Source organism: Malurus melanocephalus, unplaced genomic scaffold, assembly GCF_030028575.1.
Source record: "Malurus melanocephalus ecotype Western Australia unplaced genomic scaffold, MMel_1.1 scaffold_694, whole genome shotgun sequence".
NCBI classification, from domain to species: Eukaryota; Metazoa; Chordata; class Aves; order Passeriformes; family Maluridae; genus Malurus; species Malurus melanocephalus.
The window spans coordinates 121754-249945 of NW_026623926.1; the positions used below are offsets into that span (position 1 = coordinate 121754).

Below are 128192 nucleotides of genomic sequence, written 5' to 3' on the forward strand. Positions count from 1 at the left end.
CCCCAGCCGCTGGCCCTGGCCAAGGTGCTGAAACGGCCGCGCCGCTCGGYCCCGGAGYGCGCTGYGGGCACGGGGTSMGAAAGCRTCAGGGGCCAAGGGTCYCCACCGGAGAGACCCSCMATGTCCCACCCAAACGCTGTGCGASAGCTGGGACAGCCCTCTCCAGCTACCAGGAGCTACCGGTGCTCGAAGGRACCCGTCACACATGATGGCATCGGTTAGAGAAATGGGCTTGCTTTGATCTCGAGGTAATCTTTACCTGATAACGTGACTGGGGGCAAGGAAGCAGGGAGAAATRCCGTGTTCACGGGGCTACATCCTTGGTAAGCAAAAATGTCACTTTACAGGTACAAATAGTGCTGGGCTACTTTGCACAGGTTGTGAGGCAGTTGGGTGACAGGCTGGGTAATTTCAGAGTTTCTTACTCCATATCACTGCATGTAGAGAAAGTGTCAATTGGAAAGCTCCCCTTATGAAGTTTATCCCAGAAACAGAACGAAGAGATTATCTATTGCCCCCCAGCTTGGACAGAGGAACCAAAAAAAATCCCTGTGACCTTTGAGAAGAGCATCCTGTGTAACCTCCAAAGCACTGCATGTTTGATTGAGAATCAAGCTCCTGGTATTAAGCTTGGTTCTACAGAAACATCTGTTACTAAAGAATTAAAATAATCATCACTCTATGTTATTGGATTATGTAGACTATTCAGGTAGAAATATGGTCTCCATTATATAGGAAATCATATTAAAAATGTTTATCATCCTGTAGTAAATTCTGTTGTTCTTCCCCTAGATTAGGATCCCCCATAGCCTCCCTTATTCTAAAAGGTTTTCCCAAGTTACTGTTATAAGTAGGACCTAAAATATACATACAGTGTTTCTGGGTTTTCCCCAGCTCCCATTCTGGAATTACAAGAAAGACAGTTGCTAAAATGATTTCCAGTAATCAAGAGACAGAACATAGTAAGAACTACCTTTCTGCTGCTCTATTTTTTTGCTCATCTCATCCCGTTTGAAATCTAGGAGCTGAAAATTATCTGACAATTTCAAACAATGATGAAAAAAGAGAAAATCTATGCTGATGGAAAGCATCTATGCAGATTCAAGTTTTAAGAAAAGCTGACATCTCTTTTGGTTATAAAACCACACAATTCCAAGAAACATACAACACTTCTTTCTAGGAACAACACATTCTTGGCCAGATCTAGACAAAATCCTCCCCAACAGTGTAATCCAGGTCATCTCATTCCCAAGATCTAGATATTACTGTAAAACAAGAATCAGCTCAGCAATTTTCACACTCAGCTGTAATTGTTGCACCTGCTTCGAATTCCAGTTCCCTCACTTGGAATCAAAGAGAACACATAGGAATGACAAGATCCCTTCTCGCTTCAGGAAAGCAAGGGCTCATTTTCTTTACCTATGGGTCATGAAATATTTAGTGATACCTTTCTGCAAGTGAATGGAGAGACACTGATTTAATGCTGGTAGTTACTGTTCAAACCTGCCAGTTTCAGTTTCCTTCAGAGGGTGATATTAGCCTGGTAATTTTTCTTGTCTTCTYACCTGAAGAAATCAACAACACTGCYGGGTGAAAGATGCCATGTTCCTCCACTACAACTGCTTCATTTCAACAAAAGTATTTTTCTGAACTGTCATTTTTACAGTCTGTGAAAATTGCAATAACCCACCGAAATCAGCATGGCTTAGTCCAACCCCTGAGAATGAAATGGAGCTGAGAGAGCTCCAAGTTTCTTCTTAGTAAAAGGCCTTTTATCGGAATGAAATATCATTACCTCAATGGCCCTGTGGCCATTTCAGAGGTATATAAACATTTGCTGCCTATCTGTAAGGTATTCAATTACTAAGATCTTGATACTGTGTAAATATTTAACTACAATAGAGGATATAAATCACAGAAAGTGATTCTGTTTCATTTCACTGGTGGCAGTAAATCACAGGCTATTCAGACTACTGGGCTACACCCAAATAAATGACTGAGCTGTGAACACAGGCAGACATTACCTAAAATTTTCTGTAAAGCAGGTCCTATTTTTATCCCAAATTCATAGAGGGAAGACTAGCAGTACCACAATTCCAGAAAACTGAAGCATTTCCAGACATATGTACTATATCATCCAAGAAGGGAGAAGTTGCCAGCACCCAGCCTTTGGACTAGCTCTCCAGAAGATGTGACCAGAAACATGAAAGGGCTGCAAAGGCAGGTGYCCTTGAGTTTGAGCCCCTGAATATTAATGCCACAGGCAGCAGTGAAAAGGAGTAGCCAGTAAATTCTGGTCTCATTTAATCAGACAGGACTGAGTAGAATTAGAGGCAGCAGCATGCTGGAGCACAAGCTCTTATCCAAGGGCTGATCCAGGTTTCTGGGCTGTGATGAAAGCCCAGGAGCTGCCACAGAAACAGCCATCCTGTGTGTCACTACTCCAGAGATGCAACGCTGGGCTCCCCATTACAGCAGTGACATGAGTTCCCTCAGTGTACTGCAGATTGAAAGGCAAAGTCTTCCAGGATTCAGCTTTTTTTTTGTGAAAATAACAACTGCAAATGCATGGGCTCATGTTCAGCTTTAGCAGCAGCCACCARGGGTTGAGTCACTGTCACCATTCTGCTGTGAAGTGCCACTGCAATACCCTCCCTTTGGCCTTTGTGCTACAAGGTTTGGTGCCAGCCCTGGGTCACACTTCCTCATTTCTGAGAGGCACCAATGCCACTGCCTGTTTGTCAGGACTTGGTTATCCTCACATCCTCATYTCTGCCTGTCCCATCCTCTGCTACCAAAACGCTCCAGCCAGAGGAGCAATTAGTGTCACCCAAGTGGCTTACAGACCCCTTGTGCAATCTTTAAAGGGACACCAAGGAGACATGGCACCTGCCAGCTTGAGAAAATAGAGTAGGAATGAGATGTTTCCACCAGAAAAAGCATGGGATGCTCCTGTTGGCAACATATCACTGCCCTGGGGCACCTCACTCAGGGTCTCTGCTTACCCTTYGTTTTGCTCTGGGGTGGGCACTTTAGCAGAGAGAAAAGCAAGATTTGATCACAAAAAGATAAGAAATGGGTTTATTTCCATTCTTTTAGGACTTAGGGTTTATCTTCCTGCAGGATATTTCATCTCATCAATGCCATTTGGGAGTCCCAGCTCCACAGACCCATCCCCATAGGGAGGAAGAGGAGGGTGACCCAGAGGGGCCAACAAAATAGTTGGAAATTCTGCAAGACATTGCGACTGCAAAGAGCAGGTATAAGCTACACACACTTTTCTCTATTTTTCCAAGATGCATGACCTCACCTGGGGCTGATGACTGTGGTTGTTAATCTGTTAATCTGAGCAAAAGCAAAAATTCTCTCTGCCTGTCCTCCTTTTCCGCTTGGCCTGAAGGCAGGTACAAGTTCAGTGAGTGTCTGCAAGCCCCAGTGCATACAAACGAGCCTTGTGCAGTATTAAATTTGGGTTTTCTCTACCCCCCTTATGGGTTCCCCTGGCTAAAGTCAAAGAAACATTGAAAGCATCCAAGTAAATCAGTCTATTGCATTTTCTCATCAGCTTAAAATGCTCTCCTTGGTGCCAAAAAAATGACAATCCTCTGAAGAACCAGGCTGCAGGATAGCTGTATTGAAACTATTTCTTTTTGCCTCGCTGTCTTGAGAGGCCTGTTGGCAGGGAACATAACCCCCTGCTCTCCAGTCCGGTGTGCCACACTGAGCACACAGAATTATACACATGGCTCTGACAGAGTGCACAAGGTGTCCCAGCAGAAACCTGCTCCATGAACACTTGCCTCCTGCCATGGTCATCCTAGGACAGGTCAAATTAAATGTACCATGACAGCTGCTCAGTAAAACCCTGTTAAAGGCAGGAGCCCAAATRTGTTTGTGGTACCCACCCTGAGGGACAAGGGGTGAACACTGTGAACCATGCTGAGCTGAAGAGATTTAGGGTTGGGTGAGTCAGCCCAAGCCCTGGGCTGAGCAGGGTCTCAGCAGGGCTGAGGTGTAGCTTGAGCAGCGAGGGGAGAGGAGCAGAGAGGCAAACAGAGAGGTTGGGGCTGGCTGCAGGATGGCTGGGGCAGGGCGAGTTCCTGGGGTGCCACAGTTGCTCCTTAGCACATGAAAGGGATTTATTAATAACAAAGCAAACCCAGTATCCCCAACAATCATGTTCTGCAACTCTACACCATCCTCTGTGCTGCACCTGAGCAGTTTAAGCCATCACAGCTACTTCTGTCACCAGSAAAGCTCAGGCTGCCCTTGAGCAGCTGCAGCACCTCACCCTGTTCTCCTCTTCCACAGCAACACACACACACAGCAGGAGAGGCACAGAACCCCAAAGAAGTAAGAAAAGTGGGTTACCCCCTGTTGATAACTAGCATTTGCAATAGTTATGATTTGTAATATATTATCTGAACATTTTACCTCCCACAAAATCAAATAGCAGAGTCTGAATATCAGATCAGAGAAAGGAATTCATTGCTAAGTTGCTTGTGAATAGTTTAGGAACTATTCACTATTAGAAACTATTCACTATTTCTATTCTAGAAACTAGAAGTCTGGGGAAGTTTTAGAAGGACAGAACAGATATAAAAATATAACTCAAACTCTGTGATAACCTTTTTCTGGCTATTGCCTGAGTCCAAGTCAGAAGAGCTAACATGCCACGGGAAGCAGCAGTCAAAGCTGGTGTAAAGGGGAGCAACAGTGGTATGTTTTTCTTTTCTTTTCTTTCTTTTTGATTTAATTTTCAGTGCACTCTGGAATTGGCTGTTCATTTCAGCATGGATGCACTCAACAGTTTGTGACACACTGTGCTGCTTTGCTCTGCCAGCTGTGCTGTGCCTGCCAACATTTGTTGAGAAATAACAGGAGGTCACACATGGTGTCAAAAAAAAGTACCCCTGGCACAGCACATAGAAAAAAGGCATTGTATTAGTGGCAATGAATTCAGACCTACTGATGGTGGAATTAATGAAATCCATGGCTGGCACTCTCTTTGCATCCCAACGGAGGCTACAACAAACAAAGAAAATGTACTGGCCACTAGCCCATGGGGTCGGCAAACCTGGCTTGTCCAGGGCAGCTGGGAGCCCATTGCCTTCCCTGGCAGGCCCTGAAGTGGGGAATGGAATTCAAGTGCTTCCCTAAGTCCTCTCTTCTGTGACTCTAAGGCAACAGGAAACCAAGAGGCAGGGAAGCAAGGAGGTAAGTAATGCCCATGGAAGAAAAACAGCACTCAATGGTGAGAGGCATTTATTTATTTTACCTTAGTTTTCTTCATTTCTTAAGCTATTTTTTATTTAGCTGTAGGGGAGTGACATCTTTCCCTTTGATTATTATTTGCCCTGAAGCTGAAGCCTATCTCCTGAGCATCATCATTTGCTTATTGGTTTTTTCTTTCCYGAGTGATTTTACACCCCTTTTAGGAAACCCTCAGACATATTTATGCCTGCCTTTGTCTTTCCATTATCTTTTTGCTGTGCAGAGATCACAAAGGATACTTACATTTCTAGACAAAGACAAAACTCCTCATAACAAAAGCAAGGATTAAAGTAGTTGATGAAGATCCTTGGACATAGTCAGCAGGTGGCTGGACAAGGCCCTTAGCAACCCAGTTCAACTTTGAAGTTACCTCTTTGAGCTGAAAGATGGGTCAGAAAACCTCTGTATGTCTCTTCCTACCTTCCAATTTTCAATATTTAAGTGATTCTAAATCCACACCTGATCAGCTTCTTTTCATGTATTATCAGCCTGCAGGTAAAAGTCAGTCAGCACTCACCTGCCTTAGACTAGCCAACATTAGCTAGAATATGATCCACCACTTTCCTTCCTCCCCTGTGAAAAGGGCTATGGATATTCCCTGATGACCTCACACTTTCTACCTTCATCCAAATMATTTTGGGAGCAGGATACAGAAATTGCAGCAATTGCCCCGGTATCTCAAATCACAGCCATTTGCTGATGTTTCTGCATTAACCCCAGCTTAATTAATTCCCTTTTGAAAGGATAATTTCCTACTGTTGTTCAGAATATAGCTGGGTGCACCAAGTCAGACACATGCCAGTGTCAAATCTAGAACTACTCACTGATCAAAAAGACACAAGTAATTCCTTTCTCCTAGGGCCTTTTAATGCAACTCTTTCATGTTTAATGTTTAATGTGAGTGGAATAATACTTTGTCTCTTGCTATTCCCCATTAACACAGATCAGAGGCACCAGATGCTTACATCCAACTTAAAACTTCCCAGCTGGTCACCCATCCAGCAGGTCCAACACTGGTAAAAGCCTGTACAATTGGAAACCTCTCCTCTCACAGTTTCTAACAGGCACTAGCTAAGCATGGATGCAAGCCCTTCCTCAGACTGCATTATTCTGCAATTCCACTGTCATTCATCCCTCATAGCAACCTGAGAAATMTGATAACAACAATCTTTGCCATTTCAGATTGGCTGACTCTCCTTAAAGCTACACTGAAAACATGTGATTCTGTCATGTTGAGCACTGACATTATAACCTTTGTTTTCTTTTGGAAAAGAAACAACCACTGGATCAGAAAAATGAAGGATTTTTGTGTCAAAGGCTTTGAAGTAGAACGTATTTGGGATACATTTTATGCCTGAAGTGGAGCTCTTCTCAAAATCAGTAGTGTCTACTACATCTTCTCTCATCTGGAAGATCAAGCTGCCCATAGACAAAGACCTTGGAAGAATCAGTTTTGCACAAAAAGCTGAGCAAGGAGGTAGGCAAAGAGACAATAAWTAGTGATTTATGGATGTTCAGCTGTTTCTTCATGCTCATAACCAGCTTGCAGCAGGGAAGCATTACTCATCGGCTCCAAGGAAGCCAATTGGCTGTGACTGGCAATTGAAGAGGGATTTGCCAGATACCAATGGTCTGGTCTTGGGGTTGGAACAGCTTTTGGAAGACAGAGGAGGCAACCATGTGCACTGATAAAGCCAAAAGCCTTGGAACCCAGATYTTTTGTTTCCTTCCCTCTGATGCCAAGGAGAGGAGTGTGCCTGGGTCTGCACAGAGTGTTCCCACTGAACAATGTCAGACACACGCCAGTTTGGAGCTCTGCCAGCCTAGGGCCACCTCAGGGAACTCATATGGCGAGGCAGAAGGAGCACACAAAGAGCAGACCAAGGTTATCACAGCCTTCCCAGAGAAGGCCAAAGCAACCATTTGTCATCATTATGTTCATTCTCTATTCTTCTTTCTGTGCTCCCTAGAAAATAAAGTAATGCTTACTAAGAAATGAAAAGAAGGAAGGAATAACCTGAATGCCTGAGACTGGCCAAACTGATGGAGAAGATGATGAATAACCAGCATGGCTGGGAGAACTCCTATTCTTCCTTTATGAATGTTACACAACCCACTGCTTAAAATATCAGTGCTTTGATTTATTACTTGCCATGGTGTAAACAGGTTTTGATTGCTTGGCATCTCCCTTCTGAAAAAAAAAAAAAAAAAAAATAGAAGAAAGCATCCACCCATGGTGTTTCTCTGTGCATGTCCTGTATGGCTGAATCCCCTGAGACTCAACTTGAAGCAGACTTCTCAGCAAGTACCCTGCTGGACTGGGACTTGTGTCAGTCCAGTGGAGTCTCTACACCTCCTAACAAAATAAATTAGCATGTGAAAGGCTGCAATGAGGCATATAAACAGTAAAGAAGCAGAAACTAAAGCAAAACAATGAAAAAAATGGCAAAACAAGAAAACAGAAATGATAATATTTTACCTTTCTGTGGTATTTTTCTATCAGTGGTTGAAGCATTCTGCACTTGTCTCAGCTTTCACAGCAAATATTCAGCCTCTGCCTTGCATCCACTGCCCTGTTGGCTGAGCCCTCACCACAAAAAAATGATCGTGTTGGCTCCACAGATCTGCTCCTGTAATGTCAGCATTGAGCAATCACTCAGGGACAGAGCAACTCCAAAAAAATCAGAATTCAGCCTGAGACATGGGAGAATGAACCCGTTCTTGTTGCATCCTGCCATATACCACTGCAGCCAACCCTACCCAAGCATGAATTAGGATGTCAGAATGTGTCCCATGGAACAAACCAACCCATTTGGACTTTTTAACCAATGTTTCCCACTGGGGACATAACCTCTGTAGATTATCCCTAAAGAAAGCTGATTCTCAGCCCTTGCAAACAAGACCAAGCACAGAAAATGGTGCACCCAGATACTTCCAGTCCTGTAAAATGGTAGAGTTGTGATYGTCAGCCCAGACAGGAGGAGGATTTCAGTGCCAGGTTAATGCAAAACCAAGGAAAGGCAAACAGACTGGGCATGGGGCACCTGTGAAGGCGTGTGCATTAATTGTGTTCTCCTGGGTCTGATAATTTACACCAGCAGCCTTTGATTAGCTGCTTCCTTGTTGACACTAGGTCTGGTTGGGTTGTTAAAGAACAGCMGAGGACACTGGACAGCCTTCTATTAGAACAGGGGAATTGAGAGCAAACAAGGAAGCTAAAATTAATCACTGGCACGTAAATTGCCATCATGGTACACAACACACACCACAAACCCGCTCCCTTACCCTACAGGGAGAGCCTCAAGTGCTGTCCTACCCCAAAAAGGGGAAGCAGAATTGCAAGTCCATGAGATACAATCCTACAGTTTGTGTAGATAAAACAACCTCAGCAGGACTGTGAAAGGGTGGGGTATGAGCTTTTGACTCAAGAGAYCACCTGAGGGATCAACATGGATTAGGCAGTAAGGCAAGCTCAGCCTGGCTCCTACACTAACTGCTGACCTCGTCCCCTTGGTGGTTTTACTTCTCTTCTAATCTGATCTCCTCAGTATTATCCTGCTGTTCATTTTCCTCCTGGAAACACATCTCACTTTCTGGGGATCAGCAAAAGAGACTGCAAAGATTACAAACTATTTATAATCTTCGTTTCTGTTTGAGGGGGAAGTCTGAAAGCACTGGTCATTCACTCAGGTCAGAAGAACTGCTCAGTTTGGAGTTATTCCCCGGTAGTAAAACCCACCTACTTTTGGGTACATAGCTTTGCAGTCAATCCTGGAAATACTAAAGGAGGAGAGAATTTTCCTCTTCTACCACTGTGAGTTTGCCAACTCCACTGTGCTACTTCTGGTGGATATTAGGAGTCAGCATGATAAAAACAGTAGGAAGACCTTGATGGGAAATATCATCTTTTGAAAGTTCTCATATCAATAACCAAGATCTTTCCAGAGGTGGGAGTAAAACCGAAAGAAATGCAGCACAAAGTGATCTGGGGGATACAACTGGTGATGGAACCAGAGCTGCCACACCAGGAACAACCCCCAATCATTCTCCCTGCCTCCAGTCCTGAAGGGCAGACATACACCTTCCTTTTCACCTGTGCTCAGGAATCTCTGGCAATGAACCTCATGTTAAAACTACATTCCTATGTTAGAAATCAACACATTCTAACAAATCTCCCCTACACGGTTAAAAACTCATCTGCTGAAGCCCCAGGGGAGTAGCTACACTGGAACTCCAGTGCTCAAGGGAATCTTCAGCCATCTGGTCTTCCTAAAGTCCTTAAAATACAGCTGCTCATTTTTTTTAGGCTTTACAACCACGATGCTGTCCATGGAAACCAGATATGAAAGAGCAATTAGGAGAAAATTGATTTTAAACTGCCACCTACGTTYCCTCCTGCTGGATGTCCTCAGACACATCTCATTGGTGGTTCGTCTGTGTAGAAGTGAAGTTGGGTTTTTTAAAATTATTCCAAAAAATCTGCCTGGAAAGCTGTGACATATAAACTGCCATTAGCTTTAAGCATCACAGTACAACACTTGATTAAAAAAATAAAGTGTAAAACCTCATTTCTCATTGCCATCTTCTGGCCAGAGCAGTGTAGTGAATTCTCTCTAGAACAAGCTGCAATGTAGGGCACAGATGTGCAAGATGCAATGCACAAATTGCACAAGTGCAACCCTGTTTGGCTGCAGTGGGTGCTGCTGTGCAGGAAGAGCATGAAAGAAGCTCTCTGGGGTTCACCACCCAGCWGGAACAGCTGCTCAAGAAGTGATTCTGTGAAAAAATTATATATTTGAAGATACTTGAAAGCAAATCTCACTCAAACCTTTAGCTTAAATGGCATTTATCCACTAAGTCCTTTCTTTGACTTTAGTTAGATTAAAATGGTAATCAATCATTTCAACACCCTCATCATGCTTAAAGGAAAAATAAAAATTAAAAACTTTTTAAAAATTACTCTACAGTTTACCTAATCTCTTCAAAACCAGTATCCTCCAGCAAACTATAATCTTTGGGACTAGGCTGGTACATCTATATTCAATGAAAGATACTTGCATTAAGACATTTATTTCTGGTCCAGAGGCAAAAACAGGCTTGGTACATGCGCCCCACACATATTGCAGTGGTCTGGTTGAACACTGATTGCTCCATTGTTTGGAGTTACAGTCCCAGTCAGACTGGAAGTTTATGTTTATATACCAAACAGACACAGATAGGAGGTGATGTGGAGGAGATTGATCACAATCAATCTGATCCTGACAACTGGATGGAAAGTGATTCTCCATGTCCTTAGTTCTTCCTGCTTTWGGAATCAGCTGCACAAATATGGGATTCTTTTTCTAAGACGAGAACAGTTTTCACTGTTTCACTGTGGAAGAGCATTGCTCATAATCAGCTTTCCCAGTATTTTCCCATCTCGAATACATCATTCCATCTAAAGGCTATTAGAAATATACAGAACGATTCCTCTGGATTTCCAGAGGAGGATAAAGAGTCAGCCCACAAAGCTGTTGTCCAGCTCTCCCTGCAGACTGGAGGACAAAGGAGAAGTCTGAATACCCTACRCTTGCTCCCCTTGTAGGGGAACACCTGCCCTGTGGCCACGAGTCACACCCCAGTGGAGAAGCAGTTGTATATTCACACATGTCACAAGGATTTTGAACCATTTTTGACCAATCCTTAAGCTCTGCTGTCTTTAACCTTTAGTTAAACAGGCTGGAGGGTTTAAATGGGAATTTAAAACAGAATAATGAGAAAACAGCAAAAAACATRAATATCATAGCAGTGGGTATTTGCAACAACCAAGTTCCCTGCTCCTCTTGCAGAAATACACCTGAGTAAAGGAGTGGAACAGAGCCAGAGCTGCTCCAGGTGCACTGGGAGGGTCTGTAATTCCTCCCAGAGCAGCACAACACCAGAATTCTGCTCATGCTTTCCTAGATGCTCTTCACACTGCCCATTTTCCCTGCAGATGTTTCAAGAGAGTCCTTCCTGTGGAGCACATTCTGGCAGGGAGAGGACTGCTCATGCAGGTGTTTTCCAATCCCTGTGTTGTTCATCCTGTGCTACTGTGACCATGCTGACAGCATTCAGTAGTCTCAGCCTGGCTGCTCTTTTTCCAGTTCTGTTGCTAAACTGAACTGCAGACTGTTTCTTTTCACCTCTTGTTTATAATGGATTGGTTAAAACCCTCATCTTTTACTCACGGTATTTTACCACAACATCTTTTCAGAAAGCCATTTGTTCTCTGAGCCTTGGATTTGAGGGCATGTTGCATATTCTTGCTTTACAAAGTAGAATCTTCATAAATCCTTACTCCCTTTGGGTTCCCTCTTAATTACTTAAACTGTTCGGTAGATGAAGTTGAGGATTATCTAAATATACCATTGTGTTTGTTTATAGAGTCTGTTTTATCCAATAACTATTTTAGAATACTATTAGGATGTTGAAACCTAATCAGACTATTATGCCTATCTCTTGTGTATGTTTACACATACACCAGTCTTCAATTAAAGTTTTTTACCCACTAGTGTCACTGCTTTTCTGGATAAGTAATTGTGTYCAAGCTCCATAGAACAAGTAATTGTTTTGTTTTAAGAGAAACCTGCAGCAGTTCCTTCATGAGGAATTCTGGAGGAAAGGTTGTATTCAGATTTGTTTGAAAGAAACTCCCCCTTCCAAGTGGATGATYGATGCCATTGTTACTGGTTAAAGCATTCAAATCACATCTTAGCCATCACTGTAATATGCTTTTACATATAGCAAGAGCTGGGTTGCTTTTCAGTATGAATAAAAGATTTAGACCTTGAATCACTTGCACTGGAGAAAGGGAACAGATAATATCACCTGCAGGCTCCTTTTACAAGCTGCACAGCCCACAGGTCATAAACAGCGATGAGGGACATTCTGAGGAGGTCACGTAGCAGCAAGAGSCCCAGCCAAGAATTATGTTTTTATCTACTTATTCTCTGAGCAAATGTAATACTTTTTTCTTGTTCAACTCTGCCATGCTAAGCCTGTTAATGGATCATTCACAAACAAAACATAATTAGCAACAATTAATAAAGGAGAAATGGCTTGCCTAACAGCCTACACAGGCCATCTTGCCAAGAGACCACTTATGAAACACCACTAATTAACACCAAAATTACTACTATCTGCTGTTYGCATTGTATTTGCATATTTAAGCTCCACTGCATAAATTGTGTACAAAATTACTGTAAGACCGAACTCTAAGCACTTAATGAATAGGTCTAAAATTTTTGGATCTGTCCCCCTGGTAACATTTTGCACCATTGGGTGCTACTGCTTGTGCTGGGTGAAGAACATATGGAAACAAATTGCTGTGCCTTACAGCTGTGCCTGCTGTGGGGCTGGCAAAACTGCAGCACAAAGGACTTGAGGTGGTTGAGATTAATTCAGTGGAACAGCTGCAGCTTTGAGGCAATCCAGGAGGCTCCTCTGAATTTATGCAAATAAACAGCATTTACAGGACAGAAAGGAATCACATAACAATTTAGGGTTTCCACCATGTCTTGGCAGGAGCCTGACTSGTATCTGCAGTTTGTGGTTGCAGAGCATTTTACACTGAGGGTGTCAAGCACACAATTCATGGACTGTGTAGAGCCCCTGGATGCACGCAGGTGGCCTGCATTAAATACCCATATGCTCCACAATTTCAGCTTTCAGACAGTAAAATACTTTCAAGCAAAAACTAAGGTTTAGGCAGGTTGGCCAGAGGGAAAAATAAAGCAGAAGTCAGAGGAAGATGAAACAGAAGAAAATGAGGCAAGGAAGAGAGAGATAAAGCTGCAGCTCATGAGATACAGGCTCACATGTGACAGGTTTAGATATTAGTGTGTTTGATGCTGAATTAAAGACAYGTCCCCTGGGATGGCCGTGCAAGCACTGCCTGAAGGAGCACAGAGCACACTGAAGAGTGCTGTGATCCCCACATGCTGCCAAACTGTTACCAAAGCCAACAGCACACCCTGAAACCCATCTCATCTCTCTCCCTGGAGGASTGCAGCCCTCAGCCTTGTTGTGTGATCTCAGACCACTTTAACCAGCTAATCCTGAATGCTCAGACACGACAGCTCAGATTCCAGTCGAGCAGCACAAAGTGCATGGTCTGTTGCAGCTGAGGCAAGGGAGATGCTGGCAATGCAGCCCCTATTGTTTGCACAGCAAGGGCTCTGGTTTTGTTTCAAAACACAATAGGCTGATTTGAAGGAATTTTCCYCTTTGAAATAACTCGTCTAGATCACATGACAAAATAGATTTTGAAACAAAAACTAGTTTTTCAAACCCCACAGCTCTTTCAAGAACTAGGAACTTGGACAACRTGTCCCCTGTACTCGGCACTGGTGAGGCCACACCTTGAGGATTTTGTCCACTCCTGGGCCTCTCAATTTGGGAAGGACATTGAGATGCTGGGGGCAGTCCAGAGAAGGGCAGCAGTGCTTGTGAGGGGTCTGGAGCATAAAWCCTGTGAGGAGCAGCTGAGGCATGTTGAGCCTGGAGAAAAGGAGGCTCAGGGGGGATCTCCTCACTCTCCACAACTCCGTGAAAGGAGGGTGTAGCCAGAGCCAGGTGGGGAAAAGCCCCTCCTCCCAGACAACCAACAACAGGACAAGAGGACTTAGTCTCAAACAGCACCAGGGAAAGTTCAGATTGGACATTATGAGGAGTTTCTTCACAAAAATGTTGAATAAACATTGGGATGAACTGCCCAGRGAGGTGATGGAGTCACCATCCCTGGAGGTGCTTAAGAAAAGACTGGATCGAGCACTCAATGCCATGGTCTAGTTGACATAACAGTGTTTGATCAAAGGTTGGACTCAACGATCTCAGAGTTCATTTCAACCTAATTGATCATGTAAATTCAAGTATTTCCAACAAGCAAGACAGTTAAACATTTTCCAACGCCCCAGAGAACCAATCCTAGTTATTTATTCCCCAAGGTAACCACATCTATCTGCTAACATACCTCACCCACTTTACACACTGCCAGTGACAACAGCATCCCCTTTAGAGCAGGGTCTGTGATTGGCAAACCCTGAATTCCAGCCCTCTTTGAGCTTATGAAAAGCAAGACAAAAGCAGCCAGAGCTTGGATATTACTGCAGTAAGTATTGACATTGCAGCAGCACCTGGAATCATGACCAAAACCACACAAAGGTAGGTGCTCCACGTGCGCTGAAAAGATGGGCCTTGACAAAGAGTTCACAAACTTGGCACACTGTGGGGTCTTGGCCATGCCTATTCATCTACTACTGACATCTGCAGGGGTCACAGACCTGATACTCCCTGTGCCAAGGCTGCCTTCAGTGAGTGCAGCCTCCTGTCAAGGGCCAAATTCCTGCACTGCACCCAGCTAAGGAGTGGGTGGAGGAGGCAGTGGCTGAAAAGAGGCTGCTGCAATCTTTCCTTCTCCACAGCAAGGTCTGCATGAGGTGCAGGAGCAGCGTTTTCCTTCACCCCCTTTTGTCAGAATAGAGAGGAAACCCTCAAAATAAAGGCATAACTTAAATGTACTTACCCACATTGAAAACTGYCTGGACAATTCCTTGGCTAAAACAATTGATTTAAGAAATTCAGCTACTGCTGAATTGACATCTTCTGCACCCAAGGGTCCCAGCACATTTGACTGCCAGCCCTGGGGCCTCACCAAGCAGGAGCCCATCCCCACACCCAAGCAAGGMAGGCACAGAAAGCAGCCAGGCTCAGCTGAGAATTCACACCCTGGAGAATCTCTGGTTTAGAGTCGGATTGGAGTCAAACCACAGGTCATATTCAGGCAGATCCACAGCAGCAAGGCATGTCCAGAGCCAGGGCAGGAAGTCAGCCTGTGCCCTGGAATCTGGATCACTGGGATTCTTTGCCAGGAAAGTGCAGGGCCAAACAGCAGACAACCACAGTCCTTCAGCACAGCTCAAATCAGAGCTCAACAGCCCAGTCTGAGCCTAAATAGGATCCCTGGGTAGGTGAGCAAGGGCTGTGGGTGCAGGTAAGGCTGATCAGGACAATGAAGAGCCATTGGTGCAATCAGGGCCCCAAAATATGTGCAGAAGCAGCAGTTTATGGACTGTGACAGCACCTTTTCAGCAGGGCTATGGCCAGTAGAAGACAGTGACAGAATTACTCTGGGATCCTGGAGAGGTTCTGCAGCCTCCTGATTGCTTGGTCCCGTCCATATTAATCCATCCTTGGGAGAGGTTTCTGCAGCTGTGGCTTGAACCATAAACAGTTGCATATGTAAGACAAATGGAAAACTCAAATAAATTAATAGAAAGCTCTTTTTGTGTTATTGGAGTGGACTTTGAATCATCATGCAACAGCACTTCAGCACCTATTGTGCTGGGAGGGACWCTGTGTGCTGAGGAACTCATTCCCACTGCTCATCTGGCTGCTGAATTAGAGGTTTATTTTTGCCACTGCTTCCTCTTCAGAATTCCCATTTCATTTGTTACACCCATGTTGTGCATTAGCCCCATCGCCAGCACCGCCTCAGCTGTGTCTCAGTTGATGACACACAGGAAAACAGCTCTCAGTAATTTTTTTTTCCCAAATAATTTACCCAAAATTATACATATTGTTCTGACTTCAGTCTGTTCATACTTTTCTATGCAAAATGAGATTAGAGGTCAATATTCTGATTTGCTGAGGAATTGTCAAATGGAGATGTACRAACAAGCAACCAAAAGGCATTTCATCTCAAAGATGCAGGGCAAATTATGGACCTATCATGCAGAAGATGATTTCCATTGTTTAGTTTTTATTTTCTTATTAAAATAATCACTGAGTATTTTTATTCTGGTGTTTCTTGTTTCCTCTYAAAAGAAGAGTTTCTCTGCTCCTTCAGTGTACTTACACCACTAACTTTTTAATTTGTTAAGTGTGGGATGATGACTTTCACTTGACCTCTTTTTTTACCAGCCAAAAAGTCCAAGTCAGAACCCTGCTGTGTTTGATGCAATATAAACAGTGASCACAGTCCAAGAGCTGTAAAAACTAAAAGAAATTAAATATGTGAAACCAAAATAGATTAAATACATGAAGAAATGGCTGATAGGAGATGTCAAAGGGGTAGACATGAGTATGAAGTCCAGCAGCCTGAGGGCTGACAGCTGAACTGCTGGGACCATTGGCTTTCAGGGACAGTGATCCTATTCAATTATATTCCTTTTGCTCCTTGTTTTGTCTGTGTTAATCTTCCCAGAGCATCTTTTTGTTGTGTGTACAGAGAGCCCTTGGCAGAGTGAGTCTGAGTTTCTAGGAGAGTTTCCAGTCTGCTCTCTGACCACAGCACCCTACTCTCACCAGTAATCTCTACTCTTGCCCATCAGCAGGAGAAAATGTGTGAGATCTGCCACAGAGGACTCAGATGAGAGAAGGAAAGCAGTACCAGAAGCATTTGGAGAATGAGGACATGGAAAATAGCCATGAACAACTTCCAGAAATGTCCCAGGAGATCATTGCCTTATTCAATGCCTCTCATTTCTGCCAGACTATTTTTGTCTCAGCCCTGAATGTATCCATCTCAGTATGTGCAGCTAACTTGGTAATTTTTAACTCATGGCACTAATTGAATTGTTATTGAATGTGATTAATTAGAACTRGAACAAGCCTCCAACAAAGAATTTATCAGATCCCTGCACTGACTCACTGCCTCCCAATGGCTTTGAAACTTGCAAATTGGACAWGCTCCTACAATCCTTGGCAGGTCCCAGGTACCCAAACTCCACTGGAACCTGCTGCCTTATGGACATGATGCCTGTGCAGGCAGCCTGGCCCTCCTCCACCAAAAATGAGCCTCTGGGGAGGGCAGGTCTTTTCCTTGCACATTTTTGTCTCCAAGAGCATCGAGGCTGGCTCACAGACCTCTGCTCAGAGCTGCAGCACCCCAGCCACAGTAACTGAGCTGGAATAATGAACACGTCATAGCAGGACTACAGGAGCATCCTTCAGCTTATCTGGGCTCTTAGACTTCAATAAGAACTTAGATCTTTAGTATAGATTGGGGTTAAATATCTTCATGGCACAGAGTGGCAGAAGGTTTAATATTACATGCAAATATCTTGGAATGACTCAGGATACCTCTGGAGATGTGTGTATGTCCATGCAGGGATAGATGCACCTTCATCTCAAGTCCAAGGCTTTCCATGGATCTTGTGGTATTCTTGACCACAATTATGTCAAATAGCACTGTTTTCCCAGCCTGATAGCTCCTGCAATGGAAAACTAAGTTTTAATTAGATTTGATCTTGACTATTTTTATTCCTTTGGCCATATCTTCTTCAATTTCCCATAGAAACAAGCAATAAGTACCTCACTTCAGAGGTCCCTGGGCAGGGAAGCTTCTGCTCTTGTGTTAACTGGAAATCCTTCATAATGGGTGTCAAAGAAAGGGGCATTTTGATTCCAGGAGCTGCACATTTTTCAGAGCATACACAGGATATAGGCTCTGCCTGGCCAGATTGAGGTGATGCTTTTGATCTTGTTCCTGAGCCTTCTGCTGAGCATGTTTTGTACAGGAGAGGAGCATGAARACAGCCAGAGGGGAGGTTTTAACTGAGCTAGTTGTCAACCAAAATATCATTTTCATCTAAATGGAAAAGCAGTGTAGCAAAGCCAAAAATARCATTATGTTTTTCTAAACCATTGAAGAACTTTTACATTCAATGCTTTGATTTTTTTGTTTCCAAATTGTCTGTCAAAAATGAAATAATAATAATTGTTTTTTTACTTCTTTCAAGGGAAGACACATTTGTTTTTAGTCTGGAATTCAAAATATGTTGAGTATTCTCCTGGAATATTCAGTTCCGCTGTGGCACAGCTTCAGGCCAAAATCAGTCAAAAACTGGGTAACTTTTTGACTGTTTGATGATGAAAGTCAAACAAACTGTGAGAAATTATAATTCCCTGGAAATTATTTCAAGCATCAAAGTACCTCTTCTGCATGCTAAAACTGAGCTTCTCTTAGGTGGTTGCATGAACATGAAACTTAAAAAAAAACTTAGGGAAAGTCTTCCATCTTTTCCAGATGTAGATGAAAGAATTCAAGTCCTTGCTCAAGCAACCCCAAATTTATTAAGCTAACTCCAAAATATGCCCAGGGAATTGCTAAATTCCAGGGAATTATGACAGTCTGGAAATTAAAAACCACCAGCAACAAAGAAAACAAACAAAATACAGAGGCATGGCAAAGCTTTTCTGTTGCTCTGTTTGTGCCCAAKCAAGACTCTAAATCCAGATGCATTTCACCCCTGGCCCAGTCATGAAGTGCTGGGTGAGTGGTGCATGGAAGATTTGGACCCCAGACCCAAGAACCCATCCTGTTCCCCTTGGCTGGGTACGTGCTGCTTAGGAATCCTGAGACAAAAGAGATGCAGCCTGGCATCAGCTCAGCTCAAGTATTATTTTAAAACATCAAGTATAGCACGCTTAGACAATTGGACTGAAAAACAAACAGAAGTATGTTGATGGCTATTTACACTAGATTTAGAGTTCCCTTTTCTGGGATGTCTCAACTTACAAAAAATACACATATTTAATTCTAATTTTCCAAGACCTTCATATATTCGTCAGGGTAACGTGCTTTGGCACCTGAGCCCAAACGAAAAGAAATGAGGACAGAACAAATATATGCTAAGAAATKTCAGTCCTACCCACCTATTTGAGCTAATCATCTCATCTGTACATGCTTGGCAAACAAAAGGTGATCCAAATCAGTTGTCCTCCATGGTTTGCCTGAGGAATGCAGAGCAGGTAGACCATGTCACCTGTGGGGAGTTCATAATTTCTCCTGCCACCTCACCAGAAATCCTGTCTCAGAAGCTTTGGGCTCATGTGTGGAACCAAGGGAAAAGGAAAAAAAAAAAAAAGGAGACTTACTATCAAGACTTACTATCAAATGGTCAAGTTTGGAATTAAAACCCTCCTCTCATTCTTTCAGCAGTGGTAACTTCAGTGGATKTTGTGGAGCAGTTTGTAACACAAGCTGGCAGCAATATCTGAGCAGTCTTCAGTTTTCTCTCTGGACCATGGGTCCCCATCAGTACATGTGGGACACCAGCATTTTCTGGCTTTGAGACAATAAAGAGCCTAGTTTACTCATCTTAAAGGACACAGGCAGTGGACTTCTGGTTTGGATTTTTCATCAGTTCACCTGCTGCAATCTGCCCCCAGTGCTGCCCCCTTCRAAGGTAACTAATGTAAAATCTCYTTWGGGGGCCAGAGAAGGGATTTCCCCCATGATATTGGACTTAAGGGAAGATGGAACAAYTGTTCCCTCTTACTGCCCTTATAACTCTCCTGTATGGCCAGTAAAAATGTCGAATGGGAAATGGCAGCAATGGATTACAGGAAATGAAATGCCAACCGAGCGCCTTTGACAACAGCAGTTCCTAACATTGCTGAATTGATTGACATACACAGGAACAAGCTCATCCAATTTTAGCCATCACTGATGTTAAAGATATGTTCTTTATTATCTCATTTCAGGAAAATGACTGAGAATRCTTTGCTTTTATCTGGGAGCAAAACAATTGGGAAGTTAACCATGTCCCAGACTTGTCCATTATTGCTGCTCGAGTGCCTTTATGCCAGACAAGATGAGATATTTTCACTGYTCCACTGTCGATGCAGCACTCTTCAAACCAGCTGGTGACAGCCCTGCCAGCAGCAGAGATGTGCCACAGCAGCTCAGGATTCTGCCCTGGGCTGGGGACAGATGCTGAGGCCTCCAGTCCTCACTGTCATCTCCCYACTGGCAGTGCCACCCTAACAAGTGTGACCCTGCCCATCTCTGGATATGTGCCTCACAGGTTTTGGAGGTGTTTAATTTTGCAACACCCAATCAAGACCTCCAACTCTCTTCTAACACCACAAGATGCAACTTCTGTCCAGAATGGCCAAGAAATGTCCTCAGTTTCAATGTGTTTTGAGCAGGTATTGGAGGAACATTTGCTTACTACCAACTACTTAAATTTCTTTTTTTCCTTTCCACACAACAAATATTTCTCCAGGCCAAACACAAAGAGTTATATTGTACACAGTCTTTGAAATGTACACTTCATTTTCAAGGAGCTGGCTTCAAGGAGGGCAGCATACTTGTAGGTATTTTGAAGAAGCAAAAGRAAAGAAAAAAGATAATGCAACAGYAGAGAACTGAAGCATGACTTTTCTGATGTTTGAGAGTTTTTTCTGTGCCAGCAAATATTCAATAGYGTGGAGGATTGGTCTGCAAAGTCATTCTTTGCCCTCCTTCCCTTTCTTTCCACCCTCTCAGCTCTAGTAGTTCTTTTTTTTTCATGGTAGTTCACGAAATGCCTCATTTGCAAAAGAAAGTATGACCAGCACCTGTTAGGTAAAGGAAATCATGGCCAGCAGGGTGCTGTAACCTCTTCACAGGACAAAAATAGACCAGCGAGGTGTTCAGGTGGGAAATCACCCAAGCTGCAGAAGCTGGTGGGTGTTGCAAGATGTATTTCTCCTTTCAGTCAATTATAAACCACTGTGTTTGCTGAAGTGATACATAAGCTGCAAACACGGRGGCCGTGACTATTCATATTCACTGAGTCGCTTATTTCTGCTAAGTTCAAATATGCCCTTAAATCCCAAAGCTCTACACTGAGTTTCAAAGTCTGTGTTTGTAAGAATTTTCCACATGCAGATCTTGTGTCTGTAAGGACAGTTGGCTGATTAATTCTCTCTTTATCAGTTTTCCTTCCATGAAATCTGTGTTCACAAAGGCCTGGTAAAACAGTGACCAAGAAAAGGGCAAGGCTTCCACCGAGGTGGTCTGGAAACGGATAGATCCCTAAATTCAGATATCTGCTAAAGGGCAACTGCAGTTACATGCATTGACCTCTGCAGATTACACCAGAGAGGGTGTAACACATCAAAAAAAACCCATAAACCAGTGTCTTGGGTGCTGACAACATAGTATTTCAATGTATCAGGTCTCACAGAAGTAAAAATTAAATGGAACAAATTAAATTCAATAGGTTATAATTTTGTCAGAGTTGCTAATCCTTTACATTTTAATTGTTYGCAATTCCTTTAAAAGTCCTGCAAAAAGAATGTTTAAACTCTTGGGTTATTGAAGAAGTAACACATCTTAATAGAAAGCAAACTTTCAGCCAAAAGGGTGTTTGACAAAASTTCAGTACTGTTGATGCTTTCCAGAACTATTTTTTTTCCATTTACAACATAGTTATTAAAAACACTTATARCAGATCCAGACATCAAATCTGGTCCTGATTTACAGCATCATCATGGACCTTCTTCTAAATATTCATGGCAACTGCATAGCTTATGTGTAACGAAAATGCAGTTAAAGTGATTGTCTCATTACTCGAATATGGGTAGCAGCAGGTGGGRGTGTTGGCACCTGTGTGCAAATGTCTGTGAGAGAAGGGAGGRGAAAGAAACTTGCTTTCAGTAGTTTTGTGGAAAGCCCCATGGAAAAAACAAATAAATCTTTCATAATCCTTCACTCCAAGGTCTTGTCAATACTTGAACAAAATTATCCAGCAGCTGACTTCTGGGGAGTATTTAATCCTTGGGAATAGAAAGGGAGCAGAAGTAGCCTCTGCTTTTTGCCTCCACATCCTCTGACCCAGCTTGGACAGGACACCCTGCTTGACAATCACTGCCTATCCACCCACCAGCATAGCAGCTTTGTGAGGATCAGGTGTGTGTCAGAATATCTCTCTTGCTTTCCATTCTCTCCCTCTCAGAAGAATCAGCCTCAGTTGATTTGAGTTCATTTCTTTGTCACCAGAAAAAAAGACAGAGTGTGCACACTCAGGTGAGATCGTGGGGTACAAAGACATCCAAATGGGACGTCAATCCCACTCCCAGTCAGTACAGCCTCCCCTCTGCTGCACCCTCAGCCCCTGTGACCCTGCAGGTACTGCCCCTCAGGAGGCTCTGRTGAATGAGGGATTTTAATTAAAGTCATTTGAAGGGGCAGCAGACAGGAAGGTTGTGCGAGGTGATGGGATGTKGGGATTTGTGCCTGAGTGATGATCTGTGAGTCTTTGTCCCCAAGGCTGAAGAACAACCATCATCAGTGCTGGGGTGCTGGTGCTGCAGGTGACCAGGAGCAYACCCCAAAGGACAGATATCTCAATAATAAATGCATTTCTAGACATGTGGAAAATGTTCTGGCATGAAATTTTGTACAATGCAGAGCTACTCTCAAAGTCCCGTAGCACATAGAGGTCCATCAGAAAAAATCAGAGATTTGCTCCCTTTCCAGTGAGGGTTTTCCAGCCCCAACAATCCAATATATTCTAGAAATAAGAATTTTATTCACATAAAAATATAAAAGAGCCACTGATATTTTGAACAATTCCTATCCGTCACAACAGAATAAGTCGCATTTCACAGAGCTTGCAGGCAGACACATAACACAGAACACAGCTGGACTAATTTGATTTTGTACATTTACTTTATGGTTGTGCTGGAAGTGCTTTAGCCAYGAAGCCTTCAAATTCACTGAGGATCACCTGTGAATTTTCTAAGCTTATGTTTGCAKTAGCAAATAGGATGAACTAAGAGGAGCAGAGCCAAGGAGCAGGAAGATTTTTGCTGAGGACTTGACATCCACAGTAAATAYATTTCATGGTTTTATTGTTTGGGGCTTTGCTGTTTGGTTTTTTTCCTCTTTTTTAATTCTTGCCATTCCACAGCCTGGTTCCCAGTAGTGCCTGGAATGGATCAGGGTACCACATATTCCAGACAARTTTCTTTCAAAGGGACAGTAATTCAAGCATCCTTAAGATGGCACCACAATGCAAACCAAACCACTTTTACAGGAGATCTGAACTGAAACACTAATGCAGACATACTCAGGGCTTCACAACRGTCTTAATCAATGGATCTGAAATCTCAATTGATGTTTGGGAAGAGAAACACATTAGTAGTCCTCAAATATTTATATTCTCTGGGATCACACCAGATAAGCCATAGTGGTTGTCAATTTATGTGTTTTATCAACTCCTGAGCCACATATGAAACTAATGTTAAAAACTTTCCATCTTGAAGGGAGTGGGAAAAGAAACAGGGAGGGGGCAAGAGGATTGAGAAAATAAAAAAATAAATAAACAAGAAATTAAGCATGAGATAAGATCARCACTACCATTCATTTGTCCTAAGTGTATGAGATAAATTAAAGAATAGAGATCTGTATCTGGGCAAAATGTGCATCCAGTACCCTTCTTCCACTCCACTGAAGTAGGAAATAAGTAGCTTACGACCAGCTGGGGCAATCTCTGCTGAATGGCTTTGAGGCAATAAATCACAGAAGCTGGTTTGTCCACATTTCTTTCTTTTCTTCAGACTGTTTGGCTAAATCTCCCACGGAGAAAGTTACGCCATGCAGGGGATTCAGCAAAATGCATGAAAAATGTACTCATGTCACCTACAAATTCCTCAGCTCTGGCCAAAGTCCAGTTGTGGCTTTAATAAAAGACAATGCCTTAGTGCTTTCCTTCCCTGAATCCTACGAGGGCAGCTGTTTAAACATTTATCATTAAATGTTTCTAAAAAGAGAGCTCACTGTASCACAATGATGCTATTTGAGCCTTCAGGTTTATTTCCGGGACCTACAAAACACGTGCAGGTTTSGGTGGGGTCATCCCATAGCCCCACAGTTGGTTAATTTTGCTCACATTCATCCTAAATACCGCACTAATGTTTGGTTTTTTCCCTATATGCTCCTGATTATTCACAAATTTGGTTCAGCAAATCCAAAGCTGTGGCAARGACTCAGCATGTTGGGAAAAGGCCTCCTTACAGCTGCATCAAGGAGGAATTGAGCCAGAGGAAAGCTGGCTTGCTTTCTCGTGCTGCTTCCAAATGTTCTTCATGTCTGTTCTTTGCAATTCAATTCTCAGACTGATTTGTTCCTGCCTAAGGATGCTGTGGATGCAACAGATCTATGTGAGAATGAGGAGGACGGAGAAACTCCCTGAAATAGAAATGTATAGAGTTGCTAAAGAYAGAGAAACTCCTTCTGGCTCTGACCTTTCCTAAATAGCAAATAGCTGCATTTGGGAGAGTCATATGTCCTTGCCAAGCTCTTAGATGTTTTTCCATGACTTTCTTTGGTCCCTGGTAGATACAGCACTTTGGGATATCAGGACCTTTGGACTGAGGTGGTACRGCCATCCCTGTGCTCACAGGAGAACATTTACATGGGGTGCCTCACAGGGGCCTTCTCCTGTGGACAAACAGGTTCCTAAAGAGACAAAAGTCAGCTCATTCCACAGCAGGATACCAAGAGCCACTGTTTGAATGACCTTCCAACCTGAACTAGGCAGAGGTCAATGATCTAAAAATGTAAAACTCTGATTGCTACTTTCAGAGGTCCTGCGGGGTTGTGGATCCCCTCTGTGTCCTGGAAACATGATTTCAGGAAAAGTYCAGTTTCCTGTAAGAAAGGGAGTTATTAAATGCCAATGTGCACTTCATGGCAGTGTTTGAAGGTTCCCAGGTTGCCTGTGCTGCTCTGATGCAGGAGACAACAGCTTGGTCAGCCAGCCTGCACCCAGTGCTAATCTGAGCCTCTGTTTGCCTTGCAACAGTCAAATTTCTTCAGCCTGGGTGGCTGAAATGAGGCAGCTAATGCTATACTTAATGACCTATTTAATGGCCCATTTTCCAGAAGTGATGAGAACTTACAATTATCCCTGTGCTCAGAGTGAGCTGTGGCTGCTTTGCAAACAAAAAGTCCAGTCTAGGCATTCAGCTACCTCACTTTAAATGGGTACAAGTAAAAAAAAAAATCTCAAGTCTTAGATCCTTGTCCTTCTTGCAGTCACATGAAGCATCAATACATCAAAATAAAAGACATYCTCCCATTGATTTTTATGGGACTCTCAGTGTGAGATGGGAGGGCTGGTCTTTCCCAAAAGCACAGCCAGTGGCTCAGCAGCTTCTGCAYGCTCTGGCCCCACTCTGCATCCCATGTGCTGCTCACAGAGGCTCCCCAGTGTCTGCTGAGAGCACCAAATGGAGCTGGGTGCTCACTGTGCAAATCTGGGATCCTGTTGATTGGGCAGTCCCGACCTTTCCAACTTTCTTTGGATTGTCGTAGACCTCCCTGACCATTATGTCCTCTCTTCTAATTTCAGGCTAATAGAAGATGTCAGTTAAATGGCKCAGTGTAGGACATGTCCACAACTCAAAAAGCAATTATCATTTCTCAGCAGCCAGGCCTGAGCATTGACTTTGCTGATTTGGCTCAGGATTGGGAACTCTGACTCGCCTGAGGTGCTGTTTTTGAGCTTGCCATCACATCTACGGGCTGGAAAGCCTTTCCTGCAAGCAAAAAACAGGCTGGCACTCTGGAAAGGGAAAACCTACTACTCATAGGGAATCCCTTRTCAGCTCAGGGCTGGCTTTTTCCATGTGGGGCTCAATCCTCCTCTGTGGCACCAGGTGCCATCAGCCAAACTGTCCMTACTGTTGGGCTGGCCCACAGCAACCTCCACTCTCTATTCTGGCAGAACATAGTGTGAAGAAGCCTGACTGCAGACTTTGATWTCAATCTTGATACTGAAAAGCTTCCAGCTAAATTGGTTGAAAAATGGGGATTCAGGYCTGTGAGAACAGTGGAAGTTGGTTTCAAGTGTTTCTCACAAATTTGGAGCACTTTGAATTGAAGTATGTTCCAGGCAGCAGATCTTGAGGCCCAGCATTCATTTCTGAAACACCAAAACACATCTGCTTTTAATTCAGAAGCCTTAATATTCACCAAGATGCTGAGGATCATGAAGTTCAGCAGCAAAAGTCTCATGTTTAAAGTGTTAGGGCTTCTTGCTGCATAAACACTCTCCAAAGGCCTTTTAAGTGCACACCAACATGAAAACAGTTTACTTTTGGAATAATGTCAACAGATTTTACTCCTACACATGAGATGCTTAAGGCTTCATTGGCATCTCTTTTTATCCTGGCTTAGGTGAGTTTTCACATGTTGAGCCATGCCAAGAAAAGTGTTCTGTTGCCCTGGAGTTGTCATCTCTAAGTTTTGCACTCCCAGGGTCTTCCTATGCTCTCCTAGTCAAATTTTCCTCGGTTAGCTTCACACTGACTTCCAGGCGTGATTCCTGATCTGCCATGCAAGATCAATGACTTAATCAATATCCAAACCACTGCATACATTAGGAATTTTCACCCCATAAAAGAGAATAAAAGAGGTGAGAAAGTGGCAGAGCTACTTTAACTCACACTGGGCTTGCTGAGGAGAAAAGGCAGCAGCAGCTTGCAGCTTCTGATATCAGCATGGGGGGACATGGGGTGAAGCAATCAGGCAGCAGGTCCAAGAGAGACCAAAGGAGGTTTTTTTTTCACACAATGCCAAGTAAACCTCAGGACTTCACTGTAAGAGCACTGTAAATACATAGGGGCTACTGGGATGCAAAAAGTAATCACAAATTAAAGAGGAGAGCTACATGTTATCTGCAAAGATCTGAGCTCTGCATCCTGAGTTATCTAAGCCATGGTTGGCTGGGAGGACATTCTAGGGAAAACAGCTCAATGTATTTTACCCTTGGCATCTCCCAGTAGCAAGATGCATGACTGGATGGATGCTGAACCACAAGGACCTTGACCTTGAAAGACACTTTTATATAAACAAAACAATATCATAGATGCCAACACTGTGTGCAAAACCAGAAACACACGAGAATTGAAGTCTCTGGGCAAACTTGAGTAYGTCCAAAGCAGGTAAGTCAGGAGTCAGGCTGGGACCATTCAGCTCTGTCCCTGCAGACAGAACCACACCAGAGCCTCATGAGACAAAGGCAAGAGCCAGGGAGCCTCCTTTGTGGGTTGCAGRTTTGCCTTATGGAGACCTGCTTTGCCCTCTAGTGACAATTAAGGATAAACCAGGAAATTTTGCACCATCTATTCCCATCGATAAAATTCAGGTCTGTCTACATCTRCTAGCTGGAACACAAGTGGTGGGGTTGTTCTGACTTTGTCTGGCCCYATTGAGAATGTCCCTCTCCTGAGGCAGCCTGTCCCTGTTGTCCCCGCAGGATGGGGCAAGGGAAGGAGATGCTATTCTGAAAAAAAGGAGAACAGACACCCTAAATCAGGAAATGAATGTCCAAGGGATTGGTAAAGGAAAATCCCCCAGGGCTGATGCTATTTCTAGTCTGCACATGCCTTGSAACTGAAAAGAGACTATTTGGGGGAAAAGGGAATGGATGAATAATGGAAGCAAAAATAGTTGCTCCAAATTCCTTTCCAAAGCCATGTTGCCTACAAACTCTTTGCAAACAATCGTCAATTCATCAGAACATGAGCTCATGTTTTGTGATCTATGGGGTCATAGACTTCGTGAGATATGGTCTGTGTGACTATTAAAAGRACTCTTTTTTTGAAAAATAACAACACAGATCTTTGTCTAAAGAGCAACAAGGGAAGAGAGGGATAAGAATAGATATCTAGATTTTTGCAATTGCTGCGTTATATGGAAAGCAAACTCTTGGAAAACACTCTAGAGAAAATTTTCCTTTAAATGTAAGAATAAATACTAATAATTTCACATTTGAAGATTCTAGTCTGTCTTTGCTAAATTAGAGAGACTTTTGCTACAACCCAAGATGATCCAAGAACACAAATAGAGTTAAATTCCTTCATATAACAAAAATTAAAGGAAATCAAACTTCCATTTGGAAACTTCTTATTCAGCCAGTTTTTGTGACCAAAAAAATAGGATTATTATCATGTGATTGAAAAATACTTTTCCTGTGCATTTATATGTAAACTAGTCTGCAGAAACTCAAATTCAGTCTAGATGTTTTGATATTAGTGTTTTCTCAAAGACTCAGACAAGAGAGACATTTTGTGTTCTAATGCTCACTCAATAAAAAAAGCCTGGGGAACATAAATGAATTTTAACAGAAAACTTAAGCCCAGAAATAGCCTTGAGCTTTTATGCAAAGGCTGATTAACAGGAATATTTCGGGCAGGCTGGAAGCCATTCTCTCACACCACTGACTAGAGTGAGGAAAAAAACCCAACACACAAATCACAACAAGAACAAAAAAAAAAAAAGACAAAGCCTAGCCCAGCTAATTTGTGAATGAAAGAGGAGAAGCTGCAATAGATGACTTGCTTAGTCACTGAKTTCTAGACATATTTCATTAGCCTATTACAACATCTACAGTTGTGCCTAWGAAATCAACCCTAAATAGGATGTTTTGAAAAGCTGCGCCATCAGATGGGATACTGTTGGTGGAGGAAAAAATGTTAGGCTTGGGTTGTTAAATCACTTGGATACATTGCAGGACTTGGAAGAAACTGGGAAAGACTCTGCATGTTTGAAATCACTGTCTGTCAGCTCCACATCAACACTGGATACCCAGAGCTTCACATYAGCATCTGTGTTTTTTAAGGATGCTCCTTTTCTGTGTTTTTCTACACCAAAATGACTTTCACAAATGGTTTTCTGTTGGGCTTTTCTAGGCTACAGCTGACCCATGTCTATGCTGGGCTCTGCCATGTGTTTGGTGGCTTGATTCGTGCCTTTAGATAATCAAGAATGGTCTTAGCTGGTTCTTAACTTTCTTACTCCAAGAATAACCATCACTTGCAAGGCCTGCATCCCAAAATATGGGCTGCTTTTATAAATTCTGTGTTGCTGTCTGAGAGCTCCTTCACCCAGCAGCCACCAGATGGCCTGCAGAGAGGTGAGGTGCCTTCGAGCTGTCCTGCTTCTAAAGTTTAGTTTTTAAAACAGGTTTAAAACCAGTAACCCCAAAAAGTATSTGTAAGACATGAGCTGCTCTTACGTGGACAAGCTGTTTACCTGCATTCCCAGTCATCTCCAGCACATGAGATGTTTATCCATACTTGGCTTTACCACCCCAGAGGACTAAACACTAATGCAGACAGTCCTGCCAAATCAGATCAGCTGGAAAATGCTGACAGGATAAAACAATGATTTTGAGGCTTTTAAAAACTACTTCCTGGTTTTTGACCCTTTAGAGACATAGGTGTGGCAGCTCCATAAACAAGTGCTCAAGATCTTGCTTCTGATAATAATCAAGTGCATCAGAGGAAGGAAAACCACAGCAGCAGATGTTTGATARTCTCTTGCACAGAGTTTGTTATTGCATGTTAGTTTGCTACTGATCTTAGTAGCTCAGAACTGATTTAGACCTRTAAAATTTGGTTTTCATGGATCATASCTCTAAGCTTTTCTTAACAACTCCAAGAGGTAGAAAAAGCATCAARGAAAAAAGAAGTGTAGTTCTTTTCTGAACAGTGACAACTGAAAGCCACCCTGCAGACCAACTCAGGGATGCGAGGAAGTAATAGAATCAGTTAATCAGAAGTATTTCCCCTCTGAGTTCCCATATTTGCATCTAAGTGAGCCAGTTTTGTGCCCACKCCACATAGATATGTGTCCCTAGTGGCAAAAACATGGGTATTGCTGGGCAGTTCCAGCTCTGCAGAGCCGCTGGGTTGACTTGGACASAGCTGAGGCATCTCTGAGCATCCCTGGGGGAGTTCCAAGGATGCCAGGATGCCATTTCCTCAGCCTGAAGAACCCAGGTGACACTCAGGGACAAATTTAGGAAGACTGCTGAAATCTACACAAGGCACAACAAACAACACTAAAATTAGTAAATGCATAAGRGGGCACAAACTCTCTTCAGAGTCGTCTTCCTGCACCCAAGTGCTGCTAAAAAAGTCTTACCATCCCATTAAAGTTTTCCCAAGAGTAAATAGGTGTTTCAGCATGGACACCCCTCCTGATTCTCTAACTCTGAAGGTTTCTTTCTGTCCCTTTTTTTTCAATGAGAGTCCCGAGTAGGGAACACTTTGACCTGGTCTTCCAAAAAGAGGGAGTTGAAGGTGCAAGAGAAAGAGGAATCAGCTGTGACAGAAGATGGCACTGGCTTACTGCTTTGTGGGGGGAAGAGAGCATACAGGTGAAAAAAGCATATTAAAAATKAAAGACTCAAAAGTAATCCTGTTCTATTTTTCACAAACATTTTCAGTCCAGCAGGGCTAATTGTATTAAAGGAATAGGTTCTTCTGAGGGASCATAGTGAAAGAATGATTTCAAGAAATATCCAGACTTTTAAAAACTCCATGTATTCAAGCTGGCAAGGGCTGCTGAAATTCCCCCTGGAGTGCTTATAGAARGAATTAGCTTAATTAAACCTCTGAACCATTAGTGATTACATTCATGGAGGCAAAGATGACAGCAGAGGTCTCAAAGGAATGGAAAAGGGCAAGCAAAATACTTATCTTAAACAGAGGGCAGAGTGGGGCTGTGGGGATTAGCTTTTCCAAGATCCAGGACATGTGAGTGTTTGCAGAGCATCCCATCATTAGTACTGAATGGATAATGAAACCAGAAGAATCTGCCACCAGGGGTTTGATGAAAACCAGCGCGTCAAATCAACCAAATCAACCTGAATTCCTTGAGAGTGTTAGTGCCCTAATGGAGGAGAGGGAACCAATGTGTGTGATGCTAATAGGAGATCCTGGCTTTCAATTATTTTTCCCCTCATCAGTTAACCAAGGAATTAGGCTGTAATCACTTCCAGCTCATGGCACTGGTACTGAGCAGCTGGGCAGGGCAGTGCTATATTCCTGTCATTCCTCTGGTACATTTAAATCCTACCAGTTTCATCATAATGAGACCGTCTTCTGCTTTCTTACCTGCACAAACTCGTGTCTCACATCCCCACCATGACAGATGAGGCTGGGAATTTTACTACAGACCTTTAAAGATCACCTGTGAGGCCACTGCAGATCATAAATATGGTCCAAAAAGCTATATGAAGGTGGAGATAGTCCAGGACAAAAAGCTGGATCTCTCTTGCTCTGAATTCTTAGTAATTTTTTTTTTTTTTTAATTAAGGGCTATATAAACTCTCCATACCTTTATTAGGGTTTTGACCAAAAGCCACCTCGGCTAAATACTTGCTGTAGCAGCAGAGTGCATTTGTGAATTAGATCCAATTTCTGTGCCCAGCCTTGTGGATATGTGCCCAGCATCAGCCCAGGGGTATGTCTCCTTCTTCCAYTGAGATGTTTTCTACAGCAAGCAGAGAGAAAATAATTCTAATCTTTAACCAAATTCCAGCTAAAGAGACYTGCTTTGCCTACCTCCAGCTTTTTGAGAAAAAGCTGCCAGTCCTTGGAATGGCGCAGCATTTTYTGATCCCCTCTACCAGAGTCCCCTTCAAATTGGGAGGCACAAGAAAGCAGCTTGGCAGAGCCTGCTTGACAAGMCTTGACATCTAAATTGAACATCCAAGCCTCACGTTCCTGATTTGATTGAAAAGCACTAGAATTGCTTCTTGGTGACTTGTGGGCTGCAAAACTGGCTGTGTGCTCCTCCAGATAAGGGCTCTTTGTGCCGCGTTGTGTAACGGCTGCCACGGGGTTGATGTGGGCCAGGCCATAAATAACTTCTGCATAAATATTTTTAGCAAATACTTTCTGCTCTCTTGAAATACACTGGACAGCTTGAAGTGTGTGTATCTGTGTGTGAAGGAGGTGGGGGGAGCTAGCAGAGCTCCCATCGGGAGCACGGAGCAAATATCACAGCGCTCSCGATGCTCACAGTAACACAGCCAGAGCTGACGCCTCCACCCAGSAGTGACCAGAGTGAGCGAGATGTCCCCAGAGAGCTGCCTTATTGGAGTGGCAAGGCGTGCTGTGCTGTGGCAGGAACATCAATGAACCCAGTGGCTGGAGAGATGGATGCCAGCACAAGTGCTCTGAGCAGCACGATCCCCAGGCAAGCCCCGAGCTGCCAACCTACCTGAAGGGCCTCTGGCAGGCAACTCCTGACCTTTCTGATGGGTTTATGCCAAGGGAGCTGCTGGTTGGATTCCCTGTGGGCATAACCTGCCTTTTATTCTGCACCTGGAAGGGCCCTGTCTGGCTCYATCTGTAGGAAACATCACTAATTTCTGTGGATGATAGCAAACACAGCAAGGATTAACAGGGAAGCACAGCTGATAGAAGACTCCAGCTACCAGGGAAAATAAAACCATAAACCCTTCACTCTCACATATGAATCCATACACTAGGAGCCCAAACATCCCTGAAAATGCAGAACAAGACAAAATAACCTCCTCACATTCCCCCCAACCCCCTCAAAGGCTCTTCAGGAAAGTGTGATACACTGGCAATGTGTCAAACAACCCGTACTGGCTACAGCTGAGGGCACAGTGGGGARGGTGCCCACTGGTGTGGATTCCACGTGTTTAGAATTACAGATTTTCTGTCTACCTCTGTGCAGAGCAAGTCAGGAACACAGGGTCAGCCTTTAGCAAAATTCTGTGTACATCTCTTCAAAACCAAGCAGGTCAGGAGAAGATTAATAAAAAGCTGGGTGGAGGGGATCAAGAGGGGAAAAAAAAAAGCAGCCTGGGTTGATCTAGCACAGCTTGTCCATTGCAACTGCTAGTGTAGAAGAGCTTCATAAATAAGGTTAACTTTCCAAAAACGTGGAGGGGAARCAAGAACACTGAAGGCTATTAAGCTCACAAGTTAAAATATACYCTTGGCATGCAACAAGACATGAGGATACATGAGTGAGCAATCTTGTCTAGTCTGCTCGGCAGCTCCWGGGAATCTGGATTCCCAAAACTCAAAGGAGCTTGTTCTGAAATTGGCAGGGAAGAACCAGCACATTTTCCTTCAGTTTTTCCACAGAGACAAGACAGAAGTCATATTTCAGCTGAACAAACTGAGMCTTAATGGATGCAAAAAATTCTCTCTCTGCTATGAAGCCTGCATGTAACCAGGGGCAATTACCAAGACTAAAGTACCTGTAAGCACTCAGATATCCAACTTCCAGAAGCTTTTCTCAAGGCAAATAATAAATCATACCTCCCCTCGTGATTCATAGGAGAAGTTATGGCTGGTGACCTTCTGATAATATATCTCAGCCCAACCCAACTTTTCAGTCATTTTTCTGAAGATTTTCTTGCCTAGCTGTATTCATCAGCCACAGCTGATGTGATTTTAAATGTTGACTGATTATTTAATGGGGTGACCTGAAGGGAGTTGCTTGAGGCAGTAAAGGAGTTGTTGCAGGCAGGGCAAAGATTTACCCTGTCACCTGCTAGCAATGTTACTTAATTATTTGATGYTTTCTATCTTTCAAAAATGAAGGAAAATATTGATGCAACTAATCTAATRTCAATCCAGTCTGCTCTGCTTTTGCAGCCAGAAATGAGAGGTGGCAAGAGCTTCAAACTTTCCCTAGTTATAACAGGAGGGAGGTTGCAGCCCATGGTGTTTTGAAAGAAAGGCCAAATGCCAACCTGAGAGGAAAGCAACGAAYATCATATAATGAAGTAGTAAGTCCAATTGAGTGAAAAAGGTGACAATGGGGAATGCTACTAAGGTGTCAGCCAGGCAGCCAGGAATTCTCAACAATAGCCCTAGAGCTTGCTTTTGGGCAACTCTCTTCTTATTTCTGTGTTTCTGTAAAAGCATTGGCTAAACAGAGAATAATAAGGGTTGCCTTTAGTCTGTGAAATGAGTGATGATAGTTTCACTTTGTAGTAATATAATGGAGAACTGCTATTTGCCTGCCAAGTTCTGTATTTTGGAAAAAAAAAAAGAAAGAAGAAAATAACTCTATCATAAATAAAAATATAAATACAACTGAAAAATGCCAGGATGAACACATTTTTTTAATTGGAATGATGTGATCTACTTTCTCTGCCACATCTTCCCTTGTTCCATGTCCTTTCATAAGATCACCTACTAGAGACTAAATAKAAGCCACTCACCCAGCTGAAACAGCCGGTGACAGGAGGTGACACCCTGCAGGCTGCTCCAAACTGGATTCTCCAGCATTTTGCTGCTAACTGGCAGACAGACGTCTGCACACAGACTTGGACCAGGCTTGCTGATGAAGTCAGTGCCCCGAAGCATCTGTTGTGCTGACCTCTGCACTGGAAGCAGGGCCAAACTGAGCAAACTTAGTGTACCTTGAGGAAGTTTGCTGTCAGACAGCTGGAATTGTACAAAATAAGAGTAGAGACCCTTTCGAGGAGGGGTGCCCTGACATCTGCTAGCACCTGGCACACACTTCCTTRCCCGTGCAGGATGGAGAGGAAGAATATGCTGGAAACTGAATTTCCAGGATACCAATGGAGCAGAGAGGTGTAAGGTTGGGAGATAAGCTGCTGCACTTGAGAAAGGAATAAAKGAGAGAAAACAAGCAAGCAGGTTGGGATGGAGTAGAGCCAGATGGTGAGTCCCAGCCACCTGCTAAGTCTGTCTTCCTCAAAAAGCCAGGCTGGTGTGCAGAGCAGCTGGAAATATTTGGATGCTGCTTGTGTGCATGGCAATGGTTATCAGGAAGCTTCAGATTAAGACAGGCAAGACAGAGGGGTAGCTAAATTAGAAATGAGGATGGGAAGCTAAATCATCTTGATCTAGTTTACAAAGTGGTGACCTTAGGTCCCCCCTTGGCATAAAATTCATGTAAGATGAATTGCAAGCAGTTGAGCTGGACTGAGCAAAGCATTAAGTTTGGAGTGAGCTCTGGGCATCTTCCCAATTATGTTTGTGTGTAGGAGCTTGGCAGGAACGAGAGGCAGAATGTGGGGGAGGTCTGGCTCACTGATAACAGCAAAAAAAACAGAAGWGCAAGGTGTCCCCAGGGAAAAGGGTAACAGCCCAGTTACTTAGGTCYTCTTCCCTAAACCCCAAAAGAAGCAATAATAAATATTTAGAATTAGTGACACTATGGGCATTTGTTAAACTGAAACCTTGAACTCCTCAAGGGAAAAAGAGCACGAAGCCAAGCTGGTAGAAAACAAGCACTCAGCATCAACAGAGCAGCCCAGTAAGGGGTCTGGTGGTTATTTGAGGAGCTGGGTAGTAGCTATGTGTTGACATAGCCCAGAAACCCTCGATTTTCTTCATTCAGGTCCAGCTTTGKTGGCAAATGAGCAAAAACTATTGTTTGGGTCAGGCAGGACTCTAGCTGCTGGAGCGGATGAAACCAGCCAAAACAGACGTGGCTATCAGGGAGAAAATCCAAATACCTGTTGGCTGGTTTGAGGTGGGTTTTCTCATGTATGCAGATCTGAAAGGGATAGTGAGTGAGYTTGAAACACTGTCTGATGTTAAATGCAGGTAAATGAACAGGGAGGCTGATACTGAATGGGAGCCAGCAGATGCTCTTTCCTGCATCCCCAAATGAAGCAGATGCTTTCGAGGCAGAGATGTGAAACAAGWTGATAGATGTWACTCTTGCTTGCCTCCAAAAAGGAGCATGCAATTAAAATGTAAGCATGAATGGAGCAGAATTTTCTTTCACTGGCAACAGTGTGCACAAAAAGAGTGAGAGCAAAGCAGAAGGCAAGGATTGCTGTCTGCAGAGACATCCCCATTTCTGTTGGCAGTGTACAGAGGAGAGAGCCTGTAAGGTATTACCACAGCCAAGTTCTTGGACCTGATACACAAACATGAGTGTGATTTGAGGAGCTGATGCAATTTGATACGCAAACATGTTGATTTTCTTCCCAGCAAGCTGTAAGAATACAGTTTGAGGCTTTTCAATTGCTAGAGGGCTGGTTAGGGAGATCATGGCATCACTGACCTAAATCTTTAATACATCTTAKCAGATTGGGAAACTGCAAATACTGAAAACTGAGAGTGCTGGGCCAGTATGCAGAAAAGGGCAATTTTGATAACCAATGYAGATCTGATGTGTTTATAATGAAAGCTGCTTTCTAAAGGAAAATGCTGTTTTCATTTAAGTTGAAATGTTTTAAAAGGCACTAGTCTTAACAAAACATGCTGTAAGCAAAACAGAAGTGAAATACCAGACTGATTTTGACATTCTCGGTATAGCACATTTTGAGCTTTGTTTAAAAACTTTTCAAAATATGTTTATGTTAAAGAAAATACAATTTTAACTGGGAATCACACATTTTCCATTTTCATGGAAAATCTTGATGTCATCTTGAGCTGATTTTGTTCTGCTTGAGGACAGGAGAGGAGAAAAAAAAATCAAAGAAATKGTATTTGCTGTAATGGAAAACTCAAGTTCTTTGTGAATCTGTATAGCTCACTGCAGATTCATTCCCAGACTGGTCAATATGTAACTGCCCACATATGGAATTTCAAGGTGTCACTGTAATCAACAGCAGCCAGTGAAAATGGCTCAATGGGAGCAGATATTCCTAAATTATCTTTCCCAATCAGTTTACTTCCAGCTTACTTGCCCATATGTAACTGTGGGTAGATAGATGTGGTAATGTTTTGTAAGCATCACCCTGCACGCATAAATAGCAGGGTTTTTGTTCTTCATCCATTAACCTATAGCTCTCAGAAGGTGAGCACTCACTATTGAACACGTTTCTGATGGGAGTCAGCGTCTCAGCATCTTCATGGACGATCTGGAGATAAATAAAACATCATTTGCTAATAACCACGGCAGATGGAACAAGGATTGCCTGTCATCGCTATTTCCCGCTTCACCAAGCATGCAACGTGATCTGCCTTGCCTGATGAACTGGCCCCAAGCAGGCACAGTGCACTGCAACAAAAAAATCCTCTAAGATCRTGCCAATGGAATGCTGGGAGATACCTCAGCCATAGCACCTCCTTGAAAAAGGTGTTGGATGAGACAAGCAATGAAGTCTGGTTTTCCACTGAGATGCAGTGGGGTGAAGAAGAGGGTYAGTGGGAAGCAGTGAATAACTGCAGGTCAGGGACATCACTTCCTTGTGCAGCCCAGGAAACAGGAGAGACACTCTGCCACTTATAGTCTGAAAATAATCAATGGCAAAGAAAGGGAAGAAAACCTTTTGAAAATCTTGTGAATAACATTTTCATGGGCAATGGATTGTCAGATGATTTGGCAATAGTGTGCAAATACTCCCACAGACAGAAAAATACCTGAAAAGTCTCTTTGCTGCAGCGGAGGAGTAGAACCATCACCCCATCTGGAAGCAAAACCCAGGTTATACAACAATCAGGCATGACATAAAGAGTGAGGTTGATTATTCACTTGAACAGATTATTCACTTTCYAACTGATGAGTTGGAAAACTTTTTGATGTTTTCAAGCCAAATGACTTTGTGGCAGATACATTTTAGTGACGTACAAATCATTAGCCTGATTACAGGCATATCAGTGTCAATGKTGTGTCCCCTGATGTCTGGCCATTACTGTGTCTGGAACTATGAAGAATTCAATTCATACTCTGGTGTAARCCAATCTGCAGCATCTCTATGTGTCATTAACATCTGAGCAAAAGGAGTCTGTGTGGTGCAGGTATGATGTCATTTTAGAGGCACAGCCTTTCCCCAGCATGACCAGTGATGGTATCCAGCGTGAACACCCATGTGAACAACACTCAAACCCTGGCACCTCTTTCACATGGATTTGGGCAGGCAGCTGCAGGGTCATTCTTGTATCTTCCTGCTTGGTCCACAGTGTGCATTTCCAGAACATCACCACATTTTCTGGATGCCAGGTGAGGYCAAATGCCTGGGTTGTGTGCAGGGAGCACCTTTATCCCCCTGTGCATCCCCATATGATCTGCCCTCCCCTGCTTGACATGGCTCTGGGCTATACTCTTAGGCTGAGTGTGTCACACAGGGAAAATACCATCCTAGAGATGGTGCTGCCCTTCACAGATATTGGTAGTGAATCTACCATGAAAGAAAAAATATAAATGTGGAGCAGGGATCAAAGGTTTGAAGCACTTTTTCCCGTGTTTCTGGTGTCTGTTGGTTCCTTCACAATCTTGTCATTGTTTGGGAAAATGTCTGCTATAAATACACTTAGATCAGATGCTCTGAGATCAGCATCTAGTGTAACAGATGAAAATAAAAATCTGTTTGATGTTAGAAAGCGGGTTTCTTTTAGTTTTTGCAGGTTGGTGATTCCTCCAATATTTCAGATGTGAGGAGCAGCCCATTATTGGCATGTCCAGTGGCACTTGCTAGGGAGACATTTCCTTGGTACCAGACCTTTGGAGTCATTAAAGTGAAGGCAGGAGGATGTCGAGATGGACTGAGTTACTTGACTGCATCCTCCAACTGTTTAGTTTCCTGTGTTCAATGTCTTCATAACAGCACCAGCCTTTCAGTTTAAAAACCTCTAGGTAGAAGTGGAAATATTGTACAAATGGCTCTGCACCTCATGACCTGGCAGCCTTCTACTATTGCACGCCATAGGTAGGATATTCAACATTGGAAGAATGCTTTTATACCAGGATGAAGTAGAAATTCTACAGGTATACTAACTGCTCCTGCTGAACTGTTCTTTTGAAATAACTGTGTGGGGTGAAGGGTTTTGTAATACTGTTAACTTTGGAAACATTAAGGGTTTTGTAYACAACTGGCAAATGCGCATGTACCRGAGAAGAGAGCAGTGACGACAATCCATCTGCACCAGTCAGTGTCAGATGGGGCAGAACAGATTTTAACAGATTTTCAGAGAGCAGAATTCAACTGTGCAAAGAGTTTCATCTGGTCCTTAAGCAGGACATCAGGCTGAGACTTAGGGTATTTCTAAACAACTTCCTTAGCATGAGAGACAAACACAATGGAAATTGGTTCTAGGGTTTGTTCCCCATGTTCTTGCTCAGACATCCTTCCAACACAATCTGCCTTCAGCCTCTGCTACCCTGGCCTTGGGGGACAGAGCCTCTGCACACACTGGAATCCACCGTGTCTCAGTATTTGTTATGAGAGAAACAAATATCCTGGGTCCATTTGATGGGTCAGAAAAAGGAGTGGAAAAATTGCACTGGCTCTGTTGAAGCATCAGGAAAAACAATGGYCATTASTAGTTTGCATTTTTTCTTTCATGARGAGATGATAGTTTGCCCCAAGAGGCTGCATTTGGCCATTTTGTGCATCTGTGAGGAGCTCCAGCTGTTGTTTCCTCTATCTTTGMCTTGTTGTAGTCGACCGAGACAATACCACAGTCAAATAAGGGCAAAGTCTGCAAATAAAAGCTGTTTAAATGCCAACAAATAACAAATATGTTGACTCTGCAGGCTGATTGATTACAAATTATTTATATTTTGTAGCTGCACTTCTCAGCACTACCAGACTCACTGACAGTACCATCCCACATATAATTGTAAGCAACTGGAATAATTTAACCATTGCATGGTATTTTGATTACATCTCACAAAGCATCCTGAAATGTGTCATTCCTGCTTCTCCTCTGATCACTGAAAATAGCCACGTATGGACAAAGCTTTCTGAGCAATTTACAATGTGTCTGATGGAAATTAGAGAGAAATCCACCCCTGGAAACTTCTCCAGAGTCTGAATTTTTAACTCCTATGAGCTGGTAGGGGTTTTATTTAGATTGACTCAGCCAGGTTTTTTGGTTTCTATTTCTCAGTCTGTTGCAGCAGGCTGTTAGGATTCAGCTCACACAGACTTGTAACAGGAGAGCTGTCAGCTGTGCTTGATCTCAGAAGGAAAGGATCAAAAAAGTCAGGGCAATACTGAAGAAGACAGGCTGCTGAGGGAAGTGATTTGTGAATTATAACTGGACTTCAGCACTATTAAAACTGGTGAGACATGGCCCCCTCCTTCCTCACCGCTCCAGCAGTTTCACCTGAGATCATCAGGTAAGGGTCCTGGGGGCACCAGACCCTGCACCCACAAGGGCTCAGATCATGTTTTCAAGGCAGAAGAAAAATAATTACTTGTCAGCCTGATAGACAATTACAAGACTGACTAGAGTGGTGAAGGAGATCTTTTTTGGTCTCAGGGAAAGAACACAAATGCAGTGTATTACCAGGTCTGTCATGCCAGAGCATCAGCTGAAGGCGAGCTCCCAACTCGCAGCATTACCACCCTCCCTCCGTGGGGAGAGAAGTCCTTACACAATGTGGAATGAGACAAATGAAGTTTTCATTGCAGAAGAAGAGTAGGAAACACTGCTGACAGCCAGCTCAACGGACTGATGAAACAGCAGCCCCAGGGAGACTGTTCAAAGGCTCTTTTGGTTATTTAATGAAGTGTGGTTGAGTTTTGACCCCTCAGCTTCAGCGCCGGAGGTTTTCTGTGAGCATTTGAGGTCTTGCTCCTATCCCTGAGCTCATTGACTACTCAGAGAATTTTTTAATCATATTTTCTTAGATTTGTAATGGTTTTCTTTCCTGCTGCGTGAAAGGCCACTCAACTGGCAGAACAAATTCATCATATGGTGAAGCCAGGAYGGGGTCCAAGCCCAAGAGCCCACTGAAAGCTCTGGGACCAGGAGGGGGTCTCAGCCAGCTTGGGCYAACCATATCTGCAGGCACCGCCTGGTGAACAATGCTCCACCATTTACCAGCTCCTCTGGAACTTTTTACAACAGCAGGTTAAAGAAATCAATTTTATTTGGAGAGAAAGGGCTTGCCTTAAAACTGTTGAGCAAGTTCTTTTAGACCACAGTGGATACCTGCAGTGGCAGGGGCTCCCRTTTCCCTCATCAGCAAAGTTTCAGYCTTTGCACAATGCGGGCTTGCTCCCCTTTCCCCAGAGGTTGATGCCAGCAGGAYGGATTCTCCCCGCTCCCTCCCTCCCGCACCCACCCCAGCAGCAGCCCTGCCGCAAACACAGCCGCGGTGTGGGAAAAGCAACGCCAGAGAAACACATTTCCATCCCCGCTTGGCCATTTAAATTCAGGAGAAGCAGCCGGGCAGGAAGCCCCTGACCGCTGCTCTGTGCACGGCTGCAGGTCCCTGGCTCGGGTCACCAGCAGCGATATTGCTGCAGTCCTTCATGCAGGCACGGACCGACACTCAACGGCACCGTGCCAGCCTGTGTGAGGCTGCAGTGAGTTCCTTTCTGTGTCCTCAGCCCGTGTGTCAGAGCACGTAGAAGTCGTTGTTGTTTGACAGGTCACTGTAGTGGCACAGGGCGAGCGCGGGGCCCTGTGGCGGYGGTGGCTCCGCTCGGGCCCTGCCCTGCAGGCCCTGGGCCGGGGCYCTGCCCGAGCCCGGCTCGCACAGGTGACTGTCCCACCGGGGCTCGGCCACCGCCTGCTGCGTGTGCTTCAGTCTGCTGCTGCCGTGGCAGTAGGTCCCACAACACCGGCAMGTCAGGAAGCGCTTGGCCCGGTGCTTGGCCTTGGACTCGGAGRCCGAGGCCGTGCCCCCGTGAGTGAGAGTCACCGGGGTGACACCCCGCGGCTCGGGCTGCCCTTTCAAGCGGCTTCTCCTCCTCTGGACGGGGTCCAGGCTGATGTCGGACTGCGAGGAGCAGCTCTCRTTCCAGCCGGTGCTGGCGCTCAGGCTGCGCAGGGGCAGGGCGAGCCGCAGYGCCTTCCAGAACTGCGAGCCGGAGCGCTTGGACTTCTCCCCCTTCCAGGTGACGAAGGAGACGGATTCCTTCAGCTGGAGGATGCTGGGGTGGGTGCAYTGCAGCGGCCTGTACTCCACCACGATGAGCTTGGTGGCGATGGCGTTCTGGCACATGATGCCCAGCTTGAACTCCAGGAGGCTGATGCTCTTCTCCGTCAAATAGTCGGGACTCAGGACCACGATCATCCTGCGGCTCCTCTGGATGAAGTCGAACACGGCTTCAGTGGTATCTAAGAGTAAAAGGGCAGGGGAATTGGGGTGCACAAGGAGAAGGGAGTGGGGAGAGAAAAGCTGAAGAAACTGTTTGGTGGCATACCTGCACAGATCCCTCTTCCCACGGAGGGAAACSTGGCACAAGCCCTGTGACTCTCAACTTGCACACACTCCTGCTGGCAGCATTTTTGCTGTGCAGTGCGTTTCTGAGAAGGCTGAAGCAGGCAGTGAGAAGCCAGGATATGCCATGAGTGTACTCTGACTTCTGCCTGGCACAGCATCATTCCTGTGGCCCAGGAAAGTGCAGGCATTTGACAAAGGGCAGGTCTTGTTTGGGAGCCACCTACCCACAGCTTGAGCAGCCCTTTGCATCAGGGGACCCAAGTGGAGCAATTATGTCACCTTCCACAGCTCAAACTGCAGGGACTAAGACCCATCTCACACCATCATGTTCTTTCCGTCTTTAAGTGGAAACCTCCAAATTTAAAAAGCAAAAATGTCAGCCTTAAACCCCTGCACCAGTTCCCCTAGGCATCATRGGGGGTGGAAATACTGTCCTCCAAAGCATTTCCTGGCATTAATTGCAAGTTGTAAATCTCAGCAAGAAGCTTAGCTGGAATGGGGCCAGGCAAGAGCAGCATCTCTTTTATTATGAATTTTGAAAAGCAACAAACCTGAAGGATGTCCTTGGACTTCTACMTGTGGTTTGGGATGCAGAAAGCATCTTGGAGGTCTTGGTGAGCAGTGGGAAGGATGGGAATTAAAGGGCTATGGTGCTCAGCTAATTAACAAAAGCTGAGTAATAAAACTGTAAAAAATTTTCAAACCCATACACTTACTGAGTGCTGGTCCCTGAGATGAGAGGGAACCCAAGGACAAGTTGGTGTTCAAGCAGGACAAGGATCATGAGAGTAAGAGCTCTTCCATATTCAGAGAGAAAAATCTGCCTCTAGGAATACCTTGCAAAGAGCTGTTCTGGGAAGAAGAGCTACCTGCTGCTTCCCTTCCATTTCACACTGCTTAAGCCTTCATTCCTCAGTCTGGAGACTTTCCTCTCTCCCTGACAGCGGAACACTGGTCTTTTATATGAATAAAAATACTGCTYCTTCCCTGCAATGGCAATGCCTCTTATCCATCCAGCACTTGGCTGTCTCTTATCTCACAGCAGAAGGTGCACTGTGTTGCATCTGGATGCACCTTATTTCAATAGTGTACAGAGCAATACTTTCAAATATGTATGACTAGCTGTAAAACTCATTGTCACTAGATTACTTGGAGACCAAGATAGGAAAAATGCTCATACAGTAATACCCTAATAGAGAAAGTAGGTCACTGTTTGGTTAACAAAATATTGGAATTAGAATCGAATTATTTTGAGAGGTGGGGTTGTTTGTTGTTTTTTTTTTTTTTTTGTATACAAGGTTTGGGGAGATTTTCACCCCCAATACACACAGGAAACCACTGATTCATTGAAACCAAAAGTAGATAATAGTCAGTTCTGTCAGAATTGTCACTGCCATGACACATTTTTACCACCYTATTTCAAAGGTATAAAGAATTGGCAGTAATCTCCAATTTACCAAGTCCAGACCTCATTCAAACTTTTCTACAACTGATTGAAATCTATTTTGAAAACAGCCAGGCTTCAACAGTTTGTGAAAGAAAAAGCTTTTGCTGGTTCGAAAGGTCTTTCTTTTTGAAACCGGAATCACAGAACAACCACAAAATGTAAGCAGGAGCAGCCTCTGGGAGGTCACCTATTCTACCTTGCTGCTCAAATGGCCCAGGTTCAATTAACATGAATGASTCTGATGCTGCTGAAATGAAATGTTTTGATTGAGGTGACAGTGCTGATTTTATCAATTTTGAATTTGCAACACTTTTTGAGATTGATTTTTTTTTTGAGACTCAGTTTTCTGAGACTATTTTTTTCTTTTTAGCAGGGAAACTGTTCAGATTTCCAAATATATATTTGATTTCTGTGAATGGGATGCATTCAGACTCGGCTGACAAGYTGATGTTCAGTTTGCAATGTTTAGCCAGATCATGAAAAATCCTGAACAGACATTTCACAGTGTGCAGGTAAGATCTTCCCTCCCAGTGACACAGCACAGGATGGGACAGGCAGCAGCAACACTGCAGGGGCTTGGGGATTCAATACCCTTGGTTATCTGCTTTATACTAAAATACCTTCCAKCTTCATTAAATGTTTGCAAAACACACTGCATATTTTTACTGGTTTACTTGTGTCTCCCCAATGCACCCCAAAGATCTAACAGAGATTATAAGGAATRTGGTCACAGATCCCATACTGCTAGACCCCAAATCCATAGATTGTCACAGATATTCATTTTGCCAGTGGTCTGGAAATGCTGGGYTCTCTCTCCACTTACCTGCTGCCAGGCAAACATGGGAAACAGGCAAAAAAACGACTTGTATTAGAAAATATGAAGCTGATTGAACCTAGAAGGTGATGGGCAAAGTAGGCTGAGAGTGAGTTTGATTTCTGTTGTYTGGGCAGATTTCTAAGGTTCTGATTTGATCTCTAAGGCAAAGAGATTATGTTTCCTTCCCATCTTTCTGTCTTGTGATTGCCAAGCAAGCACTCTTCAGATCAGAGATTTTCTGTGTGTCATGTCCACTGCTGTGAGACATTTGAATGCTGTGTGTCAYTGTGTTTCTGCTTGGATGGCCCTGGAAGCTCAGGTGCCCCTGAAGGCACAGCATGAAACAGCCAGGAAAATGTCCCCTTCCAAGGAGGAGCCCCAAATGATCTTGATGCTTGGAGTACACACAATCATCKTTCTTTAACAGCATTTGGCAGACGTAATGGGAAGATGGTACTTATGAGAAATGCACAAGGACTGAAATGCAAAAGTGAAAATGTTTTATTGAAAAGCAAAATAAAATAATACTGACACTTCACAGACCAAATCACATAAAGGCAAAAACATACAGAAAAGGGAAAACTCTGTAACAGCTGTACAACATCAAACAGCAGGGGGAAAGAAGGTATTTTTTCCTATTTGTGCCACACTGTTTTCCCATGAAATAACAATGAGGAACTTTGCATGAGCTGCATATTGATAAATGTTAGGTTAGAGCACAGAAACTCAAATGAATCAACCAATTCAGACAGATGCTGTGACAGAATCCCACARTGGAAACCACATGTGGCATAGAATGAAATGACAGGTGTTTCTGAGGTGCTTGCAGATCTGCTTTACAGTTGGGACTGGGCTTTATCCCTGGCCTGGAAGATCCCAGCAAAGCCTGTGGTAAAGCTCCTGGGCAAGTGGAACCTGCTCCAGCACTTCCACACTGCTCCCTCTGTTCTCCCAGGCCCCTTCCAAACCATCACACCTTTTGCCTTATGCGTGTTCTGCTGATGTCTCTCAGTAAACCTGTTCTGGGGTTGCAATGACACCAAAAGCCACTGCAGTGCTTGCCAGAGAAAGTCCAGGTCTATTAATTATTTGGAAAACTCTGTGAATAAACTCAGCAAAATACAGGAGGGGGATTTAACTTTCTAAAATAATTGGACTTACAAAAACATCAGCAGAAGTTCACTTGGAAACTCAGCCAAAAGTGAGATGTGATGTAGTGAGGTCTGGGATGCCAATTCAATTTATGTGTATTTTGGAGTCRATTTTTTAAAAATCATATGGGAATCTAACAGAGCTCTGCTTTGGCCTCAGGGCCTTCCCTCTGCCTGCAGATCTGGCAGCTGATTACAGAGACGCTTGAAACATGAACAAAAAGGTGAAGCTGGGCAAAATGACACAGTTGCAATGGGTTCACAAAGCTGAGCATGGTTTTGGGTGCCATATCTTATAAATGAAGTTTTCTGGAGTGTGGGAAGCAGCTCTGTCCCTCCACAGACAACCACAGTAGGAAAGCTCATAATAAAGCTTTTAAGCACCTCTGAGCAGGTGAGGAGCTTTACTGTCTCCAGCGAAGCTGGACTGCAATTTTACCTGCTTAAATCAAAGCTCACTTAGGGTGGGGAGGATGAAGAGTATGGTACAAAAGATGCCCTATTTGTTCCACATTTGTTCAGGGTCCTGGTTCCAGCCAGGACAGGGTTAGTTTTTGCAGTAGCCAGGAGGAAGCATGTCCAGGACAGCAAAGTTACTCTATATCACCTCATATTTGCAAGGGGTGGGGAAAAGGGGGTCTCTTTTGGAAAGAAAGGGTCCCTTCTGGGTCAGTGCAATGTGGCAGAGGGAATGGTTGGATATGGTCTATTGCTGGGGGGTTTTCCATGTGAATCGTTCATTTCTTGTACTCTTTGTCAACAGTATTGCCACTATTTGTTATCTCATTGCTAGATGAGATAGATATCTCATTGCTTTAATGTTTCCAGTAAATTATTCTTATCCCAAGCTGGGATCTTTACCTTTTGTGCTTCCAGTTCTCCTCTCTGGCCCTTTGCAGGGGAAAGGAGAAGAGGAAAATATGAGGCACATGGTTTCAGTGGGAGCACTGAATTGTGGAGTACCATTTCTAAACAACATATACAGTACCTAAACAAGGGCATGGGGAGCTCTAGCTCCCTGCAGCCCTGGAATAACATWATTCATCATAAAATGCTAATGGCAAGAGGTTTCCCTGACATCAGGATTCAGCCCCACATTTTTAAGGCTGGGCTTTTTACACCCTCAAACCTCCCAGCTCAGCTGGGTGAATAGTGCACAGATTCCAAATTGTAGTGCTGTTATAGTGCCATTATGAATGCTTATGCTTCACCCACTGGACACCAACAGAGMGAACACACGAGTGAAAGGGGACTCAGGAACAGCCACCATCAATAAAAATAAGCACACGCTTGGTGTGTGTAATACTGAACTCCACAATTAAGTGGGCAGCTCCTTACCCTGGGAGCTACAGAAGACATCCCCAGAGCTTGTAGTTTTATTTGAAACCATTGTGAACCATAGCACCAGTCAATGCCARGACCCTTCTGTGCTTTGGGTCTGTCCTAGGAGGGAAGGGAAACTCCCCGCTCCTCAGCGTGAACTGTGCGATGGGGTTAACTCACCACACCCTCTCCTGCTGAAGCAAGGACAGCTGCACAGTGGGTTTTTCTGTTTCCATTTTGTGCAAATGTTGCAGAAGCTCAGATACATCCTCTGTTCTGCARCTCTGAGCTGGAAACAACATGGGGGGAGTCTTGCTTGATAAAGCCAGGGCTAGTTTAAACCTAAGCCCTGAGTTAGACATGGGGACATTGTTCATAGCCAGGCAGAGAAGACAGTCTTCGTAGAACCATAGAATAATTTGGGTTGGGAAGAACCTTTAAAGGCCAACCCCCTTCAATAAGCAGGGACATATTCAGGTTGCTCACAGCCTTCTCCAACCTGGCCTCGACTATCTCCAGGGATGGGGCATCCACCACCTCTGGGCAACTTGTGCCAGTGTTCTACCATCCTCAGTGTAAAAGATGTCTTCCTTAAATATAGTCTGAATCTACCCTCTTTTTATTTAAAACCATTACCCCTCACCCCATTGCAAAAGGCCCTCCTAAAAAGTCTGTTCCCACTTTTCTTATAATCCCCCCTTTAAGTACTGAAAGGCCACAATAAGGTCTCCCTGGAGCCTTCTCCAGAGAGAACATCCCCAGCTCTCTCAGCCTGTCCTCATAGTCTTACCTAGATGGACAGAACGAGTAGTTTTTAGCAAGTTCAGAGTTTGTAGGGTGTCCTAGTGAGTTGGACATAAATCCAGTGTCATCCCAGAGGCCTTGGAAGCACCTTGCATGATGCTTTGCCACAGCCAATGGCAGAGACAGTAGGCAGGTTCAGTAGTACACTGGGGTTCCTTGTAGTGCTTGTGAAGTCCCTGAGTTTACTCTACAAAGAAACTTTCTCTCAGACATGCTCCATGGCCTGTACTAGTGAGAGATTTCCCTGGATTACAAACAGCTCGGAAGGATCTGCAGTACTTGTGAGACTGCAGAGTCCCAATAACCACCTGTTACTAGATGTGCTACAATACAAATAGCACCCAATAGCATTGTGGGGGGTGGGGTTTAATGCTTTTGTAACAGCCATTTCCCACTGCCAAGCTACCGGCATGCACCTGCTTCAAAGGAAATGTGGGGAGCAAAGATGAGGAGCCTCAAGAATCTGCACTTCCCGCAGTGAATCCCACAAATGATTGGGGCTGCAGACCTGGGACGTTCAGGAAAGGCTCAATACTGGAGTCACCTTGCAAACTGTTCCCCAGCCTCTGCAACAGGGACTGAGGACCAGAAAGGAGTGAAGTCACTTGGGAGAGGAAAAAAAGCTCTGGATGCTGACAAAGGTCCCATAGGAACTGGATCTATGAATACTGGCCATGCTATCACGATGTGCTGGATGCATCCTATCTGGATAGCAAATTTGGACCTTAACTCCAGGGCTTGTGTGGCTGATAACAAGGACATACATTTGCAGAGAGGAGGTGTTTGCATCTTTGGTCTCTCTACTGACAGAGCAATGTCAAAGCTGCAGGGAAAACATGACTATCCTCTGAAATGCTTGGGACATGGTCCTTCATGGAAAAAACCCTGAGTTCCCCCTCACACCCTGGCCTAACTTGTGGATTTTTGGSGTGTGCTTCGGTTTGTTTTCTGATGCTGTCAAACATTTTTCAGGCATATATATCAACCCATCAAGGCTCAAACTCCTGCTAAATTTTTTCACTGGCATTTCCACCTGAAGCTGCTTCCAGAACCTGCCCTTTGGGTACTTGGATTTCTCGCCTTTCCATTTAATGACATTCAAGGCCGCCTTGGCCTGCTTCAGCTCCTTCACTTTGCTCTTCTTGATGGCTTTGTACTGCACTAGAATGACTTTGATGTTGCCCTTGGAGGCCATATTCTCTAGGCCAGCCTTGAGCTCCAGCAGGGCCTGTGTCCCCTGCAAGACGTAGTTGGGGCTCAGGACAACAAGCAGACGTCGGCTTTTCTGGATGAAGCTCAGGGTTTCGTCTGTGACAACTGGGAGAAAGAAACATTGAGGTGGTTAGTGATGCCCAAGAAAATGCGGCTGAGCTGCTGCTGTGACACCAGGTGCCTCTTGAAGGGGACAATAAAATCCCTTGGAGGCCTTCTCTAGACTACACTGGTGCTTCCCAACCCTGCAAATGACTCCAGTCAGACCTCCTACACCGGGGCTGGCTCCCACTAMCCCATACAGTGACATCTTCTACTCCCAGCCCCAGAATTGCCTCTAGATGCATTTCCTCCTCCCTGTAGTGCACAGAGATGACCAAGAGAGCAAAACCTGAAAATCACTGTACTACACATGAGTGACATCACCCAGTGCCATGAAGATGCCTTGTGACCAAGAGGACTGCTGATCTCAGGCTCAGATGTAGCTTTCTTCTGGTGAGAGGAGAAAAAGAGGCTGTCTAGAGCAAAGCAGGGAAATTGCCAGCTGAATAACACATGAACTCAAGGGAAAGACTCACCCTGAAGAGGCTTCAGGAAGCATGAATGTCTATGCTTACCTACTCCTCTGGCAGAATGACTTTGGATACTCCCTTCACTCCTCTTGCCTCAGTTTCCTCACACCAAAGACACAAATAAGTTTCTACACTCTTCCTGAGTGCCTTCATGGGACAATTTTCTTCGGTAATACTACCATCCTGACTCCTGTTACTCATCCATCTGTTCCTGCTGCCATCATCTATGAAAGCAGATTAGAGCATTTTTAGAACTGACTCCGAGGACTTTTAGTGAAGGGTCCAAAAATGACACCCATTGAGCTGGAGACATGTCATGGTAACCGTGGATCTTCTTTAATTTTCTAACATCTGCAGGTAGACAGTCCTTGGCCACCTTCCTGTAATTAATGTGAAAATCTTTTCTAAGTGTGAATCCCGGAGCTTGTACTCTCTGCTGCTGGATCTCCTACACTTCCTCGACAAGGAAACATTCTTGACTGGTCAGAAATTACAATGGAGAGTAAAATAATGCTGACAGACAACTTCATTTAGCTGTCAAGCACGTTTGATTAGTTCCTGTCAGCTAACTCRTGGGATAATCCATCTCCCACTGTTTCCTCACCAAGGACAACATAACTCTCTACCCATGACACAGATGCACACTCTGGAGGCATGTCACCAGCTGCCAAAAGCTATTTCCTGGCCTGCCGTGCTTTCCTGAGAAGGAGATTAGTCAAATCCTGGCTAAGAAGCACCGGGGAAGCCCCAGCAGCATCGCAGACGGCAGAGCAGTGACAAACCACTCCAACAGTGATCTGCAGGGCTGGCGCTGGCTCGAGGCTGGCAGTSACTGAGGGAGGAAGGGATGGGAACGTTTGGGGGTACGGGTGAAGGACAGAGAGCCCAGGAGAGCTGTGCTCGGAGCAAAATTACACCCTCCAAAGCAAGCAGGGCAAGAAGTGGCAGAGGAAACAGGAGGGAGATGGACATCCAATGAGAATGGCTCAGAGCAAACCTGCTCCAAGCCTGACACTGGCATCAAGCAAATTGAGCCTGGAGGGTGCCCTGCCATGTCATTCAGGCTCTCTTCTAGAGGGAAGGGCACTGGGATTGCAGATGTCTCACTGAGACACACATATTCATTTACCCTCAGACTTCAAGGTGCTCCTAAATCCTGGCAACAATCTAGGAGAGAAAGATTACAGATCCCAGACTGATTCTGCTCCCGTATCAGGCATCTGGACTGAGAATCCAGCTGTCTGTCCTGTTCCTACACAAAAGGGACCCCCATGGACATTCTCAGCACAGATTTTGTCACCAGTGGGGTCCTGAACCAAAGCCCAAGAACTCAAAGTGGGACAGTTTGCACTGGCAGAAATTCAGACTTTGAACTTCTAATTCGCATCAGGATCATACAGCCAACTCAGCCTCCAAAACACTGAAAATCAAGTGTGTTGACTACATTTGTGTCCTTGCTGTGGAATCTGTGCTTCTGGAGAGTTTCACAAACTTCTATTCTTGGTGATTCCCTGCATCCCTGCAGCAGACACTATGTCCAGAACCTTGTATGATTGATCTCAAAATAGTGAAAAAAGACTACATCACGAGTCTCACTACCTCCAACAAAGTACTTTTAATTACAGTAGCTTGATTGTATGCCATGTTAGACACAAACTCCCTAATTAATGAAGATGAATGGGATGCACATTATCCTCTCACTGATTCTGGCACCTTCCATTCCTTCCTGAAGCAAACACTCCTGGTTTTCATAAGCATTCACCATTACCCTCTGTGAGCTGATCCAGCGTAACATTTCCGCTGCCTCTTTTCTTCTAGCCTTAACTTTATCCCATTTTTAAGGCAGCTCAGAGGGCTTGCATGAAAGTCAGTTGTCTGGTTCCCCATGCTGCCAGATCAATCACTCCCCGACAGCACTCCTGGAGAGAGCAACTGAAACAACCAACCACCAKCACTTGCCCACAGCAGCCTTTTTGGTGGCATGGAGCATCTGCAACACTGTCGTGTAAGCAAAAACATTAGAAGACACCAAAAGAGTTCATTCACAATGGTGGGGAAAAAAGCAAAAGATAATCTGGATAGGTTTGTTGCAATCAATGATTGATATCTCAAACAATGAAGAGAGGACATGCATGGAGCACAGCCCCCTGTGCAATACTCACTTCCCCCAGGGAGGCTGTCTCTGTCGAAGATACACAGCTTGTACCCAAACTCGTTCTCCAGGACTCCCCGCAGCGTCAGCAGCACGAACTCCTCCTCCTCCGCGTTGCGCGCGTAGGACACGTACACATCATACTCCTTCCCGTCTGCGCAGCGGAGCACAGGGAGACACAAAGGGCACAGGGGACACTGAGACACTGCCCGTGCTGGCCTTGGACATGCAAGAGAAGCAGGCAGGAAGGCTCACTTGGAGCCCAGGCCCTGCAGGTTAAGGCATATAGATTTCCACAGACCAACCCATTCTGTTCAGGGTTCTTCTGTCTTTTGACATCTTTGACTTTGCTCTCGCTGCTGTCTATCCACAGGAGCAGTCCCACCAGACACAGACTTGCACCCTGCCTACACCCTCCGAGAGCTGCCGCGCCCGTGGCAGGTTCACACCCCAAGCTGCAAGGGCTCAAACACCCTCCTCCTCCTCCAGAGGAGGAAATCTCACCTCAGAGTCCCTAGCTATGAGCTCCCAGTAACACAGGGAAGCTGTGGAAGAGCTGAGGATAGAATGGTGATTTCCACATCCATCCTTTTGGATGCCTTCCCACATTTTAAAGTAGATCGCTCTAGATCAGATCATGAATCCTTACACAGAGTCACCAGGGAAACCAGGGACTTACTGAAACCTGGTAACTCATCCTGACAATCTAGATGGGATGACACRAATAGATCAGCAGGGCAAGTGTTCCAGGGAGCTTGCCATGTCCATAGTCCACCCCTGCAGAGAATGCAGAGGACTTCTTTCTCCTTTCTCCTGAACCAAAAGCCYGACTCCTGTTGCTCTACAATGACCCACACAACTGAATGGGGGTAAAGAAGTGGAAGGTCAAAAKGTCATTGTGCTGTGAAGCAGATTAAAAATAGCTTGTAGGAAAATTCTTATATGAAAACAAAGGGCCTGGCCCRTAGCAGGATAAAATAAATGAAAGCTCTTTAACGCCTTACCTAGAATGGTTTCATCTGTTCCAAAATGAGCCCGATAGAAGAGAACCATTTCAAGCCAATACACGTGATAGACGACTATGAGYACCACAACGAGCAGGATGGTCGCCCCCAGGCCACAGGCCAGCTCCACGGTGTACTTGGGTGCTACAACTGAGTACAAAAATAAATAGGGGTCAGGTTTAAAGAACAGGTTGGGCTTTCAGTGAAACAAGATTGTGTCATGCGCAGCCAAACACCACAGAGGAACAGCTAGGAGCCAAGCTGGCGTTTCAGAGTAAGGTGACCAAGCCAAGGCTTTTCTGTCAGGACATGAGATGGTTGGCACCCTGGAGCCCCATTCTGGGTTGTTAGATCTCATTATGCTGGCAGAGCAAGTCCATAGCACAGACTGGACTTCTGTCTCTGAACAAGGCCCCTGGAGCAGCCAGGAGGTGGAAAGACTGCTTGGTGGAAGAAACCTGCACAGTCCAAAGCCAGAACATGAACATGACCTTCTCAGCAGTATCAGCAAACTCTTGGGGCAACACAACTGCTCTGACTTCTATGAGAACCAGATAAAGCATCTGCAGCAAAATAAAGGCAATGGTTACCACTCTGCCTCCCTGTCGGACACAGGTCTTGGGCCTTGTCCCAGACTGACTCCCAGAATATAACWAGCCATGGCTGACTCTTTTCTACTATAAAAGAAGAATCAGAGCTCRTTACAGAAAAGCTGAAATGCTTGCAAACAAACAAGACAATCTGTGGGCATCAAGCCAGAACATCACAGGCCCCCTCCAACTCAGATACTGTCTGTCACACCACTGCTGCTTCTTTGTACTAAGAACAGAAAATTTACAGCTGTATCCCYGGGCAACTCTGTTAATGGCAGTTGACATGCACACTGGCTAACTGCACAATAAAAGAACAACAGGGAGTGGAAACACCACCAAATTCCAACATTTAATAAGTTTCCAATAAAACTGAATCACAAAATTGAAAATGGAGAAATTTATCAACATTCATTAGGTGATGAGCAACAGAAGCACATGAGAAGGAGAGGGAAATCATCCAGAAAAAAAACAAGAAATATATATGACCTAATATAATGAAAGAGTTGGAGCCAACATATAGAGCCTCTTGCTAAAAACTGAAAACTATGTGCTGAGGGGTTAGGTTTGGGCAAGCCTGATGCTCCTATGGGGTGTGCAGTGGGATGGGCTGCAGTGAGCTCAGCTTAACGTTGTTCTGTGAGCAGCAGGTAGGGATGGTTCTTTGATTTCGTTGTGCAACAGAGCAGGAAGGAGGAGTGGTGGGTAACCACATCTGCTCAGAGCAAACCTAGTCAACTAAACAAGAGCAAATGTGGGGAGGAAAAGAGAGGACAGTACAAATTAATCCACTAGAAAACAGCATTTAGGCACTGTTTATATATAGAGAAAGAATCTGAGTATATCAGATTCGCTTCTGCTACATGTACAAATATTATCACCCCAGAAGACATTTATGGAGTAGGAACACACTGGCAGATGGTTTCAGCCTTTCTCAGTTATGTGTTTGGTCTATTGTTTCTTCCTAACAATCCAGAAATGGTTTGTCTCAAAGGAAAAAGACTAAAAAAGGAGGACAAGTACCAAGAAGAAAAAGATCYTCCAGTAAAGACCCCCGTGAGCCTTCCCATGCTTAATAAGGCAGAGTAGAGTGAAGAAGGTGTCTGGCATGAGCTACACGAGGCATGGCATCATTCTTTGTGGGAGAGGGGATGTCTGATTTACAGTAAAAGCAGGTGTTGAAGCTCGAGATGAGGTTGATAAGGAGGCAGAAAAATCCCCCTTAATCAGAAAGCCTCACACAGCTTTTATTACTGAGAGTTGGGTCTGGGAAACACGTACAAAACCTTTGATGAATAAAAGATGTAGGAAAAACCCACACAAAACAGCCGAATCATTCCATACCATCCATGCTGAGGTGGCTGTATCTAGACTGCAGCATGATGACAGCACGGAGTAAAACCACAGAGCATTGTGGTGTGACTGTCTCACTCCCTGAGCGATGCCAGTGGGTGCAGTCTGTCTTCTGGAGGATGCCAACTCATAGCTGTTGTGTCATGCAGAACCCTCACATAATTAASTAAGCTGAAATAATTTCAAGCAGCCTGGCCCCTCAGCCCTGCTTCAGTTGTGGTCCATGGAAGGGATGAGGACAACAGAACAACAGATGTGCCCACTGCTCTCTGTCCCTAGGCTCTTGCCTGTGGAAAGGCCCTTTGTTCCCTGCCTCCAAGAACTGGTGCACTATGGCACGAATAATGCAGCAGTGCCTACAGAACAGACTGTGTTAGGCAAAAAGGCCTGATGGAATTCTTTGCTCCCTTACTGTCTGACAGGGCAAGGCTGAAGGCAGGACCCAGAGCCCCCCTGAGCCCCTCTCCACACACCCCTGCTCTGCAGGCACCGTACCTTTCAGGCGCACCACGGCCTGGCTGCGCTCCTCGCCTTTGGCATTCCTGGCATAGCAAGTGTAATTCCGCTTCAAGTCCTCTGCTGTGGCTTTTGCAACTGTTAGAGTCCTTATGAGAGTTTTGTCTTCAAAATCTCTGGTAATTTCACTGTAAGAGAAAAACTAGAGCATTACACATGTGAAAGTGCAGCAAGTTTTTAGTGACAGGTATTCCTTTCCCTGATTTAACCTCTTTCTTTAAAAAGACCAAAACACATGAAYTGATATTTATAAATCGATATACACTTCAGATTTTAATATAGCTACAGCTATTCCTTTATCTGATTTTCCTTAATATTTATTTTACCACTCATAATTTTCTCTCTGCAGCTGTGCCATATTGCCTTTTGGAGAAAATGGAAGTTCTTGCCTATAAACAACGAGATCTCATGAACTCAAGATTCAGAGCTCACGTCACATTCCCTGTGCAATCCTGGATGAGTCACTTTGTCTCTCTGCCTAAATTGACCATCTGCAAAATTGGGATACAGTATTTCCTTTTGCCTTTCCTTTTTCTACAYTGGTTTGCAAATCAACTGGGGCAGTGACTGCCTTCCACTTGTAATTCAGCATCCAGTAAATGCGACTTTGATCTTCATTTGGGTTCTTTATGTGACAGAATCTCTATTCTTCCTAATCAATACTATGTGCAATATTACATTTTTGTTTTCAGCCTCTTTCTGAAACACTTTTATCCCTTATGCTATTTGGGAACACTCCTCTAAATAGAATTGTCTGCCCCTGTTTTATAAATCCCACAACAGCACCAGCTATTGGCATCACTACCAGGACCTGAACAAATATGAACTGGTTAACAAAGCTCCCTCAAATCCCTCTGTAAGATATGACACTGTCCAGGTCTGGAGGCCTCCTTGTCAGAGTTCCTGGTGCTCATCACAGCATGGTGCAGACACAGGGGCTTCTGATTACCAGGGAGACTTCACACCCCTCTGCAGGACCCAGAGGATTAGATACAAATGAAGGTTCATACGTGTTACCTTTGTGTGACTTTTATCTTGGGGTCYGAGATGTCATCTGTGCTTTTCCCATCTATGGTCCACCACACCTCAGTCCGGGAATCCTTCAGGAAGGTGAAGAAAACCTCACAGGGCAGGATAAGGTCATCACCTGGAAATAAAGGACCATCATCTCCTGGGAAAAAAAAAGGTATTGCAAAGCAGGAACAGCACCAGCCCTACTTTTGTACTGTCCAAAATCTAACCAGCYTGAGCTCTGCCTCCCTTCAGGAGGGAATGAGGCCAACATCCACTTTCTGACATAARCTGTAATAACAGTTTAACATCCCTGGACATGATGATTTGTGACAGACAGACAAATAGAAAAAAATACCCTGCCTTCTCAAATGTGTCACAAATTCCTTGACTGCACCAAAAGACCCACCCAAAGGGAGATGCTCCATGCCAACCACTTCCTTGGATAGCCAGGCAGTGTTAATCAACCCCACTGCACAGGGGACAGATGCCATAAAGTGAAGGATCAAGCTCCACAAAAGCATTTTGCTGTGGAAATATTTCTTTAGAAGTTTGACTTCTGCTCAAGATCAGATTCAGGAGTGTGCMTATCTTGTGATCAGCCTGTAAGTGATTTTATCTTACAGAGGATTATGGATGAAATCTGACCTTCTGAGCCCAAAGAGCTGTTCTTTAAGTGAAGACTCTCGTGCTAATCATCATCATTGGCACCACGTTTATTATAGCAATGTAATGGGACACAATCCATTTGATATAGGGAATTACTCCAAAGAGCTATTAGGCAAAACTGATTGTGTGGGGGAAGGGGTGAGGGAAAGGGTGTGGTACCCCATTACCCAATGCTGTGAGGTCAGCAGAAGGAGAGTTGTCATTAGTTAGGAAGTCATCAGCCAAAAAAAGGGAGAGATGAGCAAGAATTGGCCAGAAGGCTGAAGCCACTCTAGSGATGAATGAGGGAGGGTGGGAGCAAACCACAGTCAGAGCTGAGATTAGGTCCTATGGGAATTCTCCTAAGCAGCTGAGTGTCCCCATTTCATCTGCTTGTGCAGCTGCAGTTCTACGTCTCCATGTCTGAATATCTGTCTTTATTTGTGCTTGCAAAAAAATCAACTTTTAAAGCTGTGCTCTCCTATCCTGGCACTGAGAACTGGCATCCCACACTGGGCACCAGGCAACTCATGACAGCTTGTGTGCTCTGCGAGGGAAAGCTCCAGGGATGCAGTGGAAGGGGAGAGTTTTGTGCCTGGCTGGGTTTCCCCATCCCACAAGCAGGCTGTGAGTGCTGGACTTTACCTGCTTCCAGTTCATACACAACTTTCTCATTTGGAGAGGTGAACTGTGGTGGCAAGGCCTTGTTTGGAGATCCTGCAGAAGACAACAGAGAGCCCCCCACGGGGACCCACACTCCATGAAAACCTGGAATCCTTGCACCCTCACTCCCGATGCCGCACTGCACATTTCCCAGGCTAACTTGTGATGCATTCCTGCAGAGCTCCATGCACAGACAAATCTAATCCTAGTCCCCAAATCTAATCCTAGTCCCCAAATCTAATCCCAGTCCCAAACTCAGAGCCAGATCAAGATTTTAAGGCTCCTCCAAAGTTTGGATAAGCTAGTTTGGGCTTCTCACATCAGAAGAGCTCCATACCCCTCTCATCTCCCACAAGGCATAACCTACACCAGTGTATTTTCACTGCTGCTTCTAAAAAACAAAATACAAACATMATTTCCTGTCACAAATATTCATTTCAACTCTTAAAACAGCTGTTTCCATGGAACTCTGAACAAATCCTACAGCTCACTAGGCTTCTAAACTCCACATTTCCTGGCAGGTAGGCTGAGCCTTTGTGTCTGGGACAGACGTGTCCCAGCAGTGGGTACCTGGAGCCCTGCCTGGCTGATTAACAATCTCAACCCCAGCACACATGGCTTTGAGGTTCCAAGATCAAGACAGGTTGCTTATAAAGTGACAGTCACACAAATAATGATGAGCAAAGGGCACTGGAGACTGCGAGCAGGAGTGCCAGGGTTATGCATTCACATGCCAGCAGAGGGTACCCCTGGCCRTCTCATGGGCTGAACCTCACCAGCCCGAGCCTGGCCACTCTCTGTGTTTGGGATATTTGACATGGTGCTGGGTGAGATCTCTACTGCAACATGTTCTGGGCAGTCACACAAGTCTGACTCCAGCAAGAAAAAATATGCCGGGTCAGTTGGGAAATGTAGATTGAATACAACCACAAATTGATCCTGCAACAAACTCYTCTAGCTGTTTTTACCACTTCTGCAGTTACCCACATGCATTTTATACATTTCAAAGTCATTCTTACCCACCACCTTCATCTTTATGGTTCTGGTGAGATTATAGGTTCTTCCATGGTCCTTGAATGTCACAATACAAGTGTAATTCCCTTTATATGCACTGCGGACAATGCCAATGACAAGCCTGGGCCCTTGGGGGTATCGCTCATAGAAGCCATCCACCGAGGTGCAGTTCTGCAGTCAGGCAAAAAAACATTTGAGTCTGGGATTCAAAAATGCACATATTGGTTTAAATGGTGCYACAAAGATCTGGTTTTAAACTATTAATATGACTCTTGGGATCATGATGTAGGTCAGACCTAAATACCATGAACTTTGAGCATGCTGGAATACAGAGTGCTATGTTCACCTTGAAAATGAAGTGATGAAACAGATCACCCTAACAGCTTTATCCTAGCTTAAACACACACAGTTTTATAAAGGAGAGATCTCTGATCCAGAAGTACCTTGGCAATCAGAGTGTGCACCTCAGCAGAGTGCAGAATAAAAGTAAAAAGAGACAAGAAGAAAATGATGATGTATTCACAGATGGATACTAAGACTAAAGGACATGTACCCCRCTGATGTCCATCTTTCAGGACTAATCAAGCTCTCCTGGCTGACTTCAGTTGAGGATGAGGCTCCAGAATTTGAAAATAGCAAATGAGAATCTGTAGTACATAATCTTTAATAACTCCTTTCTTTCTGTCAGGCGAGGCAGGAAAACTGCCAAAATACTGAGCTGGAGATCCCTTTTCAGAAAGAAGTTATGCAGATAACATCTTGATCATCATAAAACCCAAAGATGTGCACATTTTCTAAGAGATTATTTTTGAATGGTACATTTCCAAATCAGATACATCCTAATGGGGTAGTTTAACACAGGGGTCATATACCATTTTTAATGATTTTTATTAGGCATGGGATGACTTGCTGCCTGAAAAATTACTTCCAAGGGGCTTTTTGTTTCATTCTGCTAATTGATTGTCGAGATGTGAATTTCAATGAAYGATACAAGTAAAGCATTTAAACTACTGGATTGAAACACCTCCTCTTGATACAAGAGGAGGTTTTTCCTGATGGGTTTCAGAGGTGGGATTTTTCTTTAGGGCCTTCTTTATTTTATTTTTTAAATCAGCAGATACATTTGTTGACAACTTCTTTTATTATTAAATTTACTTCTACAAAATCTTCTAWCTAGAAATACAAAAGCACTTTATAGAAAGTTATTAAAGAATTTATTCCCATAACTCTCTGACTTTACATCYCCTGAAACTTCTTATTCTCTACTGACTAAAGGCATCCACCTAGAGASAGAGTGAGATCAAATTTAATAAAATTGAGCAGTAATTCTGTAGGCAAGAGCCTGAGGATGGCTGGAGACAGTCTAATCATCAGAAAAGTATGGAGGGTGGGGTAGAGATGTCTCAGCCTTCAGAACAGGGGGTTGCTGAATTGTGTTGAACAGGGCACCCATTGTCCTTGCAGAGCCTGATGTACAACTTCACKTCCTGACCTCAGAGGATTTTGGAGGGGATGCAATTTTCATTAACAGGTGGAGTTTTTTTTACAGAAGAGGGAATATGAATGACAATTTCCTTTACAGGGAAGTGAGACGCTCACACAGCATCAGGGACACTGCCCATAACTGAACTGAGACACCTAATTCCCTTCTAGGAGTATTTTCCACTTGTGCACGCTGGTCAAAAAAGTTTTAATGTTAGCTCTCAATTCCCTTCCAAGAGCAGTTTTACCCTTGAGCTCAATGGAAGCAGAGCKCTTACAATTAGTAAAGCTTCATTAACAACATTGTCACTGGGGAACCTCTGAAATGCAGCCCCACAGCTGTCGTGTCAACCACTGCTTTTTCACACACAGTCACCACTGCATCCCCCTGCTGCCCAAGCCAGTCCTTCTTACCAGGTACCACTTGACAGTCGGTGTCACACTGGCAGGGTAAAACCCATCAATATCTGGACACGTGATCTTCTGGTTGGGGTGCTCCAAGTAGAACATCTCCTCAGTGGGTTTTATGGAATGGCTCACACACGAGTGCTGGTCTTTTGGAACAACCTCCAAGGGAAAGGCAACTTTGCTGCAGTAGGTTGTGTTTCTATGGGTGGATGAGAATAAGGCTGATTAGTTGAAACTTGTTTACTTCTACAGCAGTGGAAATGAAATAAAAATTATATCTGCAGTAACGAGCATCACAGCGCTGATGAGGTATGTACGGCCTTAGTTGACTCATTTAAAAATGGGAAAGAAAACTCCACCAGAGGTGGCCACACGAGTTCAGAAAAGCCTATAAAGATGACTAACAAGCAACATCCACTCCCCTGCTGCTAAAGCAGATCATAAGGTCAAAGACACAGACAAAAGACAATGCGAGGAAGATCAAAAAGATCTCTTGTGCATAGCAGATGCTATGCTCATTTTGCACCACACTTAGAGACACTTTTCATTTCCTAGAAGTCTAAATCTCATGAATCTTTGCCAAATTAGCGTGCAGTCAAAACATTACCCCTGCATCTGAAGCTATTTTTACTCTAGACATGCAGATCACTTCTTAATGGTGAGCGCCTGTGGATTTTGCCATGGGCTCAGCAATAATATTTTCACGGACACTTGCAGCAAGGAGAGGCAYGCTCATTAACGTCTGCAAGGCTCCCAGCATTATTGCCATGTAAATTGGCTCAGCACTGAGCRCTCCTATAATTGTAACATTCTTTTCCCATTAATGCTTATGCAAATGGCCATCTCCCTAAAGGAATATCTGGCGCTAACAGCAACATTCCCCCACTTCCACAAAAGTCCTTTGATTGCACTGAAGAGGCACAGAAGCTGCACCACACAACCTACCTGAGCATGCAAGTGTAATTCCCAGTGTCATTGAGAAGAGCAGGCCAGAACCAGAGGGTGTCTTTGTCCTTACTGATGTGATTGTCTGGGAGACGATAATTAATGGGYTCCTCCAGATCCCGGTCCTGCGCAATCCTGTACCAGATCAGGGTTAAGCCAGCAGAGTGGGCTGTGCTGTAGTTGTACTTCAAGAAGGTCTCAAAAAGTGGGCATTTGATCTTGGCAGGTTCCCCATCATAAATCTGGATCTGCTTCATGGTGTCCACACCCCAATCATCGCAGCGTTCTGCAGCCAGGAAGAATAAGGTGCCTTAGTTTGCAAATGTCTGCAGGAGAAAAACACTTCTGCCCGTGCTCCCCACAGCCCTTAGTCCTGTCCCCATCAAAATCAGAGGCAAAACCACAGCGTTTTCAATGAAAGCAAGCTGGGCTTTTATAAAACAGAGCAAGAACATTGTGTTCATTTCTAGAGAACCTGGAAACTTCTGTTTTCATTTGTACACCTCCTACATTTCTGCCAAGCTATTTATCTTTCATCAGGACAATAGAATAGGATATTCCTGCATAAAAGTAGGCTTCCTAGAGAGCTCCAAGAAAATTTACCACAATAATCTTATGTGGGAAGATAAAATTCGGATGAAAATGCAAGAGGTGTGTGTGCATCCATACACAATGATAGGGAAAATGGAAAGAGATGTGCTGAAATAGGAGAAATAGAAAACAAAAAAAAAAAACAAAAACCACAAGCATCAACCCTCCCTCAGAGCTGTGGGTCACTGCCCCTGCCAGAAGAAGCTGGACTGTGTGTTCCAGAAGTCAAGACTGTCTTTCTTGTGATGGATTCATGTGACACCTGTGCCCACTAGGATGACATAATGAATACAAGCACTAATAAGTGACACAGAGAGACTATTGACAGTGAAGTTTAAGAACAGAGGCTGACGGACAGAAGGGACACTATGCAGGAGGTAGCAGCAGGTTCTTGTGTTTGCAGGCAGTGCCCAGGTGCAAACCCCAAGCACAGTTCAACAACAGGTTCAGTGTGGCTCACAGCAGATCTGGACTGATGCAGAAACCGACCAGCATGAGAAAAAACTGTACAGAGCCTTTTTCTTTAATGACTTAAAAAATAAGATAAAATATTCTCATAATTAGCAAACAGTTTCATGACAAAAAGCACAGTCCAAAGCCATTTCTATTCCAGGGACTCCACTCCACTCCTCCTACCCACCAGGATGTCCAGGCAGGGGGGGACTCGGTGCAAGCAAAGCCCAGTGCTGGGGTGTCAGCAAACCTGAGAGCAACCTGCACTGTGGGAGCCAAYGGAGACACACGGAGAGGCTGCTGTCACTGCACCTCCTGTCTCCCCACGCTGACRAGGCAGAGCACAGCATGGCACACTTCCCAGTGCCTCTCTTGTAGCTGCTGGGAGGCATTTGCTAGGGCAGCCTGACGTCTGAGAGCCCAAAATGAGTCAAACAGGAGAGGGGTGTGCTGCCTGCAGCGGTCCTTGGGAGCARTGTCTCAGCACATCACAGGCTCACCAGAGACGACACTGCAAAGCCTCTCCCATTTGCAGATATTAGAAGGACTCAGACTGAGAGGAGAAACAGAATACAATATGTTCTTTGCACCCAATTCTGAATTGTTCTGAACTGACTTCACAGGCCCAAAGCAGGATTTCTGGCATTTATTCTTTCCTAAATAGACAGTGGGATGTAGCTTGCCCCCAAATTCATACTTAACTTTTTAAAAAAAGCAGAGATAAACCTTTGAGAAGACAAGCCTGCTGCACTTAAATACAGTCATTCTAACTCCTGTGGCTCAGCAATGGTTAGTCATGGGCAGGAGGAATCTGGGCCAGTAAGAATAGAAATGTTTTCTGGCGGGTTTACACATAAATGTAAATGCAAGCTGCACTGCTCCTCCTGCAGTATGCCAAACACCCATATGACAGAGTGTTACTTCTGGAGGAAGAGAAGGAATTAGGCTAGGAAGAAGCAGTGAAGTTACCCAGATCACAAGTATTTGCGCAAAGAAACCCCAAACCCAAATGGCTGGAGAGTGCTCGTCATCTAAAAACATACAGATCTTTCAAAACTGCACAGCATCACACACYATGGCCACTACCAGCCAGTGCCACRGCTCATTTTGAAAGCCCAAACCACTGTTGGAAGCCTTGCACCATGGGAAGGGGCATAGTAACCAGCCACCACCATGATCAAGGGCAACTGGAACCAGCTCACTGCTCTATGCTGGTGGGGCCATGGATAAGGCATGGTCAAGTGTCCTCAGAGTGGGAATGAGACAAACGAGCCTGCAGAGACTGCCTGCTAAGTGCATGATAAAGCACAGATTGTTACTCATGGAGACAGGGCATTTTTTCTGTACAGAAAGGCTTCCCCTCTGAAAGGAGCAGACCTGGGTTTATAAATCAGGATGGCCGGGTGCTCTTCCCAGCACCTGACTCGTGTCTCCTCTTGGGCTGCATAAAGGCAAATCATCCTTATTACTTCAAATGGCAGGACTGAGGAGAGAGAAAACTATATAAAACATTACAGTACTGAAATTCTTGGAGTCAAGATCAATGTAATTTGCAATCATGAGCAGCTCTTGCATTTTGCAACAGCCCATAAATCAGCACTATAAAACTACTTACCCGTTCAACCTGAATGAGTTATTGAAAATAAATACAACTATTTTATTTTTTTTTCTTCCTACATTTCTCAAAAACAATGCCCAGGCCTTGTCTTCTTGGCTTGGGAAGAGGAGACTGTTATTGTTTTACTGTAAGAGCTGTACCTGGAGATTTTGTCTCAGAGTTGGCCTGACTTCAGGGACACTGTCACAGCAAATAGTGGTGCTAAGGCTCCCCACATGTGCCCTGCCCAGGTGCTGCAAGCTCTGAGCTGAACCCCAGACAGAGCACAAAACTGATGGTAAAGAACAGCTACACCCAGAGCACAGGAGCAGCTGGGCAGTGGGAGACCCCAGCCTCAGCCTCAGCAGTGAGTTTCTTCTCTTGAAACGCTTCCTGCACAGCACAAAACAGCTGCTGCAGTTAAGAGCAGCTCCTGATTAAATCAAGTGGGATCAGYATTCATGCTGTGACTCCAGAGGTTTGCCAGCAAACGGAAACTAGTGAGGAGATGGAGCTATAACCAACTCCATGTCTCTTCTATGCTGCAGCAAATGGAGCACTACACACACACCTGAGGGACACAATAAGATTCTCTAAAAATACACCATCCCACAAATGCACCTTCCTAGAGATGCCTCTGCAAAACAATTTTGAACGAAGCCACCTCTTTCTCAGTACCAATCAGGAGCACTGCAGRTGCCTTGACCCCTCTTACTGCTGAATGCTCTGCAATTACTCAGCGAGGCAGCCTATGACCCATAATACCYACCTGGGACAGAGAACACAGGAATAAGGCAAGAAATGGTCCTGCTTGCACAGCCCTGCTTAGGAACAGGGATGAGGATCACACAGCCAGAGGGAAGCTGCATGGCAGAAGGGAACACCCATGTCTAGAACTGGAAGACAAAGTGCAGGCAGGGCAGAAGGGTGAGGATAAGGATGCCCATCTTGATTTCATGTGACTTGAGGGGGCCTGCCTTGCATGCAGATTGGGACTGTGCAGTGGCAGCAGGACATGAAGCCACCAGTGCTCCCCACACCAGCTGCAGCATCAGATGGGGCAGTACATCATAGGATGATTTGGGTTGGAAGAAACCTTAMAAATCMCCCAGTTCCAACAACCCTGCTGTGGGTGCAGGGACATMTCTCTCTAGACCACATTCCTTGAAGGCCCGTCTAACCTGGCCTTAAACACGTCCAGGGACAGGACATCCACAGCTTTTCTGGGTATCCTGTTCCAGTGCCTCACCACCCTTATAGCAAAGAATTTCTTCCTAATGTGAAATCTGAACCTACCCTCCTTCGGCTTAAGATCATTCCCCCTTGTCCATCACAACATACCCCTGTGAWAAGTCCTTCTCCAGCTCTCTCGYAGGCCTTTCTGTACCAGAAGGGCTCTAAGGTGTCCTCAGAGCCWTTCCTTTCTCAGACTGAGCAGCCCCAACTCTCTCAGCCTGTCTTCASAGGAGACGTGCTCCAGCTCTCTGATTATCTTTGTGCCCTCCTTGGCTCACTTCAGCTGATCCTTTGTATGCTGGGGACCCTAGAGCTGAATGCAGCATTGCAGGTGTGGTCTCGCAAGAGCAAAGGGGCAGAATCACCTCCCTCAGCCTCCKGACCACACTTCTTTTGCTGTGACCCAGGACACAGTTGGCTTTTTGGGGCTGCCAAGCCATATTTCAACAGCTCCCTACTTTCTTCATCTGCCCTGCTGCATTACCTTTAAGCAAAGCTGGTATGAGTGAGTTTTACCCAGGGAGCACAGCAAGACCAGCCCATTATCCTGATGCACAGATCAGCATCAATAAGGCAGAAAAAGCTGAACATACAAAGCAATTAAGCAAGAATTAATCATTACTACTTTAAAAAAAAAAAAATTCTCTCCACCATTTTTCAAGCTCAGCCAGTGAGAAGGAAGCAGAGGAAGCCAGGCTGAATGGAGGAACCACGCTGTGAGCGCACGAGGCACTAACTGTGGCCAGCACCACGTGTGGGTGCATCTCCCATTTATGCTGGTGCCAGGAGCACCCACTCTCCCCACTGTGTCTGCATTCTTCCTTTTCCACCCTGCACAAGACCGGCCCCTGCTCCCCGGTGGTGTTCTCTGCTCAGGAGTATCCCATCTGATCACACAACAGGGCAAAGGGAGAGAAGCATGGAACAAAACCAGTGAGAGGCTCTGTCYTTAACAGGGAGAAGAGGCACAGACCCAAACACACTGCGATGGGTGGGAATGACGCAGAAGTTGGCTTAGACACAGCCAAGATCAGCTGGCTCTCAACATTTGCTCTCACTGCTGCTGCAGCAGTCACTGGTCACAGAACACCCAAAAACTGGTTGTAGCTCAACGCTGCCTTGGAGGCTCAGCCTAGAAACTGTGCCARCTCTGCAGAAATTTATAATCTGACTTCCAGGAGAAACGAATCCAAAGAGGCCTCTCATAACCTCACCGCCTTCCTCCCACAGCCTCTCCAGTAGAGCAAGGAGGTGGAAGTGGTCCTGGCACAAACTTCCTACACAGCCCAGCCCCATCCATGCGGTTCTGCTGCGATGGCACTGGGGACATGGTTTTACACTTCTCCCAAGTCTCATCATATTCATCCTGTGTTCCACTGAGCTGTGATGCCTCCACAGAAGCAGCTCMTCTGGATGCTGCACACTAGGATGGAGTCTCTCTCTCTCTCTCCCCAAGCACTTTTATCATTTGAATAGGTAGGACAGCTGAGAAAAGAAGAAGGAAAAGGACTTTGTGTTGCAGAATGGCTCAGTTTCAAAAAGCACTTGCATATTGTGGTTGATTAAGATTTAGATTTAGACCCTGAATCTCTAATTTGAACAGGTGTGACAACCTGCCTYTGCCAAACTCATGACAAACAAGGTGGCTGCAAACACTTCTGTTGACTTCAGGGGAAGCAGCCAAAACAAGACACCCAAAAAACGATGATCCTGTAATGGAGCCCAGAGCTTCTGACTCTGAATCGCCTYATCTCATCAAGCACAGCCTGTAACATGGGGTAGTTGTTATTTGTGTCTTCTAAAACTCCTCCACAGTGAGCTCTGTGACTTCACTCTCTATCTGTGCATAAAGCTGTTTACTGCATGTGGCACAAAGTATTTTGGTTACCTCCAGCAACTGGGCCAAAAAAAAAAAAAAAAGAAAATTTATATTCAGATTTCTCTAGCAAACTTGACATATTTTCCTGGAGGCTTTCTTTAAATTTGAGATCAAAACGATAAAGGTAGGGGCATGAACTGCTTCCCYGAAGGATAAGAAGAGCAAACAGCTACTTTCCATCCCACTTCATTGAGAAAATTTCTGTGTGAAGCAAAGCAGAGCAGCAGAGGAAGAGGAGAGATACAGGAAATGGAACMCCCCATTGCAAAGTCATCTGTAGGAGAGGCAGCATGAAAAGGGGCTTTACCTGATTAGCATCACTGCTGAGCTGTGCTCAAACTCTTCTGATGCCTGGGAAACCACGCTGGGACTTGACAAGGTCCAGGCTGAACTCCTGGCTCTGCCTACAGGCCCGCTTAGCTAAACCCTGCAGCCCAGTTCCTGCTCTCAGCCAGGTGCTCTGSTGCTGGCTTTAAAATAGTCAGCAGTTCCTCCTGTCCTTCCACAGGGATGTCTGCATCACAAAGATGCTGCAGCAGTTGTCCTCGGACAAGGATGGGAACTGAAAAAACACAGCAGGCAGTGAAGGGCACYGTCAGGGGTCCAGCAGAGTCACCCGGGTGCCACAAAACATCTGAGAGTGAGAGCACAACTCTGCAGCTACAGGAGGGGATGTGACAGAGCTGGTGGGTACCAGACACGTCCCTGATGACCCCTGATGCCCTATTTGATACACACAGAGCAGCAAAAGTGCCTGTTCAATACCACATCAGCAACACTCCTAAAAAGGGCTGCTTTCCTCCCCACGTCCCTGCTCTTCAGTGCAGATAGGTCACACCATGATGACGCCTGCACTGAACTCACCCCTCACAACCCATTTCCTCAGCTRACAAGAAGCAGACAGGAGGTTTTATCTCCTCAGCGGGCACAGCTCTGGCTGGCATGGAAGGAAGCTGTGGTTGCTCCCAGGTCAGCTCTGCTCCACGGGTTTTATCTCCATCCACTCCAGAGCTGTGCACCTTTCAACRCCCTCAGTGTCAAATGACTTCATGCCCCCAAGCGCCATAAACTTCTACAACCACAGTAGCTCACAGATGGGTATGGATGGTTATAAAATCAYGTCCTAAATTAGGACAGCAAGAAGCTGAGATTGGAAGAGTAGGAGGAAGTCAGGAAATCCCAGGAGATGATGGTGGGGGAGGGATTTAGTCTCTTTAGAAAACAATAATGCAGTTTAATCTATTTTTCTTTTGACTTTACACACTAAAATAAGCTTCTCAGCTTCTGGGGCTGTCACAAATCATAAGGAAAATAAGGCCACTGGAACCCCATCAGTAGAATAAGAGCCATATAGTAATAATCCTGAGGAGCTGCACAGGGCTTTCCATCTTCAAAGTGTTTTACAGACAGTAATTTATTAATCTGTAAATTTCCCCTGGCCAAAAGTAACAGTTCTGCCTCTCTGCTAAGCATGAGAGAGACACACAATGCAGTTCAGCACTCGGGGGAGACAGTGCAGGCAGTGGCTCTGACCTCTGGAGCCAGACCTCTGTTTCCTTCTCACTGCAGTCAGAACTCCACCACTCCAGCCACCCCCTGAATCCAGAAGCCTTGGTGACATCTGGCACTTTGCAGCCAGCTTCAGAGCAGACAAAACCAAAGTAGCTGAAAGCCTCTGATATGGGGGAGTGTAAATAGACGTGTTCACAATCCAGCAAATAACAGCAAAGCCTGAAATAAAGCTCCCAGGAGAGAAGCTCCTGGCTGCCTTCCAGCCATTACCTGCCACGTTGGGGTATCATTCTGGCCCAGCCCTGGGCTCATCCTACCACACAGCCTGTCTGATAGCCCCCAAGGGAGCTACAGAGGCATTTCCTATGCAAACATGATGATTCCTCCCACCAAAGGGCTATTTAWGCACAGCAGGTACCTGCTCACACTACGTGGGTCCGTTAGATAATCAGCATGAGGCCGCCCCTCCTCTGCTGGCAGCAATATTCTTCTGCTTTTGCAATTCCCTGAGACAATACTCCTAGCCATGATCATCTCCCCAGCCCTTACCCTGCAAAAGCTGAGAACTCTTGGAGGGTGAGAGAGCAGCCTGGTTAGCAGAGAGGAAAAAAATGGAACAAGGAGCACAATTACGGCTACATCTTCTAAATAAGTTGGTATCTAACATTGGCCAGCTTTGTTCAGAAACACGAAGATAACATTGTTCTCTATTCATACTGGCTGTTTTATTCTTTGTCTGTTTTTTCATCTCTTTGAAGCCAGTGCATATTTATATGACTTCAGTAGTGCCAAAGAAACTATTGTACGACCAGACCCGGGTCCATCAGTTTTTGTTATTCTTCTCTGGCATCAGTACATCTGGGTTCATTAAGCATCCTAAAACACCAGTGCAGAGCCTTGTTTCCATCTTAGGGATGGCTCAGCTAGGCCAGGAAAGCAGAAGACCCTGAATACCACTGCAAACATTGACCCAAAGGTCCCAAATAAGGAATTCAAACTCATGCACTGTAGATCATGTACATTTTCAAGACTAGGAAGAATTTGCCCACACGTTCAGTGTGAGCGAATAGAAGACTCAGGCACCAATTCAGCCTCAGACTCCACATCTTTTACTCTACACTGCTCAGATCACATTTCTTCCCTCATACAGCTTGCACCTCCCTTTCAGCAAATGATTTTGTTTCAGCACCAGCCTCCATAGGCAGCAGAAACAGCAGAGCCCAGAGAACAGATGTTTAGAGCCACAGCACTATAGGCAAAACCTGGAGGGGAAATAAAGTTTGTGGGTTTATCTCTCCAGAAGAAAGCAGGGTGAAGCACAATGCTAAAGCTTTCTGACACACTGCTAGAGACATTGTGAGCCATAGTTGAACTGGATGGAAAGGCCACTTGTAGCCAGAGCAGTGCTGATATTTTAGAGCTGAAATGTAGCAAGTGCTGGTTCATCAGCAACTCTGTAACCTCACAGAGCTTCTGACTGGTACTCCTGGCTTGGGCAAAGCTGGTCAGTACCCCCGGCTTGGGCAGTCCCTGGTCAGAGCTGCTGACCAGACTGTTCCACCAGGAAGGATGGCAGAGGCACAAACAGTGGCAGCAAACCACAACAGTGACAGCAAACCACAACAGGACTCCTGTCCCTGTCTCCAGCCTTCCTCAGTCCAGCCTGGGCTGGAGAGAGAGCTGGTCCCTTCAATACAGCATTACATGACTTAATAGTCAGAGCACAGGAAAAGACTCAGCTGAAATTACAAATCCCTACCAAGTTTCACTTGTTAAATATCCCAAGAGCCAGATTCCCCAAAGAGAGCTACTCATCTCCATGGCCCTGCTTGGTGCTGGGTGACCACCAGGGCAGCTCTAGACTGCGCACAGCCCTTCTGCATTCACTCCACATAAGCTCAGCTCTGCTCCCCCCACCTACACTCCCTGCTCCTAGAAGAAAAAGCAAGCCCAAATGCTGCAACATTACCAGAACAAGGCCAGTCTCCCATTCTGCTCTGTGTTTATGACTTTGCAAGGGTGGAACGAGCTCCAGTCTCCTTCTGGTGCCAGACCCAGGAAACCCCRCAGTGAAACAGAGGGCTGCACAGACGGCTGCCCCTCCATCCAAGTACAAACAGCCATCCAAGCCCATCATGAATAATAAAGGACATTCTGACAGCCCAAACTGGTTTATGATGTCCATGGCACAAAAAGGAAGCTTTGAACTGAAGAGTGTGTCTGACACCCACAGACCTGCAGGAAATGAAATGCATATATTGCAGTGGATTGGCAGGAAAAGTGCATTTTAACTGATCACGTGTCTCGTGTATCACCCCTTGGCTTACATTCTTGCAGCACTCTACAAGGGTTCTGACCACCCTGTACAGCAAATCTCTGCTAAAGGAGAAATATTTATGAGCWCTAAATGCCCTGCAGAAATGCTTGGATGGTTCTGGTTCTGCCAGATCAATTGGCACAAACCTGGGTGCTCATTTCACCTGACTGAAATCAACTCCTTCCCAGCAGACTGTGCCAGCTTTTAGAGTTGCTCTAACATTTCCTGGGCAATCCTGATTCAACTGCACCCACCTCCCATTTCTGAAAAAGCCCAAGATGACTGCACGTGGGGTGTTGTAATGCTGCCTCAGCAGGAGGAGGATGTTGCGTTGGTGGAGAGCAGAACAGCTCGTCCAGAAGCACAAGCAAAGCAGGGATTTTCCCAGCGAGCAGCAGTGTGGCTGGGTCCCTCCTTCCCCAGGCACTCCTTCTACCTAGGGCTCAGTGGAGGAGACCCAGGGTGTGTATCCTTTCTCCTTTCCTGTTTCCCCTTTGCTCAYCACTTCCACCCAGCCCCTCTTAGCCAAGATGGGGCATCCCCTGCTGAAAATCAGAGTCTACTGTGAGTGCCTGCAGCCCTTAGGCAGCCCGAGGAGAAAAACCTTACAAGCTTCAGCCCCTGCAAAGAGCACTGCACTGAGATGAACCTTGCTGAGGTGCATGTTGTGAATTTGGCCACAGTAACTCAGCGTGGTCCAAGAGGCAATGACACAAGAGCCGTTCATCTGCTCGGGGTATTGTAACTGCTTGTTTGCCAGCCTTGCAGAGGGACAAGGGTTCACGGGGGGACTTCCCAATCCCCTGCACAGCCCTTATTTCCAAACATTTCCCCCCATAAAACCAGCTCCTGTTCTTTCCTCCCTCCCCCTTTCCACTCGCCTCCTGCAAATCATGCTGTCTCCTTCCACCCCCAAATAGGAAGTCCGGAGCCGAGACATGCACAATCTGCCTCTTCACAAGAGCTGGGCTGAACGAGTGCCAGAGGAGCTGCGAGCATGACAACATATTTCCTGTCAGGAAAGTGACTCAGTGAGACGGGTATCAGAGCTCCTCTTACTCTAGAAGTTCCCYTCTCCCCGTGCATTGCTGAGACATGAGTCAGAATTGGAGAGCTGAATCTCAGTCCCCTCCGGATCCAACAGGAATAGCAGAGTTCAGGTTCAAGCCCGGGTCCTTCCTGAAGCTCTGTAACAAAGCAGCTGCATGTGCCCAGCCCTGGTTTCACCCCTCACAGAAGGGCAATAACCATAGTGACCAAGGGGGCAGCTTGAGTTTGCAAAGTCCTTTTAGGTCGAGGTGCTGTTGCTATTTGCTAACAGAGCCGTTCACACCAACCTTGCAGCCCCTACACAGAGYATTTTGTACAATAACCCCCACAACTAACATTATGTTCATGCATTTTGCTGAATTATTTCACACACAGCCATTCAATCCTGAAATAATGTAAATCCTCCTCTTTGTACATGTCCATGACATTCCATGTCCTTACCTGAGCCTCTGCCGAGGGTGACCATGGACAGCCAGAGTGAAACCAGCAGGACACTGACCATCTTCATCCTGCAAGACAAAGCACATAGACCTGGTTATTTGACCCTGTTCCATCACTGCAGGCCATTTTGTAACTCTGAGTACATGTGTTTATCCCTCCATCCATGCAGTGATCCTTTAATTCTGGCATGGCCCTGTTTTATTTCATYAAGATCCCATAAGAACAGTGCCCGTGTGGCAGCGTGGCCCTGCCCGCAGGCAGCGTGCCAAGCCCGGGAGGTGATGGCTCTGAAGAGGACAGCCCAGCTCAGTGACTAAAGCCACAGGAATAGGGAATAGTCCATATCCGGGAGCACAGGGAGTCAAACAGACACAGGCTAGAAATCCCACGCTGTGACTCCTGAAAGAAGGTCCTTTGCTAAACCCTCCTTCTGCTCATCTCCAAGGCAAGTGCAGAAAGCACTCACGGTGGTGAGTGGTGGCTGTGGCACATTTTGCACTGAACACGGGTTTGACACTTGACAGGACAACCACAGSRGAGCAGTCCCAGCTGGGAAGGGCGGCTGCAAAGGGGCTGCTGCCACCACAGACTRCTTCAGCCTGTTYCTGCAGCCACTGGAGGCAAGACAGYRCCTCACCTTCCCAGTCAAACCCTCCTYAGAACCTGCAGGAGTAAACAGGTTTGCACACTTTTCAGAAATTATCTAAACAAAGGCTTATACCTTCTTWGCAGCAGTGATAAGCAAAAAACAATCCCAAACTTTTCTATTCCCGCTACAGAACACAATTTCCTGTAATTTGAGATAAATGTACACTGCCAGAGTTTCACTGGCTGCCCGCTCCCATATCTGGCATTCGGCTCTCAGAGCTGCTCACTCACTGGAATTAAATTTCCCTCTGTTTCTAGGTTTTTCAGGATGCAATTTATAAGCTGGTAGCCATGAAAACTGACATMTACTAGATGCTCTCATTAAGGGGGTTAAGGTCACATTTGATATTCCTGGGTGCTGTCAGATCACAAAGGGAGAAGAGATGGTTAAAAGGCTGAACTTCATCAAAGCACCTCAGCTCTGCCAGGCAGATGCAGTAATGAGCACGGTGATACTGTCAGGACTGTGCTCATGAGATGACAGAGAAACCTGCTCCACCAGGGTGCATGAAAAGTGTGGGGGGAGAAGCCACAGAGGTCCATTAAACATGTCCCTCAAAAACCTGTCCAGAATATCTGCAGTACACAGAAGGGCTTTGAGCATCAGCAGAGAGCACCTCAGATTGCACAGATTGCAGAGATTAACAAGAATGCGACACGTGAACCGCGCTACTCAAAACCCAGCAGCGGATATTGAATCCTTCCTTTTCAGTGCTTACATCTGAAAAGCCTTTGTGCAATGCCTTCCCTCTGCTGGGCTCATCTCAAAGAGACAAAGGAAATCTGAAGCATGCCTGTTCTTCCCTGCACAGCCCATGGAAAGGGCTGCACACTGCTTCTGAAGCCACCAGGCTTTCAAAACCGGTCAAGAAGCAGGGAAAAATGTGAGATTTTTTTTGTCCCCGGGGTCCAGCTGAGAGGGCTGATCATCCCCTACCACCTTCCTCCAAACTGAAATGCCAGCTGCTTATCAAACCCCTCTCTATTACCACCTACAACCAGCTCCCAATGTTACTTAAGACTCCATAGGGAAGAAACAACATTAAGTACTCCTACCCCTTGGAAATGAYGAAGAAAGATAAAACATCTTTATGCCACCAGATTGGACAGAGACATCCAACATGCGGCACTTCTGGTAGGAATTTAGGAACTTTTGGTAATTGAGATGCTCGAAGAGAGGGGGTGTAAACAGTGGTGAGGAATCATTCCCATAATAAAGATCCCTCATGGTTCCCTCTCCATCTGCCATTAGCTAAATGCACAGCGTGTCCTAGCTCACCCTTATTTTCCAGTGACTCTCTCCTGCATTTTGCACAWATCAGACTGAATTCAGCCCCAAAGCGAGCAGGAACAACTACTGACTTTGGATGAGTTTCTCTTGTACTGAGCAAGGCCATTTGYGTGGCCTGAGGCCAAAATAAACTACTACGTTTCACTCGGTGATACATGAACTCTGCAGCGAGCTAATATTTACATCCATTAGCTATGCTCACAAGAACATGCTCCTTTCAACTGTCTCACAGATCCACCAGGTCTCTGTTCCCATCAGCAAGGTATCCAAGATTTCCATGCTCTGCCTGCTAGTAGGAAAATCCTTTTTTTCTTGCTCTACCCAGCTATAAAATCAGAAGCTTACACTGAGTGATTTACTTCTGGCTCATTCCAGGCTTTCCAGAGATCTTATCAATGGAGACAGAGGGACACAGAGCCTGTCAGATTACAGCAATTTCTCCATTACAGAAAGGGGTCACAGTTGACCACAGCTCTGGCTGCTCTCACTCTATACAAAACGCAGGGGGGCCGTGGAAGGGACGTGACAGAGTCAAAAGCTGGTAAAGGGGAGGCACCACAGCCTCCTGGATGCCCTGACCATGCCAGCATTWGCCAGTCCAGCTCCGTTCCTGTTTCCTTTTCCTCAAGAAACCCCCAAAACCAAAAAAGCAAAGCCATGCAATCTGATGGTTTGTACTAATACGGTGCAGGGACAGRTTCTGTGTACTAGTGCTGCTAGCACTGGGATGTTTGGCTTCAAAYAGCCCAAAATCTGTGCAATTCCCCAAATAAAAAGGTCTTCCCACAGCAGTCCTGTGGTGACACAGGAAGAGAGCATTGCATCCCACTGCAGAGAGGGGTGAGTTTTGTAATGCCCTCAARAATCTGAGACCACAGGACTACAGCCCACCCTGGTCTTGCCAGGAAGGGAAGAGTTTTCTCAATCCTTCCCAGCAACCTGCTTCTGTGTTTCGTGACRGGAGAGAGCATGTTGCCATTTTTCCTGCATATGATGCAAGTCCAGTGGTGTCTGGTGAACTTTTTGCGCAATTCCGTGGCACTGCACCAAACACCGACATCTGGGGCTGCACCCAAAAGAGCCAGAGCCCAGGGAGTGCAAGCCCAGGCTGCAGCAGAGGGCTTCACCCCACTGCTCCACCCAGTGAAAATAAAARTAAAAGGAAATGCTAAAGGGAGGCAGGAATAAAATCAGTGAGCAGAAGAGCTTACCAGCTCAGAAATCACACGGCAGCTAGAAAGCAGGCAATCAGAGCAGCCAGAAGGCAGCTGGAGAGCTCTGATACATCCTCAGCACTCCAGGAACTTCTCACGAGACCAATATACTCTGAGGTGTTCTTAATGTCTCCATAAATTAACATTTTAATAATAATTCATAGAGCGGTTGGGGAAAACGATCCATCACAGCCCTTGCTAGAAGTTTTTTTAAGGAACTTCATTTGAAATGTTCACTTTGTTTCAAATCAGAAATTGCTCCCTTTTCCTTCCTGAGCACTTTTTTCTTCAAACTTTCACCTTCTGTCTACTGAGGAGCAAAGAAAAGTAGGGTGGGGGGAAACACAGTCATGGGAAGYGTTTACTGCTCTTAGCAGCAAAGGGGCTGGGAAGGTTTTGTTTTTTTCATTCGGTCACAAATGGCCTTTATGCCAGAAAAAAACATGAATATTTTCATATAAAACACCTTTTTAATAAAACACCCTTCCCAAACAGACCTCAGCAAGGCATCATTCCCTGCCTTTAGCAGCACGGACCCCGCAAAGCCCACGCGCTTTCCAAACAATTATAAAACCAAAGACAGATGTCAAATAATTAACRGAGAGAACTGCACTCAGAGTAATTACTGCACACTCATTCTCAAAGACACTGTACCAWTTCTGTTGCATTTTCCAAGAAAAATGCCTTTGTCCCTCCTAACCACAGACTTCTAGGGAGAGCTGATGGTTTTTTTTTGCTTTTCACTGAGAAGCCACACTACGGCCCGCAGAACAAAAGCGCCCTTCAGAACCTTGCCACTAAGTGCTCTGACTGAAAGGGCATTTAAAATAAAGCAGTTTCTGAAAGARGAAATAAATAACTTCAGCCAAAGCAGATTTTACACACTATTTTCTTTCTGTAATTCTGTCCCAACTCAAAAGCATCTGATAGCTCCCAAAAATGGGATGCAGGCACAGCATGGCTAGCAAAATCCAGAGTGGGCTAGCTTAGGAAATGGTTTGGTTCTGTGCCACATGGACTCGGGGATGAAGGCTGATTGCTGGGCTGCAGAGCAGAGCTGGTGCTCAGGAAAGGGGCACAGCTCTGTCCCAGTCACAGCGTGCCCATGAGCCCTGGGTCCCTGCACCATCACACAGCAGCGCTGGGCAAAGCTGCTCGATGAGTTTGCTGCATTTTCTTTCGGGAAAAATARATGTACAGTTCAAGTAAATTCAAAGAACCCAAAAGGCAGACAAAGGACAGCCTAAAAAAGCAGCTGCAGAAAAGTAACAGCAAAAACACTAATGGAAAATTCGAAAAGGGCCTTCAGCCCTCCAGGAAATACTTTTGCTTTTCAGTATGAGCAGGAGTAAATCAGACAAAAGGGGGAATTACTGTAGCATAAACCATCTTGGGGTTTGAGCAGTGTCTCTCTGACCCTGCCTCTCCTCCAGAGGCTTCGTGGGCACTGCTGGCACTGCCCTTTACTGTGGTGTCTGTGCCCAAAGGGGAGCCTCTCCTGCACAGAACTGGTCAGYCCCAGAGCCAGCCCTTCAGAGGAACAGAATGTGACACTGAAATCTCTGGGGACACGGGCAGAAAGACAGGCCACGGGTTTCAGAAGTCCAGCCTTTGCTCCCCAGGAGGAATAACCACATTGATTACAATTTCCATCCCCAGACAGCTTCCAGGAGCAGAGAGGGAGGATCCAGCAGCAGTTTGATGATGAGCACCATCAGCAGCTGGGAGTGCTTTGGCTGCTCTCGTGCATGCTACGCCACACTCATCACTTCAAACACAGGCACACTGACCAGAGGGCCCCCAAAGCTGTCCTTGGAAAAAACATTCACATCTCTCCTGAGGGCAGCGAGCTCGATTCGTTTTGGCAGCAGCTCCCAAGCAGCCAGGAATGTTACAGCAGGAATCCAGCAGGGCTGRAGCCTGATCTGGAACCAGGGATATCACAGGAGCCATAGGTGTGATCCAGGCACTGCATCCACTGGTGGCACATCCAAGGCAGSGACCTGCAAAATCAGCCCTGGAGTCCCACCTGAGCCAGGGTAGCTGCACTCAGCAGGCCATCACATGCCTGACAGCAGAGCGAGCTGAAAGGAATCTGTTCTGAAATTTTCTATTATAGAAGTAATTTATGTCATCAGAACCAAAGGAAATGGCTGAATTTGAGCAGCCTGAAAGTTTTTTTTTCACCAGCTGCAATCCCAGCAGGTGTTACACCTGCTTTTGTGAAGGGAAAAAGCAAACTAGTGGGAGTCAGATGGAAAGTTGCTCTGGTGAGAGGAGTCTCTTGTCACCAGCACAAAGCATCTCCTGCCCTGCTTGGCCAGAGGTGGCCACTGGCACACAGAACCTGGAAGCCCAGGCTCCCAGCACTGGGCAGGGACAGCACTCACACACAGCTTTACACCCAGGGCTACTGAGTACCCTGAAGGGAAAAAAACAAAAAAAAAAAACCAAAACCAAACGCACAACAAGAAAATATGGAAATAGTCTTCTTAATCAGTGGCTCAGCCAGCTCATCACCAGCCAAGGACATGACACCAGACATCCAAGGGGGCTYCATTCAGCTGCCACCCACCACAGCCCCTCTCTGGCTTYCTGCCKGCACAGCCAGGCCAAGGGCTGCCAYCTGATGGCTTTWTAATAATCACTTTTTACAAAATCCCCAACATGGGGATGAACAAGCTCAGCAGTGCTGCTCCAGAGTCACCATGGGAGGTGCTCCCAAGCTGTTTCTCCTTCGATGGAGCAGCACAAATTGCAGAAGCAAGGCTGCCCTTCCAAGAGCACCAAGAGCTCCCRAGGGCAGAGCTGGCAGCAGCCTCCCCTCAAGCTCAGAGGCTCGAGGAAAAGTGTGGAGACTTTCATTCACAGTGAGTCATTCCTGGGAGCTTCCTTCGTGGTGTAAGATTTGCCTCTGTCTGTGCCAATGTTTGGGACACGGAGGCGATTTCCAGGCAGGAAATTTGTGATTTGCTACTGGCATTTAGATACCATTTCCCAGCATCCTTTTGGCTCAACACATTTAATGCTAACAATGAGAATTCAGTGGGAAAAGCTGGTTTTCTGCCTCTCAAAAGAAAAAAGTGCAATCTAGCCATGAAGAAGGAAGTGGAGGGGGGACTTAAAAATGTACCTGAAGAAACCTGGCATCCCCTGCTTCCCTTTGCAGTTCTCCTAGGGTCCTCTCAGGACCTGGAAAAGCARAAATGCTACAGATCTTGCACACTGCTCTGCTGGAGTCCAGGGTGCCGCTGGTTATACTCTGCCACCAATTTAGCAGGCRGAGCACACTGCATTTCACAGATGGAAAATAAACGAGCTCTCTGTCACCTCTACAAAACGTGCACACCTGGACAAGTCAAATAAACAGCTGGGACTATTGCCTGGAGATCTGTGGAGTGGGCTGGAGCAGGGCAGGTAGAGCCACAGCTCTAAAATCAAACAGCACAGATTACAAATGGATCCATGCTGGCCACCGAGCAGTTCAAACACCAAGCTACAAGAGCACTTCTGTGCTCAAGCAAAAGGTATCCAGCCAAGACAGTCTATTTTTCAAGTGTGAATAGACAGGGAATGAAAAGGTTCCAGCAGTGCTTCAAAGAGAGCTGAGATCTTCCATGAGGCCAGACACAATGCTTCTATTTTGGACAGCTCTGTTACAGTGAAAGGAGAGTTCTGAGAAACACACACACATTGTGCTAGCACAAAATAAACTGACCAACAAAGAAAAAAAGAAATCTGCAATCAGCGTGGCTCAAAGAAGACTTAAGGAACCCAAAGTGAGATCCCTCCCTCTCTGGAAAAGTTCCAATTAATTGTCATGGAACACTTGGAGACATCTGACAATAAGCATTTAATTTATACATTCTGCCTCCTGACCTTTGKAATGGTTTCACAATGTGAGCAGCTCCACTCCCCTCCCTGGCAGGTTGTTCCACTGCCCCAGTGGATTTAGCAGCACATCCACTCCGTGCAACAGATTGCACAGCAGCAACCCCCAGCTAGATCAGCCCCAAATCCAGAGAAGACAATGCAGATCCCAGCAGGTTCTCAGATGGGCTTAATGCCTTTTTCAGGACAAGCTCAGGACTCTCACCTCTCCTGGGAAAGCTGCTCTGGGGTTTATCTCCTCTCAAGCCCGGCCTGGCCCTGCAGTCCCCTTCCACATCCCCACTGTCACATCAGGGGCTGCACCCAGCCCTGCTCAGTGCCACCTGCAACAAGCTCTGAGTGTCCAAAAACATTCCAAGAGTTTCTTTTCTTAAGTTCAAGCCTTGCTGCCAGCTACATCCCTGCTCCCTCATGTCATCTCCTCCCCTTCCAGCACCAAGTGCTTGAGGTCCAGATTCCCAGCACTGTGTTCAGAAAGCATCCTTCCCTTCTCGTTCCTCCAGAGAGGGGCACAACAGGCACAAATCCTCCAAGCACACCATGCTCCAGAGCACATCATCACTGTCTTTTCCTTCCCAAGAATCTGCCTTCCTGTGGTGCCACAAATTCCTCAGGCAGCTGCAAAGTTTCCAGCACCACTATCAGGTTTACCCACGCTGCTGCCAGTGGGGAAGCCTCAGCTCTTCCTGAAGCATAAGAGAATGATTTCCTCAAGTGACTCTGGGTATCCGGGGATGAACAACATATTCAAGGGTGAAGGCAAGTCAGATGAGTTTTTCTTTTTCAAGTTTGGGCCACACAGCATTTCCACACTCGGTACTTATATTAATCATGTTAATTTAATCCCATTTAACCTTATAAGTAAAAGCAAGCAAGAATAAGACATCAAGATGCTTCCATCCCTGTCCTGCAGCTCAGACAGGCTGCTCCAARAGTGCTTTACACATCAAGCAATTTAAAGCAATATAAAAATAGAAAGCCCAGGAGCTACCAGCCTCCCCCAGGACAGTAYCCCACTTAAAAGCAGCTCTCTGGAGATCCTTCCAGCCCTCCACATTCCCAATCCACYCACTTGGCCCTCCTGGTGACTATCAAAGCAGCTTTCTTTTGCATACCTGTCCCTTCCTGGTCAGCACAGCACAGTTGCATTCTGCAAAGAGGACAAGAAAATGCAGTGTACACGCAGAAAAAAGGAGGAAAAGGGAAACAAAAGTGACACAATGCTTCCCCTGTGATGTATATTGCTTTTGCTCCCCATGTCTCTAACATTTCCCTCTGCAAATATTCAGTTGCACCATCACAGGGAACTTGCTCAGGCTCTGCCTGCAGTGGCCCCATCAGCACAGTTTGAAATTCAACCTTCAAAGAACAACACCCTGAAATGTGAAGTCCAGGAGCCTCCTTTGAGAAAGCCTGCTCTGTGACCCACAGCACCCACACMGTGGGAAGGCTGACACAGAGCTGCAGGCAGCACTGTGCTGTGATTGTCATCAATATTAATTATTTGGGGAGRATATGATTGATCTCACAAGGGCAATGAATTCATTTCTCCACCTGAATGACAAACAAAAGGCAAAACATGCGCTGCTGACATTTCCAAAGGCTGCCAGGGGCAGAGACACAAGGAAATACTGCTATGCACTAAAACTCTGCTGCAAAAGGACAAAACTCTGAAAAGTCTCCAAAATTCTCATTTCTGAGCACTCTCAATTCCAGGAAGGGGAAGCCTTTGTATTGTCAATCTGTGCTGACCCCAGCCCTAGGCTGGCTCACCTCTTTGCATTAAGAGGAYGTAACCAGTGAGTGTCTGGAAAGCTGGGTTGAGTTTTCCTCCTGCTCTTTGACACTTCACGTCAGCAACTATACAGTCATTGCACCTGTCAGATAAGGGGGGAAAAATGTTTATAAGGGGGAAATATTTGTTTCCTGGGTAAACTCAGGGCTGAAATGCAAGTTGCAGCTCCCTTGTGCAACAGGAGAAAAGGAAGACAGAATCAGTCTGGAGAAAAGCATTTCCATCTCTCTGTGGCCTGGGATCAGGAAGCCTGTGTGTGTGAAACCTCCCCAGGAGGCAGAGTTAAACAGGCTCCCYAATTCCACATAGCAACATGAGAGAGAAGGAAGGTGGAGAAAGGTAAATGCACTGAGACTAAAGCTGTTTTTTAGAAGAATAGATATGGGGGAAAATCCCATCCCAGCCCATGGGGATGTCACTCCAGAGGAGTCTGAGATTTGTCCTTTGGTCCCCCCAACACATCAGCTCTAATGCAACCAGCCAATTTGCTAGAGCAATACATTTTAGGACCCAGCAGCACATCTGTGCTCATTCAGAGAGGCTGGGTGCCCTCTAGACCTCACAGCCTGCCAGCTGGGCAGCAACACACACATCCTCCCACCACCAGATCCCTTCTTAAAAACAAGGGCTGGGAAATGCCTCTGCTTGGAGGAAGAGGGGCTGTTTCTCAACAGAACAAATCCAATTATTTGTATTAGACTGAATTTGCATGGCTCTTACTGWCAAAGTAAGTATTTTCTACACATCTCAGAGCTTTGACTCAACAGATTGCTAATAAATTCATGTAGGTGGGGCCCTGGATGTTAYTATGGTGGGAGGGAGGTGGGGTTTCAMTTTTTGCAACAGGACTAACCTGAGRAAAAATAACKAGAAACTTRGACACTGTCATTTACTAGGTTCCTGTAAGTCTCTAAGGTTGAAGATTTTGAAACAGTCTCTAGTTTAGGGCAGAAATATGAGTTTCTRGCTAATGTACATGAAACCCMTAYGTAGGCATCAATCACCAAATGCAGYGCATGAAAAATTGCAGTGCCTCCCAGATAATCAGACATTAGAGAACTTATAAATGGCTGTCCCCTGAACTGAGTGCATTAGTAGAGGCTTCTGAAATCTGTGCCTCTGTTTCCCCAGCCACATTTAGAACAGCTTCTCCCCACCTCACACCACAGCAGTGAATCTTAATGTCTCCAAAGTGCTCAGAGATGCTGAGATGGAAGATAACATACGAGAGCAAAGTATAGATCAACTCCCTGAGCTCAACAGTGGAGCTGATGGGGCTAAAAGTAACACATACCCACCACAAAAAAACTGGGGTTCTGAGCCTGTCRTAAATAGTAACTACTTAAGCAACAGTTCCCTTGGAACAAGTAATTTTGGGGCTGGTGAGTTGGGTATATGGAGCCCCAGCAGGCAGGAAACAGAGAATTGCAATATACAACTATGAAAAAGAGATGCTTTTCCAGAAGGTCTTCAACCTGTTCCTATAGAATTTGGCGGTGGGATTTGAACTCGTTTCAGTTAGAGCTGTTCACATTTTAGCAACCGCCACGTAAAGAACGTGGCCAAACATAATTTGAAAAGCTATTTCCATTTCTGTTTGTTTTTATAAATTATTAAAAATCCAGTTTAAATAGTGCAAAGAAAACTTTAAATTGAGCGAGATAAGTTTTGGCATCCTTCCAAGTAGAAGGCAAACCCCAAAACGTTACTGCAAATCCAACAGATGGGAGTTATTTTTCACTCTTTTAAAACTTCATTCCTTTGCACTGAGATTAACTGTAATTAGCTCTTTATTTACATCTAAGACAAAAACTAAAATGATAAAGAAAGGCAACTATAACCACAACTCACAGGCAGAAAAGGGCCAAAAAAAAAAAACCCCAACAAAAATTCCCTCTGAGAAGAAAACACGTCCTTCTTGCCAAGCAGCATAATTGTTACAAATATATAGTTAAACAACTTCACGGCATCCTGTCAGCACTAAGGATAAACATTTAAGTCACAGTTTTRCAGGCTTTTACACACAAATTGATCAAATATCTAAGAACCATCCTTGGAACACTGGAAAATCTCACGTCCCCCTAAATGAACAGCATCAGGCCTCAGAGAGGCAAGATACTCCAGTCCACTTTTATTTCAGTCACGTGAGGGATTAAACAAAACCGTGAGAMAAACAAACAAACAAAAAAAAGCAAACCCAGCAGCTTTCCCAAACGAAGAGGGAGGTATTAAAATCTATTCTTTTCTTTTTTACTCCTTTTTGAAAGCCCTCTTCTAATTCTGATAATGCCTCATCTTACTAAAGCTGAAGGGGCTTCTGAAGAATTTGTGTAAGTGCATGATTCCCGTTGTATTTTTGTGTTCCAGCTGCAGCACWGCAAAGCTGTCCCAGGAGGGCACGTGGAGCCCAAGCACAGCCCCTGAGTGTGGCACTGCCACTGCCCTGAGCTGCCACCCGCACCCAGACAGCCCCTGAGCCACAGCCACAGCCAGAGCTGAGAGGGTTAAACTGCAGAGCTTGTCCAGCCTTGCCTGAAGAAGCTGTCAGCAATGGAAAACAAACCAGTGAGGGGGCTTGAAACAGCCTTAAACGCTTCTGAACTGACCAGAAACTCTGCCAGGCAGCTCAGGGATCTCAATACCCACAATGGGCATGGGATGGGAGTGCTGGACCATCCAGTGGTGGGYACCCAGAGAGAGCTGGGAAGAGCTGGGAGTCTTGATCGGATTCATCTGAGTGGGATTTCCACACTAATGGCTCTCTGGCGCCTTCCTAGTGCTCCCCAGAGAAGGAACCACCTACCACTTCCCTGATTCAGCCCAGGACTCATGGAAMTCTCTTATTCTCTGCAGCAAATAGAGCATTTGAGTTAGCAGTCTCTTTTTGTTAACACATGTAAATGTAAAACGACTCCATAAGAATCAATGTAACTTTTCCATTTAAATATGAAATCGACACATAACAAGACAGAGMAGAGGGAGGGAGAGAAGAGGAGGGAGAGAAGAGGGAGGGAGATCCAAACACCAGGGACCTTGAATCCACTCACTGCAAAAGTTAAGGACTGAAATAATTCTCATTTACTCATACAAGAAAGTGAAGCTCTCACTCTCTCACGCTTTCCTTCTCTTTCCCTAACGCTCTCAGATACTTCTATCTTTAGCCAATTATCCTTGCTGTAATTTTCTTCAAATTGTAATTGGATAATCACCCAGACTCAGGGGAAACCTGTGTCAGAGGAATTCCTGGGGATATATTCCCATTTGATGAAACTGAGAGCTGTTCAATTAACAAAGGACTAACTAAAGACGTGATTTTTCACTTSAAGTGAAAATGCTGTTTTACAAGCAACTATTTTTAGGGAACCTTGGAACAAAATACATACACTTGTACACTCATTTTCCTGTCTTTTATTTTCTGCCAAATAAGACTCTGAATTTATGAGCATCACGTTCTGTGCATGTTTCTTATTGAGACTCTGAGGCTGAATGCAGTAAACACACTGGCCAAGACCAAAATTCCCAAAAGCGTAGGCACCACTTGAAGTAATTTCCCCAAATCAGTTCCCTTCCTGCCCTCTCTCTGAGCTCATCTGGCTCACTCACACGCAGAAGCCCCACACGCACCAGTGCTGTGGCTGAGAAATGTGAGATTAGCCCTCTGCCTGGCAAAAACACTGGTGTGGGGGGAAGAATTCCTAAAATCCCTCCCAAAAGGASAAGCTGCTTTGTTCCAGTTCAGCAGTGAATCTCAGCTGTACRTTTTGCTGATGATGGAGCAGGGATGGAAGAGTCCCACCTGCACAGGGCCCCTGAGCCACACACAGGGTGTGCAGAAGGGTCAGCTCGAGCACAAAACACCTGACAGCCAGCTCTGCCTTCCTTCTCTCTTTGCATCTGCCCCACTCTGCCTGKCCAGAGGGGCTCCAGCTTCACCCACCAGGCACAGAGATGCTGAGCTGCTTCAGCCTGGCAGCACAGAGACAGGCTCTGCTGATGGGGGCAATGAAATCCATGAGCTGTGTCAAGAGAAAGGGAGGGGAGGAAGGAGGAGAGCAGGCRATGTCTGAACTGTGAGCTCCACTGTAGAACGTGTTTCAGTTCCCAGATAACGCGGCGCTGTTCACAGATTTCAGCTTATATAGGCTTTTCCCTATTTCTATTTTTATTCCCAAAGCACTCCCCGTTACTGTATAATATAAAAAAAAAAAAAAAAAAAAAAAAAAAAAGAAGAAGAAGCCATGAACGCACTCACATGCTGATAAAATCTTTCTAACTGTCCACCTGGCTAATGCAACCTGTGCACTGAGAGCCAAGCTGGGGCGCCTCCTCTCCCACATCACCAGCCACAAGGGCTTCATGGCAAGTTTTTCCAAGTCAGAGTCTTGCAGAAATGGGAGGACACTTGACAAGAGAGGAGACCCAGGACAGATGGGAAAAGAAATATGAATCATGTGCCTGCCAAAATAACCAACATAGAATCCAAACATAAGTAAGTGAGAAGAAGGAATAAAATCACAACTTTTGGCCTCTTATTCTGAAGGAGTATAATGCTTCCTCCCTAGAGCTGGCATCTGGCTCATGCAGGTCTTGAAGGAATAAAGCTGAGACAAAATCTCTGCCTCATTCTTCCTGTATGCTTATTTCAGAGCTTAAAATCACAGCACTGGAGGAAGCAAGGAGGAATTTCCCACACCTCYAGGTATCCAGGCACCATCCCACCTGCTGCCACACCACCCTCCCTACCCTTAAGTGTTTCTCATCTGTGTTTGCTTTGGGGTGCTGGGTGCTTTGGGGCAATGCTACCTGACCCAGRGGATGAGGAGGCTGGAGCCCAACCAGGGCAGCACAAATCCCCACTGCATGGGCTCATGCTCAAATGCAGAATACCTGCACAGAGCACCGAGTCTGGAAGGAGAGAGCCCAGAGCTGCTCAGACACAAGCTTTCCTTCCACACCCTGGAGAGATCAGAGGACCTTCAGGACTCAGGGGAGGCACGGACAGACATCAGCAAACATCATATCATACGCAGTCACTTTGAACTCAAGCCAGAAGCAGAGCCATGCAAAGCAATCCCAGGGCTGTGTGGATGCAGCCCTCCCCTCTGCCTCGCACAGAGGCACTGACTSAGAAATCTCTCACCCCACAGCCCCTTTCTTCAGCTCCCACCTTCCCAGCTTAACATTTCCTGGTCACTGCAGTACCCTGCAGCCTTCCACCACCCCAAATCCTCACAGTCTTACTCTCCATGTCCCTCATTATCCTACAWCCTTAACTGCTCCTTCAGACAAGGCGTTCCCAGTGACAACAACAACAACACCATGCCTACTTCCAGGGAAGAAGAATATCTGGGTATGGGAATTTAATTCCCTCCACTTTCCCTCTCCTGCTCACCACAGGCAGGCAATGGAGACAAAAAGCAGGACCYTTTCCATCACCCAGCCTGCCCACCCGAGAGCCTGTGGGCTGGAGTGATGCTCTCCATGAAAAGAAGGGATGCCTTTCCTGCAAGGAACACAAGACAGCTAGTAAATCTTCCAGAGCTGCCAAAAGCAACCTGTTATAAATGATCCTCTAAGTTATGAGATATGGACTCTCCACAGTACAGTTAATAAATAACACCTCACAATSCTTCTAGGTATGGAAGCGTATGTTGGGTGACACTTGCCCAAGAGGGGCACAGTTAAAAATGAAGTGTCAGGAAAATAATACTTTTTAATTAGAAAGGAGATAGGGGTTTTTTTTTTGAAATATAAGGAGCTTGCTACTATCTCCCAAATCCAGAAGCAAAAAGCCTTTTCTGGGACAAAAAAACCTGAATGCATGGAACAAAAGCCATCATTTTATATGAAAAAAAAAATTGTATAGCAAACCAGAATTTTATCCAAGCATTATAACCAGCTATTCACAAAGCAGAGGTCAGGATGAAAAGAGAGAGKGTGCGTGTGAGAGGGCATTTCTAATCCAGTTTACTGTGACATCCTAAGGCCCCAAGATCGGGACTCTGTTGTGCCAAGCACTGTACAGATACACTCCAAGAAACCAGCCCAGAGTGAGGAACAGGCACTGCCACTGTAACAGGGAAAAAGCGACATCAGCACAGAAAAGGGACACCTGGGGCAATGAAGCCCTGTTGGTTTCTTTTTTCCCCTCCTTTTTCAGGAAACAATTCCCACCATCCAGYTTCCCTCCAGATACCCCCCAAAACTGCTTCACACAAGGGGGCAGCTGTCCCCAACAAACACAGCAAAGGCCATCTTGCTGCCAGCATCTAATCGCATCCAGTCTATTTTCTTGAACATCTCTTCCACTTTATTTCCCTGCTACAGCTTAAGCCTGACCCCCTCTTCTCCCCACTTCCATTTCAGATATCCGTTTGACAGCACAGAGCACGCATCAGAGGCTCGCCAATTTGCAATACGGATGAAAATTAAAGTTGCATTCCTCAGTGCGCGTAGCGCTCCAGCCAGGAACACCCAGATCCGCACGGCCCACGGGAGCGAACTAAAACAAACCCCTCCGCATGTCGGGGAACGGGGGCACGGCCAGCCCGGCCGCAGGAGCGGCGGAGACAAACCCGCGGTCCCGCAGGTTTGCAGGATTGYTCCATCCCCGCACACCGAGGGATGGCCGAGGGTCCCCCGAGGTCCGCGGGGGCACCGCCACCACCGCGCCCGCCGCCTCCTCCGCCCCCGCTGCGCTCCCGCATCCCCGGCCCCGCACTCTGGCTCTCACCGTGCCCACCACCCGTGCTCGCCGTGGCCGCCGCTCCTCGGGCTCTCCCGAGCGGTTCCTGTTCTCCCTGTCCGGTCTCCCCCCGGTGCCGGCCGAGGAGCGGGGGCCGCTGCCGGCTGTGCGCCGCCGCCGCCCGGCTCCCCCCGCGCTCCCCGCGCCGGGGCCGCAATCCGCCTCCTCCGACACAAACTTTCCCTCGCCGTGCGGGGAAGTTCACGGGCGGGGCGGGGCGGGACAGGCTCCGTGTCCCTTGTCCCTTCCCCCGCCCACGCTGACAGGAACACGGGCGTCCCCCGCGCACCCCCGCCAGCGCGGCTCACCTGAGGACGCGCAGAGAGCACATCTGTGCCCGACGCRCCGCTCTCTCCTCTTCTTCCTCCTCTTCCTCCTCCTCCTCGCCGCCGTCCCCGCCGCTCGCCCCCGGGCTCCGCTCCGCCCCGCCCGCCCCTTTCCCCGCGGCCGCGCTCCGCAGGCGCTCGGGGCGGTCCCGGCGCGCTCCGTGCGGGGCAGCGGGGCCGGGGCCGCGGGGCCGGGGAAGGCGCAGCTCCGTCCGTCCGTGCCCGCGGCTCCGGCCGGGGGAGGCGGGGTGCGAGGCGGGGTGTGCGGGGCCACGGCTCCCTCTCCTGGCCGGAGCCGTCCTGCCGGCGGCAGCTGCCGGGGGCGAGAGGCGCCCGGAGCCCTTGGAGCCGGTCTGGAGCCCCTGGAGCCGGCCCGGAGCCCTCGGAGCCGGTCCGGAGCCCTTGGAGCCGGTCCGGAGCCCCTGGAGCCGGTCCGGAGCCCTTGGAGCCGGTCCGGAGCCCCTGGAGCCGGTTCGGAGCCCCTGGAGCCGGTTCGGAGCCCCTGGACCCCGCTCGCTGTCTCTTTCTGTGTGGAGCGGGCTGGCACACACATCTCTGCCGCTGCCGCAGCCCCTGCAGGCCACCTCTGCGGGCCACCTGCCCCCAGGAAAGTTGTCCCCTCTGCTGTGCTGGGATTCTTTCCCCGTAATTTCCTCCCAGGGCTCCCCGGGCATTCTGATGCCACCTGACGAGGCTGAAATTGTTGATGGGTGAGGAGTGGGYACCTGAAACAGACTGCAAGGGCAGTGTCAGTGAGTTTGAGGAGTGGAATAAAGATTTGCAGAGATTTGGGCTAGCATCTGCTCCTGGAGAATGTGGCCAGCGATTATCAGTGCAGCCCCTAGTGCAATTGTGCCCTTGCCCCAGTTCGTGAGGAAAGCTCATCATCCTCTCAGACTGGCCTAGAGTCTCTTCCATCCTGGCAGTGAGTAACCTGCACTTTTTGGTACTTTTATCAAATTTTGGCTGGCTGACCGTGAAATGGCTGGACACAAAGCCTGTAGCATGAAGGAAACTCCTGTCTGCTCAAAGTGCTGCAGAGCTTCTTAGCRCTATTGGCTACAACACCTGGACTGAGTTCAATATCTCCGCTGTCATCCTCAGAAGGTGATTCCAGGATATCTAGGAGACCAAATTTMACCCCACCCCTCTTCTGTAACAAACCTGTCTTGGGGAGCAGGGTCTGGGCAAGGCATAACCGTTGATAGTACTCGTCTGCCCATCCCTGCACCAGTGCACACGTGGCTGCTGTGAAAGKGGGTCCCTGCCCTCAGCAGCCCCTCCAGCTCACCAAGGTGGGCACACCTAAAGCTTCCCCTCACCCTGAGGAAGAGGAGCTGCAGCCTGGCTGTGCCACTGGCCGTGAAGGAGCTCCAGCAGGAAAAGCTCTTCCTCCTGTACCTCTCTCTCCTTCCCTTCCCAGGGTTCTGGCACAGCAAAATTAGGCAGAAAGTTTCTTATCTCAGCAGCTTTTGTGTCCTGGTGGTGAATGCCCTTGAAAATMTGCCTACTTGGCTTGTGCTTAGAATCAGCTCTACTCAAGCCATCTCTAACCCAATTCCATCCAAATATTAAAGTAACTTGTTAGGGCARAGCTCTGTATAGTCTAATTTACCCCACTCTGAGGGCAGATTAATGCATATTTTGCTCCTGCACTGCTCCAGGACCCAATCTTGTYTGGAGCTACTTTAGGTATCTGTATAACTTGGCTGCATTACTGAAAATAGACAAAACTGGAATAGCAAGGCACATTWTATGAGCTGTATTTTCCAACATTCTTACTGAGAAATATGTGCTTAAAACCGTCTGCTGAAATACGGCAATCCACTTTTCTCACAGAAAATGAAATAACAAAAGGGTTGCATATTTTAGTCATGATACTTAATGCAGCTGTGGGAGCAGCTCAGCTGCTCTGGTGGTTTTTACAAGAATTTAATAATAATAATAATAATAATAATAATAATTGCTTGTTCTCTGTAATATCTGCCACCTATAGATACAGATCTGGGACAGGACACGTCATTATTCTTGTTTGGGAGGATCCAGGCACTGTTGCAATACTGGTAATGCAGGTTAACAGTCACTGACACACACCCCAGGACATCCATACTGTTCCAAACTCCAAGCCTGCCAGTGCAAATTAGGGTCTTTAGGCCAGGATCATTAATTTTCTCTGATTTTGATGAAAAGCCAGAATTCAACTTTAGGCTTCAGTTGAAAGGCTCATAAAATAAGATTCAAGACCAAATTTCCAGTGATTGGTTAAAAGCTACAGCTGATAGCAAAGCCTCAAACCCACCTGCCTGTTGTGYTTTCATGGGAAAGGTTTCAAATGGTTTTGTTTATGGATTAAAAGAATCAGCAWTTCCCTTCTGTAAAATAAGGGTAATATTGCTCACTTGGGCACAGTGCTGTCATAAGGATATTTTTGTATTGCTATTTTTTCTCCCATCCTCTCTCCACACTTGCACATGCTATTTCTGTGCAGGTTAAAATGCAACACWGCTACACCCTAGAGTGAATTGTACTATGTTCTGAAGAGCAATTCAGTAAATAGAAAACATTTTTAAGCTCAAAAAGGCAGCATTGTGCCACAATTTTTGGACARGGAGCAAAGAGTAGCATTACTAAGTGAAACCACGGGGGGGACTTAAATAGTGGAGGAATGTGTTGGTGTTGAGCCAGGACACTGGAGCTTCTGGCATTGCAACTGCTGTGAAAATATTCCACAGACCTCCAGTAACAAGTGGCCAAAGGCTTTGTTTTGCTGCTGTTCTGGTCCCATTAGGCAGTTWAAAGGTAAAAGCACAGGAGGATCCTGGATCCCAGAGCCCAGTTCTCTGCTGTGCCAGGAATAACGTTGTTTATGGTCCTTTTCATGAAAGGACCATGTTCTGACCTAAAATAATTTCGTGTTTTCATCTGTTATTCCACTGTGAGATTCTCCCAGGTTGTTCCATGTCCCTGCTGGTCAGGAACCTTTTTCCACATGTTGTGGCATCAACCCTGGCTCTCATTTCTGTAGCTGTTTTGCTCACTGCTCCTTACTCAGGTGTTTTTATGGAGATGGTTCTTGTCTCCCTTTCTCACTGAGCTACACAGGACTGGCTTTTCAATCTTCTTTCCTAAATGACTCTCAGTTCACCTCAAGACCTCTTCCCTCCATCTGCCRTGGTTTCAATTAATCTTAAAGTTCATAGGGATGACCAAAAGTAGTTAGAGTTTTAAATGGGAGCAGGTCTTACTGATGCTTCATGCAATGACATTAAAGTCCCCATTTCTCACTGAAATATCTTACCTGGTAATCCCAAGATTGCACTTATCTTTCTGCAAATAAGATGTAGTGGTGACCTCATATTTCTCCTCCATTTTTGCTTGCAATACTAAGTTCCCAGCCTCGATCAGGAACTTGTTACTACTCCCTTGTCAGTTCTCAATTCCCTTGTTTTTATCCCAACTCTCAGCCKGCAAATCAGAGTTTTCTGATTTGTTTGCTCTTAGCCAGCATTTCTGACACTGGGAAATCAAGGTAGTTTCRTAACCTCTAAAATACATGTTCTGGCTTGTTACTCACACCCACCTAACCCATTTTTCCTCCTTCCTAGTTCAGGAATAAGCCCTAGACTACATATAATTATAGTCTGTGTAGTTATAAATGAACGTGCCTTCTGTGTTTGACACCTACCTTTTAACTGGCATTGAGAGGAGCACGCCTGATAACCCAAGATACAGGACACAGAGAAAACGAGAGAATGACAGACATTTCTGACATAGCAGCACATGGACCTCCCATCTGCTTCTGTCAAGGGAGCTGATGTTACCCACACACGGGGCTGAACATTTTCATTTTCCAGAGAGGAGCCTGTGCCTGGCTGAGCAGGCAGGCATGGCTTCCACACAGGTGTGAGCTGTTCCTTCACCAAAATGTGTGAGGAGTCTCAATTGTGTGTGTCAGGTGAGCTTGCCTGACACAGATTGTGTATTCCCTGCTGTATTGACCATGTCCAAAGCAGATCTCAAATCTCTCTGCCCAGTGAGGCAYGTTGTGTGAACCTCGATAAAAACCCCACACAGTGAGGAGGGATTGGAGGCACAGCTTTGTTATGAGTTCATCTGTTTATTCCTGAGGATGCAGCAAAYAGCTTTTGTCCGTGTTAATGTGCTAAATATCGTTAGTGTCTCTTCCCCTGCGTTACCACGGTGGTAGGACTGCTAATGCAAATGGTTCCTAAATGGAAACTTGACCTTACATGACTTGCATCCAAGTCCATTTAAATCTCTGTCACACATGTTTTGATACAGCCTAAGGCCGGAGATATTTCCAGTCCTATGAGTCTGTGCTTCATACAAAACTARAGCTATTCCAAATCCATGATGGAGAGGAGTATCTTTTTATCCTGCTAAAGGTTTTGGCTTTTGGCAGGTGTCTGACCCACAAGTACACACACGTCGGACACCGTTCGTGTTTAGGATGCCTGAACATCCTGCACAATGTACTCAAACACACCACAGYTGTATAAATTGCCTGATCAGGGAAGTTGCAGGACATTTAAACGGTTGGCATTTCAGTTGAGCAAGACCAGCATCTGTCTCAGGCAGTGTTTGAAGAAAGCCTCTAGCCTGGCCATTAATTAGGCTGCAGTTTACCTCTCCTGCTCAGTGATGCCAGTGAGAAGTGGCAGGCTGTCAGCAGATTAATAAAGCTAGAAAGGCTGAATGCAGCCTTGGTCATCGAGACAATTCCCCACTGATGGGTATTTCTACAGGGAGCRTTTTCTGGAGATTATTTCACACTCCTGGCCTCTCTGGCTGATGGTTTGCTGACACCATTGCAGAAGGGAAAAGGCTCTGAATTAACACACTGTATTTCCTGGGTAAATGGARCCAATTAAAAGATCTTATGAAAGCAAGAAAAGGCTTAATGCAGTGTATTTTTATCCTACCTATTTGTAAGAGCTCCTCCTGTCTTCATGTAAGTTTATGCAGATGTTTTGATGCTTTAATAATTTTTCAACAGTCTTTTTTTTCTGAACAAAACCCAGCTTCTCTGGATAGCTGTCTGATGATGAACAGCAATGGTTATGAAAAAAAGGCATCAAGTATAATAAATGAAAAAATTCCACTAGCATATTCCAAAATTTTACTATTATAGTCAATAAAAGTTTATTTTCCCCTAATGATACAAAATCATTCTGCAGAATGACTTTTAAAATCTTTGATTTCACTTCAGCAGTGATGAAGCAGCATTAACCTTTTGACTCTGTGTTTATCTGTGCATATGTTAAGGATTTCTTAGGGAAAACAATTCTTTTGTGTAACTCGTAAAACGGTTATGCAAGCAACAGAAGATTTTAGGAGGAAACKCAAGAAACTGCAGAAAACCTTACACAACCACTGGAAAAGGCAGCTGCAGGTTAGCAAGACCTCGATGCAGGGAGTTTCTGTTACTTGGAAAAATTGGGAATTCCTCCTTAACAGGCTGGTATGTTTTCACCAAAGGGCAGGACTCTATGCTCCTGTTAATCAGCACTGCTAATGGAGATGTACAGTTCACACTGGTGCAGGGTTTTGGCAATGCTGATTGCTCTGGTTAGRGAGAATACCCATCTGCACAGAGAGTGATTCCTGGCATCCTTGCAGCTCTTTTCCCAGGTTAGTGTATTTCCAGACATTTGAAAGTTCCTTTCTCTTAATAGCTGCTATCTATCTTTATAAAAATGAGYGTAACAGATGAAGCAGAATGGCCAGTTTTGCTCTACCTCTATTGACCTCACTGGATTTAAATTAGAGAGGATTTTGGAGTAATAAATTTGCATTTGCACAATTACCAGAATGTGCTGTAATTCCTCCCGCCCCTGACTGCTATTGATTCCCAGGTGCCAGATCAGCGCAATGCAGCCCCCATGCCACTGCAAAGGTGCAAAAAATATTGTTAGCCTCCCTCCCAGGATATAACCAGGTAGGATAAAGATTTTTGAAGGAACGGGTAAGCCACAGGAATATTTTATTAGTTTTGTGGATGGCGTTTGAAGAACAGCTGTGAAGGCAAGCAGAGGAAATATTCAATTTATATGAAGAATGATGAAATATGATGAAAAAATGCTGCCTGCATGTGTAGGTAAAATCTCCAGCTCTCACAGGAATGTGGGCATCTTGAGAAAAACACTTTGGTTAGGGCAGTTAATTACTGCCATGTTATTTGGCAAAAAAGATTGAATTAAGTCAATGGAAATTGGATGGATATACAGGCAGCCTTACTCCACAAATCACGCTTATGGAAACTTCTTTTATTTTATTTTTTTTTTTTTTTTTGGAAGCAGATCACCCACCTGCCTCTTCCTTATGAAATGAGAGATCTTAAAGATCACTGAAGAGGAGGGAATCAAGAGAAATGCATTTGTTAGCAAGTCATAAATTTGCAGGGAGAAAGCGAGGGGAGCAGAAAAAGAATGAACTCGAATTTCACAAGGGCGAGAGGCGCCCTGGAAGCCCGGCAGTTGCTCGGCTCATGGCACGGAGCCATCAGCTGGGAGATGCAAAGGCGCAGAGCAGCATCTGACAAAGAGGTTCACAAGTCGTTAACCAGCAATGCAAAGATGTTCTCGGCAGGCTGMAAGTGAAACGACCTCCCAGGTTTAACACTTGTTCTTCATAATATGCCGGAGACATTTCTGAGGAGAGTAGTTGGCCCAAAGGGAAATGAACAATAAACCCTATGGTGGAAGTCAGTGCTCCTGAGAACTTTTAATTTTTTTCAGTTAACATTCTCTCTATTATTATTATTTCTCTGTATGTAGCATGGATGAAAGATCCTGAGTGAACTGGAGTCCTCTGCCCATCCTTAGAAGGCTCAAGTTAGAGGACGTTTCAAATCGAGATTGTTCAGCCTGGTAAACATAAAATCTTCATCTGATCTGAAACAAAAGGTGTCCTTTCATGTTTGAGCCACTCAACTTTTTTTAAAACCACTTAAAATACTTCAGATTTGCATTTTTTTTCTTTAAGATTTGACTTCTATTTCAGGCACATTAAAATTCTCCCCTCCACTCTTTTTTAGTCAAAACTCTTCACTGAATTCTTCTTCAGTTTATAAATAGTTTTGGTCCCTCTAAACCATCATTTTTATGACTTTCATATTTCTGGGAAAAAAAGGCGCTGCTATTATTAGTCATCTACAGCCTTCAAGACATTACCCAAAGTATTGTCAAACAACTTCGGTTCCACTCTTATTGGAGGACACCCTATTAAATAAATGGATGTTTTTTTCTTTGTCCAGTCTCTTCAGACAGGTTTCTCAACCCACAGTTGTGAAATCAGCCAGCAAACTGAGGTTGAAAAATACCTTGGAGGAAATTTCCAGTTTGTTCTCATGTGTTTGTGTGCTCCCAGTAGCTTTTTGACCGAGCCCAAGCCACCGTGTTCAGGTTCAGCAAGAATTACACCTGTCCATAGGATGGGGAATACGTGTGAGATCCCACCCTAATGGACAAGTTCATTGGCTTGGGCTGCATTAAGTCAGGAAAAAGTTATGTACCTGGTGCTACAGTATAAAATAGGAAATTTCATGTTTTGGATATAAACATAGATTGATGGGGAGGGAGCTGTTTATAAATAAGATGTGACTCCTCATCACTTTCCAGATATATCTGTGGGCAAAGTCTGGTTGGTTTTTCCTTTTAGCTCCACTTCTTTTCTCCTGCCACACCTGAGATAAAATTACAAACTGTGTTACCTGTGTTTGAGTCAGGTTTAAAGTGCAATTTTTAGCACATCCAGTGAAATGAAAGCTCTCCCTTGCAATGGGTGATAGTAGAAAAGGTAATAGAAAACAAACTTTACCTATTAAGCCAGGTAAATAACTTCAAATCTGGACTTCTCTGTCAGGAAAAATATGGGGCTACCACTCTTCCCTTCTCCATGAGCACTGCTTCACTGGTGAAAACATATTTCCTTAAGCATTTTATCTGGTGAAATCACCTAACCTATCCTTTTCAGGCATGGAATTTTTTTTGCTCACACATGCTGTCAGTTGTTCTGTGGGGTTATTTCTCATGCAAACCAAAATAGTTCCTGRTTTAAAATGTTCCTCAACCTGACTGTTCACATGATAAATGACATAATGGAGTCGCATTCGTTAGCACCAGAAGCAAACTCCAAAATAGAAGCAGACAATTACTAAACAAACATTCTGTAATTATCTTTTCTTTCCTGACCAGCTGAACGATGAAGAAAGCAGCAGCGTGTAGAGCTCATGATTAGAGTTGGTCATTTAGGCAAGAAAAAAATATCGGACTCTGGTGTATTTCATCAATCAGAACATGGAGGGAGCTGGTTTCAACCGATGGGACCAATATTGTGGTGGATGTTGATCATTTTCCCAGTGTTGCCTCCCACTGACTTCCCTTTTTATATTTTTAATCTGTCTCCTAAATCACTTCATGCAGCTGTCCCTGGCTTATTTTCTTCTGTCTTGYATTAATAATTAATTCCATCTCTTTTGGTGTGCCCTTGACCTTCAGCCATTTCCAACACCTTGATATAAATCCTTGGATGTGTCACAYTGTGTATTCCATTACACATGTTTAAATACTACGTGGAGGTGTTCACATGTAGGCATGTCCTCCTAAGAACTGCAAGAGTGTTTTACAGACCTTTTACTACTTCTTTGGTGCTCATTAGTCCATTATCTGGCAACAGAACAGTCTTATTCTGAGGCACACCACTATTTCAATTACAGAATGATCATCATTAGACTCTCTGCTCATTAGGACTTCATTGCTTCATTGCTTCAGCTACATGTGGGAGCCTGTATAAATCTTAATTAAAAGAAGAAGAATTGCTTGTTGTTTAAACATGAATTTAACCTTAAATACAAATCTGCAAATTAAGGAAAAGTTTAAGTGCTCTTTTGCATATATGGAAGGTAACACTTATTGATTACTTCCCCAAGCGAAATAAGTGTTCCAGATGTTCGAGGCAAAACAACTCATAAATGTCRCATCTGCTCGTGAAGGAATTTATGTKTTTTAGGCTCTGGCTCTGGACTGAYACCTCTGCTCKGTGTATCTCAGGTCCAGTCCCCAAGGGTCATGATCACCTCAGAATAGTTGGCTGTGGGGTTATTTGTTAGGGATTCAAAGAAGGCTCAGGGCAGTTCCTGCCTGATGCACTGCTGGGTCCCTTCCATCAGCTCATAAAGCCACCTCCTGTCTGGTGATAGAGGGGCAGAGGGTTTGATTTCTTTTAGAYTGAATGTTAAGAAGAAATTCTTTACTGTGAGAGTGCTGAGATACTGGTACAGGTTGCCCAGRGCAGTTTTGGATGTCTCATCCCTGGAAATGTTCAAGGCCAGRTTGGACAGGRCTTGGAGCAACCTGGTGTGGTGAAAGCTGTTCYAGCCCATGGCAGGGGTGTTGGAATTGGATGATTTTTGAGGTCTCTTCYAACCTGAACCATTCTGTGATTATTAACATGTCATTCTAGCAAACATTTAATTTGTACAATGAAGAACCAGCTTCTTTCGCTGTGAAGCAAAAATTGTCACCAGGGAAAATCTTGAAGGGGAGAGTCTGAAGTGTAATAATTATTTGTTCAAAATATTCARCATGTATTTACAAAGAATGAGGCACAACTGCAATGCAGGCTGATGTTTTGTTATTCCCAGAAGTATTTATGACAGATATTATTGTTAGTTAACTCCTGATGAGCCCTAACATGGGAATGTTTAGCACGGTGAAGTTTTGTGGCTCTGTGGAACTGGGTTTCTGAAACACCACRGCACAAGTCCTCCCTGGGGTTTGTTCTACACACTGAAAAGCCCAGCTGAGGGGGTTGCTAAGCCTGGCCTAGAGCAGAGWGTGGTCACCCAGTGTGGCAGAGCTGTGAATCCCACAGGCCTCCTCCAYGCCTGCCTGCAGAAGAGGGAGCTGTTGCAATCTGCAGGGAGCAGCTCTCCAAATTTCTTCTGCAGCTTTAGCCAGGTGTGCTTGTACTTCTGGAGGCAGCTAAGCAAGCCTTTTGCATTTCAGTTACATATCCAAAGGGCAYGTGCTTTTGTTATTGCTGGTAGCATCTGTCACCTCCTCCTGAAATTTGGTGGATTAAATAAACTCTGGATCAACAACTACTGCTACTTTCTGTAACAAAATAAGGAATATTCCAGCCTTGCCTTCAACAAAAGAATGAAGGTTTAATTTGCAAAGCAATAATTAACAAGGCATCTGCTGCCCTGTTTCAATTAACCCTACGAGTAGTGGGAGGAGTGTGGGAGATCTGTCCTTTTCCCCTCCTGGCAGTGCCCAGGGCTTCACCTGATAAAATGCTACCAGGTAAAGTCAGCACTATCTTATGTTTTTTTGTAATAAGRAGTGGATTAAAGATCCAAACAGAGGTACTTCATCATCATGGCCTAATGACATTCAGCAAATACAAGATYCCAGAAGCAGGAGGAGCAATGATTGATTAAACCTTCAGTGTTCAAGATCAGAAATAAAGTCAGGGCGATGCTGCAAAAGGCCAGGGAAAAGCAGGAAATATTGATTGAAAGTCCCATCAAATGTTAAGAGAGCATCTCATCCTCCCAATATCCAGGGAAAACATTTATTTTCTTTAAAACTTTTGGKTTTTTTTTCAATCCATCAGTATCACCAAACTCATTGTGCTGGCAGACATGATTCTAATCGTTCAGATTTTTACATGCTCAGCAGATTATGCAATATCAGATGGGATATTATTGCTCAAGGATTYGTGCCTCATGGTTTAAAGATGCAGCAATGAAGTAGAAATAAGTGCTGGGGTGGAATTGGGGCTGCCTGTGCCCACGGTGGTCAGTGGTGAGGACAGGGATGGCAGGGGCAAGCAGAGCCCCTGGCTCGTGGCCAACCTGCCCAGGTGTCAGACACACGAGTWTCTCTGGCACAACTGGGAACTTTCTGSCTTTGGTGATGAAAYAAAAAAGTGGAARGATTGTTCTAAACACTCTCCAAACMAAATTTGTGGAGTCTGACCTTTTTTTTTTTTCTGGTAACTACTCCTTACCCCTGTTTCATGCTAGTGCAATGAACATTCATTTATCAGAAGTCTCATGCAAGGGTTGAATTGGTCAGGTCTTGAGAACRGTGTTATAAAATTAAATCTTATGAAATTACAAATATAAAAATYAATGCATTTTAAAAAATTCCTTATTTTTTGAAAATATCTCTTCTGCTATCTTTTGTTTAGACAAAATTTTGGAGTATGGCTCACATTAATTTGTTGGGGTTTTTCCAAAAAGTATTGTCTTGGTAAGAACAGAGAATTCTGTCTCTCTGTGCAGTCTATCTCTGCATACAAATTATTGTTTTTAGCTGTGATTTTCTAACTCCCGAGGGAATTAATGAGTAAAGAAGAGCTCTCCATAATGCATGCGTGTATCTGTATATGTCTGTATAGAGAGTTTATATTGCCTATTTATTATTTATGTCACAGGACCTTATTCAAAACATTCCTCTCTCTTTTTTTTTTCTTTGAAAATATTCATCTGGAAAAATTACTGACCTGTCTCTTTGCCTTGTCCCTCTCAGTGGGTGCAGTGCWGTGCCCCAGCCTATGCCAGGCCTGGGCTGGGAGCTGCAGGGACTGATTCATTYTTAGGGTTTTGGTTGTTGGTACATCTGAGACCTCCTGTAGGACACCAGGTAAGCCCCTGCAGGGATGGCAGTGGGGACAGGTGCTCTGGGCAGTGTGGGATGCAGTCCATGGCCCCATGGAGCTGACCCTCCCCAAGGAAAGCCCCCACCACTCCCCAGAGCTGGGACCTGAGACTGCAGCATCCTGCTGGCAATGTCAGTCTTCTGAGGCAGAAAGACACAGCAGGCTCTTTTGATTAAAAATAGGTCAAGATTTAATTGAAATGAAGGAACATTTTTGGTAGTGCAGAAATTTGAACCAGCGTTGAACCTTCCTTGTTTTTTTTTCCCCATTTGATGCTCATTATTTGAAAGATGTGCAAAATTTCTGGATTTCTGCAGTTGGTGGTGATCCAGGAATGTAATAAAGCTCTCCCCTCACTGCCCTCTCCCCCAAAATAATTCCTGGAGATTTATTCATCATTTCACACATCACTAAGTAAACATCCCCCTTCCCATCACTGGCCTGATGGAGACTTAGTACATTACTGTGTAAAGCAGAACGATCATGATCTGAAATGCAATACACAGGCAATCTCAGTATCCTTGAGGTATCTCTGCCAGGAGCATGGAAAGCAGTTCAATTTCAAGAGTAATGAGACTAATTTGCAAGTCTCTWCTACTGAGCCTTTTGTGATTTTGCTGTTCTCTCCAACGGTTACAAGTCTTGACTAATAAACAGTGTTATTATATATAATAGAGAACATTTCTATGTCTCGCTGTGCAGGAGAGGGTAGACTTCAGCTTGAATTTTGTAATATTTTCCAGTTAGATGACCAGACTTTAGTGTTCAAAGCTCCTTTTTGGTGGAGGTTTGCAATCATGGCTCCTTAGCAACTGAAGTAACATTAAATTAAACTGATAAATGATGCTCTACCAAAAAGAAAAAAAAAATTAAGAACTTCATCAGAGTGATTAATTTGTGATGCCCTTTTAGGAAAGGTTTACAGGATGTGATGTGCATCTTCTATCTGCCAAGTGCAGTTCTCCATCACCTGAGTACTCAGGCTTTGAAAAACTGTTTTCTGATCAAGTGTGGAGTAGATCTACTCACTCCAGCTGATGAGGAAAGATCTACCCCTTGGCAAAAGCTCTTTTTTTAAATCCTCCATGCAGTCCTGGGAAGTCCTGGCCAGGCTGGGAGATGTCAAAGCTGTCACTCGAGGCACAGGCCAGGCTTCAGGGCTGGAACACCAGGACATGATATCCCAGGCCTGATGCTGGAGTGGACCAAACTCACTCCAGCCCCTGTTTCCACCATGCTGAGCCACTTCTTCTCATGCACAAGATACTGAACTTACAAACAGAAGAAAAGCACAATTTCCACACCCAAACCCCTGTTTCACCATTCCTCCTCTGTCTTTTTCTCCCTGGTTTAATTAAAACCACAGTTTTAGTCCAACACAAGGAAGACTTTGAGCTAAGCCTATTCATCTCTTGGTGATGAGAAAGAGCCTTCTCCATCCCCTCAGAGGGACAGGCAGCACGTCCTGTATCCCACAAGCTGCTCCTCCACGCAGGTTTTCATTCTGAGCAGTGCTGGGACAGACATGAGGGGTGGAGGCCGTGGGGCTGAGTTTTGGGGTGGATCCCACACACAGTGAGGTGATGCTGTGCCTGTGATCCCAAACCCACCCTGGAGCCTKCCTTTATGAACCTGGAGAAAGGTTCAATGCTCAGGTCAAGGCAGGGCTTCAGGCACTTTTTCTTGGCTGAGCTCCCCAAGCATTTCTGTCTTTCCTCTGGACTATCCTGACATGTGCCACTGGCCTGCCATGGCTCCCAGCTCCTTCACAGTGAAGTCACTAGTGAAAAGCTGCTTGTTTTATACCCTTCAGCTCCCTTTTCTTTTCCAGTGATTGCTGTAGATTGCTGGCAATCCTTCTGACATGTGCACTTAATCAGTTTGTGACAGGAAGATGGGTCAATGGGCGAGCTCTGAATAAACAGTAAGAGCTCAGAATTGGAAAGAGGGATTGCTTTGCTGAGCACAATTCTGATGTCCTGGCTCCCACTACAGCCAGAGGAAAGTAAGAGTGTAATTATGAGTTATGTTTCTYCTGCACCTCTGTTAGTGTGAATCTAGTTTATGCATCATAACAGAAAAGCTTTCCAAAAAATACTGTTCTGCAAATTTTCCATGGTGATATCCAATTTTTTTTTTCTGAATTATGTTTGGCTCTTGTCCTAAATAATTTCCAGCAGCCTTGGATTTCACAGGGCATTTATACACTTGCTGTAAAATCTTTTGATGAGCTTTAAAAGGTTGGATTAAAGAATTTGACACCCRTGAACTACCTGCCAGCTGGCTGACAGCACTCTCCAGCTTCACTCTTTTCTGCTGTTGCTATCAAGAAAATTCTTTTTCAGAGAATATTTCTGATTTGCCTTGATGATGGCAATGATTCTCAAAGTATCTTCAGGCTCTTCTTTGATGAAGAATCTTAGACTGGCCTCCATCAAATCAACAAATCTACTCCCATGGGATTGCACAGTCCTGAGGTGTGTCCGATCCTTTCCCCTGATGCCATTAGAGATGGAAGCAGACACTTACAGGTTAGTTATTCCATCTCTAGATGAACTAGTTATTCCATCTCCAGGTGAACTAGTCCATCCTTAGGTTGGTCCACCTGCTTCCCCAGGCAACACAAAGCTGAACTTTACAACATGTTCTCAGCTCCCCTTCCTAAGAGTTTTCATAGCAGGACTTTCTGCTTCTTATTCTGTGAGTGTAACCCACRGACAAGGAACAGGCCCCTTGCTCCTGGCAGTCTCCTCTTTTCTCTCATGGCAGTCCTCTGTGATCTCTCCCTGCTATGTACAATCACATTTTCCACTGTTTGTGCAGAATAATAGATGTCCRTGGAGTCCATGCAGCACAAACTCAACCTTCTCTCTGGTTTGACCTTTCTATCATTATTTGCCCAACAGGCTGCAAAACACCAGGCTGTGGGRCACAGGGAAGTACAGAAAGCCCAGCTAACCCACTGATTTTACTGGAGTGGATCTGTTTTAGTTCCATGCTCCTACAGTTCTGTTATTTTACAGAAAATGACATAAAAATATTCCTAGACTTCTTGCAAGCACCAAGAAAACAGGTGCTTTGTCATGGACCACAAAAGAGTTTATTGTTTCCTCTCACTTTTAATCTCACCACCCATGAATTCTGTTTATAATGGTTTGTATAGACCACTGTGTTTCCTGACTCCATGCTGTTCTCAAGCTCTTCAGGCAGACAGCAGCTCTGTCACAATTGGATGTGATGCTGGAACTTACCTTCCTTCAAGGAAGATGATTTTCCATAGTGTAATTCTAGATTTATRGAATCAAGTCTTAAACCTCAAGAGGTAAAGTGGGCTGTATTTTATACAGAAAATGGTTTTCCCTGCCAGATGAAATCTTAGRGCAGAGTGTCTCATTTTATGTAGCTGTTTGGACATTTCTCTACCTTGGGATTAATGGTGATGGGGTAATTTAGATTCTGCAGCAACCTGAGATAGCTGGATTTACAGAGTTATCAGTCCAGCCACTTAAAGGCATCTTTGCTTTAATTGAGTTCAGTGCTGYGAAAAAGATGAACTTCATGAAGGAAAGCCTTTTCCTCCTGCCTTGAGAATAAAGGCCCAGCTGAGGCAGGACCAGCACACTCTGCCTTTATTGCCAGTGCAGTACCCACAGGTGGGATGGCAGAGCAATGCTCTTTGGGGGTGCTACCACATCCTGTGCAGAGCAGGAGGGAGCTTTGCTGCCTTGTGGTGCCCATCCCAGAGTTTGAGCTGGAATAGAGCAATGGGAGCTTCTCAACCTGGCAAGTCTAAATTTGGAGTGCATTTGTTTGCATCACCTAATCTCCTGAAGGAACAGAGTGGTGTGAGGTGACTGTTGGACTGATGTCCGTCCATCTCATTGCTCTGGCTCCATAAACTGCTGGCCATTTTTAGCCTGATTTGAATCATCTCAAACCTAATCATGACTTCCTACAAGTTTAAAAAAAAAAGAGTTGACAGATAGAAAAGATAGAAAAGAGAGAACTGTTAATCCTCCCCTGAGGAGGAGGAGGAGGACACGTCAAATGCAGCAACATTGGGACAATATGAATCTGGAGCTGTCAGACTGAGACCTCAAGTGGGAAAGGACCATCTCCCTAACCAGGACCAGCTTCTCAGCTTTACCCAGTGCATCAGAAATGCCAATCTCCTGCTGTCTCACTCAAAGCCTGGCCACCCTCTCGTTTTTCTCACTGTGTTGGCAGGAGATTTGTGAGTACATCACCATGTGCCATTTCAAGCTTCATTTGAATAAGCRTCCCATATAATAGACTTTTATAGCTCTCTTCTGTGAATTCTAAATTAACACAACTAATTAAAATGTTCCAAAGTTTTATGTAAATAACTAATTAGCATTTGAGAAGGAATAGTAAATTCACAGATGGTCGTGCTCAGCTCAGGGCCCACCGTGCACCGGTGTTGGGCCCTTGGTGCAGCATCCTGCCCAGGTTTCACCCCAAGGATGCCCCAGCACCATCCATCCTGCCTGCAGGCTTTGGGAACCCTGCATCTCATAGGATTAGGCCCATTCTGTCTGTCACTGGCACCAGGGCTTGCAGGAGGAAGGAGAGCATGGGAGTGTGGCTGAGAACATCCACAGAGGAAAGAGGTCTGAGTGCAAGAGATGAGGTGAGTGAGCTGCRATTTTCARTGTTTGTACTGGTGTTGCTGTAAGRATCTTCCTCTGCAAAACCTTCCTCAGGGATACCTTTTAGGAGTGGAAGYTGCTGTAGTTAACACAGCTGAACCTCAGCACTGCCAAATTCCAGCCCCAGCGCTCCCAATGGCACCCTGGAAGAYTCTGTCCTGTCACACAAACCGCGTGTCCAAGCACCACAACTGGGAACAAAGCTAAATATTTTCTTCCTCTGTCATAGGATGAGGGATTATTGATATCTGTAGCACAGTGGAGAGGTGGTGCAGGTGCCATGCAGGTGGAAGTGGGGAAGTGTCCCTTCTCTGACATCCAGACTGTCACATGGACCAGGGGCCCTACATTGATACAACCCATAGGAGCCTGAACACCCAAGAGCTGTTGCAGCACAAAAAGGACCCCCAGAAACACAAGCAATGAATCAGCCAGTGGAAATCTGTCTGCTCTAGAAGAGAGAGATTATCACCGAGCAAATGAGAAGGGGAGATTCATTTTCCCTTCCTATTGAATTGGTCCTACAGGATTACCCTCACCTGCTCCAAGGGCAGCTCTGAGTGTTTGCACCTTTTGCTTCTAAAGCTGCAAACACCTGTGGGAGATGGAGGTAAAAGCAGGTAAAAACCTGCTTTTGAGTATGATAAAGGGTTTTTGGTGTATTTTAGCAGGTCTCTAAGGAGGGGAAATGAGCTTGGGAAGATTCATGTTGCTAGGACAATGTTGTTTGGCCAGAGGGAAATTGAGGGAGCAGAAGCAGGAGTCTGGGGAAATCAAAGGGCRAGTTAAAAGAAAGGAGTGTGAAGAGCCTGGTTGTTTGTGTTGAAATTATAAACAGGAGWGTGTTTTTCAGATATATTCTTGGGGAAGATGTAAAAGTGGGAGATTCAGTAAAACACTAAAGCTGTTGAGGGGGAGAAAGGGCTAAGCTAAGCCTTCCTTTTGCGTGGTCTTATTTGCAATCCCTGTCTGCCCTGGAAGCATCTCTCTGTTTATACATGCAAAAAGCTCCTGCAGAGCGGGGAGGAAGATGCAAGCTCTCCATCTGGTCTTCCAGACGTTGTTTCTCATCCTGGCACCAGCCTGGAGAGGAGGTGAGCTCTGAATTGGGTGGCCAGAGGGCAGCCTGGCCCTGCTGCAGGGCTGTGGGCGCTCACATGGAGGGGAAGCAAACCCAGAGAGCCTCATTGTCYCATCTGATCCCATGTTCACCCCTGAAGCATCTTTGGGGTGCACAAGAGGGGTGGGTACACAGCATCTCACCCCAAGCACAGGCTCACCGTGCTCACAGGCAGAGCTTTTGACATTTTATCTGTCACAAGAGGAAGGCTGGAGAGCAGCCTGCTGATCCCCTATTTCCTGAATCCACAAGTGCTGATAACAGCCCTCACTAATTCTGGGTATGCAGGAATGTGGCCATAGCCTGTTCTGAACTGACTCTGCCTGCAAGGGATGAGGGTCTGAAATCATGCCCATCCCTGCATGGAGCCCAGGTGAGCTGGGGGAGMTTGSCAGGGGTCAGGCTGCACCTGAGRCCCCCAAAAATTCAAAMCAAACCCAGAAAGGGCACCTGGAAGGATTTCAGGATRCAAGGTAGGGTGGTAAGCAATAAAGTGTGGTAAGAATAAACAGGTATTTGGATCATCTGAAGAAGCTTTGGGTGAAATGTTGTGAGATGCCTTCACTTGAGGACACAGCCCATGGAGCTGTGGTGCCTGGGTGCTGCAGGAGGCACCAGAGATGTGCCCATATCCCTGTCCCTGTGCCCACATGGCTCCCCTTGCACAGCTCACCCCTGGACCACAGGCATTCCTGCTGGAGCAGCACATGTGCCAGCTGATAATGACCAGCATCACGATGTATTTCAGCATTCATTGCTAAACGGCTCTGCCTGGAAAATTGCCTYGAAAATGTGTTTCAGGATGTGCCAGATAGTCTCATGCTAATTTCTCAGCCAAAACCTCCCATGTGGTGTCCAATGTGATATCAGTAACTCAAAGGCAGGGAAAAATGAAGCCTCTATTTGCTTTCAAGCAATTTATTCTCCTTTTGTCTTTTTACATCCAACAGCTAAGTAAATTACAGGGATGAAAATACTAAAGGCTTTTAATTTTTTCACTGTAATTTCTTAGCTCCTTCTTAGCAGCAGAGTAACAACAAAAAGAAAAAAAAAAAGAAGAGATATTATGAAAAAGTATTAAAGCCTAACTATAATTTTTAATTATTAAATCCACATTCAGTTTTAACTGATTAAAAGTAAGAGGACCTGTTGGAGTACAAAGAAACAGCAGCAGGCTTCWGGGTTCARGTAGTTGTAATCAGCTTCAATTTCMCATTAGAAAATGAAAAGAGAAAAATTTCTKCTGGTGAAAACTTTGTGTTTCTGGTATACTTCAACTTTCTCTTTATTCAAGCTGCTTTTAATTTTACCAGCGTTAACCTTAATTCTGCTTTTCTGTTTCTCAACTCCTGAGGGTTATCCAGCCCTTTGAACTGATTTCTGACAAGCTCTGTGGGAGGTACAGTGGTATCTGGAGAGATTGTAATAAAAGATCTCAAACTATTTTTCCAGGTGATCTGTAGCACACAGAAGTTCATGGGTATTTGGGAAGTCGGTGATAGAGCTTAGAATTATCTYATGTCCTAATGTCTGAGCCAGAAATAAGAGAAGCCCAACCATCACTTGTTTCTCAGATGCAGTAGATCTTAAAATGTAATTCTGAGCTGTGAATTCTCCCACAAAATGAAACAACTGCTAGGCATAGCCCAAATCCTCTTATTTTGTTTTGGGGTGTTTTTTTTTAGGAAGCAACTTAAGATTTAACGACAAAACTCAACTTGGAAGGGGAAAAGCCCAACCACTTCCCTAAACTCTTTCAGCTGCACTCTGCCCCACCATAACAGAGCTCTCAGTACACCACTGTACTTTGATTTCTCTATTTAATGATGAGAGCAGAGTCAGTACCAAAGTCATCAGCACACACAARATGTCTGCTGGAAATATTCACTTCTCAAAGTGCAAGAATTCCAGAGAAGAAAGCTCCTGCCTAAGTCCTTGCAGATAAGCTTAATATTTCAGTTGTTACAGTATTTATTTCAGGTGTTCATTATAGGGTTGGAACAGAAGTATCAGGACAGTTCACAGCAATTTTTTACAATACTTCAATGGACTTTGGGTAGTTTTAAAGTTTTAATTTCCATGAATGTATGAACACCTGTGTATTGAAGGCAGTTTTCTGTAATTCGCAGAGATTTGCAGGCACATATAGGAGAAATTTCTTTTACATAACCTTAAGGAGATTCTTTTTCCTTTATCTTCCCTRTTTTCCAGGCAAAAACCTTCAGTGAGCCCATTCTCTGCTGGATTTTCTCTACTGACACACCAAGGCAGACAAAAGGGCTCCCTGGGCCATCCACCATGCCGAGGTAGCTGCAGCGGTGTCAGATGGGAGCGCTGACCTCCGCAGCCTCTCCTGGGGAGGATGCAGCACAACAATGCCATCCTTGTTCACATTCACTGCTCTCCCTGCCCGCTGTCTCTCCTTCCCCCTGAGCAGCACGTCCCCCGCACAGGCTCACAAAGGGCCGCATTCATCAGTGAGCAGCGACCGCTGAAAATCCTTCTCAAAGACAACGGGACGTGCCAGCTCTACCAGGGCTTGGTTTAAAATGTTCACCCTTCCTCCCTCGGGCCACCTTGGCTGATTCCTGTGCACATGGAGGGGTTTGAGGGTCTGAGGGTGGTTCTGTGGGGTTTGAAGGAGCTCCCTGGGTCAGCAAGCCCCGTTGAAGWGGTTCCATCTCCTGTGGGAGATTGCTGACTTGTGTCCCCGGAGCCGTTTGGTTTCCTGCCCACACTCCTCCCACGGACAAGCTGCTGCTCAACCTTGCTGCTCCGGATGGGGTGAACCTTCTTTGCATTTCCAGCCTCAATTTATTCATGGYTGGTTTGCTCCCATTTGTTCCCGTGCCAGGGCTGGCCATTAGCTTAAAAAGCTCTCCCCAGYGCTGGATTTAGTCATCCCAGTGTGTGTGTGCAGGGAACGAGCAGCTCCTTGTGGCTTCCACTGACTGAGGAGACAAAAGCTGCTTTAGTTCTTCTGTGCAGAGAGGAAATGTTCAATCCTCCTCATTGCCCTGCTCTTCTCTTGGACAAAACTGAATTTCCCTGCTGAGTCTTCCCAGGCCAAGCCAGGAGGGATGGTGGCAGCCTGGGCAGGCCTYGATGCCAAGGACAAGGCTGCAAAAGCAAAGACTGAGATGGTCGTGGTGGTGGAGTCAAGAGGGAGAGGAGAGATCCCAGTGGCCATGAACGGGAGCAAGAATTGATTGTGGTGGTGGTGATGTGAAAACTGCAGCATAAAAYAGCAAACAGATGCTTAACTCTTGTCAGCTGCCCATAATGTAGAGAGTGGGACTGCCCTGATGTTCCTTCTCTCCCTTCCACATCCCTGTGTTTTCTGCTGCCCTTCTCCTTTTCTTTCTGAGTCTTTGACAGTCTCACTTTGGACTGTTCTGGCCAGAGCCTAGCAAGGTGATTGCTTTCCAAAAATCACCCCCAGCAACCACCAAATTCTCTGAAGCCAGCCTARGAAGAGCTTTAATCTGGTTTAAAGTGATGGCTGTGTTTACAGGCTGCCAGGGGTTCTGTTTGCCAGTGAATTGCCTCCCACTTTTACCAAAATCCAGAAGTTTCCAGGGTGTTCCCTGCAACTTCGGCTCATTCTAAAAGCATGTCTGAAATTAATTGTGCTGCACTCAAGGAACATAGGCCATCACTTCTAGTGCACAAAAATACAGTTTGGAGCCCATTTCCTGAAATTCAGACCCTTGACCCTTGACCCTGACCCTCTCAGACCTGGCAAGGTAAATCAGCTCCTCCCAAATTCCTCCTGTTTCCCAGTCTTTCATTCCCTTTCATGACTTCCATGAAGCCCAGCAAGAGCCAGCCCCCAGTGGTTTCTGTGGCAACTCTAGAAGTCACTCTTTGGGTGATCCTAGAACTGCACATCTTCTTCCCATGGAAAGGACCAGGCACTTTAAGGAAAGCCATAATGGACAGTCATAAATTGCTGTGTGTTTCRGTAGCTGCCGACGCTGCCTGGGAGATGCATTTGTCACCTAGCAACGACATAAGGTGATGAGGAAATAACAGCATGTTAATCTAATGGCCACGAGTTAACATCCATCAGGGAGCAGCCTCCCAAGCCCACGATGAGGTGGATGTAATTGAGGAGGAAAGAGATGCCAAACTTTTCATCAGTAGAGGAGGAGTGAGCAGAGGTTATCTTCACATGTGTGTGTGAGTGTGTGTGCATGTGCCTCATCATGGAGGATGACAAAAAGCCTGGAGAAACCCCTCAGACTGGAGATAACCCTTGAGCACAGAGCTGTCCAGAAAATGGGTGTCTCCATTTTGCACAGCCCTGAAGGCAGCAATGCCAGCCACAGCAGGCAGGGAGCAGCAGGAAGGATCACAACCCACCCTGAGTTTTGCTGCAAAACTCCTCTGGGTTTTTGGTGTCCAGTCCTGGCTGTCTTAGAGCAAGTATTGAGGCTGTTTTTGATATTGATGTATTCAGGCTGCTCAGCTGATCATGGACAGGAGTTTTCCTGCTGAAACAGCAGCTCTTTTCAGTATTGGAATCACTCCTGAAGCAAAAAAACAGGGTTGTTCCATGGAGCCCTTTAAGCCAACTCTCCTCTTGACACCATTACAGCGAATGCAGGACAGGTTTCACAAATTGCCACCATCCCTTGGAACCTCTGCATGGGGCCAACTAGCAGAAAACATCAAAGTTTGCCTTGAGGCCATAGAAACTGAATTCAATCATTTCCCTTTTCTTCTGGAAATAGACCCAGAACAGATGCCATGTGTTATTTTTCAGTACCAGGAGCTCAWTGAGGTACCTGCCCCCCAAAATACTGGGGTTGATCCATTTGGTGGCTCTAAATTGAAAGCACCCTGGGTGCTGGCATGAGGCAAGTAATTGTGAGAGGAAGAAAACTGAAATTAGTTCAATGATGGATGACCTCATGGAAGCCTGAAATTGAAAGAATCACCCAGTTCCCAGCAAGGCTGAGTGCATTTTTATACTGCAGGAACTTTTTCTTTTAAGAAAACAGCTAAGAAATTGGCTTGGCAATTTACTGTTGAACAACACTGAAAAGGATTGGTCTGAAGCAGGACAGCATGTTCAGACCATTTGTATTGTGTAGCACACGCACTTAGCACCATCATGAGAGATGCTTTCTCAGCGGGCATGGCTTCAGAGACTCACCTTTCACTAGTGCTGAGCTGAAAGTAAACATTAGAGAGCACCAGGGCTTGGCCTGGGTTTATGCAAAACCTGAACATTAAATAACAAACCTGTGTTGTGCATGTGTATCACAGCTGGTGAGACTTCTTGACCTTCCAGCTGAAGCAAAGCCGCAGAGGTTCATCTCAAGAGCAGCTGGGCTTTGTCAATCATTATGGAAGTAATGGCATCCCTACATAATGCTTAACTCTGGAGTGAGGGCTAAACATATTCATGGCAACACCTTCTGTGTTAAATCTGGAAGAACCACAGTTAATGGTGCATTGCAGCCACGGGCTGTAAACTTCAGTGACAACCTATTACTGACTGCTGAACAAACTGGGGTTGTCCCTTCTGAGGGGATCAAAGCACCTTCTACCCTTGTTTAACCACGTGATCTGGATGAATGTATAGGAATTTAATCCATCTTTGGGAAAGGACCAATGTGCAATGAAATTTTGTGGGGAGTATGTTGGGGAGAGAGAACTGTTGGGTATGTATGAGGTTTTTTCGGCTGCATTGTCCTGACAAACCAAACCCTGGCGGCTGCATAGCAGCAGTAATGGTGCTGATGGTGATTGTGTCAGGCTTGGAAGAGTTTACTTCATCCCTAGTGCAGCTTTGAGATGTAGGCACAGTGCACAGGACAAGGTTGGAGGTAGCTCTGCTTTTTCTGTGATGCCAATATCCCATCCAAAGGCAGCATGCAATGGTCCCCTGGACAGACTCCTGTGACTCTTTTTTTGTAGCAGGTCCTGTTAAGTGAAGCCGTGGGTTAATATGGAACTAAGCCTCTGCAGCAGGAATTTGTGAACAGCTATGAAAATACCGAAACAACTGCAAGGTGCTGACCTTAAACCAGTGTTMCTTTAACTCCTGGTCGCTGTTTGTGTCCCTGCAAACCCAAATTCTCWCCCTGGCTAGCGGTAATTTCTGAGGCACAGGAATGCTTTCCCTGGCTGCAGAGGAGTTTTAAGATGTGCAGAGGAGTTTTAAGAGAACCAGATTACAGAGGGTAAAACACTGCTGCAAACAAAACTCTCCCAATGTTTCTCACTCTGGTRATGCGGAGACCTGGAGCTCTGTGTTTAACTTCATGGATCACAGCAGGAACTGGAGTTCTGTGTTTAACCTTCTTCCAGGTAACCAAACCYTTCACTGGGACCAGGCTGATTTTAGGGATTGCGGGGGGAAGATTCCAACTTTTATAGAACTTAATCATCAGCCTTTTTTTTTTTTTTTGGATGTCTGAAGGATTTTTTTTTGAGAACCTAATGAAYATGGGGAAGAATCAATGCTCACAAAAATTCCACTTAATGCAGAGAAAACATGACTGTCTGAATCCTTTATTCTGTCTGTGGCTATTGAAATGGAAGAGCTTGGGGCTCCAGCAGCTCGGGTGGGTGTTTGGCTGCTCTGACAGATTCCTGCCTCAGAGCAGATGCACTTTGCCACAGTTTAGCTACGCTAAGGTGGCTTTGCTGAGGTGGTTTGAGGGATGATAAAAGAGAGTCCAGAGGTTGTCATTCAGCCATGAGGAATACTCAGGATACATATAATCACAGCAATCAGCTATCTGTTTTTGACCTGTTATTTTAATAATCAGCTGAAGTGSAAAAAAAAMCCCAAAATAATTAAAATATTCTRCACCAYRRKGCATGTGTGACATGGCAAATTAGCTGAGTTTTAAAAGGACACGTCTGGAAGAGTTGAAGCTTCTGTCTTTTTCTCTATTCCTCATTTGGCTTTCAGCCACTCGTGAAATTTCACAGATAATRCTTTATAGGAAAGACTTTCTATACCCAAACATCTCTGGTGAAACTAGGGACTGAAAGGCAGTGTGTGCACAGGATCAGACACATTATAGAGATTTGTGGGGGGATTTCTTGCTGTTTACAGTGGCTCAAACTTTGCATAACAAAAATAAGTCCTATTAATTAGAGATTTAAAATTRGATCTTTCAATTATATGTATTTGATAAAAATTTCTTATTCAGAACAGAACTTTCCAGTGTGACTCAAAGTCACAAATCTCAAAGTGTTTTGGATATATGGAGAGGGAAATCCAAAGTAATTATTTACAAATTACATTCTAACAGATTTTTCCTGAGAAATAAATCTACAGTCCTCTATCTTGTTCATTCTGCTTTCCAGTGTTATCACAATTCTATACCTGATCTGAATTTTTTATAGCAACATTGGGCAACTRTTATAACACACCTAGCCCCAGTCAGCCAAAAAAATCTGTTTAATTGAATTCAATTATACTGATGAACTGCTCTGGCTCCTTTCTGCCCAGATAACATGAAACTGAGGYTGAGATCAACAAGGCTTGCAAAAATAAACTGGCTTGAGTGAAGAATAGAAAATATACCTGAAAAACAAGTTTCAGGTTCACATATTTGCAATWCCTGAAACCTGACTCTGGGAATGATGCACCACTGCTGTCTGAAAACAGGAAAATGATGGGTAGAGCACAGTTCTGGTCAAAACATCTCMAATTTATGGTTGCGTTCACAATTAGTTGCAAAAAAAAAAAAAATAAGCCACAGGACAAGAATTTGGTTATGGGGCATTTTCAGCAGATATTTCTGAATAGCAAAGGCCAGTGCAGTCAGCAGGTCTCGGATTGCGGGTGGTGCTTCCCTGCTCTTGTCTTTCCCTCTTTGACATCAAAAGGAATCCTTCCTCCTCGGCCTAGCTTTCATCTGCAAACTATTGAATTTATTGAGCTCTTGRTGAAGTTCTCTGCTGGTTTTGATAYGAGCTGGCTCAGAGYAGAGACMCACAGASGTGCATCCCTAAGGAGAGGTCTGGTTTCAACCCTGCGGGACCAGCACTTGCATGGCTTTTTCTTTTCAAATTCCCTCTCTAAGAATAGTGATTATATTGGTAAATTGTAAAAGACCAGCCCATCCCTGCCTTCTCTGATTTACATGTGTGTTTTCAGTCAGCAGACTCCGAGTCGGACTGYGAGCTTGGCGAGAGGTGAGTGTGGCTTTGTTCTCTCACCTGCAGCTGCCCCCACCCCAGGCCCTTTCAGGGGTGCTGTGCTCCTGCCTGGCACACCAGCACTGCAGAGCAACGAGGACTTCCAGGAAAAGGCCAGTTAAGGTTGGGTTAGGTTTTTTTGAAAAGAGGAAATGGAAGCTGGCAGCCCTTTGGGTTTTCAGCAAAAACGCTGGTGGYGGACGCCAGTGTGGAAAGGAGAACAAATTGTACTCTGCTTCTTGCATCATCTGCATTGCTCCCATCTACATAGAGAAACTTTAAATAGGGCTCCTTTCATGGAGGAGACCTTCTGCTTATTGATGGTGCTCCTGTTTGTGTTTGTAGATGTGTTGGGGTGGGTACAGCAGCCCCCTCACACTGGACAGGAAATCCTTTTAATTCTTCCCTTTTTAGGTGCATTGGACAGAGCGATGAAAACTTCAGCAGCTGGTATGTGTGGTAAGTCTCAGATCTGCTTTAGAGGGAAAAACTGGCAAATAATATTCTTTGATGSATATATGGAGAGAAAGGCATTAAGAGAGACTGATAGCTAGAGAGCATTGCTCCTGGGCTGTCCCTGTGTTCTGTCTTTACAAAGTAATGGAAATCATTTATCCATATCCTCCTCACTGTACGCTGACAACTGAGCTGGGAAAAAACGATGGATGATTTCAGGGAGAAATGTTTGAATTTCCAGCCAGCCCTCACTGCTGAGCACTCAGGAGTGAGACATTGGTTTCTGGGGACTTTGATCATGTCCAGTGCGCTGGTGGGGAAACCGCAACGTTTAGCRGCTATTTGCAAAAGATGTTAATGAATATGTTAATTTGAAGACACGMGGCCATCTGTCGGTGCTGCCCGCAGATGGTGATGGTGCTGTTCCTTCCCTCTGCCTCTGCCTCAGGTTCCTGATGTTGTTTTTCCTGGCCTTGCTCGTGTCCTGCGGGATCTGCTGCTGCCTGCAGTGCTGGCTGAAGCGGCGGAGCTGCCTCCCCCGGCGCACCGTGGCCGTCTTTGCCCTCAGCAGCTCAGATGCCTTTTGTGGTCAGTCCTGTCCCTGCTGCAATGTCCCCCTGGCCCTGCTGGGCTTCCTGTGGCCCATCCATAACCCAGTAAAAGGYGGTCAGTTTGGAGTGGGGCTGGGATGCAGCCCAGGAGCTGTATTCTGTGAACAGTGGGGTGCCCACTCGGGGGCTGTCCAGACCATGGGCTGGCATGACCATGACCATCCAGGGCTGAAGCCACATCCACTGCTCACCAAGCCATGCCTTGGTGCTGYCCCTGTGTGTCCTTGTGTCCCAAAGGTGCCCAGCTGGGGCTTGGCCAGGCTAACACTGCAGGTGTGTGTGACTTTCTGCACTTTCAGCCCAGCACACGCAGCCACGGGCACTGGGGTCAGGCAGCCCTTTCCASCACTCGTCCTTCATTTCTCACTCAGGTAAACTGTGCTGGTCTAACCTGAGCCACCCCAGCAGACAGCTCAGCTGGGTGATACACCCTGGGTCTGTCTAAAGATTGACCTGGTGGGTTCTGTTCCATGTGGCAGACACCCCCAGTATTCCCCAAGGAGCACCCAGATTTTGAGGACTGGGCTGTAATGACCCTGGAGCATCTGGAACTGACCTGGAGTAAGGCCAGCAGYGTCAGCAGGCTGGGCCAGACAACATCCCTCCAAGAAAAATAAAGCTAATTCTGTCATTAGGCTGAGCCCTTCCCAGAGCATGTATTACCTGCTTTCTGGGTGGTCATGGACAGTGTCTCCACCCCAAACCCACCCAAATTCCTCTGTCCCAGCTGCTTRTATCTAGAACTTGTGGTGAAAGGCWTTGTGATGCCATCATAAARAATTACACCCRTGCCTTTCTYGYCTCCAAGTGGTTTGGCAGCTCCTCCTGGGCCCACTCCTCCCACCCCACATCGGCTCTTCACGCCTGGCTGCTGCAGGGTTGTGACTTTGCTCTTTCCCCAGCTCCTGAAGCTCCTCCGTGCCCATTCTCTGGATCCCTGAGCCCCTGCACGACTGAAGAGATTTCCTCTTCTCCTCCCCAACACTTCAGCCTCGGGGGAACTGAGCTGCCTCCGTCATATGAGGATGTAATGAAGGAAAACAAGCTCTAGACACCACATGTTGGCTCTCAGAGATCCTTCTTGGTTCACCAAAGATCTTCCATCGTGCTGAAGGAGTGTGAGATCAAACCAGCCCTTTCCACATGTTGGCCCAGAGACTGAAAAGCAGCACATATTTCATCTGAACCTGAAAGACGAAACTAAATGCAACAGAATAAATGCCAAAAGTATGTGTTGAATCTGTCACAGGAGCTCAGCTTGACATTTTGATGTCTCTGGATTTCAAGAAGCTTCCTCAAAGGCCTGTCTGTATTTGGGATTCTGGCTCAGCCTTTAGATTTTTCTCTCTAAGGCTGCTTGAGCTGGTGCAACCCCACGTGTTTTAGGACCAAATGTTGATAAATGACTTGATAGTTACTTCTCAGACTTGGGCTGCCTCATTCACTCGGTGCTGTGCCAAGAAACACCCTCTGGCAAAGTCATGTTGTTCTAATACATTGTAATGCAATCATGCCACTCTGTGATGAAGGATTGTTTGCCACATTTAAAATATTTAGCACRGCATATCAGATTTGTCTGGTGCAAAAGGCAGCAAATTTATGGCCAGGGAAGAGAAAACAAGAGGCAGRGATTACGGGGGAGTAGCAGTGGCAGGAGCTGGTTGCAGAGCATTAAAAAAGTGAGTTTGCTCACTTTGCTCACTTTTTGAGCTGTTCTTTATTTCATGGTGACTATCTCCAGCTACTCTTGCCCTGGCACTGCAATCCAGCAGGTTTTGAATGGCTCAAGATCCACGTGGAAGTTGTCAGAGTCATGAATTAGGGACTTAGGTACTCAGTATTTAGCTACAGAAATCTATTAGGATAAAGAATGCCATTTTCTTTGAGGTAATCACCGCAGACAGGATGGAAAAATACTTCAAGAAACCTTCGAGATTGCCTTGTGCCCAAGCAGGATCAGCTCAACAAAAGTCATTCCTTGGAGGCATTAGCCTAACTAGCTCTCAAATTACTGAGGAAAGATGCCAAATATCCCCCTTAGCTGGATTCCAGATGAAAGCAAAGATTCCCTTTTGTTTGTCATGGGCAGGTCACCAAGGCTGAATTCAGCCTGCCTGACCTGTGCTCTGCTCTCTCAGTGGCCAAGGCTGGGGGTGCAGTCAGACATCTCTTGCTGCAGAGGACAATGTCACACCTGGTGCAGTGCTCTGTCCCCCCCTGGAGCCATGAGCCCAGTTTGGGATTAGGATCCCAAAAAATTAATGCAAGGACACAGCCTGCCTCATGGAGCACCTCCCCACCTGTTTTCAGGAGGGAAACTTTGAAGGTAAATCCACAAAAAATTATAATATTCTCATAATGATTCTCTGTAAGTACATTTGCTMGATAATGAATTACAGCATATTTTGAGAGAAAGCTATTTGCCAGCATCACTGCAAATTATMTCCCGAAAATCTTATTTTAGAAGCAGCTCTAATGTTTGACTCCTGTGTGGAAGGAAATAAATGTTGCTTGTAGCCAAATAAATGTTTGTGCCAGCAGGSTAAAATATTACTGGGTTTATTAATAAGGAAAATTAGCAAGCACAGACTCAGCCAGRGGAGAAGTCAAGCAACTTCTGAGTGTCCTTTTGCTGGCTGAGCTTAGTAAGAGTTGCAGGTAATCAGCACCTCTCAGGATCAGATCTTGCATGTACATAACTGCTTCCAGCACTCAGCCCCTTCAATTTATGCCCTGAAGCATGAGATTTGATTATGTTTGTCACTGCAGCTCTCATAGCCTGTTAGTGGGCATTAAATCAGCCGTCACTTGATTCCCACCTACACACCGCGTGTTCTTCGGTGACCCCTTCGTGGCAGTGAACTCCACAGGTCGCCTGCATTATGTGCTGCATAAAACATTACTGCCTCCTGCTTATTAATGGCTTGGCTCTAAATAAATTGCTGCCTTTGATTTTGTTGAATGTCACCTTCTAATCAGATGGCTGGAGAGGCTAATGAGCAAGGRCTGCTCTGGTTCCAGGGCCCCAATCCCTCTGTGTTCCTCTTTCTCCAGGACCAGYGATTCCCGAGGTGGTAAATCCTTCCCCAGCCACCCAACAGAGGGCAAGCGAGGCTTTCAGCCCAAAGAAGCATTCAAGGGAACGGGTTTGTTCCCCTGCTACCCATGTGCATTCAAGTGCATTCGGTTTCATGTTTGAGGTGCTTTAATTATRCACGAAGGGAATCAAATTATTCCATCAGAATGGCAACAAGTGGCTCATCGTAAAGTAAGATAATGGCTGTCAGAAAATCAGACTGCTGGAGTCACCAGCGTGGGAGAACTTGTGTGCTGTGGTACCTGTGCAACATGACAGGAGCCACAGGAACTTCCAAAAGCTGCTGAGAGCCAGGAGGTGTCTGCAAAAACGAGCTCATGTAGGATCGCTGTGGGGGGAACATAAACTAATGTTGCTGCTGGTTTGGGGTAAGGAAGGGGAGTACCCTGAGAAGGGGCTCAGGGTTCTGGTCCTTGGCTTCCTGATCACTGGAATGAAGAAGATGGGTTCCTTCCTTCTACAAAAAAACATTTTTCCTGCTTGTCCCAGGCTGCCACCTCACGCCTGTGTGCTCCAGCAGAACGGACAAGGTTTCTGCAGACCTGTGCTCCCATTCTTACACAAGCAGAGATTTTGCCTGGTAATTGATATTTTTATAAGCACTCAGCCCTTAATGAGGGCAGTTAATGCAGCTTGGCTGATGTTTCCAGAACTGCAAGGGAAGAAGAGCCATTTCCTCATAACTCATCACCTCAGGAACAGGGTTCACCTTGRAAAAGCGCTTGTCCTGCTGTGACTCTCTGGCTGCCACTCATCCTCTGACTTACACTTCCTGCTGTCTCRGAGAAGAAATGGCAAACGGCTCTAGAAAAAAGCAGAAAACCCTGGAAGGCAGATTTGTGGGGGAACCTGCTATCAACAAGCCTTGTGAGGGGGAAACTGSAGCAGTGTGGAGGAGCTAATTGCTTGGTGACCATCTGGAAGTAAAAAACGAAGGGAACACGGYGAGGCACACGGCTGGACTTTCACCTCTGCAGATTAAGAGCTGAATAATAAAATTATAAACTGGCTCTAAGGCAAAACAGAGCAAAACCAGAGGCAGCTGAGCCGTAACAGGGCATCAGTTTAGAATGCCAGGAGGGTTGGACATGAAAGATAGGAAAATAAATGATATGCTCATTAATCTTTTTTTATTATTATTAATTGTCATCTAAAATTTTGCATTATGGGCTGGAGACTTCTGCGCAGGGAGGATGAGGACAGGACCGGGGACATGCCCGCTCTCTTTGGGTCACTAGATGGCACAATTCTGGCTCTTTCCTTCCTTGCTCAAAGGCATTTTACAGCAGGAACCCAGGAGCTACAGGGGGAAATTGTTCTCGCTGTCCTAACAGCAGTTGGACAGAGTATTTCAGTCATTAATCACTTGCCCACAATATTTAACAGATGCAGAAGAGCAAACGGCGGGAGTCCAGCCCCAGCTGAGACAGAAAACGTTGCATTCTTGGTGGAATTTYACTTTTCTCTCTTGGAAAGTTTCTAAAATGACTCCAAGTGGAGGTGTCTAAGCCAGGATAAAGTCTCTGGTTGCTGAAGATCCATTGCTGCAGGTGCACGCTGGGCTCTGAGGTTTGGAGCCACCAGCTAAGGTCTAGACACCCTCCAAAATCACTGCCCCRTGCCCAAGGGCTGGTCCTGTTTGTGCTGCTGCCTTTGGTGTGTCCTTGCAGGAGAGCAGCGATTCCCTGCTCAGGAGGCAAAGCAGTCACTTGGCAAAACCCCTTCCTGAAGAAAACCTGGATGAGGGTTAGAGACACCACACTCAAAGGCAGCTGCATTTGTTATATCCCATTGATGTTACTATAGGTAAGAAAAACACAATTCTGCACTAATGCTGCTGTCTCCTGGAAATAATTGTACAGATCTACTGAATTCACACCAAAATCACCTGGCAACGCCTGTGAAAAGGCAGGAAATCCATRTCTTGGGAAACGTTCGTGCAGCTGCAGTAGGAGATAGCCTAGTTCACAAGGTCACAGTTACACAGCCCTAATTTCAGCTGGGGTTATTAAAAACTCATATGAGCAAGGCTGATCAAGGCAGGGACAGGACAAAATGCTGCGTGCAGAAAAGGACAGCCATTGCAGATGTCATTTTTTTMATTATCTCCCTCACTTGYCTGTATCAAAATGGGAAATCAATARCTATCTGTAAGGAAYGGAATCAACTTAGCAAAGATCTTGCCTAAACACTTTGCTGTTTTCCATAACTGCAACCAGCCTGATCCCTGGCACACTGCACAGAGCTGTCAGTGGAGAGGACAACGGGGAGACCCAGTTGAAGAAAACACCGGAATAGGCACACAGAGAGGAAAGGTGCTACTCCCAACTCTCAGCTAAATCCCTGATTATCCCCATGCCCTGAGAAATGAACACTGAGGTGCCCAAACATRTAAAAATACCCCTTGGAAGCTAGTGAAAATATGGAGAAACCTAAAATGCTGCTGGAACTGATGGATTAGATGTTGGCCCTCAGCTCAGCTGGAAATTGCAATTGAGCAAAAATCCTTAGTAAGCCATCCATGGCCATCAGGAAGGGAAAATTGGTCTATTGTCATTCCTAGTGAGCTGCTGAATGGAATGTAGGTAGGTATTAAGGAAATACCTTAATAACTGAGCTCACCTGATACATCTTTAGCCTTAGGGACTGTTTGTTGTGATTTTGAAAGAAAAAATAAGTCCTGTGTACTTTCTGGGAGGTTTCTTGCTAATGAATATACAATTAAACTAGAGTAGATCTGCATTGTGGCCTGATAATGAGCTAATGAGGAGTGAATCCTGCAGTGTGAAACCAGTGTCACTATTAAATCAAACCAGGATCAACAATTAAATATTAACAGTTGATCAAAACACCAGATAGCCTGTCAGCAGAATTTGAATAATGAAGCAATGCAGTACTGGACTGGTTACAAAACATTAACCTGGCAGAACTAAGGGTTGCTGTGACCTTTTCCCAGTCCTCTTGTGCAGGAGATGGATCCTCAAAAATTATCATACAGTTTGGCTAGAATGGAAGTATGATTAAATAATTAACCCTTATTCCATACAGATACTGAGAAGAGATGCTCACAAGTGTTGATGCAATACTCTTCTTCATATGCAAAGAATATTCGTACATAAATTCTTTGTATGTGAAGTGTATTTGAGGAGGATGAGTTAAGGTAGTTTTTGGGGTATGCTCTGTTTGGTGTGTGCTCTGTTTGTGTAMCCCCAGGATGAACACAGGGCTGGAGGGACTAATGAAAATAATGCTTTATATTGTCCCCTGATGAGGGCACAGACATTCAGYGCCCACTGAACCACTGTGATCCACATGGGGCAGGTCACAAAGCAGCTCCCACYACCTTAAAACCAGCTGAAGRCCTTTAGGACAAAGGCCCAGAATTSTCCTCAAGTGCCGAACAGGAGAAATCGATGGTRTGAGATTTGCAATTACACCTGCATTTCTTCTCTGCTAAGCAAGAAATAAATCTTCACGGCAAGAAATAACCTTTGTGCTYGGAAAAAGCTATAGAAAACAGCAACAAGAGGCTGGCAGGAGTCCCTGAGTGTTTGTGGRGAGGGATAATGTGCTGGCTGCATAGGCTGGGGAGGTTTTGATTCGGGGTTGATGATGTCTTTGCTCGGTCCCTCCTCCCCAGGAGCATCTCTGAGCTGGGTGAGCGGGGCTGAGGCTGCTGCAGTGTCTCTCCTCCCTCGGGGAGGCTGAGGGAGCATTTTCCTCTCTGGGCAGGAGAGGGGATGTGGGCAGTGGAGCAGTCAGTGAACACAGCTCTGCCTCTGGGGGGTGTTCACCCTCCATCTCCTCCTCAGTGTGTCTCTGAAGGAGCAGGGGAGCAGGGACACAGCCCAGGAACCTGTCCCAAAAATGCTCTTACAATTTCCCTGCCCTGGCAGAGAGTGTGTCAGCTCTCCYGTCCCAAAGCCCCACAGCAAACACACTTCTGATGTGACTGTGAAAAAAAGTTTAAAAACCCCCACCAAGATCTGAATGCAGCATCCTGCAACAACAGGCAAAAATTCCTGTCACCTCCAGATCTCTTTGTGCATTCTTGGTATAATCTGTGAATTCATCACATCGCTCATAACTCTTCGACTCATTGTCTCTCAGGACCTTGTAAAAAAGCCTCCATCACCTCTCCTACTGTGTTTACATCTGTTCAATACAGCTCATCTGTTGGCAGTAACCTGCTCTCAGTTTGGCTGACATAAACGTCTGCCAGCCCAAGCAGCACGAACTCTGCAGGMACAAACTCTGCAGGCACAAACTCTGCAGGAACAAACTCTGCAGGAACAAACTCTGCAGGAAYGAGCCCCCCTCTCCTGGGCAGCAGAGCTGCCACCAGGGCTCCTGCTGAGGTGGTTGTGCTGTGCTCTGAGCCCTGTGGAGGTGCTGAGCTGGTGGCAGAGCCATATGGAGCTGCTGCTGTCCTGTCTGTCCCTGGGTGTTCCTCCACCTGGAGCCATGGCAGGGCTGGGTTACATTTTGGCCTCGCTGGTCAGTTCTGTGCTGCAGCACAAGGTGCTGCTTCARGATAATCCATCAGAGGACTCAGCCCTTCATTTTCCATCACAGGAGTTACCAGAAGTGCTGCTTGGGATACAGCCCACTCCATCCTCAGCCACCCCGAGGTTTCACTTCACATTGTCTGGGAGAAGGAAATCCATCCTCCCCATCAAACAGTCCATGGAGGAAGCCTGCCTCTGGTGGTGCTTCAGCATCCCCACCTGTACACACCCTGCTGAGACCCCACCTTTGTTTCTCCAATACCCCTGAGCAGACAAATCTCTGTGCTGGGAGCCTTTTCTCAGCCCCCAGTGTCCAGGACATGATGTGGTGCTCGTGTTCAGAAAGTACTGGATTTGGACAGTTCCTACCAACCCTAAGAAAACTGTCTCAGCTTCTCTTCCTATTAAAGGCATGGAAGAATGCTCACAACCATCCTTTGGGAACATGTTAAACCACACTGAGTTTGTCCTCACCCACTGTAGTGAAGACCTGACTGGTGCTCTAACCTCATCCAGCCTATGGCAGCCTGGATTGCAGCAGGGAGGGGACAGCAGTCCTGAACTGGGTTTAAATATTTTTTAATAGAAGGGGATGATAGATTTTACTGTCATTTATTCTCATTTCTAACTAAAGTAGAAACATTATAATGCACAAGTTCAGATATTGGATCTTCATTCACTTTGTCCAAGCAACATTTTTATTAAGCAGAATGAAGCTGGCCTTTTCCAGATTTCGGTCAGTCTAGAGCTTCTGTAGAGTACATTTGAGCACTGACTGAGAAGGACTGTATTTTGCAGGGAGGAATGCACCAAAGAGAGATCAGACATTTGAACAGGGGTCCAGATGCTGGTCAACAGTCAGTCCCTCTCTTTGCCAGTATTTTCTGCTTTGTACACTCTGTTGCCAGACRTGGAACAGATCCGTCTTGCAGTTTGGGGATCTTCATGCAGAACCCTCTGCTCTGATTCACGAACGGCTGATTTATCCCACTTCTACCAACAGTGCTGAGACAAATGCTGAAAGTTTGTGTTGGCTGTTTCAGTCAGTGCTTATTCAAGTGGCCTCAGCACTCCAGACAACAGGATTCCATAAWGCAGGATCTTCTCAGAGTTCGCTTTCTTGAAGGAAATATTTTGAAGCTCTCATAATGCAAACATTGTAGCATACGGTAGATCCTTGAAATTGAACTGCATCTGTATCACAACCACAAGAGCTTGAGTCTCTGTGCAATCCATTCCAAACATAAGCAAAGCCCTTTTCTGGAGCACTTACCTCCTCCTCACACCCTYGTGTCCACCGCGTACATTTTGGCAGTGGCTGTTTGTGAGGATGGCAAATGCATGTTTGTCACCACGGTGGCAGCTGAGGAATAGCCTTTCCTCAAGGAGTAAGCAGAATGGAGTCTTCCAGAGCTGGTCTCTGTGAGGCAGGGAAAGAAATAGGAACTGTTKGTGACTCTCAGCTGCAGAGTTTTGTGATTCAGGGAAAGCATCACTCCAAGATGTCACATTTGATGTCACACTCACACCTCAGCTCCCACTTGAACACCTTGATGTGCTTTCTAGAGCTGCTTAAGACTATTCCCATTTTACAGCTCAAAACACTGCTGATGGAAATGAGCAACCATCCCAAAGGCTGTCCCCAAAGGACCTTCCCCACCCTGAGCACCTGCAGCACACCCTGAGCCATGGTGTTCATGTTTCCTCACCTCTGAACAGATACATGCAGCAGGTGAGCAGGGAGCCAGACAGGAAACAGCCGAGTGACCCTGCCATKCCCAGCCAGCAGGACCAGCCAAACTTGTACTGGATGCCCAGGAAAACGTTGTGGAGGAGCAGAGAGGAGCGCTCCACGTAGACATCCACTGCGTACCACACGGAGCCCGTGATGCCGGGGAGACCTGCGGGGTGGGAGAGGGGCCACACAGAACCACGAGGGACCACAAAYATCAAATCTGAAACTACAGCTGCTGTCTGATGGGTCAGAATTCAGGGTGGGAAGYCCTTCCTCGGACAGCAGGTTTTGGCCCCTTTGGCAGATTCTCCCGGGCTCCTGCTGTTTTCCTGCACTGCCACGGAGAAGCTGCACCTCATGGTTTGGCACTCACACCACTGGCAGGTTCAGGCTCCTGCAGCAAAAGGCAGAAAGCTCCTCCCTTCTCAGCTTGTTGTAAAGTGTCTTCAAAATTTAATTTCCTAATCTGTTTTGATTTTCAGARTTTTGATGAAGTTTTTCAGAAAAACTTTGAGATATGAATGGAAGAACCTCTCTAAGTTTTACATACGCTCCCAGTGTCTGTGGTGAGTTATGAAATCTGCTTAGRCTGAAGAAGAGGTAGCTGCTTGCTACTGGCATAAAGTCAAATGATATTATTGTGTGCCTAGTTGGCCATTTATTTTCGTATTTAAAATTCTCCCACTGGCTGTAAACAGCAAAGCACCTCAGCCRGTTGGGTATTTATCACCCAGAAGGGACAGACATATTATTATCCTTTTATTAGAGATTAGCTGCAGAGATTTTGGGCTAAGTGACTTGCCCAAGGTCACACAATCTGTGGCAGAGCCAGGAACCAAACCAGGATGCCAGGACTTTCCAGTCCTTCAGTAATTGCTCTGGAGACCTAAGGCAAGGACTCTCTGCTGTATCAACGTCAACTGCTCCACCATGAAACAGCAATAAATGGGAGCCAGTCAACTCAAAGCCAAGTCACCTGGCCAAAACATGAGCTGAAAGCAGATAAACTCAACTACGTGCTGGTAGAGGCAGCTGGTGAGCAGAGGAAGCTGCATTGCACAAATAAATCAAATAAAGATCCTTCCTCCTGCAGAAAATCACCAAACTCTCCCCAAAATAAAAGAAGGGTTTGAATGCTTCCCCACTGCTAAAGGGTGTCCTACAGAATAGAAACATAGTGGGGAAGTACCTGCAAGGAGCAACATAATTCCAGACACCAGGCAGATGCGCAGCTTGATGAGTGGCTCATCGGGAAGGAATTTCACACAGTCCAGTCCCAGGACCAGGAAAAGGAATCCAAATCCTGACAGGATATCTGCTGTGATCATCATGGCTCGKGTCAGCACCAGCTTCACTGTAGGACAAAAGCAGATCATTCCAGTGCACAAGGAATGGAAATGGGGACAGGTAAGGGGGTCAGATCCCATAGGAATATTTTTTTTCTGTCATTTAGCTTCATTCAGCTTCCCCTGGGAGTAATATCTCCCTGAGAAAAGAAGCATGTCTCTAATGATCTGTCACCGAGTGGAACAGATACTCTTTCAGTCTACACTCCTCACCACTTGTAGAAACATCTCTGACTCTTACATACCAGGATGCTCGGCGTAGATGGAGTCGTACTCATCACAAGTTTGAATCCCATCAAAAACRTTTGTGACACATTCCCACCACAGGCCACGGCATTTTGTACTCACCTGTGGATTGAGGAGACAAGGAAGACCGTAAGTTAAAATATCCACCAACATAGCAGGTGGTCATCCTAGCCATTCAACAGAAATGCTGGTCAGTTATGATGATGGTAAGTCAGAGTGTTTGGCTCAGAGGAAAAGCAGCAGGATGGAGGAAAAGGACAGTGCTCTCTGTGTCCCTACTAATGTTTTTACATTACAGCAAAAGAATTCAGATGAGACATTAAGAATAAAAACCCTGCCTACTAGTAAGGATAAAAATTCTGAAGGAAATTTCCGGGAGGAGCTGGGGGGTGGCTGACCAGGAAGATCTAAGAGCAAGTTTGCTCACCCATTGCCAAATGCTTGTCTAGGCTGAGCTGGGCAGGGCTATGGACCAGACAACCTCAGACTTTGCTGCCCATCTCCCCTTCCTTACACCATCCTCCTGATGGTTCAGGAGCAGCTCTGAGAGCAGGAGAGGAGTGTGGMCCTGAGCCCCTCTGCAGATACCTGGGGAGGGCTGCCCCCAAATGACTCAGCTGTAAACACTGGCTGCAAAATGAGAGGCAGACGGTGCTGATCCTGGCCCTGGGGCTCCYGGGGTGCTGCCAGCCCTGGGACCACGCGTGGCCAAGCCACAGTCATCGCTGAGACATCCAGGCTGGGGCAGAGCRTGCAGCAGCATCATGGTTAATGTCTGTGCTGTCCTGAAGCTGTAGATACCAGTCCCAGCCCAGCCTCCCATAAATCACTTTAATATGGGAGGTGTTTTCATTACCAATGCAAATATGGCAACCAGCACCTCTGAAACATTCCTGGAATTGCTCATACAAGGAGCAGAGTTAATGTCGGTGCAGCTTTGGACTCCAGCCCGCCCGCTGCTGCCAGCGACACCCGCTGCAGTTAATGGAAGGAGAAACTCTTCCAGCAAATGGGTTTCACGCAGGGAAAGGGGGCCAGGTTTGCTTGGATGATGCAATAAGTTCATTTTTCTTGYGCTGTGTAAATCACAAAGCAGATAATAACATATCTCAGCCACGTAATAAAGTCTTATTCAGGATGTATTGAAGTCTGCAGCCAACTGCAATATTTTCTCCACAATGCAATGTCTGAGCCAAACYGTGCACCTCCTCTGTGATACTGCTCTGTGGATCAAAGGTGAGTAAAAATGACTCACWACTTCAGACTGGCAGAGGAGATACTATTTATATTTGAATGAAAATAATCTACATGTTTTGCTTCAAGAAGATGRAAAGTGTTTAACATTTCTGAGAACTTCAGGGCATATTTAATGAAAAATACGATGAAAAATGAGAAGCAATGATGGAAAAAAAAGTGATTTCATTGATTCTGTGCTTTTTAAGAGAACAGCATCTTGTAAAACAATTTGCCATGTTTACACTCAATGTGTTTTTACCATGGCCCTCTTAAGCAATTGAAAGTCCTCTTCTGTCTTAACWCACCACTGTTCAGGCTGTGCTTGAAATTAAGATATTTTTATTAAATTACATTTTGTTTCAATTGTATTCATATAATTTCTCTTTCCTCCCAAACCACCACAGGCTTATTCATGCTRCTCTGCATTCAGCTAATAATGTCAGTTACTCCCTCACTTGCTCACATTATTAGTGTTTTTTTAAATCTTACAAGCAGCATCTACATCTCAATTATTTATAAAGAGACTAACAGGATTCCAGTCTTTGCCATCCCCCAAGCAAAACAGAGGTCTGAAAGTGCAACAGTTACGGTCTAGCTTGTGAAATAACCCCCTTCCCAGACTAACAAAAACTGGATTAATGTTTTGCATTTCTTGGGATGTTTCAGTTGTCAGCACTCCGGTTAGAGCCAGCACAGAGCCATGGGCAAAGCAGGGACCAGCCCATCTCCACACAGGGATAAATGTCCCTTTGCCTGGTGCAGGAGGGATGGGAGCAGGTGTCACTGTGGGTCCTGTGGCTGCCCCAAGCGCTGCTGAGCTGCTCCAGTTTCTGCTGCCAAGGGCCAGCCCCGGCTCCCCTCTGCTCTGTGCACCGTTGCTCCTTCGGGTTGTTGATTTGCCCCCAAGCCACCCTTGGGCATCTTCCCYTGTGCTGGCAGCACAGACCTCCAGGCACACGGGGACTAGCTGCTGTAAAGGGCACAGGGGCAGATAATGGGGCATCATGTGGATTTCCCCATCCCATAGCTGGACCCCTGCACCAYTRATTCCCCATCAYCTCCTATCCCCACACCAAAATCTGYCCCAGCTTCCCTGGGTCCGGCCCAGGASTCTCTGAGCAGCCAAACACCACAGCCGTGCTCCTCATCTCCCACTCGGATTACGAAACACGTTGCCACGACCTGCTTTCCCTAACACAAGTATGCATGTAAAACATGAACTGCATAATGACTGTAATAGATATAAT

General features: G+C 45.5%; 3 protein-coding genes across 7 annotated transcripts; 1 reads left to right on the forward strand and 2 right to left on the reverse strand.

Moving 5' to 3' along the window:
* Positions 1–41103: 41103 nt before the first annotated feature.
* Positions 41104–88242, reverse strand: IL1RAP (interleukin 1 receptor accessory protein). Of its 3 annotated transcripts, none has more exons than XM_057384257.1 (11): positions 88043–88242; positions 72151–72218; positions 61075–61360; positions 60136–60328; positions 58245–58410; positions 57208–57279; positions 55921–56050; positions 54883–55031; positions 52445–52594; positions 51451–51594; positions 41104–41856 (listed from the first exon to the last, which is right to left on the reverse strand). In XM_057384257.1, exons 1-11 carry the CDS (start codon positions 88063–88065, stop codon positions 41132–41134), a joined length of 2106 nt encoding a protein of 701 aa, XP_057240240.1. In that variant the 5' UTR covers positions 88066–88242; the 3' UTR covers positions 41104–41131. The 3 variants fall into 3 exon arrangements, with proteins under 3 accessions (XP_057240240.1, XP_057240241.1, XP_057240242.1); XM_057384258.1 differs by lacking the exon at positions 88043–88242 and adding an exon at positions 87723–88031; XM_057384259.1 differs by lacking the exon at positions 41104–41856 and adding an exon at positions 47101–48821.
* Positions 88243–111766: 23524 nt separating this feature from the next.
* Positions 111767–116097, forward strand: TMEM207 (transmembrane protein 207). The gene is made up of 5 exons (XM_057384266.1): positions 111767–111862; positions 113670–113707; positions 114125–114169; positions 114615–114754; positions 115680–116097. Exons 1-5 carry the CDS (start codon positions 111767–111769, stop codon positions 115826–115828), a joined length of 468 nt encoding a protein of 155 aa, XP_057240249.1. The 3' UTR covers positions 115829–116097.
* Positions 116098–122950: 6853 nt separating this feature from the next.
* CLDN16 (claudin 16) lies at positions 122951–126263 on the reverse strand. Of its 3 annotated transcripts, XM_057384262.1 has the most exons (5): positions 125709–126115; positions 125307–125471; positions 124092–124283; positions 123656–123802; positions 122951–123576 (listed from the first exon to the last, which is right to left on the reverse strand). In XM_057384262.1, the coding sequence occupies exons 1-4, from the start codon at positions 125860–125862 to the stop codon at positions 123663–123665; spliced, it is 651 nt and encodes a 216-aa protein (XP_057240245.1). In that variant the 5' UTR covers positions 125863–126115; the 3' UTR covers positions 122951–123576; positions 123656–123662. The 3 variants fall into 3 exon arrangements, with proteins under 3 accessions (XP_057240245.1, XP_057240246.1, XP_057240243.1); XM_057384263.1 differs by lacking the exon at positions 125709–126115 and adding an exon at positions 126137–126263 and having other exon boundaries at positions 122951–123802; XM_057384260.1 differs by having other exon boundaries at positions 122951–123802.
* Positions 126264–128192: the final 1929 nt, after the last annotated feature.